This window comes from Bombina bombina, chromosome 2, assembly GCF_027579735.1.
Source record: "Bombina bombina isolate aBomBom1 chromosome 2, aBomBom1.pri, whole genome shotgun sequence".
In the NCBI taxonomy this organism is placed as follows: domain Eukaryota; kingdom Metazoa; phylum Chordata; class Amphibia; order Anura; family Bombinatoridae; genus Bombina; species Bombina bombina.
This window is the reverse complement of record NC_069500.1, coordinates 1,036,373,663-1,036,517,841: the sequence shown is the minus strand read 5'-3', so window position 1 is coordinate 1,036,517,841 and position 144,179 is coordinate 1,036,373,663.

The following is a 144,179-nucleotide window of genomic DNA, read 5'->3' as shown; positions in this document are numbered from 1 at the left end:
TGGACTTCCGACTTAGGTAGGGAGATCTTCAGGGGCTTAGTATTAGGTTTATTTAAGGGGGGTTTGGTTTAGATTAGGGGTATGTGGGTGGTGGGTTGTAATGTTGGGGGGGTATTGTATGTTTTTTTTTTACAGGCAAAAGAGCTGAATTCTTTGGGGCATGCCCCGCAAAGGGCCCTTTTCAGGGCTGTTAAGGTAAAAGAGCTTTGAACTTTTTAAATTTAGAATAGGGTAGGGCATTTTTTTATTTTGGGGTCTTTGTTATTTTATTAGGGGGCTTAGAGTAGGTGTAATTAGTTTAAAATTGTTGTAATATTTTTCTAATGTTTGTAAATATTTTTTTATTTTTTGTAACTTAGTTCTTTTTATTTTTTTGTACTTTAGTTAGTTTATTTCATTGTAGTTATTTGTAGGTATTTTATTTAATTAATTTATTGATAGTGTAGTGTTAGGTTTAATTGTAGGTAATTGTAGGTAGTTTATTTAATTAATTTATTGATAGTGTAGTGTTAGGTTTAATTGTAACTTAGGTTAGGATTTATTTTACAGGTAATTTTGTAATTATTTTAACTATTTTAGCTATTAAATAGTTATTAACTATTTAATAGCTATTGTACCTGTTTAAAATAATTACAAAGTTGCCTGTAAAATAAATATTAATAATAAAAAGCTACAATATAATTATAATTTATATTGTAGCTATATTAGGGTTTATTTTACAGGTAAGTATTTAGCTTTAAATACGAATAATTTATATAATAAGAGTTAATTTATTTCGTTAGATTTAAATTATATTTAACTTAGGGGGGTGTTAGTGTTAGGGTTAGACTTAGCTTTAGGGGTTAATCCATTTATTAGACTAGCGGCGAGATCCGATCGGCAGATTAGGGGTTAATTATTGTAGGTAGCTGGCGGTGACGTTGTGGGGGCAGATTAGGGGTTAATAAATATAATATAGGGGTCGGCGGTGTTAGGGGCAGCAGATTAGGGTACATAACTATAATGTAAGGTTAGGGGTGTTTAGACTCGGGTACATGTTAGGGTGTTAGGTGCAGACTTAGGAAGTGTTTCCCCATAGTAAGCAATGGGGCTGCGTTAGGAGCTGAACGCTGCTTTTTTGCAGGTGTTTTGCAGGTTTTTTTTCAGCTCAAACTGCCCCATTGTTTTCTATGGGGGAATCGTGCACGAGTACGTTTTTGAAGTTGGCAGCGTCCGTAAGCAACGCTGGTATTTAGAGTTGCAGTGGCGGTAAATATGCTCTACGCTCCTTTTTTGGAGCCTATATACGGTGTCCTAGAAAAAGAGCCAGCAGTGTCTCAAACAGGACGCTCAGGATGAGCGCAACTTATAGTGAATAATCTAGAATTTATATATATATATATGTATATATATATATATATATATATATATATATATATATATATATATTCTAAGTGTACCCATGTTTAGTCTCAAAAATATGCACTCAGTTATATTTGATGAGCCATATACTGAACATATAGTTTATTAATATTAGGAAATAATAAATATATTGAATAAACATTTAAAAAAATATATTTTTCTGTAGTAGTATTGCTAATGAAACTGCATTCTGTTGCCTATTGTGCCCCCAGCGTTCAATACGAGAATCGCAACCAAAGGGTATTTTAAATTGTCACGGGATTTAAAATTACCATATGCATTTCCAAGGGACTATGAGATATAAGCTCAGACTAATAGGGCGCACCCAGAGAATTTCCCTTGGGTGATTTAGAGAATAAAGGTGGAAGTCGGTCACAGACAAAAAGACTATGCAAAGAAGGTAAAAAAGAAACACAAAAACACACTTTGGTTTGGGGCCCAGTTTGGAATAACTCACTGTGTTTGTGATACCCTGTTTGCAAAAATACCTTCATGTATGCCTTTAGAAAAATCTGATTGAAAAAGCTGAACTCTCATATTGGTATATATATTATCAAACACAAGAAAGCAATATTGAACTAATAAAAGACAGCCCAATCAATTTCTCTATTTAACCCCTTTGGCTCCAGGGTATCCAAGTGAAAGATCCAAAAAGTCTCACGTTGTTTAAGAAGGGTATCTCTGTTACCCCCTCTTCTCGGGACCTTGATCTGTTCGATAACCTGGAACCAGAGTTGGCTAACATGATTACCTGCTGCTAAAAAATGATAAGCAACCGGAGCTGTTAACGTCTTACACCTTATATTGCTCTTGTGTTCTGTTATGCGATCACGTATCCTTCTTGAGGACTCGCCATATAGGCCTTCCCACATGGGCATTTAATCATGTAAATAACATAACTACTATTGCATGTAAAATAATCCTTAGAATAAAATTTATAACCACTGTGTGGATGTAAAAAATATAGAACTTTTTACTATAGAGTTACAATTACTGCACCCAAGACAAGGAAAACAGCCTAGACTTTTCTTAGTGATATATTGTTGTACCTAGGTTTTACCAGAGCCAATGTCAGCCCTAATTAAAGAATCTCTTAAGCTTTTACTCCACTTGTAGGCTGGCATTGGCATTTGGTCAAACTCCACAATTCTGAATTGCAACTTTTCAGAATACCCCAATGTCTCTTGATTATCCTCCAAACCTGATCACTCTGTCTAGAGAATTCAGAAACAAAAATCATTCTCTTAGAATCTTTTTTGACAGATTGTCTAGGTTTCAATAGTGTATCACGGTCCAATTGAGACACTGATTAATGGTGTCAACAATTAGATCCTTAGGGTATCCACGCTGCAAAAATTTATCACCCATCTCAGACAATCTAATGGGGACTTTGGACTCCTCAGCTACAATCCGCTTCACTCTGAGCAATTGACTTTTGGGTAATGACCTGATCAAGGAAGGATGATGGGCACTATTGTACACCAACAAGTTGTTTCTGTCCGTATCTTTCCTGAAGATATCTGTTTTAAAATTACATCCATCCTTGGACACAGTCACATCCAAAAAATAAATGGAAATATCACTATAGGTAAGTTTAAATTTTATGTTGCCAGTTGAATTATTCAACTCCTCAACAAAATGCTCGAGGGCTCCAACGTTGCCCAGCCATACCCCAAAATATCATCAATGTAGTGCCACCAGGTGGTGCCACATTGACAAAACAGGGCATTTTCAAACACAAATTTCTCTTCAAAGAGATTCATGAAAATGTTGGCATAATTAGGGGCAACGTTGGAGCCCATGGCTGTCCCCTGCAACTGTAAATAAAAAGAATCCTCAAAGAGAAAATAATATTTATAGTATTATCTCCAACAGTTGCAGGATAAACCAAATCTGAGAATTTGAATATAAAACAGAAGTGAACAGCGCATGTTTCACAGCTCCTAGACCGCTCTCATGGGTGATTGAAGTGTAAAGACTTGCAACATCCAGACTGAAAAGAATAAATTTATCAGTCTGGAGTTGTAAGTTGTTCAATTTGACCAAAAAATCATTGGTATCCTTAATAAAAGTACTTGACTGCTCCACCAGGGGCCTCAACAATCTGTCCAGAAATATGGACACATTAGAAAAAACAGAGTTGGTCCCAGCAACAATGGAACGTCCTGGTGGAGCAGTCAAGGACTTATGGATCTTTGGCAAAATATATAACACTGGCGTGATAGGATCTTTAACAATAAAATATTTAGCTGTTTTGTCATCAATAATGCCATTATTCAATGCAAATTTGATAGTGGTTGATATTTCTTTGTTAATCTTAACCACAGGGTTAACTGGAATCTCCCTATAAACATTGCCAATGTTTAACTGATGATAAATCTCAGATTTGTAATCTGTTTTATTTAATACAACAGTCGCACCGTCCTTATCTGCTTGCTTCAGTATGACCTTATCCTTAGATTTAAGGGATTTCAAGACTAGGTGGTCAGCAGCTGTAAAATTCAAAAAAATGCCGCTTGCCGCTTGCAATATGCATTAATGACAAACTGTCCTCTCCTTATAGAAATGGAATGGCAATTACAGCAGCTAGGAGATGAAATTTGATCATCACGCAAATGCGAAGAAAATTTAGAAACAGGCCAAAATGAAATTGTTACACTTGAACAAGACATGTCCGCCTTAGATAAACATAACCAAATATTACTCGCTAAAATAAAAAGCTTAAATGAGCAACTCAGCAATAATAAGCCCCCTCCATTAGTGATGAAAATAATGAAAATAATAATGAGATTATGAAAACCTTAAAAGAATTTGTGAGAAATGAACAGAGTATAAGGGAAAAAATTAAACAAAGGACCCCGAATGGCTCAGAAATATACTTCTCAAATAGGCAGTCACCTAATGTTTTAAATTCAGGACATTTCTACACCTCAGAAGAGAGGACCAGCTACTATAGTGAGTCAGAGGGTGGAGCCAGCTACCCAGATAGCCCATATAATAATAATACACATAAGGGATCTTTCTGCAGTAAAAATAGGACACATAGGGGGCGCTTCATCCCTAATAATAAGGTCCCTAAGAGAACCCAAGATGTACCTATAAGGTGTATGACACCCATAGGATAATTCAATTTTTAAACAGTGCCGTACCTGTATTCTCCAAAAGGGGGACCATTTCTATATCGACCACTTAAAGGCCTATGAAAATGCATAATCTATACTAAATGTTCCTAGGGAGCAGTCTAAAATATAATTTCTGCCATGGGTATTTGAAGGTAAGCATTGCAAATTCTTTGTTTCACTAAAGGATATGAATATTAATTCTTTGAGTGAAACAAAGCAACAGTGCAAAAGGAAGTTTGGGCAGTATAGCACCGCCACAGCCGCAAAAGCGGATGTATACAATTTCAAATGTGGCACAAACCAAAGCCCAATTGAATTCCTTTCTACACTAAAGGTGCTTACAGTATGGCCGAAAACAATCCCAAATTTGAAAGCTCAAAATTTGTAAATTTATTTTATGAAGCATTACCCTCACATATCAAAGTAAATCTATCTAGAGGCTTTGATGATAACTGTTCATTGGATTGGCTGATCAGAGAGAGTACAAAATTATACTCTTTTCAGCACTTCAGTGAACAGGGGGTTAAAAGACAGAAGGCCCAACCCTAAAGTAGTGGCCGAAACTAGGGTGTCACCTAGCCCCCTCAATTTTGAATCCAAAAAGAAAACATATGAGGAAGTAGCCAGAGAAAATTGGCCTTCCCCACAAAGTTTTGAGTCTTCCCCTCCCCCACCAAGGGCTGAGGCGTAGAATGCGCAGGCCAATAGAAAGGAAATATACTAAAAATGGGGGCATACCCAGATAAATATGTATCCCCAAAGAGATGAATACCCACAAGGTAATCGGTATCCCTGTAGAAATACAGTAGATACCATAAGTGGTACAGATACTCTCAGGATAACCAGACACCTCAATTAAAAATTCCCCCACCTAGGATATTAATGCTGGACAAGTTGAACCTCAAAGACAACTGCGTCAAAATAGACACAATAGCTATGATTCTGAGGGAAGCCAACGGTCTAGGAATCACTACCCTGGGACATCATAAAATCGGTCCATGGGTAGCAATAGCTTGTACTATCGAGTAGGTCAGCTTAGTGCCCAGTTAAATCAATTATCTGAACACAGGATACACCCAGACACACAACCAATGTGTCTAAGCTAATATCTATAAGAGGCCCTATACCAAACTATTAACAATAAAAAATAACCATAAAAAGGTAATAATATAAAATAATAATAAAAATAAAATATTCCTTTTAAAATATATATATATATATATATTATATATATTATATATATATAAAAAGACACAGTCAAATAATGTATTAGAGTCCTTAATAATTCAGAGGGGTCCAATCAGTATAGAAGTATCAAGCACATTCAGGCAGCTCTTCTAGAGTGTCACGCCAGACAAGGAAGACTCTATGAAAAAAATATATAGAAGGCACCAGATAGTGCAGATCAAAAGGTCACACAAATAAAAATTATACAGAAGGAATCAATCCTACTCACATAGGAAGAAGCACAATAGGTGCTACACAGGCAGGCCGGATCCAAAAAGTCGTCCGACAGACTCTCAGGCAGCTCAACAGCAGGTGTTATCCTCGTCCCACAAATAGGAGTGCGGGGGAAAAAACACACACACAGCAGACCAGCAGAAAGCAGGAGGGTGTAAAAATCCCAAATGGGTAGGTAATCCAAAAATCCAGGTGGGAAGAAATAGCAGCAGCAAGATATAGGTAAAATGTTTATTAAAACTTGTTATTTAAAACAACAGCATGTGTTTCTTAGTGTACAGCACCATTTCCTCAGGCTATGCAAACAATCTCACCACAGCTATACTTAAAGAAACAACCCACCAATCATCATACAGAATGGTTACACACCCTCTAAGTTATGTATAGAACATATCAAAAAACCTGTTGCAAATTCCTCCATATATATCTCCCCAGTAACAATATAAAGAAATCAAGATAAAAGACCATAAAATCCCTAACATAATAGAAATATACCAACCACCATAAGTCATGTCATTCAAGTTGAAAACTACTAACATAAATATGTAAGAGCGGGTGTGATCAAGTGACGTCACTGTCATTTACCACATCCAAACAACAGTTATATAAATAAATCAGTGAAACACCTGTTTTTAGTTTTGAATAATCCCCATAATCAAATTATATTGGCAATGATATCTTGCATAGACATGTCATAAAACATAGATGTGATTAACTTTTGCCTCTGAAAAAGGTTAAAGGGGGACCCTGAAGTTTTTCAGGATGAAAATTCAGCCTGAAATAAAATCAGAAAATGACATATGCTGTGAATATGCAGGTGTCAAATGATATTGTAATCCCTGCTGTGTCTGATAAATTTCTCTTACCCTTAAAGGTAAAAAGGGGTCAGAAGTTAAGGACTTCTGAAGCGCTAATTTACATCTCCCAGAGAATGCAAAAATATGGGTATAACAATGACCCATCTATGGTAAATATTGGAACTATTCCAATACATCTTATTGTGCATAACATGACCCCACAGGATATCAACTTATCCAAGGGAACTACCATAGAATATGCTCTAGAATCCAGTTATTATACTCTCGGAATCCAGAAATATGGCTAATACCTGAAAGGTACTTAATTGAAGAACAGTTAATAGAACAATCCTTTGCATCCATGACCGAAGGATTATTCACAATTCTATTTACCCTTTCATCTCAGAAGAAGGAATCTGTAAAATTCAGGAAGTCTCCTGGTATTTGATCACCGATCAAAGAACAAGAATACCCCAATATACAGAATCATGGGGGTAATGTAAATTATAATCAGAGGACCTTACCTCTAGACTTGAAGAGGCCTAAGAGATAGGACAGCCTGAAATATTTCCAGGATTTCAGCAATAGTCGAAGAGCAAATCTCCTTAGCTAATGGCTGTTTCGGTGATGATGAACGCCAACGCTACGAGAACTCCTGATCGAATAACAAGATACTTTTGCTTAAGATTCTTATGAATGTGGGACTACAGACCTGCACATTGCAAGAATCCAAACAGATCCCAATGCACCTCCTATATTTGTTAAGCAATACAGATTCCTTTAGCCTCCTATGAATTTGTTTGCAGAAATCTAAGAAACTTAGAAGAAAGGGGTATCATCAGACTGTGCATAGCTCTTATAATAATCACATTTAGGTATTTTTAAGCCCAATGGACAATGGCATTTGTGTGCTAAACAAACAAGTCTACATGTCTGGCTGGCCTGTGCCATACATTGACCAGTGTCTAGCGCAGATGCAGGGATCTAAGATATTCACTGACATTGATTGTGCGCAGGAATATTGGACCAAAAAGGTACATAAGGAAGACCAGTTAGCTAGTGTTTTCCTTCCAGAAGGTCCAATATGCTTCCAAAGACTTCTGTTTGGATACATAAATTCAGGACATGAATTTGCTGTATTCATGCATAAGGCTATACCTGATGCACTGTAAAGGTGGGCATTATCTTATGTTGATGATGTGTTAATCAAAGCACAGACTTTGAAAAACACATCACAGAGCTTAAATGTCCTCACCAAACTTAAAAGAGCAGTGTCAAATTAACCCTACAAAAGTTAAATGGTGCTGTACTCGTCTCAACTTCCTGGGACATGAAGTTACTTCTGAGGTTTAAATCCTCAGAAGAAAAAGGTTGAAGCCATAATAAATTCTAAGAAGCCACTAACTTGAAGGAATTAAGATCATTCCTGGGTATGACAAATTATTCTCGCAAATTTATTGATAAATATGCAGAATTAGCTAAACCACTGCTACATCTTCTAAAGAAGGATATAGTATGGCACTGGAGTGAGGCTCAAGAGACAGCCATAGAGAGATGAAGAGGAAACTCACTCAAGCACTATGCTTAGCCTTACCCTGAAGGCAGTAAACTTTTCTAAGAGACAGGTTTGCACAGATGTAAGCATGATAGTTTAAGCAAAGTGATTGCTTATCGAGCAAAACTTTATCCCCAGTAGAAATAAAATTTAATGATTGCGAAAAAGCCCTGTTTATCTACTATATGGGCTCTACAAAAGTTCTGCAGCTATATACAGGGTGAGAAATTTATTGTAGAGACGGCCCCACCAGCCTTTGCTATATTTGCAAAGTGAGAGAATAAGAGATGGAACCTGTCTAATAGCCGCATAACAGCTGGTTTTTCTTACATGGTGGCCTTTAGAAATTTACTAAGCAAAAACTAAAAGAATCCAGTCGCACAGGGGCTTGCTGAGCTCAATGACTGTACTGCTAAAGATCCTGTGGAAGAGTTAATAGAAGATGATTTCCTGGAGGAACGATTGATTTCCACATTTAGAATATACAATGAGGACCATTGTCAAACATTACCTTGGGTGTATGTTGATGGTTGTTTTTACCATGCCACTATTAATAATGAGCATAGATTAGTCATTGGCATTGGTATAGCTTGGGGCAAATGGATTCTCAAATATTTCTTTAGAATTCAACATTGGACCAAGATCCGGTCAAGTTGCAGAACTAACTGATGTTATAAAAACCATTGAGATAGCTATAGAACAAGGTATTCATTACTGACTCAAATTATGTATGTGACAGTTTTGTTGAATACCTGCCAACTTGGAAAAGAAATGGCATGCAGAAAACTAACAACAAACCAGTCAAGCATGGCAAGTTGTTCTGCGAAATTGATGTTAGTGGTCTCCAATGACTTAACCATACACTGGAAAAAAAGACCAAAGGTCATTCCAGGATTCTAGGTTCTGATAAGGAAGGCAATGATCTTGTAGATACATTAGCCAAACAAGGAGCCAAACTGGAGAGCTCATTAATATTGACCACTTAATGGGTGCAATTCAGGTAGCGGCTGTTACCAGAAATCAGGCTAAACAACAAAATGAGCCTAACCTGGTACAATGGAGTCAGGATTCTCCTAGTGAGGACCTGATCACTAGTCAAAAAGAAGACCCCATTATGGGTATCTTCTATAAACACATACAGGACCTGAAAACAACCCCATCTCAAAGATGACTGTATTTGTAAGTAAGATCTTAGAATCTTAATGAAGTCCAACCACAACTCAAATTAGAGGATGGTTTGTTAATTAGAACCTCCAAAACAAGTATCCAACAATGGGTGGTACCTACCCAGTTCAGGGGGTCTCATGCTTCAACATGCCCATGCTTCTCCCACTTCCAGCCATCGTGGTGCCAAATTAACATATGAAATATTGCGTAATTATGCTTTTGGCTGCATATGTTAAAAGAATGTTCAAACCTACTGACAAAGTTGTTTAATCTGTCCACATTTCTAACCCACTGCACCAACGCATAGAGTGCCATTGCAGAAAAGGGGGATGGTAATGCCATGGTCAGATATACAAATTAATTTTATTGGTCCAGTAACTAGGTCATCAAGAGGTAACAGATACATGTTGACAGTAATATGCCTGTTCACCAAATGGGGTAGAATGCATCAGTGCATAATAATAGTGCTGAAAATTGTGCAGCATTGCTCATTAATATGTTTTCCATATTTGGCTTACCCCAGCGAATCAAATCCGATTGGGGGACCCACTTCACTAGTGAAGTGATGACAAAAATGTGGAAGATACTAGAGGTTAAAGAAAGCTCCATATAGCATATAGAGCTGCTTCTAGTGGTGGAATAGAGCATTACAACCAGTCCATTGTGAAAATACTCAAAAAGTTTGTGAATGAAACAGGTAAGGACTGGGATTTAAAATTACCTGTAGTTCTAATGGCATTAAGTGCAACACCAAGTAGCGCTACTAAGATGTCACTTTTTGAATTGATGACTGGTAGAAGAATGGTTCTACTCTACATTTACTGTACCGTACATCAGACTAGAACTTAATAATGCTGCATATCTATATAATATGTGGAAAACTTAAGGAAACATCTGCAATATGCTTTTGCATTTGCTCAAAGGAACATAGAGAAGGCAGCAAACTGCTGCTAAAATTTTAATGACCTCAAGACTTCCAAAAAGGAATATGAATTCAATGATAAAGTTTATCTTTATAACTTTGGAAGAGATCAAGTCATGGAAAGAAAGTTCCTTCCATCATGAAAGGGTCCTTTTGTCATTACTGACAAAATATCTCCAGTTGCCTATAAAATAAGGATCCCAAATAAATGATACTTTTATTGACAAATGGGTCCATATTAATCAGCTGCGAGAGTGTGTCAGGGTGCCAGGAGATGAGAAATGCAAAAATAATCACACCTTTATTAATAGCAAAAAAAATATAAAAAGTCCACAAGTAAAATAACAAGCCAGGAGTCAAAACCAGAGCTGGTAGTCAGGAGCCAAAGCAAATAGTCAGACGAGCTGGAATCAGTAACAAGGAAAACAGCAGAGTCAGGAACAAGCCAGGGATCAGGAACCAGGAAGGACGTCAGGCAGCCAGGTAATACACAGGAACTCTCACAAACAGGTCTGAGACAACGCAAAGGCAAAGCATACTGAACAGAGGCCCATTAAATAATAAGTGATGACATCACAATTCTGAGACTTCATCCTGTCTCACATGGATGATGCACACCAGTCTGGCCATAAAAGGAAGTGTTGGAAATGAGCAGCATCCCCCACAATGCACCATAGTCAGGAAGAGAGGTAAGTAAAGTGGCTGCCAGCAGCACATGGCAAACAGCAGGGAAAAAACCCTGACAGTACCCTCCCTTCAACGACCCCTCCCCCGCAGGAGGACAAAAGGCTTATTGGGGAAACGGGCATGGAAGACACGGAGGAGGGCGGGAGCATGAACATCAGAGGAGGGAACCCAAGAACCCTCCTCCGGACTGTAGCCCTCCAGTGAACCAAATACTGTACACGTACCCTGGACATATGAGAGTCAATAATGCTGCTGACCTCATACTCCTCATGGTTGTCAACAAAGATAGGATGGGGATGAGGCAACACAGTGGTAAACTGATTACAAACCAATGTTTTCAAGAGGGAGACACGAAAAACATTGGAGATGCGCATAGCAGGAGGAATACAAGAGCGTAGGCCACAGGATTAACCCGTCGGAGTATTCTAAAAGGACCAACATAACGGGGAGCCAATTTATTGGAAGGCACACGAAGGTTCAATTTGTGGGAGGACAGCCAAACTCTCTCACCAACCAGGTAGGAAGGTGCGGGCAGACGCCTAAGATCAGCCTGAAATTTTTGGCGCTGCATAGAACGATGAAGGCAATCCTGAATCTGCACCACCTGGAACGGAGTTGCCGGAGATGCTCCTCCAAAGCTGAAATATCCTGAGACATGAATAATTCGGGCAACAAGGATAGTTGAAACCCATAATTCGCCATGAACGGGGATAACTTGGAGGAAGCATTAATAGCACTATTACGAGCAAACTCTGCCCAAGGTAACAGTTCAGACCAATTATTGTGGTGATCTGAGACATAGCAATGGAGGAACTGTTCCAGAGCTTGATTAGACCGTTCCACAGCCCCATTGGATTGAGGGTGATATGCCGAGGAGAAGGAAAGCTGGATACCCATTTGAGCACAAAAGGAACACCAAAATCTGGAGAAAAAACTGGCTACCCGGTCCGACACTTTCTCCTTGGATAACCCATGTAAACGGAAGACCTCCCAAATATCGAAGCAAGCTCCTGAGCGGTAGGCAGCTTCATCAAGGGAATGCAATGTGACATTTTAGAAAAACGGTCAACCACCATAAGGATAAAGTATTAGGTGTGCTAGCTGGAGGCGCTGGTTCAGCTTGTATCAGTCGTTGGTATCTTCCTTTCCTTTCCTTCCTCAGTTGTATAAGTCTAGGTGCAAAATAGTGGTGCTGAAATATCAGACAATACACCATACAAAGGTGAATATCTACTCACAGTGTATATTGCAGGTTACCAGCTCCTTCCCAATATGAAAAGACAATATCACAGATTCAGTAAAAAAGTTTGTCTTTATTTGGCTCAACACAAAAGCGTTTCAACGGTCCCAGCCGTCTTTCTCAAGAGCAATAAAAGTGCTTTACAAACCAAAGCATACCTTTCCGCTGCACAGGCGGCCTTTAAATACATGTCAGTTACGCTACCTGCTTCCCCATTGGAGGAGAGCAGGTTTACACCCGATTCAAAATTTCAATTGTAAATTTAAAATAAACATCTAAAAAAACATAAAAAACAATATTAATTATATTAGAAACTATAAGTTTGTTTTAAAATATAAAATTTCTGTAGATATCATCATTTTTGCTGGTTTTCTGTTTCAAGTTCCCTTTCAGGTCCGGTATGTCAGTGAAGATCACATGTTTATAGGTTGTCCAATGAAATTCAGTTTCTGGTATAGTGATGTTTTGTAGTTCAATTTCAGGTAGTTCTCTATTTTAGGTTCCCATTCAGGTCTGATATGTCAGTGGGTATCACATGTTATCGAATGTCAATGAAAAACAGTTTCTGATTTTCTCAAAATAAAAAGACATAAGTGTTATTCACAGATACAAAGTTTCTTATATGAATTCTGCTTATCCAAATATTTAGAGGAGGTAGAATAAATTGCCACTTAGAAGTATATTACAAGTTGGAATAGATACTTTTCATAATTAAACATTCATATTATAAATAGACTTCTATATTTATTGAATGTTAGATATTGACTCAGCGACTTGTGTGTTGCATATAATTTCTTGAAATTAAGTGTGAGAATTATATTCTTTTGTACAATATGTGTATATATATAAACATTAAGTGTGATGATATGACATGAACTGTCTGTATAAATACATATTTATTTTGCCCCCCTTTTTTTATTTTATTTTTTCTGTGTGTGTCCTTATAATCGTATTCACCTCAACAGGAACAAAAAATGTTATTGATTTATTTAGGCCCCATATTTTCATCTTTTGAATTTATCATTTATTTTGTCTCCCCTTTCCTATGTTAAGAGTTTTTTAGACAAAGGCAGCAATTTTTGTGTCCTTATTTAGACCCCATTGGGCATATGTTCTAAGTGTATGTATCCATTTTAATTCTCTTTGGTCTAGTTGTTTTGCCAGATTACCACCCCTCCAATGAAGTTCAACCTTCTCAATTCCTATCCATAGAAAGGATTCTTTTGTGAAATGTTCACAATTGTTGCAGTGTAGCGGCACTCCGTGGTCATCATGATTCTTTTCTATTTTATTTTGATGTTCCATGATTCTTGTTTTTAAAAATCTGGACGTTTGTCCTAAATACTGGATTTTGCAGCCACATTGCAACAAATATATCACATTTTTACTTTTGCAAGTAATAAAGGAGGCGGACAAGGGTGGAGGTGTGGTCATTCTAGATAAAGAACATTATATGGAAGAAGCTAACAGAATCCTAGGAGACTCTAATACATATATTATTTTAACAAAGAATCCTAAAAAAGAATACACCTCCACTCTTCAAAAACTACTTATGGAAGCATTTAACCAAAATATAATAACAGAAGAGGAATTTGATTTTCTTTATAAAACAGATTCTAAGACCCCAATCTTTTATTTTTTACCCAAATTACATAAGCATGCAACAAGGCCACCAGGAAGGCCGATTATCAGTGGGATAGATTCTTTAAGTTCAAACTTGTCAGCATTCATAGATTTTTTTTCTCCAACCCTATGCACAGAAGGCAAAATCTCATTTAAAAGATACCAAACATGTTTTACAAATCATACAAAATATACCCTGGCAAGAAAATTACTTTTGGGTCACCATGGACGTGACTTCTTTGTATACCATAATTGATCACAAAAAAGGGATTGAGGCAGTTAAATGGAAACTATCAGAAGATAAAGATTTATCACCAAAATTACTAGATTTCATACTTAGAGCCATAGAATTTATTCTATATCACAACTTTTTTTGGTTCAATGGGAACTACTATTTACAGATTTGTGGGACTGCCATGGGCACCAGGTTTGCACCAAGTTATGCCAATATTTACATGGACTATTTTGAGACGACTCATGTATGGCATAATCAAGAATTTGGTGCAGACCTGGTGTCCTGGCATAGATATATAGATGACATTCTGTGCATATGGAAGGGGGGTGAGTCCAAACTCATAGAATTTGTACAAATACTTAATAACAATAATCAGCAAGTCACATTATCAGTAGAATATGACAAAAAAGAAATACATTTTTTAGATTTAACTCTTTACACTATAGATGAAAAAATCCACAGCAAAACATACTTTAAGAAGTGTGACACTAACACCTACATTAGACATGATAGCTGCCACCATCCTAACTGGCTAAAGTCAGTACCAAAAAGCCAATTCCTACGAATACGCAGGAACTGCAGCAATATAGATGATTACGAACAACAATCAAGAATACTCAAAGAAAGATTCATACAAAAGGGATATGACCATAGAGCTTTAGAACAAGAAAGAAATGAAGTTGGAAATAAAATAAGATCAACCCTGTTAGAAAACAAAACACAAAAATGAGACCTCCATTTAACAATAATTTCCCCTAAATTTGTGACCACAATTTAATGTAGAACATCATACAATCAAAAAAATTATACAAAAGCCACTGGCACATTATAAAAGAGGATGAATATCTAGGACCCCCTATAATTCCCAGCTAAGCCCACAGTTATCTTCAGAAAAGGACAAAATTTGAAACAAAAATTAGCTCCCTCCACTCAATAAAGGCATAGCCCCCAAAAAACTCTTTACAAATAAGTAACATGACAGGTTTCTTCACTTGCGGCAAATGCAAAGGTTGTAACTACACCAGAAGAACACACAAAACATTTAACTCCACAGTTACGGGAAAAAACTTCTTGAAATAAAAGAATTCATTACTTGCAAAAGTAAAAAATGTGATATATTTGTTTGCAATGTGGCTGCAAAATCCAGTATTTAGGACAAACGTCCAGATTTTTAAAAACCAAGAATCATGGGAACATCAAAATAAAATAGAAAAGGAATCATGATGACCACGGAGTGCCGCTACACTGCAACAATTGTGAACATTTCACAAAAGAATCCTTTCTATGGATAGGAATTGAGAAGGTTGAACTTCATTGGAGGGAGGTGGTAATCTGGCAAAACAACTAGACCAAAGAGAATTAAATGGATACATACACTTAGAACATATGCCCAATGGGGTCTAAATATGGGACACAAAAATTGCTGCCTTTGTCTAAAAAACTCTTAACATAGGAAAGGGGGAGACAAAAATAAATGATTAAAGTTTCAAAAGATGAAAATATGGGGCCTAAATAAATCAGTAACATTTTTATTGTTCCTGTTGAGGTGAATACGATTATAAGGACACAACACAGAAAAAAAAAAAAAAAAAAAGGGGGGGCAAAATAAATATGTATTGTATACAGACAGTTCATGTCATATCATCACACTTAATGTTTATATATACACATATTGTACAAAAGAATATAAATTCTCACACTTAATTTCAAGAAATTATTATGCAACACACAAGTCGCTGAGTCAATATCTAAATTCAATAATATAGAAGTCTATTTATAATATGAATGTTTAATTATGAAAAGTATCCTATTCCAACTTGTAATATACTTCTAAGTGGCAATTTATTCTACCCTCCTCTAAATATTTGGATAAGCAGAATTCATATAAGAAACTTTGTATCTGTGAATAACACTTATGTCTTTTCTATTTGAGAAAATCAGAAACTGTTTTTCATTGGACATTCGATAACATGTGATACCCACTGACATATCAGACCTGAATGGGAACCTAAAATAGAGAACTACCTGAAAGGGAACTACAAAACATCACTTATACCAGAAAACTGAATTTCATTGGACACCTATAACATGTGATCTTCACTGACATACCGGACCTGAAAGGAACTTGAAACAGAAAACTACCTGAAAGGAAACTACAAACCAGCAAAAATGATGATATCTACAGAAATTTTTTATTTTAAAACAAACTTATAGTTTCTAATATAATTAATATTGTTTTTTATGTTTTTTTTAGATGTTTATTTTAAATTTACAATTGAAATTTTTGAATCGGGTGTAAACCTGCTCTCCTCAATGGGGAAGCAGGTAGCGTAACTGACATGTATTTAAAGGCCGCCCTGTGCAGCGGAAAGGTATGCTTTGGTTGGAAAGCACTCTTTTATTGCTCTTGAGAAAGACGGCTGGGACGTTGAAACGCATTTGCGTTGAGCCAAATAAAGACCAACTCTTTTTACTGAATCTGTGATATTGTCTTTTTCAATTGGGAAGGAGCCTGGTAACCTGCAATATACACTGTGAGTAGATATTCACCTTTGTATGGTGTATTGTCTGATATCTTCAGCACCACTATTTCTGCACCTAGACTCTATACAACTGAGGAAGAAAGGAAAGGAAGATACCAACGACTGATACAAGCTGAACAGCGCCTCCAGCTAGCACCACCTGATATATTCACACAGACCTTGGGAGAGAACTGTGGGACGGCTGCGGTTCACCAGAAGGGGAAAGTATTAATACATATTATACACCTGTTTGCAAGGATAAAGTATTGCCATTGGAAACAGAGAGCTTGACAATGAAGTCCATGGAAAGATGTGTCCAAAGACACTCACCATTAGCAATAGGTTGAAGAAGACCCACAGGAAGACGTCGAGGAGTCTTATTCTGTGCACAAACTGAGCAGGAGGCAACATACACAGCAATATCAGAACGAAGACCTGGCCATCAGAATGTTCGAGTGGCAGACCAAATCATTTGGTTGTTGCCTGGGTGACTTGCGGCTTTAGGATAGCGGTAAGTGTGCAAAAGTTTAGTTTGAAGATTCTCAGGAACAAAACACTTACCACCTCAGGAGGTGCATTGGTTTGTGCAGCCAGAATTTCCTCCCCAAGGGAGAAGTCAAATTAGTAGTATGGTAGCCAAAAGATGGTCAGGAGGTATAACAGGAATGGAGTGCTTTGATACAAAAGCACTGTCAATGAAATAGCCTGCAGCACCGGAGTCAACAAGAGCCTGAGTGACTATGGAGGAGTCCACCCAGGAAAGGACAACCGTGACAAAAGGTTTCTCCTTAAGTGGTTCTGGGGACGAGGATAAACCACCAAAGGTCTGCCCCAGTAAGGACCTTAGGTGTGAGTGTTTCCAGGCCGTGTAAGACAAGACTTCAAAAGGTGACCCTGTAACCCACAATAGAGGCAGAGCCCCTCCCTCCTCCTAAAGGCCCTCTCCGCTGTGGAGAGATGCGTGAATCCCAACTGCATTGGCTCAGCAGTACCTGGTGACTCAGGACCAGGAGGCATGGGAGGAGAGGGAGGTATGGGTGGGAATGAACATGTAGGAGACAATGGAACAGGAGGCTTCCACAAGCGCTCCTTGAAAGAGGGCCTCTCTCTGAGTCTGATGTCAATTAGGATCAAAAAAGACACCAATGCCTCGAGATCCTCTGGTAAATCTCTGGCAGCAACTTTGTCTTTAATCGCATCAGAGAGCCCATGAAAGAAGGCGGCAACAAGGGCTTCATTGTTCCAACCTACCTCTGCGGCAAGCATACAGAACTCAATCGCATACTGAGCAACAGATCTTGTACTTTGCTGAATGGACATGAGTTGTTTAGCAGCAGAGGAGGAGCAAGCCGGAACATCAAATAACCTTCAAAAGGAGGCCACAAATTCAGGGTCATTTGAAATCACAGGTTTATTAGTCTCCCACAAGGGATTAGCCCAGGCAAGAGCTGTGTCAGAGAGTAACGATATGAGAAATCCCACCTTAGCTCTGTCAGAAAGGAACGCCTGAGGTAACATCTCAAAGTAAATGCCCACCTGGTTCAAAAACTCTCTGCACTGAATAGGATCGCCTCCATATCGCTGAGGTAGAGGTGCAGAACCGGACATGCTCAAGGTAGGCCTAGGTGCAGCAGCGAAAACAGGAGCAGCTATAACTTGCGGGACACTTTGGTCCAAATGTGCAGTGCGAGTAAGCAGGGTTTGCAGGGCTAGTGCGGTGACCCTGTTCATCCATCCTGGAAATGATGGCAGGTAAAGGTGGATTATTAGCACCATCAGGATTCAGGCTGCCAGGAATTAGACTGAGACGAGAAGTGCAAAAATAATCGCACCTTTATTAATAGCAAAAAATAATAAAAAGTCCACAAGTAAAATAACAAGCCAGGAGTTAAAACCAGAGTTGGTAGTCAGATGAGCCGAGTCAGGAGCCAAAGCGAATAGTCAGACGAGCCGGAATCAGGAACAAGGAAAACAGCAGAGTCAGGAACAAGCCAGGGATCAGTTACCAAGAAGGACGTCAGGCAGCCAGGTAATACACAGGAACTCTCACAATCAGGTCTGAGACAATGCAAAGGCAAAGCATACTGAAGAGAGGCAATTTAAATAATAAGTGATGACATCACAATTCTGAGACTTCATCCTGTCTCACATGGATGATGCACACCAGTCTGGCCATAAAAGGAAGTGTAGGAAATGAGCAGCATAACCCACAGTGCACCATAGTCAGGAAGAGAGGTGAGTAAAATGGCTGCCAGCAGCACGTGGCAAACAACAGAGAAAAAATCCTGACAGTGTAGGTCCCAACTCCAAATCGTAGAGGGAGAATGAAATGTCTAAAGTATGACTAAGATCTAGCTAAAAGAGCATAAATATGAGGATTCCAAAATAACGGACTCTCTTCTGGTAAGACTGAAAGAGGGATTTATTTCAGGGAATATGTGAGGGACATTATGCAATATATATATTTACATACATACATATATGTAGAGAAATAATTAATTTGTATATGAAAATCTGACCCCTCTCTACACTCAATATACAGACGGTTCTTTGATGTATTTCTAAATAACTCAATTAAAATAATTGCCCTGATACTTAACTAATTCAGGATGCCTCCTGTAGACAACAGACATTCAGAGGCCAATTTATCAAATGTCTGTCGGACCTGATCAGACAGTGAGGATCAGGGCCAACAGACATCACTGAATGCGGAGAGCAATACGCTCTCCATATTCAGCATTGCACCAGCAGCTCACAAGAGCTGCTGGTGCAACGCCGCCCCCTGCCAATCGGCCGCCAGCAGGGGGGTGTCAATCAACCCGATCGTACTTGATCGGTTGTATTGTGGCAATTCCTGTCCGCCTCATCAGAACATGCAGACAGGGTTATGGAGCAGCAGTCTTTAGACCGCTGCTTCATAACTGCTGTTTCTGGAGAGTCTGAAGACTCGCCAGAAACACAGCCCTTCAAGCTCCATTTGGACCTTGATAAATGGGCCCCTCAGTCTGAACTGATGTTTGAATATACAAAAATTCTCATCAAAGTGTTAATAACCCTATGCTGAGTTCAAATACACGAAGCTCAGACCAACGTCTCTATGGAAATTAGCAGGAGAAACTTAAGAAAGTATATTTAACCCTAAGCTGGAATCTATATAAGAATTTAATTCTTAAAACTTAAATAAATTGTTCAGATGTTTCATTTGTAACTCAGTATTGTATTAATGTATATTTATGGATCTGGGAGATGTGTCTAACACCTAATATACCTTTAAATCTAAAGTTAATTAAATATAATTAATTGTCTTGATATTAGACATGTGTGTTTCGTTTTGGCAGAATTCATTTTTCAGCCGAATTTTGGAAGATTCGCATATTCAGATGCATCCGAATTTCCGAATCGGCACATCCCGAAAAATTCCAAAAAATTAATAAATTAGTTTCCGAATTTTCAGATCCATTATTCATATTCAGAATTTTTCATTGTCCCTAATGTAAACCACACATCGACGACACTAACTCTAAGTCTAAATAATTAAATAAAGCTATTAACCCTTAAACCGCCATTCCCTGACATCGCCGACACTAACTAAACCTATTAACCCCAAACCGCCATTCCGAAACATAGCCGACACAAACTAAACCTATTAACCCCTAAACCGCAACCCCCGACATTGCCGACACTAACTAAACATATTAACCCCTAAAATGCCATTCTGAAACATCACCAACACTAACTAAACCTATTAACCCCAAAACCGCCTTTCCAAAACATTGACCAAAACTAGCTCAACCTATTAACCCCTAAACCGCAGTTCCCCGACATCGCCGACACTAACTAAATCACTAAATAAAGCTGTTAACCCCTAAACCGCTGTTCCCTGACATCGTTGACACTAATTAAAACTATTAGTTAACTATTTACTAACTAGTCTACCAAGTTAAAATAAATACAAACTTACCTGCGAAATAAAAACCTAAGCTAGCTACAATAAAACTATTAGTTATATTGTAGCTAGCTTAGGTTTTATTTTTATTTCACAGGTAAATTTGTATTTAATTTTAAATCGGTATTATTTAGTTAATAATTGTAACTTTAATTTAGGTCTATTTTAATTACGTTAAAGTTAGGGGGTGTTAGGGTTACGGTTAGGTTTAGGGTTAGGTTTAGGGGTTAATATAGTTTAATTTAGGTTGTTGCAAAGTGGGGGCCGGTGGTTTAGGGGTTAATAGGTTTAGGTAGTGTTGGCAATGTGGGGGGTGCAGTTTAGTGGTTAATAGCTTTAGTTAGTGTTGACGATGTCGGGAATGGCGGTTTAGGGATTAATACTTTATTTAGTTATTTAGTTAGTGTTGGCGATGTTTGCGAATGGCGGTTTATGGGTCAATAGGTTTAGGTAGTGTTGGCGATGTGGGGGGTGCGGTTTAGCGGTTAATAGGTTTAGTTAGTGTCAGCAATGTTGGAACAGCAGTTTAGGGTGAATAACTTTATTTAGTGATTTAGTTAGTGTCGGCATTGTGGGGGGCAGCGAATTAGGGGTCAATTGGTTTAGGTAGTGTTGGCGATGTGGGGGGACGATGGTTTAGGAGTTAGTAGATTTATTTAATGGCGGCGTGGGTGACTGCAGTGGTTTTACATAATTTTGTTTCGCCATTCGCTGCCACATTAGTTACATTAAATTAAATCATTTTTTCGGATCCATTATTTATTCATATGCATTATTCTATAACTTCAGAAAAGAATAATGCATATGAAATAAGAATGGATCTGAAAAAACAAACAGATACGAAAAAATAAACGGATACGAAAAAACAAACGGATACGAAACCTATTTAACGGAACTTAACTAATTTGCCGAAACAATTTTTTTTTAAACTTAACTAAGTTAATTTGCTGAAACAAAATTAGTTTTTAACTAATTGAAAATGAAACAAACCAATTTTTTTTAGCAGCGCATAAGTCTAATTGGTATATTTAAAATGTTTAACATTTTCTTTATTTCAGACATATGTTAAAGGCCTATGTAATTTGTGCTGTGAATCATAGCATATTTTTTTATACACTCAGCATTAGAGATATACTAGATATGGAATAATATGATTCTATTAAAAACAAATAATAGTATGACTAATTATCAACTGATATACAAATAAAGTCAAAGGCCTAGATTTGGAGTTCGGCGGTAGCCGTCAAAACCAGCGTTAGGAGCCTCTAACGCTGGTTTTGACGGCTACTGGTATTTGGAGTCAGTGATTAAAGGGTCTAACGCTCACTTTTCAGCCGCGACTTTTCCATACCGCAGATCCCCCTACGCCATTTGCGTAGCCTATCTTTTCAATGGGATCTTTCTAACGCTGGTATTTAGAGTCGTTTCTGAAGTGAGCGTTAGAGCTCTAACGACAAGATTCCAGCCGCCTGAAAATAGCAGGAGTTAAGAGCTTTCTGGCTAATGCCGGTTCATAAAGCTCTTAACTACTGTACCCTAAAGTACACTAACACCCATAAACTACCTATGTACCCCTAAACCGAGGTCCCCCCACATCGCCGCCACTAGATTTAAATTTTTAACCCCTAATCTGCCCACCGCCACCTACGTTATACTTATGTACCCCTAATCTGCTGCCCCTAACCCCGCCGACCCCTATATTATATTTATTAACCCCTAACTTGCCCCCCACAACGTCGCCGCCAGCTACTTAAAATAATTAACCCCTAATCTTCCGACCGCAAATCGCCGCCACCTACGTTATCCCTATGTACCCCTAATCTGCTGCCCTAACATCGCCGACCCCTATATTATATTTATTAACCCCTAATCTGCCCCCCTCAACATCGCCGACACCTGCCTACACTTATTAACCCCTAATCTGCCGAGCGGACCTGAGCGCTACTATAATAAAGTTATGAACCCCTAACCCGCCTCACTAACCCTATCATAAATAGTATTAACCCCTAATCTGCCCTCCCTAACATCGCCGACACCTAACTTCAATTATTAACCCCTAATCTGCCGACCGGAGCTCACCGCTATTCTAATAAATGTATTAACCCCTAAAGCTAAGTCTAACCCTAACACTAACACCCCCCTAACTTAAATATAATTTTTATCTAACGAAATAAATTAACTCTTATTAAATAAATGATTCCTATTTAAAGTTAATACTTACCTGTAAAATAAATCCTAATATAGCTACAATATAAATTATAATTATATTATAGCTATTTTTAGGATTAATATTTATTTTACAGGCAACTTTGTAATTATTTTAACCAGGTACAATAGCTATTAAATAGTTAAGAACTATTTAATAGTTACCTAGTTAAAATAATAACAAATTTACCTGTAAAATAAATCCTAACCTAAGATATAATTAAACCTAACACTACCCTATCAATAAATTAATTAAATAAACTACCTACAATTACCTACAATTAACCTAACACTACACTATCAATAAATTAATTAAACACAATTCCTACAAATAAATACAATTAAATAAACTAGCTAAAGTACAAAAAATAAAAAAGAACTAAGTTACAGAAAATAAAAAAATATTTACAAACATAAGAAAAATATTACAACAATTTTAAACTAATTACACCTACTCTAAGCCCCCTAATAAAATAACAAAGCCCCCAAAATAAAAAATTCCCTACCCTATTCTAAATTAAAAAAAGTTACAAGCTCTTTTACCTTACCAGCCCTGAACAGGGCCCTTTGCGGGGCATGCCCCAAGAAGTTCAGCTCTTTTGCCTGTAAAAAAAAACATACAATACCCCCCCCCCAACATTACAACCCACACCCACATACCCTAATCTAACCCAAACCCCCCTTAAATAAACCTAACACTAATCCCCTGAAGATCTTCCTACCTTGTCTTCACCATCCAGGTATCACCGATCCGTCCTGGCTCCAAGATCTTCATCCAACCCAAGCGGGGGTTGGCGATCCATAATCCGGTGCTGAAGAGGTCCAGAAGAGGCTCCAAAGTCTTCCTCCTATCCTGCAAGAAGAGGACATCCGGACCGGCAAACATCTTCTCCATGCGGCATCTTCGATCTTCTTCCATCCGAGCGAAGCGGCAGGATCCTGAAGACCTCCAGCGCGGAACATCCATCCGGACCGACGACTGAACGACGAATGACTGTTCCTTTAAGGGACGTCATCCAAGATGGCGTCCCTCGAATTCCGATTGGCTGATAGGATTCTATCAGCCAATCGGAATTAAGGTAGGAATTTTCTGATTGGCTGATGGAATCAGCCAATCAGAATCTAGTTCAATCCGATTGGCCGATCCAATCAGCCAATCAGATTGAGCTCGCATTCTATTGGCTGATCGGAACAGCCAATAGAATGCGAGCTCAATCTGATTGGCTGATTGGATCAGCCAATCGGATTGAACTTGATTCTGATTGGCTGATTCCATCAGCCAATCAGAAAATTCCTACCTTAATTCTGATTGGCTGATAGAATCCTATCAGCCAATCGGAATTCGAGGGACGCCATCTTGGATGACGTCCCTTAAAGGAACAGTCATTCATCGTTCAGTCGTCGGTCCGGATGGATGTTCCGCGCTGGAGGTCTTCAGGATCCTGCCGTTTCGCTCCGGATGGAAGACCATGGAAGATGCCGCCTGGATGATGACTTCAATCGGATGGAAGATCCTCTTCTGCCCCGCTTGGATGAAGACTTTGACCGGATCATGGACCTCTTCAGCCCCCGCTTGGGCTTGGATCAGGACATCGGAGGAGCTTCTTCAGGACGGATCGGTGAACCTGGTATGGTGAAGACAAGGTAGGAAGATCTTCAGGGCTTAGTGTTAGGTTTATTTAGGGGGGGGTTTGGGTTAGATTAGGGGTATGTGGGTGGTGGGTTGTAATGTTGGGGGGGGGGGGGGGTATTGTATTTATTCTTTTACAGGCAAAAGAGCTGAAATTCTTGGGGCATGCCCCGCAAAGGGCCCTGTTCAGGGCTGGTAAGGTAAAAGAGCTTGTAACTTTTTTAACTTAGAATAGGGTAGGGAATTTTTTTATTTTGGGGGGCTTTGTTATTTTATTAGGGGGCTTAGAGTAGGTGTAATTAGTTTAAAATTGTTGTAATATTTTTATTATGTTTGTAAATATTTTTTTATTTTCTGTAACTTAGTTCTTTTTTATTTTTTGTACTTTAGCTAGTTTATTTAATTGTATTTATTTGTAGGAATTGTGTTTAATTAATTTATTGATAGTGTAGTGTTAGGTTAATTGTAGGTAATTGTAGGTAGTTTATTTAATTATTTTATTGATAGGGTAGTGTTAGGTTTAATTATAACTTAGGTTAGGATTTATTTTACAGGTAAATTTGTTATTATTTTAACTAGGTAACTATTAAATAGTTCTTAACTATTTAATAGCTATTGTACCTGGTTAAAATAATTACAAAGTTGCCTGTAAAATAAATATTAATCCTAAAATAGCTATAATATAATTATAATTTATATTGTAGCTATATTAGGATGTATTTTACAGGTAAGTATTTAGCTTTAAATAGGAATCATTTATTTAATAAGAGTTAATTTATTTAGTTAGATAAAAATTATATTTAACTTAGGGGGTGTTAGTGTTAGGGTTAGACTTAGCTTTAGGGGTTAATACATTTATTAGAATAGCGGTGAGCTCCGGTCGGCAGATTAGGGGTTAATAATTGAAGTTAGGTGTCGGCGATGTTAGGGAGGGCAGATTAGGGGTTAATACTATTTATGATAGGGTTAGTGAGGCGGGTTAGGGGTTCATAACTTTATTATAGTAGCGCTCAGGTCCGCTCGGCAGATTAGGGGTTAATAAGTGTAGGCAGGTGTCGGCGACGTTGAGGGGGACAGATTAGGGGTTAATAAATATAATATAGGGGTCGGCGATGTTAGGGGGCAGCAGATTAGGGGTACATAGGGATAACGTAGGTGGCGGCGATTTGCGGTCGGAAGATTAGGGGTTAATTATTTTAAGTAGCTGGCGGCGACGTTGTGGGGGGCAAGTTAGGGGTTAATAATTATAATATAGGGTTCGGCGGGGTTAGGGGCAGCAGATTAGGGGTACATAAGTATAACGTAGGTGGCGGGTGGGCAGATTAGGGGTTAAAAATTTAAATCTAGTGGCGGCGATGTGGGGGGACCTCGGTTTAGGGGTACATAGGTAGTTTATGGGTGTTAGTGTACTTTAGGGTACAGTAGTTTAAGAGCTTTATGAACCGGCATTAGCCAGAAAGCTCTTAACTCCTGCTATTTTCAGGCGGCTGGAATCTTGTCGTTAGAGCTCTAACGCTCACTTCAGAAACGACTCTAAATACCAGCGTTAGAAAGATCCCATTGAAAAGAATAGGCTACGCAAATGGCGTAGGGGGATCTGCGGTATGGAAAAGTCGCGGCTGAAAAGTGAGCGTTAGACCCTTTAATCACTGACTCCAAATACCAGCGGGCGGCCAAAACCAGCGTTAGGAGCCTCTAACGCTGGTTTTGACGGCTACCGCCGAACTCCAAATCTAGGCCTTTGACTTTATTTGTATATCAGTTGATAATTAGTCATACTATTATTTGTTTTTAATAGAATCATATTATTCCATATCTAGTATATCTCTAATGCTGAGTGTATAAAAAAATATGCTATGATTCACAGCACAAATTACATAGGCCTTTAACATATGTCTGAAATAAAGAAAATGTTAAACATTTTAAATATACCAATTAGACTTATGCGCTGCTAAAAAAAATTGGTTTGTTTCATTTTCAATTAGTTAAAAACTAATTTTGTTTCAGCAAATTAACTTAGTTAAGTTTAAAAAAAAATTGTTTCGGCAAATTAGTTAAGTTCCGTTAAATAGGTTTCGTATCCGTTTGTTTTTTTTCGTATCCGTTTATTTTTTCGTATCTGTTTGTTTTTTTCAGATCCATTCTTATTTCATATGCATTATTCTTTTCTGAAGTTATAGAATAATGCATATGAATAAATAATGGATCCGAAAAAATGATTTAATTTAATGTAACTAATGTGGCAGCGAATGGCGAAACAAAATTATGTAAAACCACTGCAGTCACCCACGCCGCCATTAAATAAATCTACTAACTCCTAAACCATCGTCCCCCCACATCGCCAACACTACCTAAACCAATTGACCCCTAATTCGCTGCCCCCCACAATGCCGACACTAACTAAATCACTAAATAAAGTTATTCACCCCTAAACTGCTGTTCCAACATTGCTGACACTAACTAAACCTATTAACCGCTAAACCGCACCCCCCACATCGCCAACACTACCTAAACCTATTGACCCATAAAACCGCCATTCGCAAACATCGCCAACACTAACTAAATAACTAAATAAAGTATTAATCCCTAAACCGCCATTCCCGACATCGTCAACACTAACTAAAGCTATTAACCACTAAACTGCACCCCCCACATTGCCAACACTACCTAAACCTATTAACCCCTAAACCACCGGCCCCCCACTTTGCAACAACCTAAATTAAACTATATTAACCCCTAAACCTAACCCTAAACCTAACCGTAACCCCTAACACCCCCTAACTTTAACGTAATTAAAATAGACCTAAATTAAAGTTACAATTATTAACTAAATAATACCGATTTAAAATTAAATACAAATTTACCTGTGAAATAAAAATAAAACCTAAGCTAGCTACAATATAACTAATAGTTTTATTGTAGCTAGCTTAGGTTTTTATTTCGCAGGTAAGTTTGTATTTATTTTAACTTGGTAGACTAGTTAGTAAATAGTTAACTAATAGTTATTAATTAGTGTCAACGATGTCAGGGAACAGCGGTTTAGGGGTTAACAGCTTTATTTAGTGATTTAGTTAGTGTCGGCGATGTCGGGGAACTGCGGGTTTAGGGGTTAATAGGTTGAGCTAGTTTTGGTCAATGTTTTGGAAAGGGCGGTTTTGGGGTAATAGGTTTAGTTAGTGTTGGTGATGTTTCAGAATGGCATTTTAGGGTTAATATGTTTAGTTAGTGTCGGCAATGTCGGGGGGTTGCGGTTTAGGGGTTAATAGGTTTAGTTTGTGTCGGCTATGTTTCGGAATGGCGGTTTGGGGTTAATAGGTTTAGTTAGTGTCGGCGATGTCAGGGAATGGCGGTTTAAGGGTTAATAGCTTTATTTAATTATTTAGACTTAGAGTTAGTGTCGTCGATGTGTGGTTTACATTAGGGACAATGAAAAATTCTGAATATGAATAATGGATCTGAAAATTCGGAAACTAATTTATTAATTTTTTGGAATTTTTCGGGATGTGCCGATTCGGAAATTCGGATGCATCTGAATATGCGAATCTTCCAAAATTCGGCTGAAAAATGAATTCTGCCAAAACGAAACACACATGTCTAATATCAAGGACAATTAATTATATTTAATTAACTTTAGATTTAAAGGTATATAGGTGTTAGACACATCTCCCAGATCCATAAATATACATTAATACAATACTGAGTTACAAATGAAACATCTGAACAATTTATTTAAGTTTTAAGAATTAAATTCTTATATAGATTCCAGCTTAGGGTTAATATACTTTCTTAAGTTTCTCCTGCTAATTTCCATAGAGACGTTGGTCTGAGCTTCGTGTATTTGAACTCAGCATAGGGTTATTAACACTTTGATGAGAATTTTTGTATATTCAAACATCAGTTCAGACTGAGGGGCCCATTTATCAAGGTCCAAATGGAGCTTGAAGGGCTGTGTTTCTGGCGAGTCTTCAGACTCTCCAGAAACAGCAGTTATGAAGCAGCGGTCTAAAGACTGCTGCTCCATAACCCTGTCTGCATGTTCTGATGAGGCGCGGACAGGAATTGCCACAATACAACCGATCAAGTACGATCGGGTTGATTGACACCCCCCTGCTGGCGGGCCGATTGGCAGGGGGCGGCGTTGCACCAGCAGCTCTTGTGAGCTGCTGGTGCAATGCTGAATATGGAGAGCGTATTGCTCTCCGCATTCAGTGATGTCTGTTGGCCCTGATCCTCACTGTCTGATCAGGTCCGACAGACATTTGATAAATTGGCCTCTGAATGTCTGTTGTCTACAGGAGGCATCCTGAATTAGTTAAGTATCAGGGCAATTATTTTAATTGAGTTATTTAGAAATACATCAAAGAACCGTCTGTATATTGAGTGTAGAGAGGGGTCAGATTTTCATATACAAATTATTATTTCTCTACATCATATATGTATGTATGTAAATATATATATTGCATAATGTCCCTCACATATTCCCTGAAATAAATCCCTCTTTCAGTCTTACCAGAAGAGAGTCCGTTATTTTGGAATCCTCATATTTATGCTCTTTTAGCTAGATCTTAGTCATACTTTAGACATTTCATTCTCCCTCTACGATTTGGAGTTGGGACCTACACTGTCAGGATTTTTTCTCTGTTGTTTGCCACGTGCTGCTGGCAGCCATTTTAACTCACCTCTCTTCCTGACTATGGTGCACTGTGGGTTATGCTGCTCATTTCCTACACTTCCTTTTATGGCCAGACTGGTGTGCATCATCCATGTGAGACAGGATGAAGTCTCAGAATTGTGATGTCATCACTTATTATTTAAATTGCCTCTCTTCAGTATGCTTTGCCTTTGCATTGTCTCAGACCTGATTGTGAGAGTTCCTGTGTATTACCTGGCTGCCTGACGTCCTTCTTGGTAACTGATCCCTGGCTTGTTCCTGACTCTGCTGTTTTCCTTGTTCCTGATTCCGGCTCGTCTGACTATTCGCTTTGGCTCCTGACTCGGCTCATCTGACTACCAACTCTGGTTTTAACTCCTGGCTTGTTATTTTACTTGTGGGACTTTTTATTATTTTTTGCTATTAATAAAGGTGCGATTATTTTTGCACTTCTCGTCTCAGTCTAATTCCTGGCAGCCTGAATCCTGATGGTGCTAATAATCCACCTTTACCTGCCATCATTTCCAGGATGGATGAACAGGGGTCACCGCACTAGCCCTGCAAACCCTGCTTACTCGCACTGCACATTTGGACCAAAGTGTCCCGCAAGTTATAGCTGCTCCTGTTTTCGCTGCTGCACCTAGGCCTACCTTGAGCATGTCCGGTTCTGCACCTCTACCTCAGCGATATGGAGGCGATCCTATTCAGTGCAGAGAGTTTTTGAACCAGGTGGGCATTTACTTTGAGATGTTACCTCAGGCGTTCCTTTCTGACAGAGCTAAGGTGGGATTTCTCATATCGTTACTCTCTGACACAGCTCTTGCCTGGGCTAATCCCTTGTGGGAGACTAATAAACCTGTGATTTCAAATGACCCTGAATTTGTGGCCTCCTTTTGAAGGTTATTTGATGTTCCGGCTTGCTCCTCCTCTGCTGCTAAACAACTCATGTCCATTCAGCAAAGTACAAGATCTGTTGCTCAGTATGCGATTGAGTTCTGTATGCTTGCCGCAGAGGTAGGTTGGAACAATGAAGCCCTTGTTGCCGCCTTCTTTCATGGGCTCTCTGATGCGATTAAAGACAAAGTTGCTGCCAGAGATTTACCAGAGGATCTCGAGGCATTGGTGTCTTTTTTGATCCTAATTGACATCAGACTCAGAGAGAGGCCCTCTTTCAAGGAGCGCTTGTGGAAGCCTCCTGTTCCATTGTCTCCTACATGTTCATTCCCACCCATACCTCCCTCTCCTCCCATGCCTCCTGGTCCTGAGTCACCAGGTACTGCTGAGCCAATGCAGTTGGGATTCACGCATCTCTCCACAGCGGAGAGGGCCTTTAGGAGGAGGGAGGGGCTCTGCCTCTATTGTGGGTTACAGGGTCACCTTTTGAAGTCTTGTCTTACACGGCCTGGAAACACTCACACCTAAGGTCCTTACTGGGGCAGACCTTTGGTGGTTTATCCTCGTCCCCAGAACCACTTAAGGAGAAACCTTTTGTCACGGTTGTCCTTTCCTGGGTGGACTCCTCCATAGTCACTCAGGCTCTTGTTGACTCCGGTGCTGCAGGCTATTTCATTGACAGTGCTTTTGTATCAAAGCACTCCATTCCTGTTATACCTCCTGACCATCTTTTGGCTACCATACGTACTAATTTGACTTCTCCCTTGGGGGAGGAAATTCTGGCTGCACAAACCAATGCACCTCCTGAGGTGGTAAGTGTTTTGTTCCTGAGAATCTTCAAACTAAACTTTTGCACACTTAACCGCTATCCTAAAGCCGCAAGTCACCCAGGCAACAACCAAATGATTTGGTCTGCCACTCGAACATTCTGATGGCCAGGTCTTCGTTCTGATATTGCTGTGTATGTTGCCTCCTGCTCAGTTTGTGCACAGAATAAGACTCCTCGACGTCTTCCTGTGGGTCTTCTTCAACCTATTGCTAATGGTGAGTGTCTTTGGACACATCTTTCCATGGACTTCATTGTCAAGCTCTCTGTTTCCAATGGCAATACTTTATCCTTGCAAACAGGTGTATAATATGTATTAATACTTTCCCCTTCTGGTGAACCGCAGCCGTCCCACAGTCTCTCCCAAGGTCTGTGTGAATATATCAGGTGTGCTAGCTGGAGGCGCTGGTTCAGCTTGTATCAGTCGTTGGTATCTTCCTTTCCTTTCCTTCCTCAGTTGTATAAGTCTAGGTGCAAAATAGTGGTGCTGAAATATCAGACAATACACCATACAAAGGTGAATATCTACTCACAGTGTATATTGCAGGTTACCAGCTCCTTCCCAATATGAAAAGACAATATCACAGATTCAGTAAAAAAGTTTGTCTTTATTTGGCTCAACGCAAAAGCGTTTCAACGGTCCCAGCCGTCTTTCTCAAGAGCAATAAAAGTGCTTTCCAAACCAAAGCATACCTTTCCGCTGCACAGGCGGCCTTTAAATACATGTCAGTTACGCTACCTGCTTCCCCATTGGAGGAGAGCAGGTTTACACCCGATTCAAAATTTCAATTGTAAATTTAAAATAAACATCTAAAAAAACATAAAAAACAATATTAATTATATTAGAAACTATAAGTTTGTTTTAAAATATAAAATTTCTGTAGATATCATCATTTTTGCTGGTTTTGTAGTTTCCTTTCAGGTAGTTTTCTGTTTCAAGTTCCCTTTCAGGTCCGGTATGTCAGTGAAGATCACATGTTATAGGTTGTCCAATGAAATTCAGTTTCTGGTATAGTGATGTTTTGTAGTTCCCTTTCAGGTAGTTCTCTATTTTAGGTTCCCATTCAGGTCTGATATGTCAGTGGGTATCACATGTTATCGAATGTCCAATGAAAAACAGTTTCTGATTTTCTCAAAATAAAAAGACATAAGTGTTATTCACAGATACAAAGTTTCTTATATGAATTCTGCTTATCCAAATATTTAGAGGAGGTAGAATAAATTGCCACTTAGAAGTATATTACAAGTTGGAATAGATACTTTTCATAATTAAACATTCATATTATAAATAGACTTCTATATTTATTGAATGTTAGATATTGACTCAGCGACTTGTGTGTTGCATATAATTTCTTGAAATTAAGTGTGAGAATTATATTCTTTTGTACAATATGTGTATATATAAACATTAAGTGTGATGATATGACATGAACTGTCTGTATAAATACATATTTATTTTGCCCCCCCTTTTTTTTTTTTTTTTTTCTGTGTGTGTCCTTATAATCGTATTCACCTCAACAGGAACAAAAAATGTTACTGATTTATTTAGGCCCCATATTTTCATCTTTTGAATTTATCATTTATTTTGTCTCCCCTTTCCTATGTTAAGAGTTTTTTAGACAAAGGCAGCAATTTTTGTGTCCTTATTTAGACCCCATTGGGCATATGTTCTAAGTGTATGTATCCATTTTAATTCTCTTTGGTCTAGTTGTTTTGCCAGATTACCACCCCTCCAATGAAGTTCAACCTTCTCAATTCCTATCCATAGAAAGGATTCTTTTGTGAAATGTTCACAATTGTTGCAGTGTAGCGGCACTCCGTGGTCATCATGATTCTTTTCTATTTTATTTTGATGTTCCATGATTCTTGTTTTTAAAAATCTGGACGTTTGTCCTAAATACTGGATTTTGCAGCCACATTGCAACAAATATATCACATTTTTACTTTTGCAAGTAATGAATTCTTTTATTTCAAATTTTTTTTTCCCGTAACTGTGGAGTTAAATGTTTTGTGTGTTCTTCTGGTGTAGTTACAACCTTTGCATTTGCCGCAAGTGAAGAAACCTGTCATGTTACTTATTTGTAAAAGTTTTTTGGGGGCTATGCCTTTTATGAGTGAGGGAGCTAATTTTTGTTTCAAATTTTGTCCTTTTCTGAAGATAACTGTGGGCTTAGCTGGAATTATAGGTCCTAGATATTCATCCTCTTTTATGATGTGCCAGTGCTTTTGTATAATTTTTTTGATTGTATGATGTTCTACATTAAATGTGGTCACAAATTTAGGGAAATTATTGTTAAATGAGGGTCTCATTTTTGTGTTTGTTTTCTAACAGGGTTGATCTTATTTTATTTCCAACTTCATTTCTTTCTTGTTCTAAAGCTCTATGGTCATATCCCTTTTGTATGAATCTATCTTTGAGTATTCTTGATTGTTGTTCGTAATCATCTATATTGCTGCAGTTCCTGCGTATTCGTAGGAATTGGCTTTTTGGTACTCGACTTTAGCCAGTTAGGATGGTGGCAGCTATCATGTCTAATGTAGGTGTTAGTGTCACACTTCTTAAAGTATGTTTTGCTGTGGATTTTTTCATCTATAGTGTAAAGAGTTAAATCTAAAAAATGTATTTCTTTTTTGTCATATTCTACTGATAATGTGACTTGCTGATTATTGTTATTAAGTATTTGTACAAATTCTATGAGTTTGGACTCACCCCCCTTCCATATGCACAGAATGTCATCTATATATCTATGCCAGGACACCAGGTCTGCACCAAATTCTTGATTATGCCATACATGAGTCGTCTCAAAATAGTCCATGTAAATATTGGCATAACTTGGTGCAAACCTGGTGCCCATGGCAGTCCCACAAATCTGTAAATAGTAGTTCCCATTGAACCAAAAAAAGTTGTGATATAGAATAAATTCTATGGCTCTAAGTATGAAATCTAGTAATTTTGGTGATAAATCTTTATCTTCTGATAGTTTCCATTTAACTGCCTCAATCCCTTTTTTGTGATCAATTATGGTATACAAAGAAGTCACGTCCATGGTGACCCAAAAGTAATTTTCTTGCCAGGGTATATTTTGTATGATTTGTAAAACATGTTTGGTATCTTTTAAATGAGATTTTGCCTTCTGTGCATAGGGTTGGAGAAAAAAATCTATGAATGCTGACAAGTTTGAACTTAAAGAATCTATCCCACTGATAATCGGCCTTCCTGGTGGCCTTGTTGCATGCTTATGTAATTTGGGTAAAAAATAAAAGATTGGGGGTCTTAGAATCTGTTTTATAAAGAAAATCAAATTCCTCTTCTGTTATTATATTTTGGTTAAATGCTTCCATAAGTAGTTTTTGAAGAGTGGAGGTGTATTCTTTTTTAGGATTCTTTGTTAAAATAATATATGTATTAGAGTCTCCTAGGATTCTGTTAGCTTCTTCCATATAATGTTCTTTATCTAGAATGACCACACCTCCACCCTTGTCCGCCTCCTTTATTACTTGCAAAAGTAAAAATGTGATATATTTGTTGCAATGTGGCTGCAAAATCCAGTATTTAGGACAAACGTCCAGATTTTTAAAAACAAGAATCATGGAACATCAAAATAAAATAGAAAAGAATCATGATGACCACGGAGTGGCCGCTACACTGCAACAATTGTGAACATTTCACAAAAGAATCCTTTCTATGGATAGGAATTGAGAAGGTTGAACTTCATTGGAGGGGTGGTAATCTGGCAAAACAACTAGACCAAAGAGAATTAAAATGGATACATACACTTAGAACATATGCCCAATGGGGTCTAAATAAGGACACAAAAATTGCTGCCTTTGTCTAAAAAACTCTTAACATAGGAAAGGGGAGACAAAATAAATGATAAATTCAAAAGATGAAAATATGGGGCCTAAATAAATCAATAACATTTTTTGTTCCTGTTGAGGTGAATACGATTATAAGGACACACACAGAAAAAATAAAATAAAAAAAAGGGGGGCAAAATAAATATGTATTTATACAGACAGTTCATGTCATATCATCACACTTAATGTTTATATATACACATATTGTACAAAAGAATATAATTCTCACACTTAATTTCAAGAAATTATATGCAACACACAAGTCGCTGAGTCAATATCTAACATTCAATAAATATAGAAGTCTATTTATAATATGAATGTTTAATTATGAAAAGTATCTATTCCAACTTGTAATATACTTCTAAGTGGCAATTTATTCTACCTCCTCTAAATATTTGGATAAGCAGAATTCATATAAGAAACTTTGTATCTGTGAATAACACTTATGTCTTTTTATTTTGAGAAAATCAGAAACTGTTTTTCATTGGACATTCGATAACATGTGATACCCACTGACATATCAGACCTGAATGGGAACCTAAAATAGAGAACTACCTGAAATTGAACTACAAAACATCACTATACCAGAAACTGAATTTCATTGGACAACCTATAACATGTGATCTTCACTGACATACCGGACCTGAAAGGGAACTTGAAACAGAAAACCAGCAAAAATGATGATATCTACAGAAATTTTATATTTTAAAACAAACTTATAGTTTCTAATATAATTAATATTGTTTTTTATGTTTTTTTAGATGTTTATTTTAAATTTACAATTGAAATTTTGAATCGGGTGTAAACCTGCTCTCCTCCAATGGGGAAGCAGGTAGCGTAACTGACATGTATTTAAAGGCCGCCTGTGCAGCGGAAAGGTATGCTTTGGTTTGTAAAGCACTTTTATTGCTCTTGAGAAAGACGGCTGGGACCGTTGAAACGCTTTTGTGTTGAGCCAAATAAAGACAAACTTTTTTACTGAATCTGTGATATTGTCTTTTCATATTGGGAAGGAGCTGGTAACCTGCAATATACACTGTGAGTAGATATTCACCTTTGTATGGTGTATTGTCTGATATTTCAGCACCACTATTTTGCACCTAGACTTATACAACTGAGGAAGGAAAGGAAAGGAAGATACCAACGACTGATACAAGCTGAACCAGCGCCTCCAGCTAGCACACCTAATACTTTATCCTTATGGTGGTTGACCGTTTTTCTAAAATGTCACATTGCATTCCCTTGATGAAGCTGCCTACCGCTCAGGAGCTTGCTTCGATATTTGGGAGGTCTTCCGTTTACATGGGTTATCCAAGGAGAAAGTGTCGGACCGGGGTAGCCAGTTTTTCTCCAGATTTTGGTGTTCCTTTTGTGCTCAAATGGGTATCCAGCTTTCCTTCTCCTCGGCATATCACCCTCAATCCAATGGGGCTGTGGAACGGTCTAATCAAGCTCTGGAACAGTTCCTCCATTGCTATGTCTCAGATCACCACAATAATTGGTCTGAACTGTTACCTTGGGCAGAGTTTGCTCGTAATAGTGCTATTAATGCTTCCTCCAAGTTATCCCCGTTCATGGCGAATTATGGGTTTCAACTATCCTTGTTGCCCGAATTATTCATGTCTCAGGATATTTCAGCTTTGGAGGAGCATCTCCGGCAACTCCGTTCCAGGTGGGTGCAGATTCAGGATTGCCTTCATCGTTCTATGCAGCGCCAAAAATTTCAGGCTGATCTTAGGCGTCTGCCCGCACCTTCCTACCTGGTTGGTGAGAGAGTTTGGCTGTCCTCCCACAAATTGAACCTTCGTGTGCCTTCCAATAAATTGGCTCCCCGTTATGTTGGTCCTTTTAGAATACTCCGACGGGTTAATCCTGTGGCCTACGCTCTTGTATTCCTCCTGCTATGCGCATCTCCAATGTTTTTCGTGTCTCCCTCTTGAAAACATTGGTTTGTAATCAGTTTACCACTGTGTTGCCTCATCCCCATCCTATCTTTGTTGACAACCATGAGGAGTATGAGGTCAGCAGCATTATTGACTCTCATATGTCCAGGGTACGTGTACAGTATTTGGTTCACTGGAGGGGCTACAGTCCGGAGGAGGGTTCTTGGGTTCCCTCCTCTGATGTTCATGCTCCCGCCCTCCTCCGTGTCTTCCATGCCCGTTTCCCCAATAAGCCTTTTGTCCTCCTGCGGGGGAGGGGTCGTTGAAGGGAGGGTACTGTCAGGGTTTTTTCCCTGCTGTTTGCCATGTGCTGCTGGCAGCCACTTTACTTACCTCTCTTCCTGACTATGGTGCATTGTGGGGGATGCTGCTCATTTCCAACACTTCCTTTTATGGCCAGACTGGTGTGCATCATCCATGTGAGACAGGATGAAGTCTCAGAATTGTGATGTCATCACTTATTATTTAATGGGCCTCTGTTCAGTATGCTTTGCCTTTGCGTTGTCTCAGACCTGTTTGTGAGAGTTCCTGTGTATTACCTGGCTGCCTGACGTCCTTCCTGGTTCCTGATCCCTGGCTTGTTCCTGACTCTGCTGTTTTCCTTGTTACTGATTCCAGCTCGTCTGACTATTTGCTTTGGCTCCTGACTACCAGCTCTGGTTTTGACTCCTGGCTTGTTATTTTACTTGTGGACTTTTTATATTTTTTTTGCTATTAATAAAGGTGTGATTATTTTTGCATTTCTCATCTCCTGGCACCCTGACACACTCTCGCAGCTGATTAATATGGACCCATTTGTCAATAAAAGTATCATTTATTTGGGATCCTTATTTTATAGGCAACTGGAGATATTTTGTCAGTAATGACAAAAGGGACCCTTTCATGATGGAAGGAACTTTCTTTCCATGACTTGATCTCTTCCAAAGTTATAAAGATAAACTTTATCATTGATTTCATATTCCTTTTTGGAAGTCTTGAGGTCATAATAAGTTTTAGCAGCAGTTGCTGCCTTCTCTATGTTCCTTTGAGCAAATGCAAAAGCATATTGCAGATGTTTCCTTAAGTTTTCCACATATTAATAGATATTAGCAGCATTTATTAAGTTCTAGTCTGATGTACGGTACAGTAAATGTAGAGGTAGAACCATTCTTCTACCAGTCATCAATTCAAAAAGTGACATCTTAGTAGCGCTACTTGGTGTTGCACTTAATGCCATTAGAACTACAGGTAATTTTAAATCCCAGTCCTTACCTGTTTCATTCACAAACTTTTTGAGTATTTTCACAATGGACTGGTTGTAATGCTCTATTCCACCACTAGAAGCAGCTCTATATGCTATATGGAGCTTTCTTTTAACCTCTAGTATCTTCCACATTTTTGTCATCACTTCACTAGTGAAGTGGGTCCCCCAATCGGATTTGATTCGCTGGGGTAAGCCAAATATGGAAAACATATTAATGAGCAATGCTGCACAATTTTCAGCACTATTATTAGGTGCACTGATGCATTCTACCCATTTGGTGAACAGGCATATTACTGTCAACATGTATCTGTTACCTCTTGATGACCTAGTTACTGGACCAATAAAATTAATTTGTATATCTGACCATGGCATTACCATCCCCCTTTTCTGCAATGGCACTCTATGCGTTGGTGCAGTGGGTTAGAAATGTGGACAGATTAAACAACTTTGTCAGTAGGTTTGAACATTCTTTAACATATGCAGCCAAAATGCATAATTACGCAATATTTCATATGTTAATTTGGCACCACGATGGCTGGAAGTGGGAGAAGCATGGGCATGTTGAAGCATGAGACCCCTGAACTGGGTAGGTACCACCCATTGTTGGATACTTGTTTTGGAGGTTCTAATTAACAAACCATCCTCTAATTTGAGTTGTGGTTGGACTTCATTAAGATTCTAAGATCTTACTTACAAATACAGTCATCTTTTGAGATGGGGTTGTTTTCAGGGTCCTGTATGTGTTTATAGAAGATACCCATAATGGGGTCTTCTTTTTGACTAGTGATCAGGTCCTCACTAGGAGAATCCTGACTCCATTGTACCAGGTTAGGCTCATTTTGTTGTTTAGCCTGATTTCTGGTAACAGCCGCTACCTGAATTGCACCCATTAAGTGGTCAATATTAATGAGCTCTCCAGTTATGGCTCCTTGTTTGGCTAATGTATCTACAAGATCATTGCCTTCCTTATCAGAACCTAGAATCCTGGAATGACCTTTGGTCTTTTTTTCCAGTGTATGGTTAAGTCATTGGAGACCACTAACATCAATTTCGCAGAACAACTTGCCATGCTTGACTGGTTTGTTGTTAGTTTTCTGCATGCCATTTCTTTTCCAAGTTGGCAGGTATTCAACAAAACTGTCACATACATAATTTGAGTCAGTAATGAATACCTTGTTCTATAGCTATCTCAATGGTTTTTATAACATCAGTTAGTTCTGCAACTTGACCGGATCTTGGTCCAATGTTGAATTCTAAAGAAATATTTGAGAATCCATTTGCCCAAGCTATACCAATGCCAATGACTAATCTATGCTCATTATTAATAGTGGCATGGTAAAAACAACCATCAACATACACCCAAGGTAATGTTTGACAATGGTCCTCATTGTATATTCTAAATGTGGAAATCAATCGTTCCTCCAGGAAATCATCTTCTATTAACTCTTCCACAGGATCTTTAGCAGTACAGTCATTGAGCTCAGCAAGCCCCTGTGCGACTGGATTCTTTTAGTTTTTGCTTATAGTAAATTTCTAAAGGCCAGCCATGTAAGAAAAGAGTCCAAGCTGTTATGCGGCTATTAGACAGGTTCCATCTCTTATTCTCTCACTTTGCAAATATAGCAAAGGCTGGTGGGCCGTCTCTACAATAAATTTCTCACCCTGTATATAGCTGCAGAACTTTTGTAGAGCCCATATAGTAGATAACAGGGCTTTTTCGCAATCATTAAATTTTATTTCTACTGGGGATAAAGTTTTGCTCGCATAAGCAATCACTTTGCTTAAACTATCATGCTTACATCTGTGCAACCTGTCTCTAGGTAGAAAAGTTTACTGCCTTCAGGGTAAGGCTAAGCATAGTGCTTGAGTGAGTTTCCTCTTCATCTCTCTTATGGCTGTCTCTTGAGCCTCACTCCAGTGCCATACTATATCCTTCTTTAGAAGATGTAGCAGTGGTTTAGCTAATTCTGCATATTTATCAATAAATTTGCGAGAATAATTTGTCATACCCAGGAATGATCTTAATTCCTTCAAGTTAGTGGGCTTCTTAGAATTTATTATGGCTTCAACCTTTTTCTTCTGAGGATTTAAACCTTCAGAAGTAACTTCATGTCCCAGGAAGTTGAGACGAGTACAGCACCATTTAACTTTTTGTAGGGTTAATTTGACACCTGCTCTTTTAAGTTGGTTGAGGACATGTTTAAGCTCTGTGATGTGTTTTTCAAAGTCTGTGCTTTTGATTAACACATCATCAACATAAGATAATGCCCACCTTTACAGTGCATCAGGTATAGCCTTATGCATGAATACAGCAAATTCATGTCCTGAATTTATGTATCCAAACAGAAGTCTTTGGAATGCATATTGGACCTTCTGGAAGGAAAACACTAGCTTATACTGGTCTTCCTTATGTACCTTTTTGGTCCAATATTCCTGCGCACAATCAATGTCAGTGAATATCTTAGATCCCTGCATCTGCGCTAGACACTGGTCAATGTATGGCACAGGCCAGCCAGACATGTAGACTTGTTTGTTTAGCACACAAATGCCATTGTCCATTGGGCTTAAAAATACCTAGAATGTGATTATTATAAGAGCTATGCACAGGTCTGATGATACCCCTTTCTTCTAAGTTTCTTATGATTTCTGCAAACAAATCATAGGAGGCTAAAGGAAGTCTGTATTGCTTAACAAATATAGGAGGTGCATTGGGATCTGTTTGGATTCTTGCAATGTGCAGGTCTGTAGTCCCACATTCATAAGAATCTTAAGCAAAAGTATCTTGTTATTCGATCAGGAGTTCTCGTAGCGGTTGGCGTTCATCATCACCGAAACAGCCATTAGCTAAGGAGATTTGCTCTTCGACTATTTGCTGAAATCCTGGAAATATTTCAGGCTGTCCTATCTCTTAGGCCTCTTCAAGTCTAGAGGTAAGGTCCTCTTGATTATAATTTACATTACCCCCATGATTCTGTATATTGGGGTATTCTTGTTCTTTGATCGGTTGATCAAATACCAGGGAGACTTCCTGAATTTTACAGATTCCTTCTTCTGAGCTGAAAGGGTAAATAGAATTGTGAATAATCCTTCGGTCATGGATGCAAAGGATTGTTCTATTAACTGTTCTTCAATTAAGTACCTTTCAGGTATTAGCCATATTTCTGGATTCCGAGAGTATAATAACTGGATTCTAGAGCATATTCTATGGTAGTTCCCTTGGATAAGTTGATATCCTGTGGGGTCATGTTATGCACAATAAGATGTATTGGAATAGTTCCAATATTTACCATAGGAGTATGGGTCATTGTTATACCCATATTTTGCATTCTCTGGGAGATGTAAATTAGCGCTTCAGAAGTCCTTAACTTCTGACCCCTTTTTACCTTTAAGGGTAAGAGAAATTTATCAGACACAGCAGGGATTACAATATCATTTGACACCTGCATATTCACAGCATATGTCATTTTCTGATTTTATTTCAGGGCTGAATTTTCATCCTGAAAAACTTCAGGGTCCCCCTTTAACCTTTTTCAGAGGCAAAAGTTAATCACATCTATGTTTATGACATGTCTATGCAAGATATCATTGCCAATATATATTTGATTATGGGGATTATTCAAAACTAAAAACAGGTGTTTCACTGATTTATTTATATAACTGTTGTTTGGATGTGGTAAATGACAGTGACGTCACTTGATCACACCCGCTCTTACATATTTATGTTAGTAGTTTTCAACTTGAATGACATGACTTATGGTGGTTGGTATGTATTTCTATTATGTTAGGGATTTTATGGTCTTTTATCTTGATTTCTTTATATTGTTACTGGGGAGATATATATGGAGGAATTTGCAACAGGTTTTTTGATATGTTCTATACATAACTTAGAGGGTGTGTAACCATTCTGTATGATGATTGGTGGGTTGTTTCTTTAAGTATAGCTGTGGTGAGATTGTTTGCATAGCCTGAGGAAATGGTGCTGTACCACTAAGAAACACATTGCTGTTGTTTTAAATAACAAGTTTTAATAAACATTTTACCTATATCTTGCTGCTGCTATTTCTTCCCACCTGGATTTTTGGATTACCTACCCATTTGGGATTTTTACACCCCTCTGCTTTCTGCTGGTCTGCTGTGTGTGTGTTTTTTCCCCCGCACTCCTATTTGTGGGACGAGGATAACACCTGCTGTTGAGCTGCCTGAGAGTCTGTCGGACGACTTTTTGGATCCGGCCTGCCTGTGTAGCACCTATTGTGCTTCTTCCTATGTGAGTAGGATTGATTCCTTCTGTATAATTTTTATTTGTGTGACCTTTTGATCTGCACTATCTGGTGCCTTCTATATATTTTTTTCATAGAGTCTTCCTTGTCTGGCGTGACACTCTAGAAGAGCTGCCTGAATGTGCTTGATACTTCTATACTGATTGGACCCCTCTGAATTATTAAGGACTCTAATACATTATTTGACTGTGTCTTTTATATATATATATATATATATATATATATATATATATATATTTTAAAAGGAATATTTTATTTTTATTATTATTTTATATTATTACCTTTTATGGTTATTTTTTATTGTTAATAGTTTGGTATAGGGCCTCTTATAGATATTAGCTTAGACACATTGGTTGTGTGTCTGGGTGTATCCTGTGTTCAGATAATTGATTTAACTGGGCACTAAGCTGACCTACTCGATAGTACAAGCTATTGCTACCCATGGACCGATTTTATGATGTCCCAGGGTAGTGATTCCTAGACCGTTGGCTTCCCTCAGAATCATAGCTATTGTGTCTATTTTGACGCAGTTGTCTTTGAGGTTCAACTTGTCCAGCATTAATATCCTAGGTGGGAATTTTTAATTGAGGTGTCTGGTTATCCTGAGAGTATCTGTACCACTTATGGTATCTACTGTATTTCTACAGGGATACCGATTACCTTGTGGGTATTCATCTCTTTGGGGATACATATTTATCTGGGTATGCCCCCATTTTTAGTATATTTCCTTTCTATTGGCCTGCGCATTCTACGCCTCAGCCCTTGGTGGGGGAGGGGAAGACTCAAAACTTTGTGGGGAAGGCCAATTTTCTCTGGCTACTTCCTCATATGTTTTCTTTTTGGATTCAAAATTGAGGGGGCTAGGTGACACCCTAGTTTCGGCCACTACTTTAGGGTTGGGCCTTTGCTGTCTTTTAACCCCCTGTTCACTGAAGTGCTGAAAAGAGTATAATTTTGTACTCTCTCTGATCAGCCAATCCAATGAACAGTTATCATCAAAGCCTCTAGATAGATTTACTTTGATATGTGAGGGTAATGCTTCATAAAATAAATTTACAAATTTTGAGCTTTCAAATTTGGGATTGTTTTCGGCCATACTGTAAGCACCTTTTAGTGTAGAAAGGAATTCAATTGGGCTTTGGTTTGTGCCACATTTGAAATTGTATACATCCGCTTTTGCGGCTGTGGCGGTGCTATACTGCCCAAACTTCCTTTTGCACTGTTGCTTTGTTTCACTCAAAGAATTAATATTCATATCCTTTAGTGAAACAAAGAATTTGCAATGCTTACCTTCAAATACCCATGGCAGAAATTATATTTTAGACTGCTCCCTAGGAACATTTAGTATAGATTATGCATTTTCATAGGCCTTTAAGTGGTCGATATAGAAATGGTCCCCCTTTTGGAGAATACAGGTACGGCACTGTTTAAAAATTGAATTATCCTATGGGTGTCATACACCTTATTAGGTACATCTTGGGTTCTCTTAGGGACCTTATTATTAGGGATGAAGCGCCCCCTATGTGTCCTATTTTTACTGCAGAAAGATCCCTTATGTGTATTATTATTATATGGGCTATCTGGGTAGCTGGCTCCACCCTCTGACTCACTATAGTAGCTGGTCTCTTCTTCTGAGGTGTAGAAATGTCCTGAATTTAAAACATTAGGTGACTGCCTATTTGAGAAGTATATTTCTGAGCCATTCGGGGTCCTTTGTTTAATTTTTTCCCTTATACTCTGTTCATTTCTCACAAATTCTTTTAAGGTTTTCATAATCTCATTATTATTTTCATTATTTTCATCACTAATGGAGGGGGCTTATTATTGCTGAGTTGCTCATTTAAGCTTTTTATTTTAGCGAGTAATATTTGGTTATGTTTATCTAAGGCGGACATGTCTTGTTCAAGTGTAACAATTTCATTTTGGCCTGTTTCTAAATTTTCTTCGCATTTGCGTGATGATCAAATTTCATCTCCTAGCTGCTGTAATTGCCATTCCATTTCTATAAGGTGAGAGGACAGTTTGTCATTAATGCATATTGCAAGCGGCAAGCGGCATTTTTTTGAATTTTACAGCTGCTGACCACCTAGTCTTGAAATCCCTTAAATCTAAGGATAAGGTCATACTGAAGCAAGCAGATAAGGACGGTGCGACTGTTGTATTAAATAAAACAGATTACAAATCTGAGATTTATCATCAGTTAAACATTGGCAATGTTTATAGGGAGATTCCAGTTAACCCTGTGGTTAAGATTAACAAAGAAATATCAACCACTATCAAATTTGCATTGAATAATGGCATTATTGATGACAAAACAGCTAAATATTTTATTGTTAAAGATCCTATCACGCCAGTGTTATATATTTTGCCAAAGATCCATAAGTCCTTGACTGCTCCACCAGGACGTTCCATTGTTGCTGGGACCAACTCTGTTTTTTCTAATGTGTCCATATTTCTGGACAGATTGTTGAGGCCCCTGGTGGAGCAGTCAAGTACTTTTATTAAGGATACCAATGATTTTTTGGTCAAATTGAACAACTTACAACTCCAGACTGATAAATTTATTCTTTTCAGTCTGGATGTTGCAAGTCTTTACACTTCAATCACCCATGAGAGCGGTCTAGGAGCTGTGAAACATGCGCTGTTCACTTCTGTTTTATATTCAAATTCTCAGATTTGGTTTATCCTGCAACTGTTGGAGATAATACTATATAATAATTATTTTCTCTTTGAGGATTCTTTTTATTTACAGTTGCAGGGGACAGCCATGGGCTCCAACGTTGCCCCTAATTATGCCAACATTTTCATGAATCTCTTTGAAGAGAAATTTGTGTTTGAAAATGCCCTGTTTTGTCAATGTGGCACCACCTGGTGGCACTACATTGATGATATTTTTGGGGTATGGCTGGGCAACGTTGGAGCCCTCGAGCATTTTGTTGAGGAGTTGAATAATTCAACTGGCAACATAAAATTTAAACTTACCTATAGTGATATTTCCATTTATTTTTTGGATGTGACTGTGTCCAAGGATGGATGTAATTTTAAAACAGATATCTTCAGGAAAGATACGGACAGAAACAACTTGTTGGTGTACAATAGTGCCCATCATCCTTCCTTGATCAGGTCATTACCCAAAAGTCAATTGCTCAGAGTGAAGCGGATTGTAGCTGAGGAGTCCAAAGTCCCCATTAGATTGTCTGAGATGGGTGATAAATTTTTGCAGCGTGGATACCCTAAGGATCTAATTGTTGACACCATTAATCAGGTGTCTCAATTGGACCGTGATACACTATTGAAACCTAGACAATCTGTCAAAAAAGATTCTAAGAGAATGATTTTTGTTTCTGAATTCTCTAGACAGAGTGATCAGGTTTGGAGGATAATCAAGAGACATTGGGGTATTCTGAAAAGTTGCAATTCAGAATTGTGGAGTTTGACCAAATGCCAATGCCAGCCTACAAGTGGAGTAAAAGCTTAAGAGATTCTTTAATTAGGGCTGACATTGGCTCTGGTAAAACCTAGGTACAACAATATATCACTAAGAAAAGTCTAGGCTGTTTTCCTTGTCTTGGGTGCAGTAATTGTAACTCTATAGTAAAAAGTTCTATATTTTTTACATCCACACAGTGGTTATAAATTTTATTCTAAGGATTATTTTACATGCAATAGTAGTTATGTTATTTACATGATTAAATGCCCATGTGGGAAGGCCTATATTGGCGAGTCCTCAAGAAGGATACGTGATCGCATAACAGAACACAAGAGCAATATAAGGTGTAAGACGTTAACAGCTCCGGTTGCTTATCATTTTTTAGCAGCAGGTAATCATGTTAGCCAACTCTGGTTCCAGGTTATCGAACAGATCAAGGTCCCGAGAAGAGGGGGTAACAGAGATACCCTTCTTAAACAACGTGAGACTTTTTGGATCTTTCACTTGGATACCCTGGAGCCAAAGGGGTTAAATAGAGAAATTGATTGGGCTGTCTTTTATTAGTTCAATATTGCTTTCTTGTGTTTGATATATATATATACCAATATGAGAGTTCAGCTTTTTCAATCAGATTTTTCTAAAGGCATACATGAAGGTATTTTTGCAAACAGGGTATCACAAACACAGTGAGTTATTCCAAACTGGGCCCCAAACCAAAGTGTGTTTTTGTGTTTCTTTTTTACCTTCTTTGCATAGTCTTTTTGTCTGTGACCGACTTCCACCTTTATTTCTAAATCACCCAAGGGAAATTCTCTGGGTGCGCCCTATTAGTCTGAGCTTATATCTCATAGTCCCTTGGAAATGCATATGGTAATTTTAAATCCCGTGACAATTTAAAATACCCTTTGGTTGCGATTCTCGTATTGAACGCTGGGGGCACAATAGGCAACAGAATGCAGTTTCATTAGCAAATACTACTACAGAAAAATATATTTTTTTAAATGTTTATTCAATATATTTATTATTTCCTAATATTAATAAACTATATGTTCAGTATATGGCTCATCAAATATAACTGAGTGCATATTTTTGAGACTAAACATGGGTACACTTAGAATATATATATATATATATATATATATATATATATATATATATATATATATACATATATATATATATAAATTCTAGATTATTCACTATAAGTTGCGCTCATCCTGAGCGTCCTGTTTGAGACACTGCTGGCTCTTTTTCTAGGACACCGTATATAGGCTCCAAAAAAGGAGCGTAGAGCATATTTACCGCCACTGCAACTCTAAATACCAGCGTTGCTTACGGACGCTGCCAACTTCAAAAACGTACTCGTGCACGATTCCCCCATAGAAAACAATGGGGCAGTTTGAGCTGAAAAAAAACCTGCAAAACACCTGCAAAAAAGCAGCGTTCAGCTCCTAACGCAGCCCCATTGCTTACTATGGGGAAACACTTCCTAAGTCTGCACCTAACACCCTAACATGTACCCCGAGTCTAAACACCCCTAACCTTACATTATAGTTATGTACCCCTAATCTGCTGCCCCTAACACCGCCGACCCCTATATTATATTTATTAACCCCTAATCTGCCCCCCACAACGTCACCGCCAGCTACCTACAATAATTAACCCCTAATCTGCCGATCGGATCTCGCCGCTAGTCTAATAAATGGATTAACCCCTAAAGCTAAGTCTAACCCTAACACTAACACCCCCCTAAGTTAAATATAATTTAAATCTAACGAAATAAATTAACTCTTATTATATAAATTATTCGTATTTAAAGCTAAATACTTACCTGTAAAATAAACCCTAATATAGCTACAATATAAATTATAATTATATTGTAGCTTTTTTATTATTAATATTTATTTTACAGGCAACTTTGTAATTATTTTAAACAGGTACAATAGCTATTAAATAGTTAATAACTATTTAATAGCTAAAATAGTTAAAATAATTACAAAATTACCTGTAAAATAAATCCTAACCTAAGTTACAATTAAACCTAACACTACACTATCAATAAATTAATTAAATAAACTACCTACAATTACCTACAATTAAACCTAACACTACACTATCAATAAATTAATTAAATAAAATACCTACAAATAACTACAATGAAATAAACTAACTAAAGTACAAAAAAATAAAAAAGAACTAAGTTACAAAAAATAAAAAAATATTTACAAACATTAGAAAAATATTACAACAATTTTAAACTAATTACACCTACTCTAAGCCCCCTAATAAAATAACAAAGACCCCCAAAATAAAAAAATGCCCTACCCTATTCTAAATTTAAAAAGTTCAAAGCTCTTTTACCTTAACAGCCCTGAAAAGGGCCCTTTGCGGGGCATGCCCCAAAGAATTCAGCTCTTTTGCCTGTAAAAAAAAAACATACAATACCCCCCCAACATTACAACCCACCACCCACATACCCCTAATCTAAACCAAACCCCCCTTAAATAAACCTAATACTAAGCCCCTGAAGATCTCCCTACCTAAGTCGGAAGTCCATCATCGGGATGAAGTCTTCTATCAAGCCGCATCTTCAATCTTTTTTCTTCTGGAGCAGAGCGGAGCCATCTTCTTCCCAGCCGACGCAGATCCAACCTCTTCAAGTGACGCCTACTCGCCGAATGATGGTTCCTTTAAATGACGTCATCCAAGATGGCGTCCCTCAAATTCCGATTGGCTGATAGGATTCTATCAGCCAATCGGAATTAAGGTAGGAATATTCTGATTGGCTGATGGAATCAGCCAATCAGATTCAAGTTCAATCCGATTGGCTGATCCAATCAACCAATCAGATTGAGCTTGCATTCTATTGGCAGATCGGAACAGCCAAATGCATGTTTTCATCTGCGCAACTGTACGGGCCTTCATTGCCTTCATATTGTGCCACACATTCTCATTCGGAGACAGGTCAGGACTGCAGGCTGGCCATGCTAACACTCGCATTCTCTGCTTACGCAACCATGCATTTGTAATCCGGGCGTAATGTGGTTAGGCGCTGTCCTGCTGGAAAATGCATGGACATCCCTGGAAAGACGACATCTGGATGGCAGCATATGTTGCTCCAAAATGTATACACATATTTCTGCATTAATAGTGCCCTTACAGATGTGCAAGTTACCCATGCCATGGGCATTGACACAATCCCATACCCTGACAGACGCTGACATTTGGACCTGATGCTGATAAAAGCTTGGATGGTCCTTTTCCTCTTTGACCCTTAGAACACGATGGCTGTTTTTTCCAAGAACTATTTGAAATGCTGACTCGCCGGACCACAAAACATGATTTCACTGTGTAGTAGATTGGCAAGCCTTTTTTGGAGGCTCCTTATATACTATGATTAAATGATTGCCTCACCTGTTTTACATCACCTTCTTAGTTTAACTTGACACATCGCTATTAGTTCTAAATTGCCCCGTCCCAATTTTTTTTAGAACATGTTGCTGTCATCAGATTTAAAAGGAATGTGTATTTTAAAAAATACATTAAATTCATCAAATTATGTGTTAATAATGTGTTTTCAATATATTACAGCATTTTCCATACTGTCCTATCTTTTTTAGGAATTGGGGTTGTATATATATATATATATATATATATATATATATATATATATATATATACAGTATATACATATATATATATTTAAAATCTATATAATTATAGTTATATATCTACAGTATATGCGTGTACATATATATATATATATATATATATATATATAACATTTTCTTCTAAGTGAATAACAAACGGCTAGATTACGAATTTTGTGTTATGAGTGAAAAAGCCTCATAACGATGCTTTTTCACTACCGCTGGTATTACGAGTCTTGCAGGTATATCTGTACTGCACACTTTTTTGGCCGTAACGCAACGTAACTACTGCAGCTTTCAAAAAATCCTTTTTCAATGGGACTTCCATAGCGCCGGTATTACGAGTTTGCCTGTCTGGCCGAAAAGTGAGCGGTACAGCCTATGGGCGCCATGTACTAAGGCGTCAATTTTTTCGCACAGACCGTATCGAAATAACCCGCTGGCATTCGCACCATGCGGATGGCACTTTGCTACATGAATGTACTAAAAACCAAGCCGTAAAATTTCGCGTCTATTGTGTGTCAAAGACAATCGGATTATTGATAACTTTGAAGCTTCGTTCGGCGCGAAAGAGCAAAGTTAAGAAGCAGTCTGCGACCTGATTGGTTTAGTTCTTTACCCACGTGACGATCTAGGTGTCATAATCGTCAGACAAGCGGCAACGTCTGGCTGCTGACATGTATAAGAATGTGCATTTTCCCAGAAATCTTATAATATGTCATAGGTTCCAGGTATTCTGCTATTTCATAGTAAAGTTCCATAATAGCTTCTCTGTCCAAACGGAATCTCTGGATAATCTCTTGATCAGAAATGCTTTCCAAACCCATACGTGGAAGGAAAACTCTAGGGACTCTGATTCTTCTACCTCTCCTTCTTTGCAAGTTGTCAATCGGTGCCTGTATAGCCCTTCTTCCTCGTAATTGAATTAATCGGAAAAGAAACATGTGTAAAAGTGTCTCCATCTTCATTCAGTGATCCAAAAACCAATAATGCTACAACAGTAGTCTAGTCCTTTCACTTAAGTACTTCTACCTGGCGTCAGGTTGAGACGCCCTATAGTTTTCTATTGTATTCGCTACCTAAATGGTTCGCAAAGCAAATCACGCAAAGTTACAGTGAAAGTTGGAGCGGACGGATTAGTTGTAACATTCATAATTTCCAATTACAGCGAATTTACGTGCGATCGAACATGTAGTAAGTGGAAAAAGGCTTCGGAACGATCAGTTGCGTAAAATTACGATCGCTGATGAAAATAGTGGTTTTTCGACCAGATCGCAGATTGGTACATACGAGAAGCAGATCGTGAGCGAATTTTGACGAGGAAATACAGACGGACGGTCACTTCGAAGCTTAGTACATGGCGCCCTATAACTACAAGATCCGTACCGTAAACTGAAAGTCAGTAGTTATGGCTTTTATGTTACAAAGCTGTAACATAAAACTCATAACTAAAGTGCTAAAAAGTACACTAAAACCCATAAACTACCTATTAACCCCTAAACCGAGGCCCTCCCGCATAGCAAACACAAAAATAAAATTATTAACCCCTAATCTGCCACTCCCTACATCGCCGCCACTATAATAAACATATTAACCCCTAAACCGCCGTACTACCACATCACAAACACTAGTTAAATATTATTAACCCCTAATCTGCTGTCCTTAACATCGCCGCAACCTACATTACTGTTATTAACCCCTAATCTGTTGCCCCCTAAATCGCCACAACTATACTAAAGTTATTAACCCCTAAACCTATGTCTAACCCTAACCCTAACATAACCCTCACCCTAACACCACTAACTTTAACATAATTAAAATAAATCTAAATAAAAATTGCAATTAATACCTAAATAATTCCTATATGTTGGGGGTGGCAGATTAGGGGTTGATAAGTGTAGGTAGGTGGTGGTGATGTCGGGGGCGGCAGATTAGGGGTTAATAACTGTAATGTAGGTGGCGGTGACATTTGGGGCGGCAGATTAGGGGTTAATAACTGTAATGTAGGTGTCAGCGGTGTCGGGGGCAGAAGATTAGGAATTAATAAATATAATGTCGGCGGCGGCAGATTAGGGGTGTTTAGACTCGGGGTTTGTGTTAGGGTGTTAGGTGTAAACATAACTTTTCTTTCCCCATAGGAATCAATGGGGCTGCGTTACAGAGCTTTACGCTCCTTTATTGAAGGTGTTAGGCTTTTTTTTAGCCGGCTCTCCCCATTGATGTCTATGAAGAAATCGTGCACAAGCATGTAAAACCAGCTCAAAGCAGCGCTGGTATTTGTGTGCGGTATGCCTGCTAACGCTGGGTTTTTGCAAACCTGTAATAGCAGTGCTATAGGGAGGTGAGTGGTGGAAATTAATTGCAAGTTAGCACCGAGCCGATCATAACGCAAAACTCTAATCTAGCCGAAAGATATTTAAGGTATATCTATTATAAAAAACATACTCACTTTTAAATGGATATATATGTGTATATATTTGTATGTGAGTATGTATACAGTACATGTGCATATATTTGTATATATGTATGTATGTGTGCACATACATATGTACAAATATATACACATATAGAAACATAAATACATACACAAATACAATTATGCACACACATATACAGTATATACACCTTTGAGGCCTTCCAAGTAAAACACCTTGTCATATAACATTCCCCTTTTAAACACTTTTTAAACATTTATTTTAATGATAAACATACTATAACATATTATAACATAACATATATATATATATAAGTGTAAGCTCTAACACTTTACTTTGGGCCTCAAGTTGTGATAACTTTTTTAGTGCTGTTATGTTTAGTGCTCGAGAGCAATACATAACTTTAAACATGGAATATGAGCAGTGTTTATTGTGGCTGTGATATCTATTAAAAGAACAGGTTGTGCTAAAGGGATGTCTGCCACACTAAACATTCTCTGGTTATTCCATTTTACCATGGACTTGTAATACCAGATAGCGTGGTCTTGCGATCTTGATAGCAAACCCTGCAATATCAATAGCATTCCACTTCTAATCTAAGTCACAGTCGATAAATTACTGGCTGGATGGTAACCCTAATAATAAATTCATTTTTGCCTAGATTACGAGTTTTGCATTTGAGGCTATGCGGTGCTAGCGAGCAGTTTATGCTCACCACTCACTTACAGACAGCGCTGGTATTAAGGATTTTTAAAAACCAGGAGTTAGCCGCAAAAAAGTGAGCATAGAGCAAAATTTTGCTCCACATCTCACCTCAATACCAGCGCTACTTACGTTAGCGGTGAGCTGGTAAAACGTGCTTGTGCACGATTTCCCCATAGGAATCAATGGGGGAGAGCCGGCTGAAAAAAAAACCTAACACCTGCAAAAAAGCAGTGTAAAGCTACTAACGCAGCCCCATTGATTCCTATGGGGAAAATATATTTATGTCTACACCTAACACCCTAACATGAACCCTGAGTCTAAACACCCCTAATCTTACACTTATTAACCCCTAATCTGCCGCTCCGGACACCGCCGCCACATACCTTATACTTATGAACCCTTAATCTGCCGCCCCCAACATTGCCGACACCTACATTTTATTTATTAACCAATACTCTATCCCCCCAATGTCACCGCAACCTAGCTACATTTATTAACCCCTAATCTGCCATCCCCAACGTCGCTGACGCTATAATAAAGTTATTAACCCCTAAACCTAAGTCTAACCCTAACACCCCCTAACTTAAATATAATTAAAATAAATCTAAATAAAATTACTACAATTAACTAAATTATTCCTATTTAAAACTGAATACTTACCTATAAAATAAACCCTAAGCTAGCTACAATATAACTAATAGTTACATTGTATCTAGCTTAGGTTTTATTTTTATTTTACAGGCAACTTTGTATTCTATCAGCCAATCGGAATTAAGGTAGAAAAAATCCTATTGGCTGAAGCAATCAGCCAATAGGATTGAACTGGCATTTTATTGACTGATTGGAACAGCCAATAGAATGCCAGCTCAATCCTATTGGCTGATAGGATCAGCCAATAGGATTGAACTTCAATACTATTGGCTGATTGCATCAGCCAATAGGATTTTCTACATTAATTCTGATTGGCTGATAGAATTCTATCAGCCAATCGGAATTGAAGGGACGCCATCTTGGATGACGTCATTTAAAGGAACCTTAATTTAGTCGTCGGCCGTGGAAAGAAGAGGATGCTCTGCGTCGGATGTCTTGAAGATGGACCCGCTCCGCATGGATGAATATAGAAGATGCCGTCTGGATGAAGACTTCTGCCCGTCTGGAGGACCACTTCTGCCCAGTTGGATGAAGACTTCTCCCGGCTTTGTTGAGGACTTTTGCCCGGTTGGGTGAAGACGTCTCCCAGTAAGGTGATCTTCAGGGGGTTAGTGTTATTTTTTTTAAGGGGATATTGGGTGGGTTTTAGAGTAGGGTTGGTTGTGTGGGTGGTGGGTTTTAATGTTGGGGGGGAATTGTAATTTTTTTTCAGGTAAAAGAGCTGATTACTTGGGGCAATGCCCTGCAAAAGGCCCTTTTAAGGGCTATTTGTAATTTAGTGTAGGGTAGGGCTTTTTTATTTTTGGGGGCTTTTTTTATTTTGTTAGGGGGATTAGATTAGGTGTAATTAGTTTAAAAATCTTGTAATTTCTTTATTATTTTCTGTAATTTAGTGGGGGTTTTTTGTACTTTAGATAATTTTATTTAATTGTAATAAATTGTATTTAATTTAGGAAATTAATTTAATTGTAGTGTAGTGTTAGGTGTAATTGTAACTTAGGTTAGGGTTTATTTTACAGGTAAATTAGTTTTTATTTTAACTAGGTAGTTATTACATAGTTAATAACTATTTAATAACTATCTTACCTAGTTAAAATAAATACAAAGTTGCCTGTAAAATAAAAATAAACCCTAACCTAGCTACAATGTAATTAGTTATATTGTAGCTAGCTTAGGGTTTATTTTATAGGTAAGTATTTAGTTTTAAATAGGAATAATTTAGTTAATTGTAGTAATTTTATTTAGATTTATTTAAATTATATTTAAATTAGGGGGTGTTAGGGTTAGACTTAGGTTTAGGGATTAATAACTTTATTATGGTGGCGGCGACATTGGTGGTGGCAGATTAGGGGTTAATAAATGTAGGTAGGTGACGGCGATGTTAAGGCCGGCAGATTAGGGTTAATAATATTTAATTAGTGTTTGCGATGCGGGAGTGCGGCAGTTTAGGGGTTAATATATTTATTATAGTGGCGGCGATGTCCGGTTCGGCAGATTAGGGGTTAAAATATTTATTTTATTGTTTGCGATGTGGGGGGCCTCGGTTTAGGGGTTAATAGGTAGTTTATGGGTGTACTTTTTAGCACTTTAGTTAAGAGTTTTATGCTACGGCGTTGTAGTGTAAAACTCTTAACTACTGACTTTTAAATGCAGTACCAGGCTTGACAGGAGAGGGTCTACAGCTCACTTTTGGTCAGACTCGTAATACTGGCACTATGCAAGTCCCATTGAAAATATAGGATACACAATTGACGTAAGTGGATTTTCGGTATTTCCGAGTCTGGCCAAAAAAGTGAGAGAAGACTCGTAATACCAGCGGGCATTAAAAAGCAGCGCTGCTTTTTAAGGCTAACGCACAACTCGTAATCTAGGCCTTTATTTCTGTTAAATTCTTACTTAAAGGGACATGAAACCCAGATTTTTTCTTTCATGATTTTGAAAGAGCGTGCATTTTTAAACAACTTTTTAATTTACTTCTTTTATCTAATTTGTTTTATTATCTTGATATTCTTTGCTGAAAAGCATATCTAGATAGGCTTAGTAGCTGCTGATTGGTTCCTGCACATAGAAGCCTGGGGTGATTGGCTCACCCATGTGCATTGCTTTTTCTTCATCTTAGAATATTTAAAAATAAAGCAAAATAAATAATAGAAGTAAATTGTAATGTTTAAATTTGTATTCTCTATCTGAATAATGAAAGAAAATGTTAGGGTTTAGTGTCCCTTTAATGTATTTATCTTGTTTTCTTAGTATGACCAACTATGTTAATGAGCTTTTGTACTTATCTATGCAGTCACTTTGCCGTTTTTAGCAAAGTTGGATAAACTTCAGCATGCTTAAAAAGGCAGAATGCATTCCAGCCTTGCTGGGAGTAAAAAAAAAGTGGGTAAAAGAAATAATGCATATTCCACTATTTTTTTTTTTTTAGGTTTAAATAGCTTTATTTGAGAACAAAGCCAAAGTGCTGCAGTTTAACTACAGTTATAGGGGCCGATTTACCATTGCTCGTATCGGCCCCAATGCCTCTGTTTCTGTGCAAGCCCTCAGGCTCACCGGAAACAGGAGTTAAGAAGTAACAGTCTTAAGACTGCTGCTCCTTAACTTGTTCGCCTGCTCTGAGGCTGCAGACATCACATGCGATTGAGTTGATTGACAACCCCTGCTAGCTGCCGATTGGCCACAAATCTGCAGGGGGCGGAATTGCCCAAGCAGTTCACCAGATACTTTGGGGCTTGGTTAGGAGTCTGAAAAACAGCACAACAGCATGGATCATCTACAAAACATTAATGCAAAGAAGAATCTAGTGTTCAATGTCCCTTTAAATAACTTTAACCAATTTGGGACTAGTGATGTCCCGAACTGTTCCCCTGCAAATGGTTCACGGTGAACTTAGCTTGTTCGCGTTCGCCGATGCGGGCGAACACATGTGATGTTCGATCCGCCCCCTATGTGTCATCATTGAGGAAACTTTGACCCTGTATGTCACAGCCTTCTGACACATTAGAGCCAATCAGCATCAGACACTCCCTCACAGACCCTCCCAGCTTCTTGGCAGCAGTAGGGCTATAGCAGTAGTAGCAGTAGTAGCAGTAGGGCTATAACTCGAGACGTTGTTTTTTTTTTTTTTTTCTTCGTATATTTATTAGCATTTGCCTGGTTTCAGCCTGTGTGTAAGGCTCACAGCATATGCTGTGATTACTGCCACCACTGACATCTGCCTAACAACATTAGTTTAAATTTAACCAATAAAAATTTGAAATTATTTTGCTAGTGTAATTTATTTTCATTTTCTATCAGGCCTGTGTCACACAGCATATACTCTGGTTCATTGCTCTGTGCCAGCCACCAGTGGTCATATCCGCTTATAACATTATTTTAAATTAAAAAAAAAACCTTTTAAATAATTTCGCTAGTGTAATCTAATTTCATTTTCTATCAGGCCTGTGTCTGTCAGGCTCACATAGCATATACTTTAGTTTTTTTTCAGTCTTTTGGTTAATTGCTCTGTGCCAGGCAGCCACCACTCATATCTGCTTCACCTTATTTTAAATAAAAAAAAAAAACTTTTAAATTTTTTTGTTAGTGTAATCTAATATCATTTTCTATCAGGCCTGTGTGTTTTTGCTGACTTACAGAGCATACTGTGTTTAATTGCTGCCCTCCCTAGTCTATGAGCCACGACTCATATGTGTTTAACCTTTTTTTAAATTCCCCCCCCAAAAAAACTTTAAATCACTTTTCTAGTGTAATCTAATTGTATTTTCTATCAGGTGTGTGTGTATCAGACTTACAGAGCCTACTGTTTTTAATTGCTGCCCTTCCAAGGCTATCAGCCATGACTCATATGTGCTTAACCTTTTTCTTTAAATTCCCCCCAAAAATCTTTAAATCATTATGCTAGTGTAATCTAATTTTATTTTCTATCAGGCATGTGTCTAACTATCTATCTGACTTACAGAGCATACTGTTGTTAATTGCTGCCCTACGTAGCAGCCAGCCAGTGCCACCACTCATATGTGCACTGCTTAACATTATTTTAATATTAAAATATAAACTTTTAAATAATTTTTTTAGTGTAATCTAACTTAATTTTCTATCAGGCCTGTGTTTTTGACATTGAATTGCAGTTCCCTCCTTCCTGCCAGCCTGTGTGCCAGGCCAACTTGCCAACTAGTTACACCAATCATAGTTGTTGTAACAGTATTGTTAATCTTTAAAATTACAAATTGTTCGATTGTGAATCATCAGTTTGCTCGTGCCATTGAATTGCACTTTCTTCCTGCCTGCCAGCCTGTGTGCCAGGCCCAACTAGCCAATTAGTGCCACCAATCATATTTCTTGTTACAGTATATAAAAAAATTTAAATCATAAGTTTTTTGACTGCAAATCTTCAGTCTCCTAGTGCCATTGAATTGCAGTTTCCTCCTGCCTGCCAGCCTGTGTGCCAGGCCCAACTAGCCAATTAGTGCCACCAATCATAGTTGTTGTAACAGTATTGTTAATATTTAATATTAAACATTGTTCGATTGTATATCATCAGTTTGCTTGTGCCATTGAATTGCAGTTTCCTCCTGCCTGCCAGCCTGTGTGCCAGGCCCAACTAGCCAATTAGTGCCACCAATCATAGTTGTTTTAACAGTATTAAAAAATTGTAAATCATCACTTTTTTTACTGTGAATCTGCAGTCTAGTAGTGCCATTGAATTGCAGTTCCCTCCTGCCTGCCAGCCTGTGTGCCAGGTCCAACTAGCCAATTAGTGCCACCAATCATAGTTGTTATAACAGTATAGAAAAAATTGTAAATCATCACTTTTTTGACTGTGAATCTGCAGTCTAGTAGTGCCATTGAATTGCAGTTCCCTCCTGCCTGCCAGCCTGTGTGCCAGGCCGACTTGCCAACTAGTTACACTAATCATATTTGTTGTCACAGTATTGTTAATAATTAAAATTACAAATTGTTCGCTTGTGAATCATCAGTTTGGTCGTGCCATTGAATTGTACTTTCCACCTGCCTGCCAGTCTGTGTGCCAGGCCCAACTAGCCAATTAGTGCCACCAATCATATTTCTTGTAACAGTATAGAAAAAAATTTAAAATCATAAGTTTTTTGACTGCAAATCTTCATTCTCCTAGTGCCATTGAATTGCAGTTTCCTCCTGCCTGCCAGCCTGTGTGCCAGGCCCAACTAGCCAATTAGTGCCAACAATCATAGTTGTTATAACAGTATTGAAAAAATTGTAAATCATCACTTTTTTGACTGTGAATCTGTAGTCTAGTAGTGCCATTGAATTGCAGTTCCCTCCTGCCTGCCAGCCTGTGTGCCAGGCTGACTTGCCAACTAGTTACACCAATCATATTTGGTGTCACAGTATTGTTAATATTTAAAATTAAAAATTGTTTGATTGTTATTCTGAATCATCAGTTTGCTTGTGCCATTGAATTGCACTTTCCTCTTGCCTGCCAGCCTGTGTGCCAGGCCCAACTAGCCAATTAGTGCCACCAATCATATTTCTATTAACAGTATTGAAAAAATTGTAAATCATCACTGTTTTGACTGTGAATCTGCAGTCTACTAGTGCCCTTGAATTGAATTTTCCTCCTGCCTGTCAGCCTGTGTGCCAGGCCGACTTGCCAACTAGTTACACCAAACATATTTGTTGTCACAGTATTGTTAATATTTAAAATTACAAATTGTTCGCTTGTGAATCATCAGTTTGCTCGTGCCATTGAATTGCACTTTCGTCCTGCCTGCCAGCCTGTGTGCCAGGCCCAACTATCCAATTAGTGCCACCTATCAAATTTCTTGTAACAGTATAGAAAAAATTTAAAATCATAAGTTTTTGACTGCAAATCTTCATTCTCCTAGTGCCATTGAATTGCAGTTTCCTCCTGCCTGCCAGGCTGTGTGCCAGGCCCAACTAGCCAATTAGTGCCACCAATCATAGTTGTTATAACAGTATTGAAAAAATTGTAAATCATCACTTTTTTGACAGTGAATCTGTAGTCTAGTAGTGCCATTGAATTTCAGTTCCCTCCTGCCTGCCAGCCTGTGTGCCAGGCCCAACTAGCCAATTAGTGCCACCAATCATAGTTGTTATAACAGTATTTAAAAAATTGTAAATCATCACTTTTTTGACTGTGAATCTGTAGTCTAGTAGTGCCATTGAATTCCAGTTCCCTCCTGCCTGCCAGCCTGTGTGCCAGGTCGACTTGCCAACTAGTTACACCAATCATATTTGGTGTCACAGTATTGTTAATATTTAAATTAAAAATTGTTTGATTGTTATTCTGAATCATCAGTTTGCTCGTGCCATTGAATTGCACTTTCCTCCTGCCTGCCAGCCTGTGTGCAGGGCCCAACTAGCCAATTAGTGCCACCAATCATATTTCTTTTAACAGTATTAAAAAAATTGTAAATCATCACTGTTTTGACTGCAAATCTTCATTCTCCTAGTGCCATTGAATTGCAGTTTCCTCCTGCCTGCCAGCCTGTGTGCCAGGCCGATTTGCCAACTAGTTACACCAATCATATTTGTTGTCACAGTATTGTTAATATTTAAAATGAAAAATTTTTGATTGTTATTCTGAATCATCAGTTTGCTCGTGCCATTGAATTGCACTTTCCTCCTGCCTGCCAGCCTGTGTGCCAGGCCCAACTAGCCAATTAGTGCCACCCATTATATTTCTTTTAACAGTATTGAAAAAATTGTAAATCATCACTGTTTTGACTGTGAAACTGCAGTCTACTAGTGCCCTTGAATTACATTTTCCTCCTGCCTGCCAGCCTGTGTGCCAGGCCGACTTGCCAACTAATTACACCTATCATATTTGTTGTCACCGTATTGTTAATATTTGAAATAAAAAATTGTTTGATTGTTATTCTGAATCATCAGTTTGCTCGTGCCATTGAATTGCACTTTCCTCCTGCCTGCCAGCCTGTGCCAGGCCCAACTAGCCAATTAGTGCCACCAATCATATTTCTTTTAACAGTATTGAAAAAATTGTAAATCATCACTGTTTTGACTGTGAATTTGCAGTCTACTAGTGCCCTTGAATTGCATTTTCCTCCTGCCTGCCAGCCTGTGTGCCAGGCCGACTTGCCAACTATTTACACCAATCATATTTGTTGTCACAGTATTGTTAATATTTAAAATAAAAAATTGTTTGATTGTTATTCTGAATCATTAGTTTGCTCGTGCCATTGAATTGCACTTTCCTCTTGCCCGCCAGCCTGTGTGCCAGGCCCAACTAGCCAATTAGTGCCACCAATCATATTTCTTTTAACAGTATTGAAAAAATTGTAAATCATTACTGTTTTGACTGTGAATCTGCAGTCTAGTAGTGCCCTTGAATTGCATTTTCCTCCTGCCTGCCAGCCTGTGTGCCAGGCCGACTTGCCAACTATTTACACCAATCATATTTGTTGTCACAGTATTGTTAATATTTAAAATTAAAAATTGTTTGATTGTTATTCTGAATCATCAGTTTGCTTGTGCCATTGAATTGCACTTACCTCCTGTCTGCCAGCCTGGTTGCCAGGCCCAACTAGCCAATTAGTGCCACCAATCATATTTCTTTTAACAGTATTGAAAAAATTGTAAATCATCACTGTTTTGACTGTGAATCTGCAGTCTACTAGTGCCCTTGAATTGCATTTTCCTCCTGTCTGCCAGCCTGTGTGCCAGGCCGACTTGCCAACTAGTTACACCAATCATATTTGGTGTCACAGTATTGTTAATATTTAAATTAAAAATTGTTTGATTGTTATTCTGAATCATCAGTTTGATCGTGCCATTGAATTGCACTTTCCTCCTGCCTGCCAGCCTGTGTGCCAGGCCCAACTAGCTAATTAGTGCCACCAATCATATTTCTTTTAACAGTATTAAAAAAATTGTAAATCATCACTGTTTTGACTGTGAATCTGCAGTTTACTAGTGCCCTTGAATTGCATTTTCCTCCTGCCTGCCAGCCTGTGTGCCAGGCCGACTTGCCAACTAGTTACACCAATCATATTTGTTGTCACAGTATTGTTAATATTTAAAATTAAAAATTGTTTGATTGTTATTCTGAATCATCAGTTTGCTTGTGCCATTGAATTGCACTTTCCTCCTGCCTGAAGGCCTGTGTGCCAGGCCCAACTAGCCAATTAGTGCCACCAATCATATTTCTTTTAACAGTATTGAAAAAATTGTAAATCATCACTGTTTTGACTGTGAATCTGCAGTTTACTAGTGCACTTGAATTGCATTTTCCTCCTGCCTGCCAGCCTGTGTGCCAGGCCGACTTGCCAACTAGTTACACCAATCATATTTGTTGTCACAGTATTGTTAATATTTAAAATTAAATATTGTTTGATTGTTATTCTGAATCATCAGTTTGCTCGTGCCATTGAATTGCACTTTCCTCCTGCCTGCCAGCCTGTGCCAGGCCCAACTAGCCAATTAGTGCCACCCATTATATTTCTTTTAACAGTATTGAAAAAATTGTAAATCATCACTGTTTTGACTGTGAAACTGCAGTCTACTAGTGCCCTTGTATTGCATTTTCCTCCTGCCTGCCAGCCTGTGTGCCAGGCCGACTTGCCAACTAGTTACACCAATCATATTTGTTATCACAGTATTGTTAATATTTAAAATAAAAAATTGTTTGATTGTTATTCTGAATCATTAGTTTGCTCGTGCCATTGAATTGCACTTTCCTCTTGCCCGCCAGCCTGTGTGCCAGGCCCAACTAGCCAATTAGTGCCACCCATTATATTTCTTTTAACAGTATTGAAAAAATTGTAAATCATCACTGTTTTGACTGTGAATCTGCAGTTTACTAGTGCCCTTGAATTGCATTTTCCTCCTGCCTGCCAGCCTGTGTGCCAGGCCGACTTGCCAACTAGTTACACCAATCATATTTGTTGTCACAGTATTGTTAATATTTAAAATTAAATATTGTTTGATTGTTATTCTGAATCATCAGTTTGCTCGTGCCATTGAATTGCACTTTCCTCCTGCCTGCCAGCCTGTGCCAGGCCCAACTAGCCAATTAGTGCCACCCATTATATTTCTTTTAACAGTATTGAAAAAATTGTAAATCATCACTGTTTTGACTGTGAAACTGCAGTCTACTAGTGCCCTTGTATTGCATTTTCCTCCTGCCTGCCAGCCTGTGTGCCAGGCCGACTTGCCAACTAGTTACACCAATCATATTTGTTATCACAGTATTGTTAATATTTAAAATAAAAAATTGTTTGATTGTTATTCTGACTCATTAGTTTGCTCGTGCCATTGAATTGCACTTTCCTCTTGCCCGCCAGCCTGTGTGCCAGGCCCAACTAGCCAATTAGTGCCACAAATCATATTTCTTTTAACAGTATTGAAAAAATTGTAAATCATCACTGTTTTGACTGTGAATCTGCAGTCTACTAGTGCCCTTGAATTGCATTTTCCTCCTGCCTGCCAGCCTGTGTGCCAGGCCGACTTGCCAACTATTTACACCAATCATATTTGTTGTCACAGTATTGTTAATATTTAAAATTAAAAATTGTTTGATTGTTATTCTGAATCATCAGTTTGCTCGTGCCATTGAATTGCACTTACCTCCTGTCTGCCAGCCTGTGTGCCAGGCCCAACTAGCCAATTAGTGCCACCAATCATATTTCTTTTAACAGTATTTAAAAAATTGTAAATCATCACTGTTTTAACTGTGAATCTGCAGTCTACTAGTGCCCTTGAATTGCATTTTTCTCCTGCCTGACAGCCTGTGTGCCAGACCGACTTGCCAACTAGTTACACCAATCATATTTGGTGTCACAGTATTGTTAATATTTAAATTAAAAATGGTTTGATTGTTATTCTGAATCATCAGTTTGCTTGTGCCATTGAATTGCACTTACCTCCTGTCTGCCAGCCTGTGTGCCAGGCCCAACTAGCCAATTAGTGCCACCAATCATATTTCTTTTAACAGTATTAAAAAAATTGTAAATCATCACTGATTTGACTGTGAATCTGCAGTCTACTAGTGCCCTTGAATTGTATTTTCCTCCTGCCTGCCAGCCTGTGTGCCAGGCCGACTTGCCAACTAGTTACACCAATCATATTTGGTGTCACAGTATTGTTAATATTTAAATTAAAAATTGTTTGATTGTTATTCTGAATCATCAGTTTGCTCGTGCCATTGAATTGCACTTTCCTCCTGCCTGCCAGCCTGTGTGCCAGGCCCAACTAGCCAATTAGTGCTACCAATCATATTTCTTTTAACAGTATTGAAAAAATTGTAAATCATCACAGTTTTGACTGTGAATCTGCAGTCTACTAGTGCCCTTGAATTGCATTTTCCTCCTGCCTGCCAGCCTGTGTGCCAGGCCGATTTGCCAACTAGTTACACCAATCATATTTGTTGTCACAGTATTGTTAATATTTAAAATTAAAAATTGTTTGATTGTTATTCTGAATCATCAGTTTGCTCGTGCCATTGAATTGCACATTCCTCCTGCCTGCCAGCCTTAGTGCCAGGCCCAAATAGCCAATTAGTGCCACCCATTATATTTCTTTTAACAGTAATGAAAAAATTGTAAATCATCACTGTTTTGACTGTGAATCTGCAGTCTACTAGTGCCCTTGAATTGCATTTTCCTCCTGCCTGCCAGCTTGTGTGCCAGGCCGACTTGCCAACTAGTTACACCAATCATATTTGTTGTCACAGTATTGTTAATATTTGAAATAAAAAATTGTTTGATTGTTAATCTGAATCATCAGTTTGCTCGTGCCATTGAATTGCACTTTCCTCCTGCCTGCCAGCCTGTGTGCCAGGCCCAACTAGCCAATTAGTGCCACCAATCATATTTCTTTTAACAGTATTGAAAAAATTGTAAATCATCACTGTTTTGACTGTGAATTTGCAGTCTACTAGTGCCCTTGAATTGCATTTTCCTCCTGCCTGCCAGCCTGTGTGCCAGGCCGACTTGCCAACTATTTACACCAATCATATTTGTTGTCACAGTATTGTTAATATTTAAAATTAAATATTGTTTGATTGTTATTCTGAATCATCAGGTTGCTTGTGCCATTGAATTGCACTTACCTCCTGCCTGCCAGCCTGTGTGCCAGGCCCAACTAGCCAATTAGTGCCACCAATCATATTTCTTGTAACAGTATAGAAAAAATTTAAAATCATAAGTTTTTTGACTGCAAATCTTCATTCTCCTAGTGCCATTGAATTGCAGTTTCCTCCGGCCTGCCAGCCTGTGTGCCAGGCCAAACTAGCCAATTAGTGCCACCAATCATATTTCTTTTAACAGTATTGAAAAAATTGTAAATCATCACTGTTTTGACTGTGAATCTGCAGTCTACAAGTGCCCTTGAATTGCATTTTCCTCCTGCCTGCCAGCCTGTGTGCCAGGCCGACTTGCCAACTAGTTACACCAATCATATTTGTTGTCGCAGTATTGTTAATATTTAAAATTAAAAATTGTTTGATTGTTATTCTGAATCATCAGTTTGCTTGTGCCATTGAATTGCACTTTCATCCTGCCTGAGGGCCTGTGTGCCAGGCCCAACTAGCCAATTAGTGCCACCAATCATATTTCTTTTAACAGTATTGAAAAAATTGTAAATCATCACTGTTTTGACTGTGAATCTGCAGTTTACTAGTGCCCTTGAATTGCATTTTCCTCCTGCCTGCCAGCCTGTGTGCCAGGTCGACTTGCCAACTAGTTACACCAATCATATTTGTTGTCACAGTATTGTTAATATTTTAAATTAAATATTGTTTGATTGTTATTCTGAATCATCAGTTTGATCGTGCCATTGAATTGCACTTTCCTCCTGCCTGCCAGCCTGTGCCAGGCCCAACTAGCCAATTAGTGCCACCCATTATATTTCTTTTAACAGTATTGAACAAATTGTAAATCATCACTGTTTTGACTGTGAATCTGCAGTCTACTAGTGCCCTTGTATTGCATTTTCCTCCTGCCTGCCAGCCTGTGTGCCAGGCCGACTTGCCAACTAGTTACACCAATCATATTTGTTGTCACAGTATTGTTAATATTTATAATCAAAATTGTTTGATTGTTATTCTGAATCATCAGTTTGCTCGTGCCATTGAATTGCACTTTCCTCTTGCCTGCCAGCCTGTGTGCCAGGCCCAACTAGCCAATTAGTGCCACCAATCATATTTCTTTTAACAGTATTGAAAAAATTGTAAATCATCACTGTTTTGACTGTGAATCTGCAGTCTACTAGTGCCCTTGAATTGCATTTTCCTCCTGCCTGCCAGCCTGTGTGCCAGGCTGACTTGCCAACTATTTACACCAATCATATTTGTTGTCACAGTATTGTTAATATTTAAAATTAAAAATTGTTTGATTGTTATTCTGAATCATCAGTTTGCTCGTGCCATTGAATTGCACTTACCTCCTGCCTGCCAGCCTGTGTGCCAGGCCCAACTAGCCAATTAGTGCCACCAATCATATTTCTTTTAACAGTATTGAAAAAATTGTAAATCTTCAATGTTTTGACTGTGAATCTGCAGTCTACTAGTGCCCTTGAATTGCATTTTCCTCCTGCCTGCCAGCCTGTGTGCCAGGCCGACTTGCCAACTAGTTACACCAATCATATTTGTTGTCACAGCATTGTTAATATTTAAAATAAAAAATTGTTTGATTGTTATTCTGAATCATCAGTTTGCTCATGCCATTGAATTGCACTTTCCTTCTGCCTGCCAGCCTGTGTGCCATGCCCAACTAGCCAATTAGTGCCAGTAATCATATTTCTTTTAACAGTATATAAAAAATTGTAAATCCTCACTTTTTTGACTGTGAATCTGCAGTCTACTAGTGTCCTTGAATTGCATTCTCCTCCTGCCTGCCAACCTGTGTGCCAGGCCGACTTGCCAACTAGTTACACCAATCATATTTGTTGTCACAGTATTGTTAATATTTAAAATTAAAAATTGTTTGATTGTTATTCTGAATCATCAGTTTGCTTGTGCCATTGAATTGCACTTTCCTCCTGCCTGCGGGCCTGTGTGCCAGGCCCAACTAGCCAATTAGTGCCACCAATCATATTTCTTTTAACAGTATTGAAAAAATTGTAAATCATCACTTTTTTGACTGTGAATCTGCAGTCTACTATGGTCCTTGAATTGCATTTTCCTCCTGCCTGCCAGCCTGTGTGCCAGGCCGACTTGCCAACTAGTTACAACAATCATATTTGTTGTCACAGTATTGTTAATATTTAAAATTAAAAATTGCTAGATTGTTATTCTGAATCATCAGTTTGCTTGTGCCATTGAATTGCACTTTCCTCCTGCCTGCCAGCCTGTGTGCCATGCCCAACTAGCCAATTAGTGCCACCAATCATATTTCTTTTAACAGTATTGAAAAAATTGTAAATCATCACTGTTTTGACTGTTAATCTGCAGTCTACTACTGCCCTTGAATTGCATCTTCCTCCTGCCTGCCAGCCTGTGTGCCAGGCCGACTTGCCAAGTAGTTACACCAATCATATTTGTTGTCAGAGTATTGTTAATATTTAAAATTAAAAATTGTTTGATTGTTATTCTGAATCATCAGTTTGCTTGTGCCATTGAATTGCACTTTCCTCCTGCCTGCCAGCCTGTGTGCCAGGCCCAACTAGCCAATTAGTGCCACCAATCATATTTCTTTTAACAGTATTGAAAAAATTGTAAATCATCACTTTTTTGACTGTGAATCTGCAGTCTACTAGTGTCTTTGAATTGTATTTTCCTCCTGCCTGCCAGCCTGTGTGCCAGGCCGACTTGCCAACTAGTTACACCAATCATATTTGTTGTCACAGTATTGGTGATATTTAAAATTAAAAATTGTTAGATTGTTATTCTGAATCATCAGTTTGCTCGTGCCATTGAATTGCACTTTCCTCCTGCCTGCCAGCCTGTGTGCCAGGCCCAACTAGCCAATTAGTGCCACCAATCATAATTCTTGTAACAGAATAGAAAAATTTGTAAATCATCACTGTTTTGACTGTGAATCTGCAGTCTACTAGTGCCCTTGAATTGCATTTTCCTCCTGCCTGCCAGCCTGTGTGCCAGGCCGACTTGCCAACTAGTTACACCAATTATATTTATTGTCACAGTATTACAGTTCTAAGAATAGTACTACTTAACACAACCTAAGATAGCACAGTCAGTAAAACATGGGGACAAAACATTCTTTAGATATATCAGTGAAAGATAAATTGAAATCAGTTGATGCTAGAATAATAGAAGGAGATAAGCAGATTGCAGACTGTCGCTATGATTACTTCTGTTCTGTTTTCAAAGATTGTGAAGATACAATGTCTACATTAAGGGATGCTACGAAAAATAGAAACAAGCTTAACAGTAATCTTTTTACAGAGGATGAGGTTTTGTTAGCATTATCAAAAATAAATGTTAAAAAGGCAGTGGGTCCTGATAATATTCATCCAAGGGTTTTAAAAGAACTTCGATCAGTGCTAACTGTCCCATTAACTGATCTTTTTAATCAGTCACTATTAACAGGAGCTGTCCCAGATGATTGGAGAATAGCAAATGTAATACCTCTTCATAAAAAGGGCAGTAGAGAAGAATCTGGCAACTACAGGCCAGTTAGTTTAACTTCAGTAGTAGGGAAATTAATGGAAAGCCTCTTAAAAGAAAGAATTATGACTTACATAAAGACAAACAATTTAGAGGACCAAAATCAGCATGGTTTTACTTCAGGGAGACACATGTCAGACTAATCTAATTGACTTCTTTGATTATGTAACAAAAGTATTAGACAAGGGTGGAGCAGTTGATGTAGCATATCTAGATTTCAGCAAAGCATTTGACACCGTCCCACACAATAAACTAATTCACAAACTATATCTCCTTGGTCTAGATTCAAAAATTGTGAACTGGGTGGAATGCTGGCTTAAGGACAGAAAACAAAGTGTCTTAGTAAATGGAGTTCATTCAGCAGAGGGGGCTGTTACAAGTGGTGTTCCTCAGGGGTCAGTTCTGGGGCCTGTTTTGTTTAACATATTTATCTGCGATATCAGCAAAGGGCTACAGGGGAAAGTATGTCTCTTTGCAGATGATACAAAAATTTGCAACAGAGTGGATGTTCCAGGGTGGTAGACAAAATGAGAAGTGATATACAACAATTGGAGGATTGGACAAACGACTGGGATCTAAAGTTTAACACAGCAAAGTGTAAAATAATGCATTTAGGGAAGAAAAATCCAAATATTAATTACAGACTCAATGACACTTTACTGACTGTTACAGATGAGGAACAGGACTTGGGAATTATTATTTCAGATGATTTAAAACTTAGTAATGCAGCGAGTAAGGCTAGCAGAATGCTTGGATGTATTGGTAGAGGTATTTGCAGCAGAAATAGTAAGGTTCTTATGCCACTTTATAGATCATTAGTTAGGCCTCATCTTGAGTATTGTGTGCAGTTCTGGAGGCCATATCTTCAGAAGGATATTAACAAACTTGAATCTGTGCAAAGGAGGGCTACCAAAATGGTACATGGTCTAAAAAAATAAAACTTACCAGGATAGGCTCAATGACCTAAATATGTATATCTTAGAGGAGAGAAGGGAAAGAGGTGATATGATAGCAACTTTAGTAAAACTGAGGCTGTGGGTATTTTACATAAAATGGAAAATTCAAGAACAAGGGGTCATGAGCTCAAGCTAAAGGGTAGTAGATTCAGGAGTAATTTGAGGAAGCACTTCTTTACAGAAAGAGTGATTGATTTATGGAATAAACTACCTCAAGAGGTAGTAGCAACAAACACTGTGGGGGACTTTAAAAATGCATGGGACAAGCATAAGGCTATCCTACGAACTAGATAAGTTTATACTGTTAGGTAAGGTCGGGCAGACTTGCTGGGCCTATGGCTCTTATCTGCCGTCAATATCTATGTTTCTATGTTTAACCTAGTTACCATGGGTCCCAGACCATATGTTTTCTTGTTATACTTTGTCAGGCTAATCATGCAGGCCATATAGAACTCCACCGAAAGGGGGGGGGGTAAGAGGGATTAAAGTGCTAAGAAAAGTTTTACTTAACACAACCGAATTACCATGGGTCCCAGACCGCGTGTCTTGTTGTTATACTTTGTCAGGGTAATCATACACGCCATATAGACCTCCACCAATTTGGGGAGTTACAGGGCTGAAAGTGCTAAGAATAGTACTACTCAACACAACCTAGTTACCGTGGGTCCAAGACCGCATGTTTAATTATTATACTTTGTCAGGGTAATTATATATCTAACAAATCTATCTATTTCTCTTCTATCGATTCTATCTAACTATCAATCTATGTATATCTATCTATCTATCTATCTATCCTATCTATCTATCTATCTATCTTCTGTCCGGACTGTTTTGAGACAGACACTTGTGTTTTTGACAAATTTGAAGTAGGAGGATAGACCAATCATCTTCTTCCATCTCCTGGTTCCAAAAATGAAGGCCATATAGACCTCCCCCGATAGGGGTAGTAACAGTTTGTAGTAAACTGCTAAAAATAGTACTACTTAACACACCACGGGTCACAGACCGCATGTCTTATTGTTATACTCTGTCAGGGAAATTATATATATTTCAAATCTATTTATTTATCTATCAAATCGATAGAACTATCAAACGTATCTATCAAATGTAGACTGCATCTATTGATCAATGTAATTCGTATCTATAAAATGTATATTACATATTTTGGTTGATCTAATTCGTAACTATAAAATGTATATTGCATCTTTGATTCGATAACATTCGTATCTATCAAATGTATATTGCATCTATTGATCAATGTAATTTGTATCTATCAAATGTATATTGCATCTATTGATCTATGTAAATTGTATCGATCATATGTATAATGCATCGATTGAGCTATGTAATCTATGTATCTATCAAATCTATCTATCTCGTGGTTGTGCAAATGGACTGTTTGCGGTTGATTGCGGTGCGTTACACTTGGAGTTTGCTCTGTCACTGTGAAGCAGCCATAACCCTTACACTACCTGATAGATACGACATCATAACAGATGTTTTAAAGCACGTTATTGCAAACAATTTGGGAATGTTAGGTGATTTAGGCCCTTTATGGGTTAAAAGCAGACTCTGCATCAACTATGTAATTTTCCATGGGCGTTTTGCCAGGGATCCCCCTCCAGCATGCCACAGTCCCGGTGTTAGTCCCCTTGAAACAACTTTTCCATCACTATTGTGGCCAGAAAGAGTCCTTGTAGGTTTTAAAGTTCGCCTGCCTATTAAAGTCAATGGTTAGGTTCGCGACATCACTATTTGGGACTTTTAGTGTTACTCCGAGCTCCTCATGCCAACATTTTATATATGTGGGGAGAATGTCCTCTTTTGATAGAAGGACAAGCTTTTAAATATGAGAGATTAAATGTTGGTGGGGGGGGGTAGGAACATAGTGCATTATTTTTAAAATGATGTGGTGTCTCTGGTGAAGTGTTGTTTATGAGTTGTCACAAAATATTTGAGTTGCGCATAGCTGAAAAAAGAGAGGGTGAAGTCTGTGTCTGTTAATTCCTCTTGGGACTTAAGCTTCCTTTGTCTAATTACATTGCAAATAATGTTATTCTTAAAGTCAAGGGGTTTACATTTCTGTTCTGAAAGTAGTGGAATTTCCAGATTATAAAAAATTGGCTTCATGGGAGAGTAAGGGGGAAGAAACATGGGAACTATTTTTTTAATAATGGAAATGTATAGAAGCCGGAAGGTCTATGTTTTTTGCAACTCTATTGGAGAATACTTACGTCCAACTAAATCCAAGCTTTTTGGTCACTGTTATTTATTTATTTATAAAATATTTTACCAGGAAGAATACATTGAGATATCTCTTGTTTTAAAGTATGTCCTGGGTCCACAAAACATTGCATTGTTACAATAGGGTACAATAAAATACAGAAACAATCGGCTAGATTATGAGACTTGCATTAGCCTTAAAAAGCAGCGTTGAGAGGTCCCAACACTGCTTTTTAATGCCCGCTGGTATTACGAGTCTGGCAGGTACAGGTGTACCGCTCACTTTTATTCGGCGACTCGAGCTTACCGCAAATCCCCTTATGTCAATTGCGTATCCTATCTTTTTAATGGGATTTTCCTAATGCCGGTATTACGAGTCTTGGAGAAAATGAGCGGTACACCCTCTCCTGTCAAGACTCCTACCGCATTTAAAAGTCAGTAGTTAAGAGTTTTATGGGCTAACGCCGTAACATAAAAATCTTAACTTAAGTGCTAAAAAGTACACTAACACCAGAAACTACCTATTAAACCCTAAACCGAGCCCCCCCCCCCACATCGCAAACACTTAAATAACGTTTTTAACTCCTAATCTGCCGACTGGACATTGCCGCCACTATAATAAATATATTAACCCCTAAACCGCCGCACTTTCGCCTCGCAAACACTAGTTAAATTTTATTAACCCCTAATCTGCCGTCCCTAACATCGCCGACACCTACCTACATTTATTAACCCCTAATCTGCCGCCCCCAACATCGCCGCCACTATATTAAATTTATTAACCCCTAAACCTAAGTCTAACCCTAAGTCTAACCCCCCCTAACTTAAATATAATTTAAATAAAACTAAATAAAATTACTACAATTAAATAAATTATTCCTATTTAAAACTAAATACTTAACTATAAAATAAACCCTAAGCTAGCTACAATATAACTAATAGTTACATTTGTAGCTATTTTAGAATTTATTTTTATTTTACTGGCAACTTTGTATTTATTTTAACTTGGTAGAATAGTTACTAAATAGTTATTAACTATTTAATAACTACCTAGCTAAAATAAATACAAAAGTACCTGCAAAATAAATCCTAACCTAAATTACAATTACACCTAACACTACACTATAATTAAATTAATTTACTAAATTACCTACAATTAACTACAATTAAATTAAATAAACTAAAGTACGATAAAACCCCCCACTAAATTACAGAAAAAAATAAAATAATTACAAACATTTTAAACTAATTACACCTAATCTAATCCCCCTAATAAAATAAAAAAGCCCCCCAAAATAATAAAAATCCCTACCCTATAATAATTGGAACAGCCAATAGAATGCAAGCTCCATCCTATTGGCTGATTAGATCAGCCAATAGGATTTTTTCTACCTTAATTCCGATTGGCTAATAGAATTCTATCAGCCAATTGGAATTCAAGGGACGCCATCTTGGATGACGTCATTTAAAGGAACCGTCATTCGTCGTTTAGTCATCGGTCTGGATGGATGCTCCGCGTCGGCTGGCTTCAAGATGGACCTGCTCCGCTCTGGATGGATGAAGATAGAAGATGCAGCCTGGATGAAGACTTCTGCCCATCTGGAGGTCCTCTTCTGCCCGGATCAGATGAAGACTTCTGCCCCTCTGGAGGACCACTTGTGCCCGGCTGGGTGAAGACATCTCACAGTAGGGTGATCTTCAAGGGGTTAGTGTTAGGTTTAATTAAGGGGGGATTGGGTAGGTTTTAGAGTAGGGTTGGGTGTGTGGGTGGTGGGTTTTAATGTTGGGGGGTATTGTATTTTTTTTACAAGTAAAAGAGCTGATTACTTTTGGGGCAATGCCCCGCAAAAAGCCCTTTTAAGGGCTATTTCTAATTTAGTATAGGGTAGGGATTTTTATTATTTTGGGGGGCTTTTTTATTTTATTAGGGGGATTAGATTAGGTGTAATTAGTTTAAAAATTCTTGTAATTATTTTATTTTTTTCTGTAATTTAGTGGGTTTTTTTCGTACTTTAGTTTATTTAATTTAATTGTAGTTAATTGTAGTTAATTTAGGGAATTAATTTAATGATAGTGTAGTGTTAGGTGTTAGTGTAATTTAGGTTAGGATTTATTTTACAGGTAAATTTGTATTTATTTTAACTAGGTAGTTATTAAATAGTTAATAACTATTTAATAACTATTGTACCTAGTTAAAATAAATACAAAGTTGCCTGTAAAATAAAAATAAACCCTAAGATAGCTACAATGTAACTATTAGTTAATTGTAGCAAGCTTAGGGTTTATTTTATAGGTAAGTATTTAGTTTTAAATAGGAATAATGTATTTAATTGTAGTTATTTTATTTAGATTTATTTAAATTATATTTAAGTTACTGGGTGTTAGGTTTAGGGTTAGACTTAGGTTTAGGGGTTAATAACTTTATTATAGTGGCAGCGACATTGGCAGCGGTGGCAGATTAGGGGTTAATACATTGAATATAGTTGTGGCAACGTTGGGGGGCAGATTATAGGTTAGTAAATATAATGTAGGGTTCAGCGATGTTGGGGGCAGCAGATGAGGGGTTCATAAGTATAATGTATGTGGCGGCGGTGTCCGGAGCGGCAGATTAGGGGTTAATAAGTATAATGCAGGTGTCGGCGATGTCGAGGAGGCAGATTAGGGGTTAATAAGTGTAATATTAGGGGTGTTTAGACTCGGGGTTCATGTTAGGGTGTTAGGTGTAGACATAAAATGTGTTTCCCCATAGGAATCAATGGGGCTGCGTTAGGAGTTGAACACTGCTTTTTTGCAGGTGTTAGGTTTTTTTCAGCCGAATCTGCCCCATTGATTCCTATGGGGAAATCGTGCACGAGCACGTTTAGCCAGCTCACCGCTACAGTAAGCAGCGCTGGTATTGAGGTTAGATGTGGAGCTAAATTTTGCTCTCCACTCACTTTTTAGAGGCTAATGCCGGGTTGAAAAAAACCTCTAATACCAGCGTTGTTTGTAGGTGATCGGTTAGCTGAAACTAAGCGTTAGCACCGCACCCCTGTTACAGCAAAACTCGTAATCTCTGTGAATATTAATACATAATACTGTAAATGCAAAATTTAACATAGAACAGGTAGGAAATATATAATCAATCATGACAGGCGCATTCTGTTTTGAGAAATGCAGAGAGGGATCTCTTAAAGGATTTTAGGCTTGGGGAAGGTTTTAAAGTGTGCAGGAGGCCGTTCCATAATTGTGGTGCTCTGTAGGAAAAGGAGGATCAAGCTGCTTTCTTTTTGTATTGAGGTAAACTAAATAATGTGCTGGTACTGGATCGGAGGTTATTGGAGTTGGGAACAGCTGGGGAGAGTATTCTGCTCAGGTAGGGTGGGAGCTTCCCATAAAAGCTCTTAAACACAAGGCTGGAAAGATGGAGGGTACGTCTGGATTCCAGCGACAGCCAGTTTAGTTCTTTTAGCATGTCACAATGGTGGGTCCTGTAGTTACATTGTAGCACAAAGTGGCAGAACGAGTTATACAATGTATTAAGTTTATTTAGGTGAGTTTGCGATGCAGGTGCATATACTACATCCCCATAATCCATGATTGGCATCAGCATTTGCTGTACAATATTTTCCTTTACTGTAGGGCTGAGTTAGGATTTGTTTCTGTACAGGGCACCTCGTTTTGGATAGAGTTTAGATACAAGTTTTTCTATGTGGAGGCCAAAAGATAGATTGGGGTCTAACAACATACCCAAGTATTTGAAAGAGTGGACTGCGATCAGTGTGCAATTTAATTTTGTTTTGCATAGATGGGACTTTTGTTGTTTGTGTAATTTAGGTACCGTTCCAAAGATCATTGTGACAGTTTTGTCAGTGTTTAGGTAGAGTTTGTTTTTTGAGATCCAATTTTCTACCTCTGTGAACTGGCCTTGGAGCACTGCCTCAAGCTGCGGCAGATCGGATTTGCTTGCATAGATTACCGTGTCATCTGCGTACATATGTAAAGTTGAGGATTTGCAGACATTTGGCAGATCATTTATAAATAATTTGAATAGTAGAGGGCCAAGAATGGAACCTTGGGGAACACCACACGTGACTGGGAGAGGGAGGGAGTTGCTGTAAAAAATGGAGACATATTGTGATCGATCCAATACATATGATCGAAACCAGGTTAGCGGACGATCACCAATACCTGAGTTTTTAGTTTGAGCAGTAGTATGTTGTGGTCTACTGTGTGAAAGGCCTTTGCAAAATCAAGGAAAATTGCTCCAGTTAGGTCTCCTTGTTCCATGCTAGTTTGGATGCTGTTGCAAACTTTTAGGAGGGCAGTTGAAGTGGAGTGATTCGGGTGAAAAGCTGATTGATCAGGGGTCAGATAGTTAGATTGTTGGTAATACTCACATAGTTGCGTATGGACGCATTTTTCAAAGATTTTTGACAATACTGGGAGCAATGATATTGGGCGATAGTTAGTAACCAAGGTTAACTCACCACTTTTATGAATAGGCACTACTCTTGCAGTCTTCCAAAGTTTGGGTATGTATCCAGACACCAAGGATTCATTAATTAGGGTTGTGACAGGTTTAGCAATTGCCGGCGCACTGAGCTTCAACAGCATTGCCGGGATTTGATCAGGTCCAGACTGGTTTTTCATTTTTAGATTATTAAGGCGTTTCTTAATGACATTGACGGGTACAGGTCTAAAACAAAACTTCTCTATATTAAGTCTTTGCAGATTTAATAGGGCCTGGTCCACATTTGTAGTTTCAGGATGCATGTAATTTATTAGTTTTTCAATCAGGGTGGGGGAGCATCTGACAAAATAATTGTTAAAGGCATTTGCTACTTCTAAAGGTTTGGTTGTCCACTTTGACAGTGGAGGGTTGGGAGTGGATTGGGGGAGTGTGTAAGTTATTTATGACTTTCTAAAACTTTCTAGGGTTTGATATGTTATTGTTCAGATTTCACAGAAATATTGGGTCTTGGCCAATTTTGTTTGTTTAGTGCATATATTTCGCCATTGTCTATATACACAATGATCGTTCATAGAGCCAGTATGCTTGAACTTTGACCACAATGAGTCCCAAAACTGGTACGTTTGAATGAGTTCAACTGTGATCCAATTCATATGTGCTCCTTTTACTCTCACCTTACGCAGCGGGGCATGCAAATTCTAAACTTGTAGGAGTTTGGTCTGAAAGAATTCAACTTCATAGTCTAAATCTGGGATTAGGTTTAATCTGTGCCAGGGGAGGTTCTTGATGTCATTTAGAAATGATTGAAGATTACATTTTTTGAAGGACCTGGTGATTTTAACCTTGGGAGAGGATTTAGTAGCCTTTATTTTGTGCACGTAGTACACTAAGCAGTGGTTACTGAAACTGTTAGGGAGAACACCTGTCTCCTGGATTCGGTCAGGAGAAGTGGAGATAATCCAATCAAGCAGGGTGTGGTTATGGCTTTTAATGTTTATGTGAGTTGGGGAGGAGATTAATTGCATTAGATGCAAAGTTTTAAACGGCGAGCAAGAACTATTGTTTTTAGGATTCAGCCAATCAATATTAAAATCTCCAAGGACCAAAATTTAACTTTTTGGGTTTTGAGCTATGGTTTCACTAAGGAGATCGGCTATGTCAGAAAGGGAATGCACAGAGGAGCTAGGGGGAAGTAGATTCCTGCAACAATGATTGATTTACTGCACGGGATCTCAATTGTGCCAGAAAGGAAATCAAAGGTGGCAGGAGAGCTTAATTTTTGTAAGGGTGTGTACTTTATGGAATTGTCAACATAAATTACAATGCCGCCTCCTCTTTTTGCTCTGTCATTTCTATGGCATAAATACAATGGCAGAGTCAGGTATTTTTGAGGTTAGCCACAATTCAGAGATCACAATAATTTTGGGCTTGTAATGTGAACATCATGCTTGCAGTGCATCGATTTTTGATAGCAAGCTCCTTCTCTCTTTCTTGGGAAATAGAGAGTTTGCTTGCTGATTCTAGGTTACCTCTTTCCAAATGTAATTTTCCAATAGAGCTTGAAGAGTGGTTAGGTAATTGTGAGGGAGAAGGATCGGCATGGTTTGTAAAAGATATAGGCCTAGATTTAGAGTTTGAGGCTCCTAACGCTGGTTTTAGGCTACCTCCGGTATTTCGAGTCACTCAAAAAAGGGTCTAACGCTCACTTTTCAGCCGCAACTTTTCCATACCGCAGATCCCCTTACGTCAATTGCGTATCCTATCTTTTCAATGGGATTTTTCTAACTCCGGTATTTAGAGTCGTGTCTGAAGTGAGCGTTAGAAATCTAACGACAAAACTCCAGCCGCAGAAAAAAGTCAGTAGTTAAGAGCTTTCTGGGCTAAAGTACACTAACACCCATAAACTACCTATGTACCCCTAAACCGAGCCCCCCCCCCCCCCACATCGCCGCCACTCGATTAATTTTTTTTAACCCCTAATCTGCCGACCGCCACCTACGTTATCCTTATGTACCCCTAATCTGCTGCCCCTAACACCGCCGACCCCTATATTATATTTATTAACCCCTAACCTGCCCCCCACAACGTCGCAGCCAGCTACCTACAATAATTAACCCCTAATCTGCCGACCGCAAAGCGCCGCTACTTAAGTTATCCTTATGTACCCCTAATCTGCTGCCCCTAACACTGCCGACCCCTATATTATATTTATTAACCCCTAATCTGCCCCCCCCTCAACGTCGCCTCCACCTGCCTACACTTATTAACCCCTAATCTGCCGAGCGGACCGCACCGCTACTATAATAAAGTTATTAACCTCTAATCCGCCTCACTAACCCTATAATAAATAGTATTAACCCCTAATCTGCCCTCCCTAACATCGCCGACACCTAACTTCAATTATTAACCCCTAATCTGCCGACCGGAGCTCACCGCTATTCTAATAAATGTATTAACCCCTAAAGCTAAGTCTAACCCTAACACTAACACCCCCATAACTTAAATATAATTTAAATCTAACGAAATTAATTAACTCTTATTAAATAAATTATTCCTATTTAAAGCTAAATACTTACCTGTAAAATAAATCCTAATATAGCTACAATATAAATTATAATTATATTATAGCTATTTTAGGATTAATATTTATTTTACAGGTAACTTTGTATTTATTTTAACCAGGTACAATAGCTATTAAATAGTTAAGAACTATTTAATAGCTAAAATAGTTAAAATAATTACAAAATTACCTGTAAAATAAATCCTAACCTAAGTTACAATTAAACCTAACACTAGACTATCAATAAATTAATTAAATACAATACCTACAATTATCTACAATTAAACCTAACACTACACTATCAATACATGAATTAAATACAATATCTACAAATAAATACAATTAAATAAACTAACTAAAGTACAAAAAATAAAAAAGAACTAAGTTACAAAAAATAAAAAAATATTTACAAACATTAGAAAAATATTACAACAATTTTAAACTAATTACACCTTCTCTAAGCCCCCTCATAAAATAACAAAGACCCCCAAAATAAAAAAATGCCCTACCCTATTCTAAATTACTAAAGTTCAAAGCTCTTTTACCTTACCAGCCCTGAACAGGGCCCTTTGCGGGGCATGCCCCAAGAAGTTCAGCTCTTTTGCCTGTAAAAAAAAAACATACAATACCCCCCCCAACATTACAACCCACCACCCACATACCCCTAATCTAACCCAAACCCCCCTTAAATAAACCTAACACTAAGCCCCTGAAGATCATCCTACCTTGTCTTCACCTCACCGGGTATCACCAATCGGTCCTGGCTCCAAAATCTTCATCCAACCCAAGCGGGGGCTGGCGATCCATCATCCGGTGGCTGAAGAGGTCCAGAAGAGGGTCCAAAGTCTTCATCCTATCCGGGAAGAAGAGTAGATCCGGACCGGCAACCATCTTCTTCCAAGCGGCATCTTCTATCTTCATCCGATGAGGACCGGCTCCATCCTGAAGACCTCCACCGCGGACCCATCTTCATCCGGCGACGTCCAACTGAAGAATGACGGTTCCTTTAAGGGACGTCATTCAAGATGGCGTCCCTCGAATTCCGATTGGCTGATAGGATTCTATCAGCCAATCGGAATTAAGGTAGGAATATTCTGATTGGCTGATGGAATCAGCCAATCAGAATCAAGATCAATCAGATTGGCTGATCCAATCAGCCAATCAGATTGAGCTTGCATTCTATTGGCTGATCAGAACAGCCAATAGAATGCGAGCTCAATCTGATTGGCTGATTGGATCAGCCAATCGGATTGAACTTGATTCTGATTGGCTGATTCCATCAGGACGGATCGGTGTGATACCCGGTGAGGTGAAGACAAGGTAGGAAGATCTTCAGGGGCTTAGTGTTAGGTTTATTTAAGGGGGGTTTGGGTTAGATTAGGGGTATGTGGGTGGTGGGTTGTAATGTTGGGGGGGTTATTGTATGTTTTTTTTTACAGGCAAAAGAGCTGAATTCTTTGGGGCATGCCCCGCAAAGGGCCCTGTTGAGGGCTGGTAAGGTAAAAGAGCTTTGAACTTTAGTAATTTAGAATAGGGTAGGGCATTTTTTATTTTGGGGGGCTTTGTTATTTTATTAGGGGGCTTAGAGTAGGTGTAATTAGTTTAAAATTGTTGTAATATTTTCCTTATGTTTGTAAATATTTTTTTATTTTTTGTAACTTAGTTCTTTTTTATTTTTTGTACTTTAGTTAGTTTATTTCATTGTAGTTATTTGTAGATATTGTATTTAATTAATGTATTGATAGTGTAGTGTTAGGTTTAATTTTTGGTAATTGTAGCTATTTTATTTAATTAATTTAATGATAGTGTAGTGTTAGGTTTAATTGTAACTTAGGTTAGGATTTATTTTACAGGTAATTTTGTTATTATTTTAACTAGGTAACTATTAAATAGTTATTAACTATTTAATAGCTATTGTACCTGGTTAAAATAATTACAAAGTTACCTGTAAAATAAATATTAATCCTAAAATAGCTATAATATAATTATAATTTATATTGTAGCTATATTAGGATTTATTTTACAGGTAAGTATTTAGCTTTAAATAGGAATAATTTATTTAATAAGAGATAATTAATTTCGTTAGATTAAAATTATATTTTTTATATATAACTTAGGGGGGTGTTAGTGTTAGGGTTAGACTTAGCTTTAGGGGTTAATACATTTATTAGAATAGCGGTGAGCTCCAGTCGGCAGATTAGGGGTTAATAATTGAAGTTAGGTGTCGGCGATGTTAGGGAGGGCAGATTAGGGGTTAATATGATTTATTATAGGGTTAGTGAGGCAGATTAGGGGTTAATAACTTATTATAGTAGCGCTCAGGTCCGCTCGGCAGATTAGGGGTTAATAAGTGTAGGCAGGTGGAGGCGACGTTGAGGGGGCAGATTAGGGGTTAATAAATATAATATAGGGGTCGGCGGTGTTAGGGGCAGCAGATTAAGGGTACATAGGGATAATGTAAGTAGCGGCGGTTTACGGAGCGGGAGATTAGGGGTTAATAATAATATGCAGGTGTCAGCAATAGCGGGGGCGGCAGAATAGGGGTTAATAAGTGTAAGGTTAGGGGTGTTTAGACTCGGGGTACATGTTAGAGTGTTGGGTGCAGACGTAGGAAGTTTTTCCCCATAGGAAACAATGGTGCTGCGTTAGGAGCTGAACGCGGCTTTTTTGCAGGTGTTAGGTTTTTTTTCAGCTCAAACAGCCCCATTGTTTCCTATGGGGGAATCGTGCACGAGCACGTTTTTGAGGCTGGCCGCGTCCGTAAGCAACTCTGGTATCGAGAGTTGAAGCTGCGTTAAATATGCTCTACGCTCCTTTTTTGGAGCCTAACGCAGCCTTTATGTGGACTCTCAAAACCAGAGTTATTTTTATGGTGCGGCCAGAAAAAAGCCGGCGTTAGCTACGCGGGTCGTTACCGACAAAACTCTAAATCTAGCCGATAGTATTCTGGGAAGAACATTCATTTTGATCACTCCAATTTGTCTTGTTTCTGTTTCCACTGTTTCTTTATGTGTATGTACAATGGCGAAAAACTCATGTAATTAGTTCACATTCCCAGTCACACATTAACAGGCAAATTCCTGGTTTGATTTTTCATGATGGAAATTTGAATTTTAAACTCTGCACTCTCTCAAAACATTGAGAACTCTCTGTTAAACGAAGTGCTCCTGGCTAAAGCAGTCAGTACATTTTTGTTTCTAGTTTTGTTTTAACCCCTTAATGACCACAGCACTTTTCCATTTTCTGTCCGTTTGGGACCAAGGCTATTTTTACATTTTTGCGGTGTTTGTGTTTAGCTGTAATTTCCCTCTTACTCATTTACTGTACCCACACATATTATATACCGTTTTTCTCGCCATTAAATTAACTTTCTAAAAATACCATCATTTTTATAAAATATGAGGAAAAAATGGAAAAAAACACACTTTTTTTAACTTTGACCCCCAAAATCTGTTACACATCTACAACCACCAAAAAGAAAACATGCTAAATAGTTTCTAAATTTTGTCCTGAGTTTAGAAATACCTAATATTTACATGTTCTTTGCTTTTTTTGAAAGCTATAGGGCCATAAATACAAGTAGCATTTTGCTATTTCCAAACTACTTTTTTTCAAAATTAGCGCTAGTTACATTGGAACACTAATATCTTTCAGGAATCCCTGAATATCAATGGACATGTATATATTTTTTTTTAGAAGACATCCCAAAGTATTGATCTAGGCCAATTTTGGTATATTTCATGCCACCATTTCACCGCCAAATGCGATCAAATACAAAAAATCGTTCACTTTTTCACAAATTTTTTCACAAACTTTCGGTTTCTCACTGAAATTATTTACAAACAGCTTGTGCAATTATGGCACAAATGGTTGTAAATGCTTCTCTGGGATCCCCTTTGTTCAGAAATAGCAGACATATATGGCTTTGGCATTGCTTTTTGGTAATTAGAAGGCCGCTAAATGCCGCTGCGCACCACACGTGTATTATGCCCAGCAGTGCAGGGGTTAATTAGGGAGCTTGTAGGGAGCTTGTATGGTTAATTTTAGCTTTAGTGTAGTGTAGTAGACAACCCAAAGTATTGATCTAGGCCCATTTTGGTATATTTCATGCCACCATTTCACCGCCAAATGCGATCAAATAAAAAAAAAACGTTAAATTTTTCACAATTTTAGGTTTCTCACTGAAATCATTTACAAACAGCTTGTGCAATTATGGCACAAATGGTTGTAAATGCTTCTCTGGGATCCCCTTTGTTCAGAAATAGCAGATATATATGACTTTGGCGTTGCTTTCTGGTAATTAGAAGGCCGCAAAATGCTGCTGCGCATCACACGTGTATTATGGCTAGCAGTGAAGGGGTTAATTAGGAAGTTTGTAGGGAGCTTGCAGGGTTAATTTTAGCTTTAGTGTAGAGATCAGCCTCCCACCTGACACATCAGACCCCCTGATCCCTCCCAAACAGCTCCCTTCCCTCCCCCACCCCACAATTGTCCCCGCCATCTTAAGTACTGGCAGAAAGTCTGCCAGTACTAAAATAAAAGCTTTTTGGGGGGTTTAGGTTTTTTAAAAAAATAATTCTTCTGCTGTGTAGGACCCCCCTTAGCCTCCAACCTCCCTGATCCCCCCCAAAACAGCTCTGTAACCCTTCCCTATCTGCCTTATTGGGGGCCATCTTGTCTGTCTGCCAGTACCCAGCTTGCACAAAAAAGGACTTTTTTTTTTTTTTCTTAGTGTTTTTTTTTCTTCTGTAGTGTAGCTTCCCCAAACACCCCCCACCCCCCCCCCACCACAAACCCCCACCACCTCATTGATCGTATTTTTTTTTTACATTTTTTTAACTGATTGCCTTTTTCTGTAGTGTAGCGGTTCCCACCCGCTCCCTCCCCGTGCACGCGCCCGCCCCCCGCCCTCCCGTGCACGCGCGCGCGTCCGTGCGCGCCCCCGGGCATCCCCGCCCACGATCCCGCCCCCCTCCACATCTCCAGGGCCATCGATGGCCGCCACCCGCCTCCCGGTACTGCTCCCACCCACCAACGAAGGAAGCCACCGATCTCCGGTGCAGAGAGGGCCACAGAGTGGCTCTCTCTGCATCGGATGGCTTCAAAAGGTTATTGCAGGATGCCTCCATATCGAGGCATCCCTGCAATAACCGGAAAGCAGCTGGAAGCAAACAGGATCGCTTCCAGCTGCTTTCCACACCGAGGACGTGCAGGGTACTGCCTTTTTTTTGAGGACGTACCCTGCACGTCCTCGGTCGTTAAGGGGTTAAATTTCTATTAAAATGATATGAAACCAAAACATTTTCTTTTGTGATTGAGACAGAGCATACAATCTTGAAAAAAAGTTTCCAATTTACTTCTACTATCAAAATTATTTAGTTCTCATAGTATTCTTTGTTGAAGAGATACCTAGGTAGGTGTCTGGAACACTACATGGCAAGAAATAGTGCTGCCATTTAGTGCTCTTGCAAATGAATAACATACAAAACTGCTGCCATATAGTGTTTCAGACATATGCATGCTCCTGAGCTTATGTCCCTGCTTTTCAACAAAGGATACCAAAAGAACAAAGAAAATATAAGTACATTTTAAAGTTATTTAAAACTGCATGTTGTATCTGTATCGTGTAAGAAAAAAATAGTTTTTTATGTCCCTTTACGAGAACTAAAACTTGGAATGTATTTGCTCTTAACACTTACTTGGGGACTTAAATACTGGCAAGTAACACTTTTCTGCCATACATTTTTCTTAATTTATAAAATATTGACATCTAAATTTAACTTACAACATCAATAATAAAGTTATATTAATTTGCTATTAAAACCACGTTGATTTGTCATTCATACATTTTTTCTACTTTTTACATATACCGATATTATAATAAAAATAAAAGTTATTGCTTTTACCTATGGGAAAACACTACTGTGCATGCCATGGTTTATTTTGTGGCTTTTCACTATCACTATTCAGAAAATTATAAACTTACACGTTCAATTTAAAGCTTTACATCTCAGCAAACACTGCTCTTTGCAGAAAATAATAAACTGGGCAATTAGATTTGCCAAATTTCATGATCATGGCAGTTCTTTTTGCCTTAAATGATGCTAATCATCCGCCATCTCAACATTGAAAGTAACTACTCAGCCATTTTACCTAAAATCTCTTATCATTTTGTTTACCACAAAACTGTTTTTGTTTTACCACACAAAAAAAAATAAAAAAAAACTTTCATCCTGTCTAAAGTGACAAGCACCCGAGAAACAGGGAAACAGGGTTTAAAATGGATCAACCTGGCAAACGGTGAAGCTACAATATTGTTTAACAAAAAAATAATTTGAATTACTTCAAAATGTTTGTTTTCCCCTTACAGTACTTCATTATTGTCATGGTTCCGTAGCGAATAACATTTTTTTAAACATAAAAAATCGTTAAATTTGATCTTTCTTAAAATTGCACTGATCATTGCATAGCAAAGACATTCCTAAAAAGGAGTCAAACAGAAAATGCCATACCTAAACACATAACACAGCTCTGTTAGCAGCCAAAGTTTACTTGAACAAATGTGCATTGTTGTTACAATTGAAACCACATGCAAACTGCTGAATATTTTGACAAACTGAAGGTACGCCTCACTGGCAAATATATGGCTGTTTAAAAAACAAGCACATAGGCTTTCCCAGCATTCTGTTTTTGAGAGGTTTGATGCCTGTTTGTCTCCTTGTCATTTATTATTGACAATCCTAAGCCATCTTACAATACTAAGAACGTACAGTAACAGGGGCTGGTTCCTAAGAGGCCTCTACACTTTGGAATGCCTTTTGCTGATTGTAAAAGCAAACTGTTTTATACTAGCCGCCAGTGAGTGTTTCAGTGAAACCCACGTGAAACCCAAGCTTACCTATGGTGATTAAACCCAGGTCTACATTACACCAGCTGTACTTTGACTGTGCTAAGAACAAAGCAATTTCAGTGGTTGTTTATTACCTTGTGGAAAAATTCAAGTGCATAATAGTGTTTTAAATAGTTTTGGACCAAATATGCATTTTCAATGTCGTATTTAGTTTGAAAAAACGCAGGCCTCTGACTCCTCCGTGTCTTCATTCCAGCAAGCTCAATTTCTAGGTATTGATAAACAGATTGTGACCATATAAGACATGCTTTAATGTTTTTTCCTTAGGCAAATTGGAGAAGTGCATGCTTTTATTAAATTACTTTTCATTCTGTAAACAAAGGACTGCCTATGTCTGTAAATATATTTATTGTGCCTTATCCTTTACAGTATTATGTAAAATATATGGGGGGAAAAAATTATTTTCAAAAGAGACCTTCAAATAAATGAGAGTTTGTTTTATTGGTTTTAATTACATATTTTTGTTTGCATAATGTACTTATTCAGAAGTATATTTTCTGCTACAAGAACTACAGCATAAACATCACATCCTTACAGTTCTCAAGAGCCTTAGATACCACAGCTGTTTATGATTTGATAATTGTATACAGTATATGCATTATCTTTGTATCGCCTATGTTTGCATGTCGCTATTAAATGGAGTCTGTATTTTCTACCCTCATGAGCTAACATGGAAACCAATCAATGACATATGTCAAAAATCTGAAGATCCTGCTCATCAATTTATCAAAGAACAATCTCTACTTAAATATGCACCTTAAGTTAACACAGGTTCATATATCACATACAAAACATATTTTAGTTTATTCCTTTCCAATTTAATCACTCAGTTCTTATGAGTATTTACTAAACTGCAAATTTCACAGTACAGAAATACTTCAAACTAAGCACTTTACATACTGTACCCTTTTACTTTCCTCAACAGTTGCATTAAATCTAGTAAAGCACTTGTGCAATTATATTTCAGAAGACATAAATAGTATACTGGTTCTTTACACATTTTCTTCCTTTTATCTCCAAAAATGAATGATAAATATGAGAACTCATTTCTGAACCTATCATGTAATCATAAATATATGGAGGCATATTTATCAAGCTTTGTATGGAGCGTGATGCCCCTTGTTTCCGGTGAGCCTTCAGGCTCGCCGGAAACAGAAGTTATGAACCAGCGGTCTAAAGACCATAACTTGTCCACCTGCTCTGAGGCAGCGGACAGAAATCAACCCAATCAAATACGATCAAATTGATTGACACCCCCTGCTAGTGGACGATTGGCCGCAAATCTTCAGGGGGCAGAATTGCACCAGCAGTTCACAAGAACTGCTGGTGCAATGATAAATGCTGAGAGCGTATGCTGTCGGCATTTATCGATGTGCAGCGGACATGATACGTTACTTGGTATCATGTACTCTCGCACATTGAGAAATATGCCCCATGGTATCCAAGTCTATTTAAAGTGTCTGTTGGTAAATTACAAATATAATAATTTTAATAATAATAATACAGAATTATGTTATATGGAAATTTTGTGTTTCTTAATACTAGGAAAATTAGAGTATGCTGATGTTATTCATATGGAAATAAGTATATTTTTGAATTAAACTACTAATTTTTTAATGAGAACTCAAAACAATATGACCTATTTTGCACTAAAAAGAAAAGATGTCTGAATTTACAAGTATTTTAGTTTATTTCTGTTTAAAGGGACATGTGACCGAATACTGATTAGAAGCTTTTAAGCATATTGTACATAAAAATGTATATTACAATTTTTTAAGTATTTTCAACGTTACAAATATATCACAGTCTCTTTTAAAATAAATGGAAAGGGAAATGTGATTCCTTTTGCTGGCACCCACAGTTGTTTGTTGATATATATGCTGGCGTGCATTCAGTGGGAAAAAACACTGTTATTAATAGTAACTAGTCCTTAGAAAGTGAGCTAAAAGGTATTAAAAATAACTATTAAATACATTTTTTTTAAAACAGGAAATACCTAGATTTTATATTTGTCTGACAAAATAAAGATTAGGGTTTTACTATTTAAGATTAGAGTTCTTAGCAACAAACCGTTCTATCCAACTCTAAATAATAAACATAAAATTTAGACATTTACCATATACAGGCTATTATACCCTCTTTTGCTGTAAAGCAGTAGAGAGGTTCATTAATCTTAATTGAATGGGTTTGTCAGTGTTCAACTCCAATAAAAATATTGGGAATGTTACGTGAATACAATAAATCTCTTAATTCATGATACATAATATTTGGATTGCTAGGCTACAGATTATATTTAAAGAACACCTAAGAAACCTTGCAGATTTGAGAAAGCAGAAACATTATAAACAACATTTTAATGAAATTATTTATACAAAGATTAAAATAAATAAAATATAAGGTTTCTTACATACATAAAAATATAATGTTTCATATAGGGTAGTGTTGATGGTAATTATGCTTTGTTTCCAGTTTATTATCTATAAAAGAAACCAATAAGGCAAACAACTGTATATACATTGTTTATCTAATGAATTCTGGGCCAGTTCTCAACAATGCATTATTGCTAGACTGACAAAAGGAGCAAGCTGTGACTAAATTAAAGTAATTCATATTTTTTTTTTCAGTTCTGTGGTCAGACAAATCTGGTCTATTTCCAGAATAAACACTGCATTTTCAATTTCCCCAACCTTTAATAATGAGGTACAACTTCTTTTAAAATAAAAGTTTTCTTTGGGCTGGTATCCATTAGGACTAGTATTTTATCCTATATAGTTTAATGCAGTTTTTGCATAATAGGATAGATATATTGTAATCACATTCTCTTTCCTACATATATTGTTCATCTTTGCTTGTTATACCTAGATAATACTCTCTTGGCTAACATACCTGCTCTATTCTTGTTGATGTTTTTCACTACCAATGGGGATTCGATTACCTGTTGCCTGAACTGATTGTAAATGAAGAAAATAGTCTACTGCAGTTAGTGGTGCCTTATGCATCGCTTGATCACCATCATTTGTATGCCAAAAATAATGTTTATATTAAAGGGACAGTGGACTTTAAAATATCTTTCCATTTTGTTTCCAATGATTCATTTTTACCTACTGGAGTGTATCAATTTGTTTAAAAATGACTTCTTTATCTTTAAAAGCAATAAATTCAGTGCAAAAGGAAACTAAACACCTGCTAGTGAGTGTGCTAAAATATGGTACATATAGATGTTGACTGCTAGTAGTGATACACACCCAAATATAAGCTTTATTGAAAAAATGGCAAACAAATGTTCATCAAATTGAAAAAGAATAAAACACAAGTGATATTGGTCAATATATGAGATAGTACAAAAGTCACCACTTGGAGATGCAGTCAGGTTCTAGTCCATCAACTTTCCCTTATTTCTGTGTTAATCCAGTCCTGCAACTTCTGAAAAAAGGAAGCATTTTCTCTCTCAAAGATGAAAAAACCGGAAATAGAGGCAGGAAACAGCACACCTCCGATTCACGTAGTACTTTATTGCAAGGAAAATAATTTGCTAAAACCAATGCACTTACTAAAAGAATTAATACATTTTGCAGCACTCATCCAATCCCATATAGTCAGCGAGTATTTAGACAAGATGACTCCATGCACAAATGAACTCCAGACTGACCAGAGGGATGTTTGATTGTAAGACACATTGGTGGCATCGCTGACTATATGGGATTGGATGAGTGTATTATTTCTTTCAGTAAATCCATTGGTTTTAGCAGATTATTATCCTTGCAATAAATTACTATGGCCTAGACTACAAGTTGTGCGGTATGGCTATACTGCTGAAAAATTGGCCTTTGCGAGCAGAATAGACAGTTCACCCGTATTATAAATCACAGCTATACCACAAGCGTTTAGGCCTATACCGCAACTCTCCATTCCGCACTCAGAAAATGGCTTTTGAGTGTGGAATTTTCAGCTCATCCGTATTACAGGTTGTGCGTCAGGCTATTACACTAGCGTTACAGCTTATACCGACACAATCGATTCCGCTATCAAAGACCAATAGAAATGGATTTTGCGAAACAAAAATGTTTCACAAAACTATTAACAAAAATGTTACAATGTACACTAACACCCATAAACTACCTATTAACCCCTAAACCGTCACCCCCCACATCACAAATACTATAATAAACCTTTTAACCCCATATCCGCCACCCCACGAATCACAAATACTATAATAAACCTATTAACCCCTAATCCGCCACCCACCCACGTCACCAACACTAAATAAACCTAATAACCCATAATCCGCCACCCACCCACATCGCCAACACTAAATTCAAGTATTAACCCCTAATCTACTGCATCACCAACACTAAATAAACCTATTAACCCCTAAACTGCTGACCCCCCAAATTGCTTACATCTAAATTAAACTATTAACCCCTAATCCATAATCCGCCACCCGCCCGCATCACAAATACTAACCTAAACCTATTAACCCCTAAAAGGACAATTAGCTCTTTTGCAGCCCATTAAAAAATAATATATATAATATAATAGTCTTCATCCAGGTGGATCCATCTTCATCCATTGCAGGGCCATCTTCTATATTCTTCCTGGAGGTGCAGAGTGGTCTTCTGAGGTGCGGATTGATTATAATGCTCGTGGGATATTTCCCTATCAGACCAAACTTGACCAGTAGTCTTCTTATCCTGGCGTCAAGTGGAAGGATAAGGAAATATCCCAGAACAAGAGAACAGGTAAGTAAATAAGGTAAGCAGTACTCACAGTTGAGAGGGCAATCCTTCACGTCACTACAGAGGATAACTGGAGAGTAGTCAGGCAAGCAGAGTTCGGCAAAAACAAGGCAATTCATAGTACCAGCAGTACAGGGGTTAAACAGTAGAGCAACAGAGGTCAGCAACAATAACGCAGTAAGCAGTTCAGGGGTTAATCAGAAGAGTGGTCTTGAGACAAGCAGAGTTCAGCAACAATAAGGCAATCAGCAGTTCAGGGGTTAATCAGAAGAGTAGTCTTGAGACAGGTAGAGTTCAGCAACAATAAGGCAATCAGCAGTTCAGGGGTTAATCAGAAGAGTGGTCTTGAGACAAGCAGAGTTCAGCAACAATAAGGCAATCAGCAGTTTAGGGGTTAATCATAAGGGTAATCTTGAGACAGGCAGAGTTCAGTAACAATAAGGCAATCAGTAGTTCAGTTTAGAAAATAAGCACCCAGTAGCAAACACAGTAACACCTATACTTGGGCAATGATAACAGCAACAGAGGTACTTACATAGGTGTAGATGCGCACCCGAGGAAGCATTCAGCTGCATTCAGGACCAGCATCAGAGGGAGCTGGTGTGCGGCGATGACGTAATTGACGAGCACCAGAAGCAGCCACCGCATCCACGGCCACGTCCATGGCAACGACCATGACAAGTGAGGGGAGCGGTGGCCTGAACCAGAGCGGCATGACATAGCCCCCACTCAAGGGTTCCCTGCGGGAACTAGAGTCGGTTTCAAGGGGTGAGCAGCGTGGAACTTGGAGACCAATGATGGAGCATGCACATCACAGGCAGGAACCCAGCAACACTCTGCCACGGAGTAATATTTCCAGTGCACAAGGTATTGAAGTTGCCTTCGTCTGTATCTGGAGTCTTGGATCTTGCTGATCTCATACTACACCATGAACCAAGGGTGACAGAGGAGGAGGTCTGAGTAGGGTTAATCTGTACATGATGTAGGGCTTGAGCAGAGAGATGTGGAAGACTGGATGAATGTGCAGGGTTCTGGGTAAGGCTACTTTGTAGAAAACAGGAGAAATTATTTTGAGGACCTTGTAGGGACCGATGTAGCGAGGACCCAACTTGCGACAGGGCTGACTTAAGTGAATGTGTCGAGTAGAGACCCAGACTGGCTTATCAAGAGCAAAGGCACAAATAGTAGCTCGATGATGGTCAGCATGCCTTTTGTATCTGGAGACAGCTGAACGTAACTGAGAGCGTACACGCTACCAATGAGTAGCAAGGACAGTGAAACAACGGTTAGCATCATCAGGAACCCTCGTAGATTGAGCTGACAGAGGGAATAGACAAGGTTGATAACCTGCTGCAGCTTGAAATGGAGAGCATCATAAAGATGAGTGCCAATAATTGTTCCTCACTAGCTCGGCTAGGGGCAAGAGTCCAGACAAATTAGTATGCTGGGAATTGACATAGGCTCTGAGACAGGCTTCGAGATCTTGATTTGTTCTCTCCGTCAGATGATGTGTTCAATAGGAGCTTCAGGAGAGTCAGTGGAGTGAGGAAACTGACGGGAAAGTGCATCAGCCTTTTTATTCTTGGTCCCAGGAAGGTAAGAGACTATAAAGTTAAAACGAGAAAAGAATAAGGCCCATCTGGCCTGTCGAGGATTTGGTCGATGAGCAGTTTCTATGTACATCAGGTTTTTGAGATCTGTAAGGATCTGAATGGGGTTGGTGGTGCCCTCCAGCCAATGTCGCCACTCAGTAAGGGCCATCTTAATGGCTAGGAGCTCACGACTCCCCACATTGTAGTTCCTTTCTGAAAACAAAATAAGCATTAGAGAAAATATCCTAAAAATAGAAGGGAACAAAGATGATACTCCATTATATAAGCATTTTAAGGAGAAACGTGATGGGGATACTAAAGCCGTAAAATATATGGGACTACGAAAAGTGTATAGAGATTGGAGAGCTGGTGATTTTGAGAAAAAAACAACTCCTTACGGAATGTAAATGGATATTCGAGCTAGATTGTTTATACCCAAAATGTCTTAACTCAGACTTTGAAGTAACACATCTCCTATAAACCTATACTTTATTCTTTTATCCCCATCTACAGGGAGTAAAAATGCCCCTATTATCTTTAGATTCCTACCACTAGATGGCCCCTTGTATTTACCTCATATCTTATTCTAGGTCTCCCAATATGTATTTTCATACTAATTGTTAGCTACCTAGATATGTTAATAAAGAGTTATATGCTTATTATGGAAGATTACAACTACTCTCCAACCCCCTATTACAACATAGTAGACACACTATAAGGGATTATTGTTCATCGGCATAGTAGATATTCATATAAAATAATTTGGGGGAAACCCTCCCTATAGAATTTGTTGAACACTCAGTTGGGCCTCTTTATTATATAGTTGCCCAACAGTAGCGCGTAGATACACTTTCATCATCCTTTGGGGTGGTATTTTTGTAATACTATTTTTGTAATAATATCCCTAATTTTATTATCTTCTTGATATGCTCAACCTGAAACTTGGGCTGTTTTATATATGTCCTATATGTTTTATATATGTATGTTTTCTATATATTTATGATTTTTAAAGGGATCTTCTTCTGTATAAGTGTTTTTTCAGAATACTTTGTTCTTTTTTCCCTTTTCCTTTACATTTATATATATATATATATATATTTATTTATTTTTTCTGCATAGAAATATATATGTTTTTTAGAAATGTTATCCACTCATATCAACCATAACAGATATAGCTAATTATATATATTTACAATGTTTCTAGTTAGTTTTAAAAATTTGTACTGATTACCACTCACTCGCCTCTGCCCTTAATCAAAATGGCGCTATAGAATGCTGTCACGAGTCACACGACACTATTACACCAAAATAATATGTGTTATGTATCAAGTCACTCTTGTATTAAACTATGTATAACATACAGTGCATTCATTATATGCAAAATGTAGCCCCTTTGAATGAACATATGCAATAACTAATTTACGGTTAGATTATGAGTTTTGCGTTATGACTGGCTCAGTGCTAACTTCCAAGTTATTTCCACCGCTCACCTCCCTATAGTGCTGCTATTATAAGTTTTCATAAACCCGGCGTTAGCAGGCAATATGTCAGCGTTGAGAAAAATTGAGCTCAATATCGCACTCAAATACCAGCGCTGCTTTTAGCTGGTTTTACGTGCTCGTGCACGATTTCCCCATAGACATCAATGGGGAGAGCCGGCTAAAAAAAAGCCTAACACCTGCAATAAAGGAGCGTAAAGCTCTGTAACGCAGCCCCATTGATTCCTATGGGGAAATAAAAGTTATGCTTACACCTAACACCCTAACAAAAACCCAGAGTTTAAACACCCCTAATCTGCCGCCCCCGACATAGCCGCTACCTATATTAAAGTTATTAACCTCTAATCTGCCACCCCCGACATCGCCGCCACCTACATTATACTTATTAACCCCTAATCTGCCCCCCCCAACATCGCCGCCACCTACCTACACTTATAAACTCCTAATCTGCCGCCCCCAATGTCGACGCCACCTACATTACACTTATTAACCCCTAATCTGCCGCACCCAATGTCGCCACAACCTACCTACACTTATTAACCCCTAATCTGCCACCCCCAATGTCGCCAACACCTACCTACACTTATTAACCCCTAATCTGCCGCCCCCAATGTTGCCGCCACTATACTAATGTTATAAACCCCTAAACCTAACCCTAAGTGTAACCCTAACACCCACTGACTTTAATATAATTTAAATAAATCTAGATAAAAATTACTATTATTGAGCCATAACCTATTTTACTCTAGACCCTAGACTACACCACCAAATATGGCAGGCTTCACTGAACTAGTACAGAAGTCGCTACGGACATTGATGCAGCAGATGGACAATAACTTTCATGATCTAAAACTTGTACTAAGAGATCAATGTTACACAGGAACTACTCCTCTATCTAAAATGGCGGCTCCTACAGATCCCTACGACCGCGATGAGACCTCACAGTCTAATAACAGTGCACCGGCATCAGTGCCAGAAATGCCGCGGACCTGCATAGAATTTTCAGTACAAGATGTACGTTTAGGTGCAAAGAGGAGCCTGGAAATGAAGAGGGGTCCAGTCTTATTAAAGCCGGATGGAGGTGAGCTGAGTGTTGGGGATAAAATGCCACAGATCGCTACTACCCTGCTTTTGACAGATGTCTATTTCCCTGAGAGCTGGATTCCGGATTTCAGAGCAGCTCTGGATGTCTTGCAGGCTGATGACTTTCGGAGACCGTTCATTGCGGCAGGGTCACTGCATGGTGCCTGCCGTAAAGATTTAATGCTACCAAAAATTGCTATGGGGGATCTACACTCTTCACCTGAAAGGGGGAAATACCCAAATCCCATCCAAATTTCAAAAGGTCTGAGAGGGTCATGGCGATCCCCGGTCCTCCTACACTTGGCAATGGTAATAGAAGATCTAAGCCGCTTACTAAGTTGTTCACAGAAGCCAGTTGCAGATCTCCCCTCAGAATGGCAAACAACATGGAGGATCATCAGGGAAATAGCTGAATGCCTTGAACTCTGCGATTTTTTTGCTCACAAGTCCGGTGTAGGCTGAAAACTTCCTTGCTATGAGAACATTCATATATCATACCGTACATAACTCCAAATGGTGTGATGTAGCCTGCAAATGTTTATGTTCTCCTAGACACATAGCTATTTGAAGTTAACGTAGTTTATGTCGACCCTTAATGCTTGCTTGTTTTGCTCCTCTTTAGAGCGACTTTATATTTCTATGTTCAGTTAATATTATTAATGATCTAGAGCTGGTTTAACTGATTGTAGGTGAGATTGCACTAGGCTTGACCTATAGTGGGCATGCACAGCAAACACATGAAGGCTACTTATGTGGCACTATATAAGACACTCTCTTATCCACTTTAACTTCATGCTGACTTATTCTTTACATGAGCTTTAATGATATTTCATGTTCCCTAAAATGTATTTATGCCTCTATAAAATTCTAATATCATGTTAACCCTTAACCTAGGGTGTCCTCTCTTTAGATTATTATTAAGTGACCCCGCCCCCTTTACAACTTGTTTGGCGATAGGGTTTGCTGATGACTCCTCACTATGATTTTTATGCTGCAGCCATGTTAGTAGCTGCCGTTGCAATTTCACATATGATAACTATTACCTGACAGCGCATGGATCAACTCCAGTTATTTGCAGTTTGTGTTTTATTTTTTGTTAATATGATATCTTATTCTCTCCATCTGCTCATAATTCCTATATGTTGTTACCCGTGTTACCCATGTGTGAACTGCTAGTTGTGTTATGTCGCTTCTGAAATATTTAGCAAGTTCCCTATCTTTGAGTTATTTTAAACAATTCTTAGTATGCAGCCCAGACTAAAGTGCTCCCTAGGTTGAGATGCAGGTTGACTCAGTTTCATATGTGGTTCACTTGATTTTTGGTATTGTAGCAATTTATTACTATGCCTATCCTCTCACGCTCCTTTCCCAGCCTGTCCTGGACGACATATCTTTGATTATGATGCGTACCCTGTGAGAATGAAGTATAGTCTACTAGAGCCTCTACATATACTCGAGAGTTCAGAGTACTGCGCAATCTGCGGTAGCTGGCGTCTTAGTTAACACTATGCTAGCTCCCAAGCTGTTTATTGTACAAGAGACATTTATCATGTAGACATTAACGTCTGCGATATCAGAGTATAAGTGTCATATCCTGACTGTTTATAAATACTTATAATAATAAGACTGATGATACCCAAAAGTTAGCTCTGGGGAGAAATTACTGTTAAACTTGTCCCCGTAAGTTTACATATAGTAACAAGTCTTATATGGGACCCCTCGTATATGGGCATATATTATGTATAGTAACGAGTTTAATACAGGGCCTTTAGCATATAGATTTAACTTGTGTGCAATTATAAGTGTTGTATTGAGCCCTGCAGTATAGGGGTGTAGATTGGGTATAGCAAACGGACTAACACAGAGCCCCCAGTTTAAGCTAACAATGAGTCTAATATAGACATTTTTGGCCTCTGTTGAAATTTTTAGTACACGTATAACCCTTTAAGTACGGCCTCCAAAATGATATCTGCACCCACCAGTTTCATGTGTCGTTCTCAGACAGGTCACTTCTTTCCTTTTTCTTATCCTAAGCTCCTTGGGCACAGCGTTCCTGCTCATTTAATCTCTGAGATAAAGATTTTTAAGCTTTGCATGATTCTGTTGTTAAGTCTGTTCGAATTTCACTCGAATGTATATGCTCTCAAAAATGCCTACGACTAGAAAGTTTCTAATCTCTCTATAATTTTTGCATCTAATTCCTATAGTGATACACTAGTAGATCAATGGCCAAGTCCCTAGAGCATAGTCTTCTAATCCATGTGGAAGTATACTAGATAGCCTTAACAGAGAAAGAACCTGGCTGCCATATATCATATGGAACATTATCTATAACCCTCAAACAGAATCTAATAAACTGATATATAAACGGGATTCTATGGAAATGTTGTGCCCTATGGATACACCTTATGTTGCTCATCACTATACTCTGAGTGAACCCTGTCCCTGCCTTTCGACTGAATATACAACAACTTATTTCTTTGATGTATGCCCCTCTGTTTATAGAAGGTGACCTTTGTTTACTCCCTCCGCTTTCCGAACTTGACATTTTACAGGACTCCGCCCCTCATTCCCCCCCCCCCCCTTATTCCACTATGAGCGGCTCTCGCCCGCTGAACTTCCTTTCCCCCTCCCCGCTAACTTGGTCCAAAAGTGGCCAAATAAAATCTAACCCCCAATTGCCTCAAATGTTGTCCCTTTTACAGATTAAATAATTGTATAAACAGCAATTTGGGGACCATTTCCATCATATATAAAAAAGAGGTTTCATTTCCATTACCATCTATCTCCACTCAGGTTATACTTGTCTAATAATTGTACTTTTGTTTACTGGATTCTGATTGTAAATTTCGTTGTTTATAATGCTAGTGAAACGAATACCTGACACTGTTCTTTATCATATAGATATGGTTTTGATTTTCTTCCAGAGATGTACAAATTTCATGCCCAGAAAGGTTTTGTCTTTATCTCTCTGATATGTTTTAGGGTATACAATTACTGATATATCCTTATTGTCAATGGATGAATATTTACTGTAATGTGCTTTACAACCTCAATAAAAATATATTTAAAAAAAAAAAAAAAAAATTACTATTATTACCTAAATAATTCCTATTAAAGACTAAATACTTTCCTGTAAAATAAAGCCTAAGCTAGCTACAATTTAAATAATAGTTATATTGTAGCTATCTTAGGTTTTATTTTTATTTTACAGGTAAGTTTGTATTTATTTTAACTAGGTAGAATAGTTAGTAAATAGTTAACTATTTACTAACTACCTAGCTAAAATAAATACAAATTTACCTGTAAAATAAAACCTAACATGTCTTACACTAACACCTAACCTTACACTACAATTAAATCAATTACATTAATTAAATACAATGAACTAAATTATATAAAAATAAACACTAAATTACACAAAATAAAAAAGAAATGATCAAATATTTAAACTAATTACACCTAATCTAATAACTCTATCAAAATAAAAGTGGGACATTGCCCCAAAGAAATCAGCTCTTTTACCTGTAAAAAAATACAAACACCCCCCCAACAGTAAAACCCACACAATGAAACCCCCCCAGTTCTGGCGGCTTCTCTGAGGACTTCTGCTGCTTCGTTGAGGATGGATGTCCGGTCTTCAAAAACTGTAAGTGGATCTTCGGGGGTAAGTGTTATGTTTTTTTAAGGGTTTATTGGGTGGGATTTATTTTTAGTTTAGGGTTTTGGCAGAAAAAAAAACGAAATGGCCTTTTAAAGGCAATGTCCATCCAAATGCCCTTTTTAAACCGCTTAGGTTTATTAAGAAAGGATTTTATTTGGGGGGAGTTGGTTGTGTGGGTGGTGGGTTTTACTGTTGGGGGTTGTTTATTTAATTTTTTTACAGGTAAAAGAGCTGATTTCTTTGGTGCAATGCCCCGCAAAAGGCCCTTTTAAGGGCCATTAGAAGTTTAGTTTAGGCTAGGGGTTTTTTATTTTGGGGGGGCTTTTTAATTTTGATAGGGCTATTAGATTAGGTGTAATTAGTTTAAATATTTGATCATTTCTTTTTTGTGTAATTTTGTGTAATTTAGTGGGTTTTTTTGTAATTTAATTAATTGTATCTAATTAATGTAATTTATTTAATTGTAACTCAGGTTAGGTTTTATTTTACAGGTACATTTGTATTTATTTTATCTAGGTAGTTAGTAAATAGTTAATAACTATTTACTAACTAGTCTACCTAGTTAAAATAAATACAAACTTGCCTGTGAAATAAAAATAAAACCTAAGATAGCTACGATGTAACCATTATTTATATTGTAGCTAGCTTAGGGTTTATTTTACAGGTAAGTATTTAGTTTTTAATAGGAATTATTTAGGTATTAATTGTAAATTTTATTTAGATTTATTTTAATTACATTAAAGTTAGTGGGTGTTAAGGGTTAAGTTTAGGGGTTAATAACTTTAATATAGTGGCGGCGATGTTAAGGACAGCAGATTAGGGGTTAATAACAGTAAGTTGGTTACGGAGATGTTAGGGACAGCAGATTAAGGGTTAATAATATTTAACTAGTGTTTACGATGTGGGAGTGTGGCGGTTTAGGGGTTAATATGTTTATTATAGTGTTTGTGATGCGGGAGGGTTTTGGTTTAGGGGTTAATATGTAGTTTATGGGTGTTAGTGTACTTTGTAACACTTTAGTTATGAGTTTTATGTTACGGCTTTGTAGCGTAAAACTCATAACTACTGACTTTCAGTTTACGGTACGGATCTTGTAGTTATAGGCTATACCGCTCACTTTTTGGCCAGACAGGCAAACTTGTAATACCGGTGCTATGGAAGTCCCATAGTTACGTTGCATTACAGCCAAAAAAGTGTGCGGGACAGCTGTACCTACAAGACTCGTAATAGCAGCGGTAGTGAAAAAGAGCCTTAACGCTACTTTTTCACTCATACCGCAAAACTCGTAATCTAGCCGTTAGTCATGTTTGAAGGTTCACTCAGCCTTTCATCCTTCCTAGGTTGGTAAAATGAGTACCATTAAGTTGGGTAATAATTATACCTGTTATAAGTGCCGCAAGTCGATTAAGTTTAAGGTTTTGTGCTATACAAGTATCCAATTATTATTATTATATAATGTAATGATTCAGTTACCTTTTACTCAAAGAATACACTTATTGACCACTTCCTATTCACCTTGCCCTTAATCAAAATGGCAATAAGAAACTCAGTTTTGAGTATATCATAAGCCACATGATATTTTGTACCACATTAATATGTGCAATGTGCTAAGTCAACTCTGCATTACAACACACATAACATACAGGGAGTGCAGAATTATTAGGCAAGTTGCATTTTTGAAGATTAATTTTATTATTGAACAACAACCATGTTCTCAATGAACCCAAAAAACTCATTAATATCAAAGCTGAATAGTTTTGGAAGAAGTTTTTAGTTTGTTTTTAGTTATAGCTATTTTAGGGGAATATCTGTGTGTGCAGGTGACTATTACTGTGCATAATTATTAGGCAACTTAACAAAAAACAAATATATACCCATTTCAATTATTTATTTTTACCAGTGAAACCAATATAACATCTCAACATTCACAAATATACATTTCTGACATTCAAAAACAAAACAAAAACAAATCAGTGACCAATATAGCCACCTTTCTTTGCAAGGACACTCAAAAGCCTGCCATCCATGGATTCTGTCAGTGTTTTGATCTGTTCACCATCAACATTGCGTGCAGCAGCAACCACAGCCTCCCAGACACTGTTCAGAGAGGTGTACTGTTTTCCCTCCTTGTAAATCTCACATTTGATGATGGACCACAGGTTCTCAATGGGGTTCAGATCAGGTGAACAAGGAGGCCATGTCATTAGATTTTCTTCTTTTATACCCTTTCTTGCCAGCCACGCTGTGGAGTACTTGGACGCGTGTGATGGAGCATTGTCCTGCATGAAAATCATGTTTTTCTTGAAGGATGCAGACTTCTTCCTGTACCACTGCTTGAAGAAGGTGTCTTCCAGAAACTGGGAGTAGGACTGGGAATTGAGCTTGACTCCATCCTCAACCCGAAAAGGCCCCACAAGCTCATCTTTGATGATACCAGCGCAAACCAGTACTCCACCTCCACCTTGCTGGCGTCTGAGTCGGACTGGAGCTCTCTGCCCTTTACCAATCCAGCCACGGGCCCATCCATCTGGCCCATCAAGACTCACTCTCATTTCATCAGTCCATAAAACCTTAGAAAAATCAGTCTTGAGATATTTCTTGACGTTTCAGCTTGTGTGTCTTGTTCAGTGGTGGTCGTCTTTCAGCCTCTCTTACCTTGGCCATGTCTCTGAGTATTGCACACCTTGTGCTTTTGGGCACTCCAGTGATGTTGCAGCTCTGAAATATGGCCAAACTGGTGGCAAGTGGCATCTTGGCAGCTGCACGCTTGACTTTTCTCAGTTCATGGGCAGTTATTTTGCGCCTTGGTTTTTCCACACGCTTCTTGCGACCCTGTTGACTATTTTGAATGAAACGCTTGATTGTTCGATGATCACGCTTCAGAAGCTTTGCAATTTTAAGAGTGCTGCATCCCTCTGCAAGATATCTCACTATTTTTGACTTTTCTGAGCCTGTCAAGTCCTTCTTTTGACCCATTTTGCCAAAGGAAAGGAAGTTGCCTAATAATTATGCACACCTGATATAGGGTGTTGATGTCATTAGACCACACCCCTTCTCATTACAGAGATGCACATCACCTAATATGTTTAATTGGTAGTAGGCTTTCGAGCCTATACAGCTTGGAGTAAGACAACATGCATAAAGAGGATGATGTGGTCAAAATACTCATTTGCCTAATAATTCTGCACTCCCTGTACAGTATAATTACTATATGCAAAATATAGCTTTATTGAATGAATATATGTAAACATTATTTCAGTCATGTTTGAAAACTCACTTTTTAATTCACTCTTGCCCTCAATAATTTACTCTTGCCCTTAACCAAGATGGCGCTATAAAACGCTGTCTAAACTGAGTCATGAGTCACATGACCTTGCACTTTGAAACCACCTTATTATCTCCATAGTTAGCAATACACTTAGTACACAATATACCTTATTGGTCTAACCTGGAGGTACTTCTTTAGGTTCCAGTGAGATCCTGCTTACATTTTTTTGGTGCCAAAATTCACCACACCCCTCTTTTTTAATTGGCTAAAAAAGTCTTCAAATAACTAAACACAAAGCTGGTATTGTCTTGATAAAGGTCTCTTAGAAGGCCAAAACGCGTCAACTTTGTGACAAACCAGCCTGAGTTTCTACTTACATATGGTGAGCACTTTTTCTTTTAGCCCAGCTAGAAGTTTTAGTTTTTGTGCATCCATTTGTTTTTTTGTTTTTACAGGTATTTCTAAATGCCCCTGGCTAGTTTTTGGCCTGAAGCCTTTTCCAAGCATCTCCAACTCCTGGATTGTTTTACATCGGACTTTCATTTGGGACTATTTATTCTCATTTCACTCTGGGACATTTGTTGTTTTGTTTTTCTTGGGACGTCCTCTCCATATATACTTATTTGTTTTTTAGGGCCCTGTTGTCAGGGTGCCAGGAATCAGATTGAGACGAGAAGTGCAAAAATAATCACACCTTTATTAATAGCAAAAAATAATGAAAAGTCCACAAGTCAAATAACAAGCCAGGAGTCAAAACCAGAGCTGGTAGTCAGACGAGCCGAGTCAGGAGCCAAAGCGAATAGTCAGACGAGCCGGAATCAGGAACAAGGAAAACAGCAGAGTTAGGAACAAGCCAGGGATCAGGAACCAGGAAGGACGTCAGGCAGCCAGGTAATACACAGGAACTCTCACAAACAGGTCTGAGACAACTGAATGCATACTGAACAGAGGACCTTTAAATAATAAGTGATGACATCACAATTCTGAGACTGCATCCTGTCTCACATGGATGATGCACACCAGTCTGGCCATAAAAGGAAATGCAGGAAATGAGCAGCATCCATAGTCAGGAAGAGAGGTGAGTAAAATGGCTGCCAGCAGCTCATGGCAAACACAACAGGGAGAAAACTTTTTCATATTGCTTCTTGTTTTTTTGTTGTATTAAATTAGTTTTATATTAATCACTTTTTATGCTGGATTTTATTAGTTCTTTATAACCATTTCATATTGTTTCTTATATATATTATAGTGTGTTGACACTTGGCATTCATACCCATATGTATACAGTAACCCTTTATTCATCTCCCCTTTGTCCTATTGAAGATTTGCACTTATTTCCAATCGAGACAATTGTTACTTACCAGTGGGGAAAATGGTCATTTTTTTAATAGCATTATTATTAATAATAATATTATGAAATAAATCCCCACATATAACTGATAATGTACATTTATTTAAATATATTTTACTTTGAAATTATAAGATAGAAATATATTTTATTTTTAAGTTATAAGAATAAACAACAATTCATACTTCTGAAACTTACTAAAATTGTAGAATTCACAGATTCCGTACAGCATTTTGTAACAGTGTAGATTTTTTTTTTTAAATGACCAAACTGGTAAAAAAGGCCTGATTGTTAAAAAGCAGTGAGCATGGCTTATATATTAGGCATAAAAATGTAAATAAAAGAAATACATAATGTTCAGTGCAACAAGCTCTTGAGAAACTAATTTTACGATAGTATTTGTAATTAATGTCACACAAATTTGGGGATGAGAAATGGAAAATAACTGAAGCTCATAAAAAATAAACATTATTACATGTGACTGCTCCTTTGGTAATGCTTAGGACCATAAAGATCACCATTGCCAGATACCTGCAGTTTTCCATCGATGTAAGTGGAGTGTGACAGACTGTTTCATAAACTGTAAAACTTATTGACCACCCAGTATTTAGATTTGTTGTCATCAGTACTAAGAGTTACTGTATGATTCCATCATGTACGTCTATTAAATAAAAATTGTGAACTTCCCCAAAGAGATTAGTTTTTTTAGGATTGGAGTTTCCTGCCAAAAAAGGACAAAAAAAAATGGCTGAATTATTCTTTCTGCAAAGCACACAAAGATTTTAATCTTGAAAGGTATAATTTCTTGTAAAAATTATATTAAAGCAAAAAAATAAATAAAAATAATAATAATATATATATATATATAATTATTATCAATTATTTGTAGAGTGCCAACAGGTTCTGCAGCGCTAAAGACATGGGTCTAATATGCAAGGTAACAATTATGGGAGACAAAGGGATAGAGGGCCCTGCCAAGAGTTTCAATGCTGTAAATCATCTCTCATGAAAGTGATCTACAAAGCAGCTAGGCTCATAGGCTTACATGCTAAGGGCTTCAAGGGGATAGCTAGAGGAACTATCAGCTAGATTACAAGTTTTGCATTATGAGCTGTGCGGTACTAACTTGCAAGTTATTGTCACCGCTCACTTACTTACAGCGCTGGTATTACAGGTTTTTACAAACCCGGCGTTATTAGGCAAGAAGTGTGCGTAGAGCAAAATTGAGCTTCATACCGCACTCCAATACCAGCGCTGCTTAAGTCAGCTGTGAGCTGGTTGTACGTGCTCGTGCACAATTTCCCCATAGACATCAATGGGGAGAGCCGGCTGAGAAATAGCTCCGTAACGCAGCCCCATTAATTCCTATATTGAAACACATTTTATGTTTACACCTAACACCCTAACATGAACCCCAAGTCTAAACACCCCTAAACTTACACTTATTAACCCCTAATCTGCCGCCCCCGACATCGCAGACACCTACATTATACTTATTAACCCCTAATCTGCTGCCCCCAACATCATCAACACCTACATTTTATTTATTAACCCCTAATCTCCCACCCCCAATGTCGCCACAACCTACCTACACTTATTAACCCCTATTCTGCCGCCCCCAACGTCACTGCCACTATATTAAATTTATTAAACCCTAAATCTAAGTCTAACCCTAACCCTAACAACCCCTAACTTAAATATAATTAAAATAAATATAAATAAAACTTACTTTCATTAACTAAATAATTTAAAACTATTTAAAACTAAATACCTATAAAATAAACCCCAAACTAGCTACAATATAACTAATAGTTACATTGTAGCTAGCTTAGGGTTTATTTTTATTTTATAGGCAAGTTTGTATTTATTTTAACTAGGTAGAATAGTTACTAAATAGTTATTAACTATTTAATAACTACCTAAAATAAATACAAATTGACCTGTAAAATAAAACCTAACCTGTCTTACACTAACACCTAACCTAACCCTACAATTAAATAAATTCCCTAAATTAAATACAATGAACTAAATTCAAAACAATTAGCTAAATTAAAAAAAAACACACACTAAATTACAGAAAATAAAAAACAAATTACAAGATCTTTAAACTAATTACACCTAATCTAATAGCCCTATCAAAATAAAAAAAGCCCACCCAAAATAAAGAAAACCCTAGCCTAAACTAAATTACCAAAGGGCCTTTTGCAGGGCATTGCCCCAAAAAATCAGCTCTTTTACCTGTAAATTTTTTACAAACAACCCCCCCCAACAGTAAAACCCACCACCCACACAACCAACCCCCCAAATAAAACCCTAACTAAAAAAACCTAAGCTCCCCATTGCCCTGAAAAGGGCATTTGGATGGGCATTGCCCTTAAAAGGGCATTTAGCTCTATTGCGGCCCAAAGTCCTAACCTAAAAATAAAACCCACCCAGTACACCCTTAAAAAATCCTAACATTAACCCCCAAAGATCCACTTATCGGGAGAAGTCTTCAATCAAGCGGCAAGATGTCCTCAACGAAGCCGGCAGAAGTGGTCCTCCAAATGGGCAGAACTCTTCACCCAGACGGCATCTTCTATCTTCATCCTTCTGAGGGCAATGCCCATCCAAATGCCCTTTTCAGGGCAATGGGGAGCTTAGGTTTTTTTAGTTAGGGTTTTATTTGGGGGGTTGGTTGTGTGGGTGGTGGGTTTCACTGTTAGGGGGTTGTTTGTAAAAAAATTTACAGGTAAAAGAGCTGATTTCTTTGGGGCAATGCCCCGCAATAGGCCCTTTTAAGGGCTATTGGTTGTTTAGTTTAGGCTAGAGTTTTTTTTTTATTTTGGGTGGGCTTTTTTATTTTGATAGGGCTATTAGATTAGGTGTAATTAGTTTAAAGATCTTGTAATTTGTTTTTTATTTTTTGTAATTTAGTGTTTTTTGTAATTTAGCTAATTGTTTTGAATTTAGTTAGTTGTATTTAATTTGGGGAATTTATTTAATTGTCGTGTTAGGTTAGGTGTTAGTGTAAGACATGTTAGGTTTTATTTTACAGGTCAATTTGTATTTATTTTAGTTATTAAATAGTTAATAACTATTTAGTAACTATTCTACCTAGTTAAAATAAATACAAACTTGCATGTACAATAAAAATAAACGCTAAGCTAGCTACAATGTAACTATTAGGTATATTGTAGCTAGTTTAGGGTTTATTTTACAGGTAAGTATTTAGTTTTAAATATGAATTATTTAGGTAATGATAGTAAGTTTTATTTAGATTTACTTTAATTATTTTTAAGTTAGGGGGTGTTAGGGTTAGGGTTAGACTTAGGGGTTAATAAATTTAGTATAGTGGAGGCGATGGGGACGGCAGATTAGGGGTTAATAAATGTAGGTAGGTGGCGGCGATGTTAGGGACAGCAGATTAGGGGTTAATAATATTAAAATAGTGTTTGCGAAGCGGGAGTGCGGTGGTTTAGGGGTTTATATGTTTATTATAGTGGCGGTGATGTCCGGAGCGGCAGATTAGGGGTTAATAACTCACTTTTTGGCCTCCCAGGACAAGCTCGTAATACCGGCGCTATGGAAGTCCCATAGAAAAAAGACTATATGCAATTTGCGTAAGTTGATTTGTGGTAAGGCCAAAAAAGTGTGCGGTGCCCCTAAATCTGCAAGACTCGTAATACCAGTGGTAGTGAAAAAGCAGCATTATGAGGCTTGACACTGCTTTTTTACTCATAACGCAAGATTCATAATCCAGCCGTAAAATAGGAAAATATTAGTGTATATTATATGCATCCCAAAAGAGTAGAGTCTTTAAGGAGTCTTTAAGGAGTCTTTAAGGTTATAGTTTGAAAACTAGGGGAGAGTCGTGTAGAGCGAGACAGAGAGTTTCACAATATTTATATATCTTCATTGGACATGAGATCCCCAAACCCACACATCTATTTTGTTTTGTGCACATTAAAACACAGTTGAACATTTCCAGAGAGTGCGTGCCTGTTTTGGACATTATTACAATTGCACCCTGGTAGATATTATTGGAAGTGAGAGTGTACTTTTTATCATCTCTCTCTCTCTCTCTCTCTCTCTGTATATATATATATTTATATATATATATATTTATATATATATATATCTCAATCAAGGATGGATTCATTGATAAAATAAGCTGTAGGCGCCTTTAGTAAGGTGAGATCATTTTTATAAATGTAAAATATGAGAACACAATGAGGAAACTAAGGCCTAGATTTGGAGTTTGGTGGTAGCCGTGAAAACCAGCGTTAGAGGCTCCTAACGCTGGTTTTAGGCTACCGCCGGTATTTGGAGTCAGTCAGGAAAGGGTCTAACGCTCACTTTTCAGCCGCGACTTTTCCATACCGCAGATCCCCTTATATCAATTGCGTATCCTATCTTTTCAATGGGATCTTTCTAACTCCGGTATTTAGAGTCGTGTCTGAAGTGAGCATTAGAAATCTAACGACAAAACTCCAGCCGCAGAAAAAAGTCAGTAGTTAAGAGCTTTCTGGTCTAACGCCGGTTTATAAAGCTCTTAACTACTGTGCTCTAAACTACACTAACACCCATAAACTACCTATGTACCCCTAAACCGAGGTCCCCCCACATTGCCGCCACTCGATTAAATATTTTTACCCCCTAATCTGCCGACCGCCACCTATGTTATCCTTATGTACCCCTAATCTGCTGCCCCTAACACCGCCGACCCCTGTATTATATTTATTAACCCCTAAACTGCCCCCACAACGTCGCCTCCACCTGCCTACACTTATTAACCCCTAATCTGCTGACCGCAAAGAGCCGCTACTTACGTTATCCTTATGTACCCCTAATCTGCTGCCCCTAACACCGCCGACCCCTGTATTATATTTATTAACCCCTAATCTGCCCCCCACAGCGTCCCCTCCACCTGCCTACACTTATTAACCCCTAATCTGCCGAGCGGACCGCACCGCTATTATAATAAAGTTATTAACCCCTAATCTGCCTCACTAACCCTATAATAAATAGTATTAACCCCTAATCTGCCCTCCCTAACATCGCCGACACCTAACTTCAAACATTAACCCCTAATCTGCCAACTGGAGCTCACCGCTATTCTAATAAATTTATTAACCCCTAAAGCTAAGTCTAACCCTAACACTAACACCCCCCTAAGTTAAATATAATTTAAATCTAATGAAATTAATTAACTCTTATTAAATAAATTATTCCTATTTAAAGCTAAATACTTACCTGTAAAATAAATCCTAATATAGCTACAATATAAATTATATTTATATTATAGCTATTTTAGGATTTATATTTATTTTACAGGTAACTTTGTATTTATTTTAACCAGGTACAATAGCCCTGTAAAATAAATCCTAACCTAAGTTACAATTAAACCTAACACTACACTATCAATAAATTAATTAAATAAAATACCTACAATTACCTACAATTAAACCTAACACTACACTATCAATACATTAATTAAATACAATATCTACAAATAAATACAATGAAATAAACTAACTAAAGTACAAAAAATAAAAAAGAACTAAGTTACAAAAAATAAAAAAATATTTACAAACATCAGAAAAATATTACAACAATTTTAAACTAATTACACCTACTCTAAGCCCCATAATAAAATAACAAAGACCCCCAAAATAAAAAAATGCCCTACCCTATTCTAAATGACTAAAGTTCAAAGCTCTTTTACCTTAGCAGCCCTGAACAGGGCCCTTTGCGGGGCATGCCCCAAAGAATTCAGCTCTTTTGCCTGTAAAAAAAACACATACAATACCCCCCCAACATTACAACCCACCACCCACATACCCCTAATCTAACCCAAACCCCCCTTAAATAAACCTAACACTAAGCTCCTGAAGATCTTCCTACCTTATCTTCACCATACCAGGTTCACCGATCGATCCAGAAGAGCTCCTCCGATGTCCTGATCCAAGCCCAAGCAGGGGGCTGAAGATGTCCATGATCCGGCTGAAGTCATCATCCAAGCGGGAGCTGAAGAGGTCCATGATCTGGCTGAAGTCATCATCCAAGCGGGAGCTGAAGAGGTCCATGATCCGGCTGAAGTCTTCTATCAACGGCATCTTCAATCTTCTTTCTTCCGGATCCATCTTGCAGACCTCCGACGCAGAACATCCTGCTGGCCCGACGGACTACCGACGAATGAAGGCTCCTTTAAGGGACGTCTTCCAAGATGGCGTCCCTCGAATTCCGATTGGCTGATAGGATTCTATCAGCCAATCGGAATTAAGGTAGGAAAATTCTGATTGGCTGATGGAATCAGCCAATCAGAATCAAGTTCAATCCGATTGGCTGATCCGATCAGCCAATCAGATTGAGCTCGCAATCTATTGGCTGTTCCGATCAGTCCGATCGATCGGTGAACCTGGTATGGTGAAGATAAGGTAGGAAGATCTTCAGGGGCTTAGTGTTAGGTTTATTTAAGGGGGGTTTGGGTTAGATTAGGGGTATGTGGGTGGTGGGTTGTAATGTTGGGGGGGGGTATTGTATGTGTTTTTTTTACAGGCAAAAGAGCTGAATTCTTTGGGGCATGCCCCGCAAAGGGCCCTGTTCAGGGCTGGTAAGGTAAAAGAGCTTTGAACTTTAGTAATTTAGAATAGGGTAGGGCATTTTTTTATTTTGGGGGTCTTTGTTATTTTATTAGGGGGCTTAGAGTAGGTGTAATTAGTTTAAAATTGTTGTAATATTTTTCTGATGTTTGTAAATATTTTTGTAAATATTTTTTAATTTTTTGTAACTTAGTTATTTTTTATTTTTTGTACTTTAGTTAGTTTATTTAATTGTATTTATTTGTAGGAATTGTATTTAATTTATTTATTGCTAGTGTAGTGTTAGTTTTAATTGTAGATAATTGTAGGTAGTTTATTTAATTAATTTATTGATAGTGTAGTGTTAGGTTTAATTGTAACTTAGGTTAGGATTTATTTTACAGGTAATTTTGTAATTATTTTAACTATTTTAGCTATTGTACCTGGTTAAAATAAATACAAAGTTACCTGTAAAATAAATATAAATCCTAAAATAGCTATAATATAAATATAATTTATATTGTAGCTATATTAGGATTTATTTTGCAGGTAAGTATTTAGCTTTAAATAGGAATAATTTATTTAATAAGAGTTAATTAATTTCGTTAGATTTAAATTATATTTAACTTAGGGGGGTGTTAGTGTTAGGGTTAGACTTAGCTTTAGGGGTTAATAAATGTATTAGAATAGCGGTGAGCTCCAGTCGGCAGATTAGGGGTTAATGTTTGAAGTTAGGTGTTGGCGATGTTAGGGAGGGCAGATTAGGGGTTAATACTATTTATTATAGGGTTAGTGAGGCGGATTAGGGGTTAATAACTTTATTATAATAGCGGTGCGGTCCACTCGGCAGATTAGGGGTTAATAAGTGTAGGCAGGTGGAGGCGACGTTGTGGGGGGCAGATTAGGGGTTAATAAATATAATATAGGGGTCGGCGGTGTTAGGGGCAGCAGATTAGGGGTACATAGGGATAATGTAAGTAGCGGCGGTTTACGGAGCGGCAGATTAGGGGTTAAAAATAATATGCAGGGGTCAGCGATAGCGGGGGCGGCAGAATAGGGGTTAATAAGTGTAAGGTTAGGGGTGTTTAGACTCGGGTACATGTTAGGGTGTTAGGTGCAGACGTAGGAAGTGTTTCCCCATAGCAAACAATGGGGCTGCGTTAGGAGCTGAACGCAGCTTTTTTGCAGGTGTTAGGTTTTTTTTCAGCTCAAATAGCCCCATTGTTTCCTATGGGGGAATCGTGCACGAGCACGTTTTTTAAGCTGGCCGCGTCCGTAAGCAACTCTGGTATCGAGAGTTGAAGTTGCGTTAAATATGCTCTACGCTCCTTTTTTGGAGCCTAACGCAGCCATTCTGTGGACTCTCAATACCAGAGTTATTTAAAAGGTGCGGCCAGAAAAAAGCCAGCGTTAGCTACGCGGGTCGTTACCGACAAAACTCTAAATCTAGCCGTAAGCGTATGCATATTTAGTTTCACCAAGTATTATTTGTAAAACAAATGCATTCTTAAAATCATTCCAGATGCCAAGTAAAGAAATTGCTACTGTAATCAAGAGATAAATGTCTGTTGATTTTAGGGTGTAAATGTATATCTAAAGATGATGATTGTTTATAGTTAGTGGCTGCAGTGCAAAAAAAAAAAAAAGAAGAAGAAAAGAAACATAGATAACAGCACTTTAACTACATAGTTGTCCCTATGGATGCATTCAAGCTTGGAATTATATTCATTAAGCACTGATAATCATCAGATTTTACTTTATTTTACAACCAACATATTGTAGCACCATTTTTGTCATATTAAAGGTTAATGCTAGGAGCAATTATGTTTATGACATGTAAAACTCTGAACTTGGCTTAGTAGAATGGTGGAATGTTCTCTGCAATTATTAATTTTACTTAATCATATTTTCAAGTGAAGAGGTTTTGGTAAATTTTTCAGTCACCTTAAGGTGTTTTGTTACTAGGTGTCCTCACTAGTCCTACTATTGAAAAGTCAAAATGCACCTAATTAAAGATAAAGCAGATTTCAATAAACAAGTATTTATGCTTTTCACCACCTAAATGTGCTGTGATAAAAAGCTCTACGCAAGCATAAAGGAAACACAATTTAAATTGTACAAAACTCAAGGGAAAAGTAGTAGGTTTGTTACACTATTAATGGGTAATAAATTACAAGCTTAGAACTAAGCCACAACAAACAAACGATAGACTAACAGTCTCTGAAATCCAAGTGAGAGGATTCCCAAAACCCTCTCTGTGTGTATGTGTGAGGATACAGACATTCCACATGAAAACGTAGTGACTCACCACCAACGGGTCATGTAAACAATAATCCGTCTCAGCTTCTCATGCGATCCTCCCGGCTCTCCCCTGGAGTGGCGTCCTTGGCTTCCTAATCTCCACAGGGTGCTCAGACAATCACTTCGATGGGATCAGTGCTTGTGAACGCGTTCAGTGTACCAGCTCCTCACAGCTGTCCTCCATTGCTGCTGACCAATCCTCGGCAGGCTTACTCCGCTATCACTTGCTCACTTCTGGCCAAAATGTAAAGGGGATTAAGTAACTTAGAAAGGAGACAACACACATCTAATTTACATTTTACATTGTTTTTTAGAAACATAGGCATTTGTAAGATTTTTACAGTATGGGGGCTAAGGTTACAAGATATGTATGATGAAACAAGAAGAAAGGGCGCCTCCTAGTGTAGCCAATATAAAAAAGGGCAGATATAATCAGATGTAAATTTTATACTCACAAATTGTGAAGGCAAAGATAATGCCAAGGTAAATGGTCTGAGAACTCAGCAGTGTCCCAGTTGACTGTGCACTAAATGCCAGGGCAGCTCCTCCTGATAAATTGTTGTTGCAATCTGAAAAAATGGAAGAAATACAGAGGGCGACTCCTAGTGCAGATCAGTTAGCAATGAATACACCCACTAACTTCTCCCTTTAGAAAAATACTCACACAGTAGAAAGCACACTATAGTGCTAATGCAGCCTGCTGGGTATATTACAGTGGCCCAGCGCACATACACACTCCGGCAATGAACTGTTCCAAGGTGTTTTTGATGATCAAATGAAAATATAGGAGACTTCAGTAGATAAAAAGAGCTTTATATAAAAACCAATGAATGAACAAATAAAATCAATCAGTAAAACACGCTACGTGTTTCTCAGAGCTGACCACTCTGTTTCCTCAGGCAAGTAATACTGATCTATAACTGAAGTCTCCTATTTATATAACATAAAACCAATTAGGATGTGGGTTACACCCAGTACACACCCTTTCTCTTTTCCCACAGGTGCATCTGTGGTTACATTTCTAATACAGGACAGCATTGCTTCATTAAAGCCTATGACATATCTATAGTGTGCAAAAATCTTATCCAAAACTTACATGAATACAAAGGTATACAATGTAGAAAAAAACATTTTAACAGAAAAATACATAAACATAAAAAAATTGATACAGCACATTGAACAATCTTATTTGTAAACTAAATGATCTGTATATGAGTACATAAACTTTATACTGTTTTTTTCTAGGTAATCAACAGCCGTTACCACATTCTTATTGTTATATAAGATCATCTTGTAATGCCAGTTTTTTATATCGTGGAGACTATGTTTGTTAATTCAAAAAACTGACCAATACAATCATGCAATATGTATGAGTCATGCCTAACGACCATGTGTTATTGTGTGTATATTTCACAGCCAAATTTCTAACTCTATCTTTATCACTGCTTGTGTTAGCATTTCTTATAAAACAACACTCTGGGTTGTTTTATAAGAGAATTAAACTCAGAGTGCAAAAGAAAACCTAGATATGCAAGAGGTCTTTATCAAGGGGTAAAGACGACACTTTCTATAGAGGAAGGTCATTTGTGGTTATTCACTCAATCTAACTTATGGTATTACAATACTACAGCCTAAAAAAGTAACCATTGAAGCTGCACCGAAAACAAAAAAGGCAGCTGGGGTGGTTATAGACATTGAATTATGGGGTTGCAACATAGGAGTGCCACTAAGCTAAATACCATTGTTCATGGTAGTACTTTTATGGATCTCCAACCCTCTACTTATATTCCTGTCTTTTTTATTTGCTCTTCTCATTCTCTTTTTTATTTCCTCTTCTCATTCCCTTTTTTTACATCTATCCTTTGTAGGGAACCAGGCAAGTCAAAAAGGTGGCCTTGCACACTAATGGATGCTGGTGTCTTTAAGGAGTGGTGTGCTCAAGTAATTATGTAAAGAAAATTCTTAGAACCATGGCCAGGCATAACCTGTAGTAAGTCCTTTATTCTTTGCATATTGCTCATAATCAGCAAACACCTAAAGTCTTAATAGCTCCTTGTAGTCTTGCCAAGGTAGATATAGGAGAGATCTCTAAAGTTAAATAAGAGCTATTTCTATTTTTTTATACCCATGCTGTTTTTGTGTTGTGTTGGAACAACAGAGATACAGGAATAGCGATACAGTCAGCAATAAAACTAGGTATCATTTTTTTTGTGAGAGTTTGAGGCTTAATACTTAACTATTTTATGTTATCAGTAGAACAAATACAAAATGAACAGTCTGCATTAATACTAAAGATATACAGGAGGTATGTTAGTATGTAGAAACAGAGCTGCAAAAGCTAATCAGAGCCACAAAACGTGTCAGTTGGTCTCTGTACGTAGAGGTGTGTGTGCTAACGTTTTTATTGTGGAACAAGAAAGGATTATTTTTAACCTACCAGCCTAGCCTATGCCTTTTTCAGATGCTGACTGACAGTAGCTGACTGAATTCCAGAATGGAGGCCGTCTCTCTTCTCTTTAACTGCATGCAGGTACTACGGGGTTGGGCTTTCCCCGACTAGGCTTCCTGTCATCCAGAGTCAAGAGTAAGAGCTGCCAGCAAGGGAAGGATATCATTGTAAGCGTCACTGGTGAGCTTGCAAACTTTTAGCAATTCTGTGTTGCAAAAGCTAAGACTTTGGTAAATATAGCAAAATTAATGCAATTGACCTAGGGCTAAGAAATAGGGAATATTAAAACAATGTTTTTTTGCATAAGAACAGTGTAAATTAAAGCTTTTTAAACAAAGTAAACCTACACAAAGTAAACGTCTCTTCATCTATCATCTTATATATGTTTCAAATGTTGTCTATATGTCTTCTTTTTATGTTAAGCTGCATGAACCTTTAAATATTTAGCTACTCTGAAACACTTACTATATATAATAGACTTTACTTAATTTATTTTGTCCTTTCTTGTCTCAGATGACATTCCCTTAATTACTAAAATAAGTACCACTCATAGATTTACCATGTCAGAGATCACAGGGGAATTATTTATGTTTCTCAAACTTTTATTTGGAATTAATGGGCATTTTTATATCACCTATATGGTTATACATAGTCTTAAAACGTGCCAATATGTTTGTATAATTTTTACAATATCCTTAAAAGGGTCATTGTGTTCAGACAAAAATCTTAGCCAAACATCTATTTTCTTTTTTACTACAATAAGTGCTAGAACTCATTTTTCTTCCAAATTCTGGATGGAGATTTTAAACAATAAAAAAGAAATCCAGAAAAAAAGGTCATATTCTAAAAAAGATGAGTTAAGAATTAAATGAATAAAGAGAAATAGTATTTGACTGCACACAAGAAATATGATAGTGATTAAACTAATGACAGCACATGCAGTATGGAATTAAAATTCCCTTAGTACTAGTGTACAGGTATCCTAAAATACCTCAAGACCAGAAAACAAAAAATAAATTGAGCCAAAAAACTCAATTTTAATATTTGCAATTTTTATGAGATTTCAAATGAGTCTTTACCATTTAAATTCGTACTAATACTAACTAAGGGGTTGTTCAAATCCTTTAGAAATGTTATAAAATGATTTAACTATAAAACCCCCTTAGATGCTGTTTGCTTATTAGGAAAAAAAAATTTTCATGGTACAAATTATACAGCACTGTCCTTGCTGAAATGAAAACTGAACAATGAAAGACAAATGTAATAAGTCAAATAGCTTAAATAAGGAGTTATATTTTTTCACTGGTATTAAGAGTTACAGTATGGTGTGAGGGGGGGTTTGAGATCATAACCCATACAACTTGCTGTATGTTACACCAAATCACATGAAATAAATTCTACTGAAATTAAACACCATTGGAGAAAAAAAAACAGAACTTGTCAACCATAATACACTGTCCATTACAGAAGGCTACAATATGGCACAAAAGTACAATATCCCTAAGCTTACTTGTTAGATGTTAGCAGGAAATACCGATATTACAAAATATGCTATAGTAATTTAGGTATTTAATTACACGTAAAATATGTTTGCTGCTTTTATATGCAGAAATTTAAGTTAATTCTGTATAAGTTGGAATTCCTTTCACATATTCCAAAAAAAGAGAAATATTTTCAAACAAAATATGTTCTGGAATTGGTTGCTTTGAAGTTTTTTATTTTCCTCTTCCCATTAAATGTTATTACGTCATGGTAATTGTTTAATTTTTTTTAAAAGTGCTTTTGTTTAAAACAGGGATGGGTAACTGAGGACCCAAGGGTCACATGTGGCCCACTGCCCTACGTTTTGCAAAGCATGGGAACTATGAATGTTTGCCATAGTATTTGTGGTTTCAGGAAAAAACACATCTCTGATAAGTGGACAAACAAGGTTCCACATCTCAAAAGACCCTTCTTGAGGGAAATAGCAGATAGAGGTACCCTGCAACTTGCCTAAATCAGGGCCTTTGACAATGGATATTTTTTGGAAAAATTGTATTATTTGTTTGTTTGTTTGTTTGTTTGATAACTATACATTTAGTTTGGACCTTTAAGCCTCAAATAAGGGTGTTTGATTCATGCAAATTTTCCAATCAGTGTTACCAATCCAGGATCCTAGGATGCGCAAAGTCCCAAAAGTTGAATCCCTTAGGATTTCAGAAAAGAAAATGTCCAAATGTTTCCAAAGAAAGTATTATTATTAGGAAACTCTGGTGGCCGCTCTTCTCAAAAACATGCACAGGATGATCTAAGACAAAGAGAAATATAAAGAAGGCGCGTCTTGGTGCAATACCTTTTCAAAATGTGGAATTCTTCCCTCTATGGGGCAAATAATATTCTAAGTGTAGCAGCACCCAACGTGCTGATTAAAGCAAACGGAGATCTCCGCTCACTGATCAGTTACTCCCAGCTGGGCTCAATCAGCCTCACAGAAATAATGATGTGAACACAAATGGTTTTTAAACAAATAAAACACCATTTATTAAAAGCATGTTAAATTTTATAGAGCTAATAAGCATATCTAGCTCTTAAAACAGGTACGCTACGTGTTTCTAAGCCTATTTTCTCTAGTCTATTTTCTGTTCACATCTACCTAATAAAGGTTAACATAGCCAATCAAAATTGATCCAACTAACACACCCCTTTTTTCATTAACTCCTTTGGTATTGTCTAAAACATGTATATTTATACCACCAAACATACATTAATCAAACTATTCAAAAACTATGTATAAAAAAAACTAATATAAGCATTAGACAAATCGCATAAATTCAAAAGCCATATAAACAATTCATATAAAAATTATATAGATCATCTACTTATTGCAATAAGCCATATAAAAAATTAATACCAGCATTATATAAATTGCATATTTGTTGCAACAAGCCATATAAAAAAGCCATATAAGCAATATATTAATCGCATATTAATTGCAGCATTGCGATTCCTAAATGTATCCAAATATGGTCAATACCTGAAAGTAATCACAAATTGCAAAAATTATGACAGGAAACATACATTTGTGCACACATTTGAATAAATCTTAAATTGCAAAAAAAGTTTGACAGGAAACATAAGTTTGTGCACACATTTGAATAAATCTTAAATTGCAAAAAAAGTTTGACAGGAAACATAAGTTTGTGCACACATTTGAATAAATCTTAAATTGTGAAAAAGTTAATGCCTACATTACCATTTCCAGAGCCTTTTTAAAAAAAATGTGTGCTTAACTACACCAATCTCTCTAATTATTAGAGTTAGAGATGTGCTACGGACAAAATGGTGGTTAGTCTATTGACAACATTTGTTAAAACACTAAACTGAACAGTTGTACAGTTTAGGGGTTTATAGAGTAGGGATTTTATTACGATGGGGTTGTGGTAATTTCAGGGTTAATACTGTAGCTTTTTTATTGCAATGGGGGTTGAGAAGGTTAAGGGGTAATAGTGTAGGGGTTGTGAGAGGTTAGGGTTTAATAGAGTAGAATGTTTATTGCAATGGGGTTGTGGTGCTTTAGGTGTTAATAGTGTATTGGGGGTTATATTGTAAAGGGGTTGTAGTAGTTTAGGGGTTAACAATGGGGTTGTGCCGGCTTTTGGAGTTTTTTAGCATTAAAAGAATAATTAAATTAATGTATTGACAAATTTTTTTTAATGCATTCATATGTTATTCTTTATATTTATCTAGGATGCCTTTAGTTTATTCAGTTGTTGAATTCACAAAGTGGCAATATTCAGAGAAATACAGATTTGTTTGGAATATGAATGCACATCTCTACTAATTATTGTCAATGTTCTAATTACATATAATTCAAACATTTTAGTCTTCATTTTTATCATGACTTTCAGTTTGTGTCATGCCCATTACCAGAAATCCAATAAAACTAGAGGAATGCTGTATAGGTATCTTATGTGGGGATTTAAATTCCCTCTTCTCAGTCTATGGCTCTATTCCTAGCCACATGTTATTCTTCTGAACCCGACTATTCTACATTCTGCTGATTTTGCTCTACACCCAGTAGCCAGCCTTGTGCTCTAGCGGCACAAGCCTTGTGCTTCAAACAGCCCTTCCTTGTGTTCTAGATGGTGCCAGAGTCATGCCTTCTGTTCTAGCTAGAGTGCAGCCTTGTGTTCCAAACAGTGCAGAGGGCTGCCTTGAGTTCCAGCTGGTGCCAGAGTCCTGCCTTGAGTTTCAAGTGCCAGAGCCCTACCTTAGGTTCCAGCCAGTGCCAATATCCAGCTACCAGTCACAACCCTGTGTTCCTGAGGCACCAGTCCTGCAAGCATCCTGCTACAGAATTGTGGGCATGCTGCTGCTTACATGCTAGACCAATGCCTCCCAGTGCCCAATTATCAATAAAAATAATTAATACATTTGAGTTCAAGGATCACCATTCTCATTGGCTGTTTAGTTTGTGTTTCATGATAGCCTGCAAAAAAACTTGTGAAAACAACAATCTAGATAGGGGCATTGGGGAGAAGGTTTGGGGACTCCTATTTTTTTATAAGGAAAATATAGATTCATTATTTTTTTTTTCATACATACAAGCTAAGATTTTAACAGGCCGTATACACGTCTGGTAGTTTAGTCTCTAATAGCAGTATTTTATAGGCATTTATGTACATGGCTCACTAGCGTGAAAGCATGGTGAAACGCTGTCTCTCAAAACATGGCTTGCAATAGACATATTAGTTAAACAATTTACAGTTTGGCACCACAGTTTGTGTAACTGTGTAGATATTCAGCACACAGGATGGGCTCATACTAGGGTAAGAATGAACCAGCTCAATACTCTGTATGCAATACAAACTTGGTTTTGCCGCAAATAGATTAACAGCATTGACACAGTGTGGGTCAATAAATATAATGGAGTCCTACTTTACCATAAAGTTTGTCACTGTCACTACATGTATATAAATAATTAATCAAAATTAGCAAGTATATCTCATACTACTTGTTAGGTAATTTATAACTACGGTATCATTTTAAGTGTGCCCCCTTTTTATACTTATATTCTGACGCAACCCTACAAGTAGAAATTAATAAAGGCTATAATCCTGTTTTTTTTTAATAATTTAACTCCAGTTTTTAAATGCTTTAATAAATGTTATGTTTTATGTTATACCTTACTCCTAATCAGAATCTTTACTAAGAGTGCTACAAAGTGTATCGCTTTTGGAAAACTTCTTATTTTTTCTCGCCTTAAAAACATGCTTGTTAATTTGATACACAGTCCCACTCCCTTTCCTTTTCTTTTTTTTAAACAAGCTTTATTGAGCAAAAACCGCAAGTGTACAATTATAAAAAGAAACATTGTGAACAAAATACAAGGGTTTATCGCTCTTAACAATGAGCTTTCTGTTTAAAGAATTCGGTCCCTGCAAATGTCCTCGGTACATAGTAACAGAAACATTGATATGGGATCATACTTCAATCGCCCATTCGAGCCTCGTTAAGTTCAACGTCCATAATTATATTGGTTTTGATCCTTTGCAGAGCTTGGTTCTTTTCAACTTTTCTTTTTTGTTTTCATTTTCTCCCCTTCCCTCCCCCATCATGGTGGTAAACAAGTAAAACTGGAGGCAATAAGCAGTGGATTCCGTTCATCAGGCATTGTGTATTGTGGTATTAGGTTCAGCTCTTGACCAACACAAATTATCCATAAACATAACACAAGCATATGTACAAACAAATAGGTATAGCAGTAAAACCTTAGACTTTGTGGGACTGTGTATCCGTCCTGTTTCATATCTCCCTGCTATGAGGTATGTGTGGCCCCCTCCGCCCAGGCTGCTAACATAAGTTCGTGTAATTCTGTAGTGCCCTGTACTATGTGGTGGTACCTTTCTAGTTGGAGCAGTGTGGCAACCTGTTGTTTCCAATCTGCCAAGGTTGGGATTATCCTAGATTTCCAGTTTTTTCTGAACCAGCATCTTCACACTGTTCAGCATGATCATTAGTAGTGTCCTATGCTCTTGTCTGTCTATTTTAGGTAGGGAAAGATATAAAAGGATCTTAGGGTCATTAGGTATAGTAAGTCCCAGGGAATCTTTTATGTGAGATAGAATTTCAGTCCAGTATGTATCTAGCTTGGGGCAGTCCCACCAGATGTGAACAAGAGAACCCTCCCCGCCACACTCTCTCCAGCATTTCCCTGATGCCGTTTTGTATATGTGTTGTAGTCTGGATGGAGTAAGATACCATCTGGAGAGAAATTTGTAATTTGACTCTTGGTGTAACAACCCAGACATACAAAGTCTCGTTATTACTATTATAAGTAGATTTACTAAGTTACTTTTAGTCATAGTAGAATTAGGCCTCAGTAATGTAACAGTTCATATCATAAATTGTTTAAATTTAGGTGTGTAATCCCAAGCATAAATATATACAAGTAGGTTCTGACACCTGTATAAAGTACTTAGGATGTTAATATAGTTATTTACTAGCTCAGTGTCAATATCTGGATGACACTAAAATTAGCAAGACAACATGGTGGATAGAATGGATGTATGGTAAGTGATCACACAGATATGATGAGCAAGGTAGATACTGATATGTAAGGTGAGTGATACTACTGAAATAACATGAGACAAATAAAAAGTCAAAGATCGTTACCAATCGTAGTAGTTGTACCAGAGTTGCCTGTGGCTGAGAGCGATGTTACAGTTACAGAGCAGAGCGGTGTAAAGTAGCAGAGAGCAGCCGGAGAGATGTTTGCAGCGTGGGGTTGCGGATGAATCTGATGCGGCCGTCGGTGACGTCACCCGCCAAACAGCTGAGCGTGTAGAATCTGGAGTTGAAACAACCCGTGCTGGGAGAGGTGACAGAAGGATCCGGTACAGCGGTACTTGCTGAAAGTAAGAAGTTCTGATGCGGAAGGTCAGAGAAAGTCTCAGCAAGAGACTTAAAGCATAAGTTGGGACAAAAGTATCCGAAGTTATCGGAGAGGCTAGTATCTCTGTAGTTAGGACATTCAATACCAAGCAATGTTACTAAACAGAGGTGTGCCTAATAAAGGTGTTGCAGAATGAGACTGAGGCTGAAAGGATTAACCCATCATTACCCATAAGGATGTGACAGAGGGGTCCCCCAAAATGAACCACTCTGGGGTTCAAGGATGTGGCCTGTCCGGGTTACGCCGATGAAAGATAGAAATGAGTCTTGGGGCGGACAGGTTAACGGAAGGCTCCCAGGAATCATCTTCAGATGAATACCCTTTCCAACGTATTAAGTACTGCAAGCGGCCAGAAACTCTTCTTGAGTCTAATATCTTCTCCACCTCAAATTCACAATCTGGAATAATAGGGACCTGAGTAGTAGAACTTGTAGACGGATTTCTTAATTCTTTGTACGGCTTTAGCAGGTTAACGTGAAAGGTGGGGTGTATCCTATAGTCATCGGGAAGTTGCAAAGTGACTGCATTGGAGTTTATTATCCTTTTTATTGGGAAGGGTCCAATAAAGAACCTATTCAATTTCCTTGTGGGTGTACTGAGACGAAGGTTCCTCGTTGATAGCCACACCAGATCTCCAATCATATATTCAGGTGCTGGTCTTCTCCTAAGATTATAGTAAACTTTCTGTCTATCCTGAGCAGTTTTGATATTGTCGGCAAGAATAGAAAAGGTTTCAGCGATACTGTTAGTGGTGTCATTAACTACTGGGCACTGACTGTCATATTGAGGGTTGATATGGAACAGTGGATGAAATCCATAGTTGGCGAAGAACGGAGTGGTCTTGATAGTGGAATGATGAGCGTTGTTATGGGCAAACTCTGCCAAAGGAAGTAGTGATGACCAGTTATCTTGATTTTGCGTGGCAAAACATCTAAGATATTCCTCCAACCACTGATTCGTTCGCTCCGTTTGACCGTTAGTCTGGGGATGGTATGCGGTACTTAAACGTTGTTCAATGGAAAGAGCCTTACAGAGTTCTCTCCACATTCTAGAAGTAAATTGCGTTCCTCTGTCTGTGGTGATTGACAGAGGCAGCCCATGTAGTTTTATGACATTATCAATAAGTAGGGATGCGGATTCCATAGAGGTAGGCAGTTTGTGAAACGGAATGAAGTGTGCCATCTTCGTGAACAAATCAACAACCACCATGATGGTGGTGTTATTGCTGGATTTTGGTAGCTCAACTATAAAGTCAGCAGCTATATGAGTCCAAGGTTTTTCAGGTATGGGTAAGGAGAGTAGATATCCAACCGGCTTGTGTTTTTCAATCTTGCAGGTAGTGCAGATGTCACAAGACTGAATGTATTTCTGTATATCTGTGGACATATGTGGCCACCAGTAAGATCTCTTAGTAAGTTCTAAGGTCCTTTGTACCCCTGGGTGTCCTGTTAAGGTTGAATCATGCATGGCTTTAAGTATAGAGTTTCTTAGAGAGGGAGGTACATATACTTTATTGTCTTTATGGTATAACCCGTCACTACCTCTTTTTAGCAAGTGTTGAGGCAGTGTAATATCAGTTTGCTGATGTTCTTGGAAGGAAAATCCTTCATTAAATAGTAATCCAAGTGATTCTTGAAAGCAGTGATCTGGAATGATAGTTCCATATGGTGGTTGTACAGTAGGTATTTCTGGTAGTCTTGAAAGAATGTCAGCTTTTTTATTTTTTGATGCGGGTCTATAAGTTATGTTATATGTGAACCTTGAAAAGAAGAGACTCCATCTGACTTGTCTAGAAGTCAATGTCCTATGGGTTTTAAGGTATTGGAGGTTTCTATGATCTGTATAAATTTGGATTGGTTTGTCAGTACCCTCTAGGAGATGCCTCCAATGCTCTAGAGCAGCTTTCATGGCAAGTAGCTCCTTCTCTCCAATATGATAATTTAATTCTGAAGCTGTTAGAACTCTAGAATAGAATGCAATAGGGTGTATGGGTTCTTCAGGTGAGGGGCGTTGGGATAGGATGGCGCCAATAGCGTAGTGGGAGGCGTCAACCTCTAAAATATATTGGAGGTTTGATTTGGGAAAAGAAAGTATGGGTGCTGTAGTGAAACATGTTTTCAAATACTGGAAAACTTTGTTTGTGTTTTGTGACCATATGAATGGAGTTTGGTTCTTTGTTAGTTCTGTTAGGGGTTTAGTTATGCTAGCAAAATTCCTTATAAATTTTCGGTAGAAATTAGAAAAACCTAAAAACTTCTGAACGTCTTTCTTCGTTTTTGGGATTGGCCAGTTTAGTATAGTTGAAACCTTGTCGGTTTCCATGGAGATACCCTGTGGTGTAATGTGGTATCCCAGAAATGTAATCTCTTGAGAATGGAAGATACACTTCTCTAGTTTCACGTACAAGTGATGTGCCTGTAGCCTAGATAGTACAGTTCTGACTAACTTAATGTGTTCATCGATGTTAGATGAATAAATTAATATGTCGTCTAGGTAAATCACCATTGACATATCAAGAAGATCTCTGAATATATCATTTATGAACCTTTGAAAGGTAGCAGGGGCGTTACAGAGCCCGAAAGGCATTACGGTGTATTCGTATAATCCATAACGGGTTCTGAACGCCGTAAGCCATTCATCACCTGGTCTAATTCTTATCAGATTATATGCACCCCTTAAGTCAAGCTTTGTAAATATAGATGCTCCCCTAAGATGTTCTATTAACTCCGGAATCAAAGGAAGGGGGTAACGGTTTTTAACAGTTCTTTTATTTAATTCCCTATAGTCTACAATTGGACGCAGGGAATGATCTTTGTTTTTAACAAAAAAGATACCTGCTCCTGCTGGAGAGGTGGAAGGTCTTATAAACCCTTTCCGTAAGTTTTCGTTTATATATGTTTTTAAATGAGATAACTCATTTTCAGATAATGGAAAAATGTGGCCATAGGGAATGTCTGATCCCGGGATTAAATCTATTGGGCAATCATATGGCCTATGTGGAGGGAGAGTTTCGGCCTCTCTTTTACAGAAAACTTGCTCAAATTCTTTGTATTGTTGTGGTATTTGAACCTCTGTGACTGACAGTATTTGTGTATTTGGTGTACATGTAGATTGACAATATGGGGAGTTAAAATGCACAGTGTTGGAATCCCATATTATCGTGGGTTGGTGTAACCTAAGCCATTTTAACCCAAGTATTAAAGAATAGATGGGTGAAGTAAGTACATCAAAAGTTATGTACTCGCGGTGGTTATTATGTGTTGTTACCAGTATGGGAACTGTCTGGTGTGTTATAGGCCCTGACTCAAGTTGTTTACCGTCAATAAGGCGCACCAGAACAGGTTTTTGCTTCTTAACAAGAGGTATTTTATTAAACTTGGCGAGTGCATAATCAATATAACTGGAATATGCGCCAGAGTCAATGACAGCTTCAGAGCTGAGGCGGCAGTGGTCCCACTGCAAAGAAATTGGAATAGTACAGTTTGTTACCTGGGAGTTGGTAATTTTCAAAGTTAACAATGTATCAGAGTTCTTACCCTTTTTAGTTCTTTTAAGTACTGGGCAAGTGGAAACAACATGTTCCTTTGAAGCACAGTATAGACATAGATGGTTAAGTCTTCTTCTGTTTTTCTCCTCTAAAGTGAGAGGTCCCTTGATGGCACCGATATCCATTGGCTCCTCTATACCCTTTAGTTGCAAAGAACTTCGGGGTTCATGGTATTTAATATTGGTGTCATGAGAAACTTTTTCCTGTTTTCTCTCTCTAATCCTGTGATCAATCTTTATGCTTAGTTGCATTAAACCTTCCAAATTATCTGGTAAGTCTAATCTTGCAAATTCATCTTTAATTTGTTCTGAGAGTCCTAGTCTGAACTGACTTTTTAGGGAAACTTGATTCCAGCCTGAATCTAATTGCCAGATTTTAAACTCAGAAATGTAATCTTCCACAGCTCTTTTATTTTGCTTCAGATTCCTGAGTTTGTGCTCTGCAGTGCTTTGTCTATGGGGGTCCTCATATAAGGAAGATAAGGAACTGAGGAAGTCATCAAATGAATTTAGCATAGGACTATTTTGTTCGTAAAGTGAATCTGCCCAAACCCTGGGTTCACCCCTTAAATAGGAAATCATTGTTAAAACCTTGATTTTGTCAGTTGCAAAGGTTTTTGGTTTTAAGGTAAAGAATAAAGTACAAGCATTAATGAACTGTCTAAATTGCGTCCCGTCACCACTAAACTTATCAGGTGGACTAACAGGGGCCTCTGGTGGAGTGTCAGTGTGATGAGGTGCTGGGGTAAGCCCTTCTTTAATTATATTTTTCAAGGTTTGGTTTTCTATTTGAAAATCTCTTAGGCCTAAATTTAATTGATCCACCTTTTGGCCTAGAGTGACCACATAATTAGAGAGCTCTGCAGGATTCATTACACCAATATAACTTTTTTGGGCTTGGTATTCCTGTAACAACCCAGACATACAAAGTCTCGTTATTACTATTATAAGTAGATTTACTAAGTTACTTTTAGTCATAGTAGAATTAGGCCTCAGTAATGTAACAGTTCATATCATAAATTGTTTAAATTTAGGTGTGTAATCCCAAGCATAAATATATACAAGTAGGTTCTGACACCTGTATAAAGTACTTAGGATGTTAATATAGTTATTTACTAGCTCAGTGTCAATATCTGGATGACACTAAAATTAGCAAGACAACATGGTGGATAGAATGGATGTATGGTAAGTGATCACACAGATATGATGAGCAAGGTAGATACTGATATGTAAGGTGAGTGATACTACTGAAATAACATGAGACAAATAAAAAGTCAAAGATCGTTACCAATCGTAGTAGTTGTACCAGAGTTGCCTGTGGCTGAGAGCGATGTTACAGTTACAGAGCAGAGCGGTGTAAAGTAGCAGAGAGCAGCCGGAGAGATGTTTGCAGCGTGGGGTTGCGGATGAATCTGATGCGGCCGTCGGTGACGTCACCCGCCAAACAGCTGAGCGTGTAGAATCTGGAGTTGAAACAACCCGTGCTGGGAGAGGTGACAGAAGGATCCGGTACAGCGGTACTTGCTGAAAGTAAGAAGTTCTGATGCGGAAGGTCAGAGAAAGTCTCAGCAAGAGACTTAAAGCATAAGTTGGGACAAAAGTATCCGAAGTTATCGGAGAGGCTAGTATCTCTGTAGTTAGGACATTCAATACCAAGCAATGTTACTAAACAGAGGTGTGCCTAATAAAGGTGTTGCAGAATGAGACTGAGGCTGAAAGGATTAACCCATCATTACCCATAAGGATGTGACACTTGGACTCTAGCAGATATGGATGATTTTTTTGTGGATTGAAAAGCCGTCTGCCACCCTTGGAGTGTGATATCTGAGTTCAATTCCCTCTCCCACGCTTTGGTGTAAGAGGGGAGTGAGCCAGTGTCGCCAAGTAAAAGGAGCTTATATAGTCTCGAAATCCCATGTTGTGTTTTTGTTTTTTGTAAGCAGATGTTTATGTTGATGTGTAGGTACATAGTGAGTGAGTTTGGCGTGTGTAAACCAATCCATCTTGGACTCAAGTAAGTGTTCTTGTACGTCTTCAAGCTTCCTAAGGTTGTGACCGTCCATAATTACTGAGATCACTCTCCTATGTGAGTGGTTCTGTTTAGTCTAGCTTCTCTGAGATCGACAGGCAGCTCAGGATTGCTGCAGATAGGTGTAAGTGGTGAGGGGATACTAGAAATGTGTGTTGTGGTGTTTAAGATCTTGTCCCAGATCTGGAAAAAGTCTTGTAGCAGGGGGTATTCTGTTATCAGCTTTGGTCTGTGCTTCGTGTGAAGCCAGGCTAGCAAACCTGCATTATTCGTGTTCAGTATATCGCAATCTAGCTGGACCCATTCTTTGTTTGGGTCATTTTGGCACCAGTCCGTCAGTCTGTGTAAGGCAATCGCCTGTTTGTATGTGCCTATATGTGGTACCCCCAGCCCTCTGTTATCTTTTGGGAGACATAGTGTATGTCTTGCTACTCTGGGTTTGATTTCTTTCCATATATATTGGTCTATATGTCATTGTATCTTGTCTAGGTATTGAGTCGGTAGGGGTATAGGTGTAGTTTGGAGTAGGTAAAGCAGTCTGGGGAGGATGTTCATCTTAACCACAGTGATGCGTCCCAGCCAGGAAATCGATTTGTTTCTTCAACTGGACAGATCTGTAACTAATTCATTCTCTAATTTTTTGTAATTGGCGAGGAATATTTCTTGGGGATCTGGTGACAGATATATGCCAAAGTATTTCATCTTTGTCTGTTGTCTTTTTAGAGGACAATTTTGTAGTAGGTTAGGTAGGAGTTCAGGCTGGAAGGTGACGTTTAAAACATCAGATTTACTGAGATTAAGATGGAAATTTGAGACCCTACCAAATTCAGCAAATGAATCTAGAGCCCTGGGAATGGATTCACCTATATCTGTGAGTGAGAGTAAAACGTCATCTGCATATAATGCCAATTTGTGTTCTCGAGATTTAGTGAGGATACCTTTAATGTGTTCATTTGATCGGATTGCTTGCGCTAAAGCCTCAATGGTAATAGCAAACAACACAGGCGACAGTGGGCAACCCTGTCTTGTCCCATTCCGTATATTAAATTTGTCCGAGAGGATGCCATTTACTTTGACCTGGGCTGTTGGTTTGCTGTAAAGGGAAAAGATTTGTGCTATGAAGGTTTTGCTGAAATTCATTTTTGACAGGGTTGCCCGCAGGAACTGCCAGCGCACCCTGTCAAATGCCTTCTCGGCGTCCGTGGAAACGAGGACCAATGGTATGCAATGTGTCTGTGCGTGCGCCATAAGTTGGAGTATCTTTAGAGTATTATCTCGGGCTTCCCTGCCAGGTATAAAGCCTACTTGGTTTGGGTGGATTAACGCGGGGAGGAATTTGTTTATCCTGTTAGCTAGGGTTTTGGCATAAATCTTTATGTCCGAATTTAATAATGAGATGGGCCTACAATTCTCAGGTCTGTCAGGAGTATTACCTTGTTTTGGGAGTACTGTTATATGCGCCTCTAATAGACGTTCTGTAAAGCCTCCTTCCCTCAAGACCGAGTTGAAGAGGAGAGTGAGGGGTCCCAGCAGGTGATTTATGAATGTCTTATAATATTTTACACTCAGGCCATCAGGCCCTGGGATTTTCCCATTAGACATACTTTTAATGGCCAATTTAGTTTCATCAATAGTGATTGGGGCATCTAGGGATTCTTTTTTTTTTTTTTTTCAAAAGCTTTATTAAGAGGTAAAGAAATTACAACATCTTAAAATAGTGCAGGGTGAACGATGAGTAGCAAAGGTACACTTTCTCGGCTACAGTAAGTGCATCAAAAAAAAAAAGGAGTATGGAGTATGGTATAAAGTCCCCAGAGGGCGGCCGGTCAGCCAGACCCTGGATGCTTGAGTTGTATAGTCTCTTAGGGGCAGTGTGCCCCAGTGTCCTGAGGGTGTCCGCAACTGAGCCCAGCCAAAACAAGTGTCATGGGTTGGCCTTAGATTCTGCAACCTCAATAGTCCAGTAAATTAAAATGTGGCGTTGACGTGTTCATACATCTTGGGAGCACCCTTACGGGTTACAACAACAAGGACATTAGGTAGCATTGCAAGTGTCGTAAACAATATAGATAAAGTTAGAGATGATGGTAGTGCCAATAATATTAGTAATGCTGAGCCCCGAGGGGGTTCAAAAGAGATAGAAGGGAGGCAAGTCGGGGGGGGGGTCGTCAGTCAGTGAGAGGGTTTCTGTTCCAGGTTCTTCACATTGTCTACCCCAGTCTGCCAGGTCAGGTTCTGGGCGAGTTAGTGGTAAGTCGGAATCGTTGTCCCATTCTGTGCAGCTCGGGTGGCCTTGCCGTCAGACCACATGGACAACATAGTCTCGTGTGTGTCCAGTGTGCCCTGAGTGAGATGATGGTACCTCTCTAGTTGGAGAAGGGTGGATACCTGCCATCCCCACTCATCTAGAGTTGGAACTTTCTGAGATTTCCAGTGCCTGGGGATCAACATCTTGGCGCTGTTCAGCATGATCATCAGCAGGGCTTTAGAAGCTTTGTCCCTCGTTTTAGGTAAGGATATATAAAGTAGGGATTTAGGATCATTAGTTATTGTGTACCCAGTTATGTCTTTTATGTGGGTGAGGATCTCTGTCCAGTATGAGTCAAGTTTGGGGCAGCCCCACCATATGTGGGAGAGAGACCCCTCCCCTCCGCACTCTCTCCAACACCGTCGGGAGGCAGTCTTGTAGATGGTCTGCAGTCTGTTTGGTGTGAGGTACCATCGGGACAAGAGTTTGTAGTTGGATTCCTGCACCCTAGCTGAGATGGAGGAGTGTTTAGTGTGGTCGAAAGCTTTATGCCACTCTTTAAAAGAAATGTCAGAATTTAGTTCTTTCTCCCATGCCTTAGTGTAGGAGGGAAGTGTTTGTGCGTCCGCTATCAGCAAGAGTTTGTAGAGTCTAGATGTTGCGTGCCCAGTGGGGGATTTTTGTACACACAGGGTCTCAAAGGGAGTTAGAGGTCTTGTGAGTTGTTGTTTGTATGGGTGAGTGGATTGTAAATGGTTTAGTTGATTGTGTGAGAACCATGTTAAGGGAATGTGTGGCATGTCCTCCCCAATACTGGCAAGGTCCTTCAGTTTGTGTCCCTCGAGCAGCATGTGCCATGTCCTGTCTGACATGTGTGTAAGTCCGGGTGCTCTCTTGTCCCTGAGGTCCCAGGGGATTGAGGGGTTGTTATAAATCGGTATGAGTGGGGAGGGTCTGGTGGATATGTTGGTGGAAGTATTGAGTATCCTGTCCCAGATTTGAAAGAAGTCAGAAAAGACACGATAAGCCGTTGCAGCCTCAGGCCTGTTTATTGTGTCTAGCCATGCAATCGGGCTGGCATTATTGGTGTGTAAGATATCACAGTCTAAGTGAATCCAGTTTTTGTGGGGGTCATTTTGACACCAGTCCAGCAATCTGTGTAGGGTAATGGCCTGTTTATACACCGGGATGTTAGGGACCCCCAGCCCTCCCCTGTCCTTTGGGAGATAGAGGGACCTCCTGGCCACTCTTGGCTTGATATTTTTCCAGATATATTGTTCCAGAAGGGTTTGGATTCTTTCCAAGAATCCTGGTGGTAATGGGATGGGGGTTGTTTGTAGGAGATAGAGTATTTTGGGCAGGACGGTCATTTTTATCACGTTGATTCTCCCCAACCAAGAGATGGATTTGTTTTTCCAGCTAGATAAGTCTGAGATAAGATTGGTTTCTAGGGTCTTGTAATTGGCTTGGAATATCACCTGAGGGTCTGGGGAGAGGAATATGCCTAAATATTTCATTTTAGAGGGTTGTCTTTTCAAGGGGCAATTTATGAGGACATTGGGTAGCCGGTCGGCTTCGTATGTGATATTCAGCAGTTCTGATTTTCCGAGGTTTAAGTGGAAATTGGATACCTTGCCATATTCAGTAAATGTCTCCAGGACATTAGGAAGTGAGGAGTCTACATTCGTTAGGGTGAGCAAGATGTCGTCAGCATAGAGCGCGAGCTTATGCTCGGTTGTCTCGGTCTTAATGCCTGTGATTTGACTATCTAAACGTAGCTTTTGTGCCAGTGCCTCGATAGAGAGGGCGAACAGAATAGGCGAGAGCGGGCAACCCTGTCTAGTCCCATTTTGTATGGTAAAGGCGTCAGAAAGCAAGTTATTCACTTTGACCTGCGCTGTGGGTTTGCTATACATAGAGAAGATGCGGTCTATAAGTGTGTTGCTAAACCGCATCTTAACCATAGTCGCTCTAAGAAATCCCCAATGGACCCTGTCAAAGGCCTTTTCGGGATCCGTTGAGACAAGGACCATTGGGACTTTGTGTATTTGGGCGAATGATATCAACTGAATTGTTTTTAGGGTGTTGTCCCGTGCCTCTCTGCCCGGGACAAAGCCTACTTGGTTAGGGTGTATCAGGGACGGTAAAATCTTGTTTATTCTCGTGGCTATAATCTTCGCATATATTTTTAAATCTACATATAACAGAGAGATGGGGCGGAAGTTTTTGGGGCGGTCTGGTGTCTTACCCTGCTTAGGAAGGACGGTTATGTGTGCTTTTAGCATTTGTTCTGTAAAGCCACCGTTTTCTGAGAGGGAGCTAAAAGTCGAGGCGAGGGGTTGTAAAAGGTGATGCATATATTTCTTGTAATACCGGACGGTTAACCCGTCAGGTCCAGGGCTCTTCCCATTAGTCATGCTTTTTATGGCTGCCTTGATTTCAGCAGTCATTACTGGTGCGTCTAGTGTGTCTGAGTCGTCTGCTGAGAGTGTAGGGAGTTTTAAGTTGATCAGGAATTTGTCTATGTCATCTTTTGAACATTCGGTCGTCAGATTGTACAGCTGTTCATAGTACCGTCTGAATGATTCCGCTATCTGTTTGCTATCCCTGTGTGTGTGCCCTTCTTCATCTCGGATTGAGTGTACATGTGTGTTCAGTTGCTTGCGTTTAAGGGCTCTGGCCAGGGATGCCCCAGCTTTGTCATTAACGTCATAGTATTTTTGTTTCAGCATAGCTGTTTTGCGTTGGTAGGTTTTTGTTAAATAGTTTTGAAGGTCAGATCTAGCCTGCCTGAGGTGTTCCAGGATGGTGGTGGAGGTGGGGTTCTTTTTGTGTTCTGTTTCCCAATACTTGATTTGGGCAAGGGTGGAGTTGAGGAATTGTCTGTTCTCCCTGGTCTCTCTCGACTTATGCTTAATGAAATCTCCCCTAACTACACATTTGTGTGCTTCCCAAAGAGTGGTGGGGGTGACACTATCCCCTGTGTTTTCTCGAAAGTAGTGGCCCAGTGTGGTATCTATGTCCTGCTTGACCAGGGGGTTACTCAAGAGAAACTCGTCAAGTCTCCAGATAAAGGGCAAAATTGGGGAAGTGGGCCAGTGTATCTTGCACAGGACTGGGGCGTGGTCAGACCACGTTGTTTGTAATATGCTGGAGCTGTCTATCAAGGACATACCCAGCTGGTCACTCAGTATATAATCGATTCTAGAATATGTGCGGTGTGGGTTCGAGTAGAATGTGTAGTCACGGAGCGATGGGTTGGAGGACCTCCACACGTCGTGTAGTTAGTTGTATGTGTGTTGTTACAGTTTTGATTGTCCCCTTTGGCACGCTAGTCCTGCCTGTGGATGTATCTATTTTATGGTCTAAAGGGAGATTAAAGTCGCCCCCTACTAGGAGTATGCCTGTTGAATGTTCAAGTATTAGTTGGGATATGCGTTTAAAAAGCAAATGCTGCCCGGAGTTTGGGAGATATATGTTCACTAGCGTCACAGGGCGGTCGAAAAGGAGTCCTGATACGATGATGTACCTGCCATTTACATCTTTAACTATGTGTTGAGGCTGAAACTTAATTGAATTACGCAGCCAAATGCCCACCCCTCCACTCTTATTTCGGCCAGAGGCCGTGAAAGCCGTTCTGAATTGGTTGGTGGTGTGTTTTGGTTCGCCCCCCCTTCGGAAGTGTGTTTCCTGTACAAAAATTATGTCTCCTGCTGCTTGGTGTAAGTGTCAGAAAGCTATTGAACTTTTCTCAGGGCTATTCAGTCCCTTTGCGTTTATAGAGATCAGAGTGATGGGGCGTGCCTTGTGTGCATGGAAGTCCGTCATTGTGCCAGGGGGGGAAGGGGATCGGCCCAGGAGGTCAGAGTAGTGTAGGGTCTGGAGATAGGTCCTGTCGCCTATGTGTAGTCTAGGTTCAGTGGGAGGGCGGGTGGGCGCCCCCTCTGGGCCAGTAGCGGGTGCAAACAAAAGGAGTTATATTATGTTGAAAGTGTACCAAGTTCACAAAACTTCCAAAAGAGAAAAACAATGAATGAGAAAAACAATGAATTAAAATATGTAAAAAATGTTAAAATTAGTTTGACAATCAAATTGCTAGTTAGCTATCCTATGAGACAAGTAAGCCCACAGTAAAATAAACCAACAATATGTGCAAAAGTTGAGTGGGAAGTATCCCACATCTCTAACCCTTAAAACAATTGTAAACATGTTAATACATGAACATAAACATACGACCTGTAACCTTCTGTCCATAGTAAGAGATATCAGTCCCAGAAAGAGATAGCCTGCGACTTTTCAGTCACCGGGGTTTGGATCCTTGTTGCACTCAGAGGATGAGTGAGAGCTGGTGGGCCTCCCATGGGTGATATCTTGGGGTAGATTTGTTCTAGGCGGGGGTGGAAGGGTGTCCGGGGGGATGACTGTATGGGGGTCCTGTTGTTTGATCGAGATCCGCAGGGCTTCACAGAAACGTGGAAGGTCATCCTTATGCTTGAAAACAGCAGTCGTATCTCCCCTGATGGCAATGATACTGACCGGGAAACCCCATCTGTATGGGATATTTTGCTCTCGTAAAGTTGATGTGGACAGCTCTCGCCTCTTCTGCAGGGTGGTGGGGCTCAAGTCGGCAAAGATCTGAATTCTGTTACCAGCATGTGTGAAATCTTTCTTCTGTCTTGACAGCCTGAGAATTTCTTCTTTATCTTTGAAATGTAGAGTTTTGAGTATAACGTCTCTTGGTGGAGCTTTGGGAGGTAGTTTCGCCCGTAGGGCCCTATGGGCTCTTTCTATTTGAATTTCTGGAGCACCCTCATCGCCCTTGAGGGTTCGAAAGAGGTTTTGTAGGCATCCCTCCAGGGCGCCCGGTTGAATGCTTTCAGGTATGCCCCATATTCGCAGGTTGTTCTGCCTGCCCCTGTTATCCAGGTCTTCCACCTTTTCCAAAAGGTGGTGGATGGTCTCATCTTGCTCATATGTTATGCGTGAGACATGCTGTAGATCATTGAATGTTGCGTCGTGGCTTTCTTCCAATATGGTAACTCTCTGAGACACTCTTGAAATGTCTCTTTTTAACTCGCCATACCAGCTCTTAACTTCTGTAACTATCTCCTTGATGTCATCTTTTGTGCAAAGTGATCTTAGATCATCCTTTGTAAGGCAGGGTGTAGACTGAGACGACAAGAGAGGGGACTGGTCAGAATCTTTCGTGGTGTTGCTACTTGGTATATCTACCTGAGGGGATGAGACGGGTTCAGGTTGCCTGAGGTAGCTTTGTAGTGTTTTGGAGCATGACATCCCGTCTGATTTAAGTGGCTTGCGTGCTGGCATTATGGGTGCTGGTCTGGGGGGGATTCCCAGTTCCTAAGTTCAGGCAGTTTGCTGCTTGGCCAGGTAAATTTAGCAGTTTGCAGCTAGTGCTGTTGGTTAGTCCTTGGTAAGGTTCCTCTTTGAGAGAAAAAGCGACATGCACTGCAGATTAATTTGCATGCAAAAGTCCCAATTTATCAGAGATAAAGACGGTAAATACCAATCCAGACATTAAGGGCCTAGGTAAGGGTGGCTCACAAACAGATTAGAGTGATACATAGGAGACTGTCTTTATGAGACCTTTTGCAGTGTCTCATAAAGTTATTTTTGCAGTGTATTTGCAAGCACTGTGTTATGGGCCTAGGTTGCGGCAGTCTGCAGGCCTGCGAAGTGTCTGTGGGTGTCAGACCTCATAGGTCACCAATCTGGCCGTGAGTATTGCTGATAAGCCTGTTAGGAGGGATGCAGGATAAGAGGCTAGTTTCTATAGTGTGTCCATTTGTGGGCAGCAATATGTTTGAGGTGCTGTGTGACCTGCACCAGAGCTGTGAGAATGCAGTCACTTACCAGCCAGTCGGACCTCTTTCCGTTATGTGTGCCGGGCCACGCAGGGTGATGGGCCTCTGTGCCGCTTGTGTCCGATCAAATTCACCAGATCTGCCGACTGTGGTTTGGCTAGCGGCATGGGTAAGTTTAAGGCCTCCGCTGTATTTCCGGCCCTCAGAGTAGAGATGTTGCGGTTTCCTTTCCCACGCACTTTGTAGCTTGTCTGGTCTTGTGAAGCAGGGCCTGGGCGGCGTGGCCGGACTGCTCGTTCTGTGCCTGGGGTCACAAACCTTCCTCCTGGGTGTGCTTAGGTAACGATGAGGTTATTTTTGTGAGGGTTAGAGAATGTGGGCCTAGGAGCTATCTTTTTATGCGGCCATCTCTCTAAGCGGCCAAGCTCCGCCCCCCGCATCTAGGGATTCTGAGTCTTCCCTACTCAGTCCGGTTAGGTGGAGGTCATTTAAGTATAGATCAATGTCTTCCTCCCTACTGTCATTGTCTAAGTTATACAAAGTCTCATAATAGAGCCTAAAGGTCTCGGCGATACTCTTACTGTCTCTATGTGTTGTGCCTGTTCTGTCTGACACCGTATGTATATGTGTATTCAACTGTTTTCATTTGAGGGCTTTCGCTAGGGATGAGCCTGCTTTGTCACTAAGGTCGAAGTGCTTCTGTTTCAAGAAGGCCGCTTTTCTCTGATATACTTTTGTAAGATGGGTGTGTAAGTCATTTCTTGCTTGCATAAGTGCTTTCAATACTGGAGAAGAGGAGGGCTGTTGTTTGTGTACCCCCTCCCAATATCTGATATGAGCAAGTGTAGAATTTAAGAATTGTCTGTTGTTCCTGCTGTCTCTTGCTTTGTGTTTTATAAGTTCCCCTCTTACCACACACTTGTGGGCTTCCCATACCGTTGTATGTTTGGTGACGTCCCCCGTATTCTCTCGGAAGTAGTGGTCTAAAGTGAAGTCAATGTCTGACCTAATCAGTGGGTTATCCAGCATAGATTCGTCTAACCTCCAGATAAAAGGTGTTATGGGCATGGATGGCCATGATATTTTACATTGTACTGGGGCATGGTCAGACCATGTAAGGGGCAGAATAGTAGAACTGTCTATCATGGTTAGACCCAGTTGATCACTTAGGATGTAATCTGTCCTAGAGTATGTGTGGTGTGGATGGGAGTAGAAGGTATAGTCGTGTGACCTTGGGTGCAGGTGTCTCCATGTGTCATGTAACCTCAATAGTTGGATCTGTGTATTAAAAGTCTTAATAATACGTTTTGAAGTGCAGGACATTCCAGAGGATGTATCAAGTGTGGGGTCTAGCGGTAGGTTAAAATCCCCTCCCAGGAAAAGTATGCCTTTCATGTGTTCCAATAGTAGGTGGGAAATTTGTTTAAAAACTGTATGTTGGCCTGTGTTTGGTAAGTAGACATTAGCAAAAGTTACTGGACTATTGTACATAAGGCCTGTAAGGATAATATACCTGCCATTCGGGTCTTTAATTATGTGAGACGGTGTAAAGTGAACTGAATTGCGTAATAGAATCCCTACCCCACACTTTTTTCCTTAACCAAGGCTAAGTAAGCCGTTCTGAATCTGTGATGCAAGAATGTTGGTTCCCTCCCTATCTGGAAGTGGGTCTCCTGAAGAAAAATTATATCCCCTGTGGCGCGATGTAATTGGTTAAAAGCTATCAATCTTTTCTCTGGGCTATTTAGGCCCTTTGCATTAATGGTAATCAATGTGAGTGGTCTAACTGTATGTTTAGAATCAGTTGCCATTGCTGTGGTATAGAGCAGTTGGTTGTATAGGTTATATGAAAAGTGGTAGAAAATGCTTGCTATAAAATATGAACCCCGCCCCCTGAAGTATATCAGTAGATTGTGTTAACGTTTTCTAGGAGGTGTGGATCCTCAATAAAATGTCTAGAGTGTGAGCACTGTTATCTAACTGAATATTATTAGTACAATATCGTTCAAAACAAACCTAGAAAAAAAAAGATTATACAGTAAATGTCAACAGTTTGAACAACAACAATGAGACTTCCAAAAGGCAGTCAAGGAAAAAGACAAAAAAACAAGTTATAAACAATGAAAAAGGTGGATAGTATCCCACGTCTGCATTCCCATAACAGGATTATAGTAAAGAAAAACTTACACACTGGAGCCATTTCAGGAAAAGTCCAAAGTCCCAACAGGAGGCAGCTTTAATCTAAGTGGTGCTCATGGAGGCGTCCATTGTGCTTCTAGTTCTATCCAGTTGAAGTGGAGTTCTGTCCTTGGATTTTTCCCTCTGTGGCAAGCCGCTTCCTCTTGGGAGGGTAGAATGGTCTGCTGCATCCTGGCGATGAGGGTCTGTGGCTTTAATAGTGATTTGCAGTGTTTCACATAAATGTGACAGGTCGTCTTGGGTTCTAAACACATCAGTGGTATCTCCTTTAGTAGCAATGATGCTTATATTGTATGTTGTGGTCGCGTAGAACCGAAGTAATGTAGCTGAGGTCTCTCCTCTTCTGTAGGGTCGCAGGGCTTAAGTCTGCGAAGATTTTGATTTTATTTCCTGCGTGTGTAAAATCTTTCTTCTGTCTAGTGTGTTTCATAATGTCCTCTTTATCCTTAAAATGTAAGAGTTTTAGGATGACATCCCTCAGGGGTGCTTTTGGAGGGGGTTTGGCCCGTAGCGCTCTGTGGGCCCTTTCGATGGGTAGGTCTGGAGCTCCCTCATCTCCCTTGAGGGTCCGGAACATACTTTGAAGGCAGCCCTCCAGGGCCAAAGGTTGTATGCTTTCTGGAATGCCTCTAATGCGGAGGTTATTCCTCCTACCCCGGTTGTCCAGGTCCTCTACTTTTTCAAGCAGGTGGTGAATTGTATCCTCCTGTTCATAGGCCATGCGGGACACATGTAGGATATCATCGCAAGCTGTGTTGTGATTTTCTTCCAGATTTGTAACTCTTTGGGTCACCCTTGTTAAGTCTCTCTTCAGCTCCCCATACCAGTTTTTTACTTTGGCCATCATTTCCCTGATATCCTCCTTAGTACAGAGCGATTTCAGATCTTCCTTGGTAATATCAGCAGGATTTGTGGCTTGGGAGGATTTATTCTGCGTGTCTGTCTGCTGCTTATTCTGGTTTGTTGCCTCAGCAACTGAGGGCGGTGTAGGATCAGAGTGTTTCAGGTAGTTCTGCATTGTTCTAGTGGTGGCCAAATTCTCCAGTTTTTGTGATCTTTTACCTGGCATGTCCAGGTTATTTATTCCCCCACCTAAAACAAAATTAAGGGTCCTGGGGTCATTATATTTTTTATTTATTTATTGTATTGCTGCCAATATGTGGTAACTCAGAGCTTTGCAACAAGCAGTGTACTATTCCACTTAATACTTTATTATACTATGACGTCTGATCAAAACCTGCAGTTGCTCTTAACACCAGTCCTGTGTATAGGCCATGTAGCTAGTATAATTGTCACAGCAAAGAGCAGAGGGGCCAAGGGCAAAGTCATGACCAATATCTCAGAGTCCCTCTGTGTGTATGAGCTGAGTGGTAAACTTCTCTTTATAATAAAATGTGTGTCACTCAAAGAGACCGGAAAGACAGGGGGTCACCCTGCGATGTATCTGCTGTCTCTCAAGGGCTAAGTCAAGCCTCTGCTGCCTGCGCAGTTAATGATCAGAAGCTGTGTCCCTGTTAGAAAAGAGCGTGTTGCGGTTGGGGTGATGTTCCGCTCAAGGTAAGCCCCCCTTGGGGATCACATAAGTTGCTGCCGGTCAGTGTGGCGTGTGTAGTGCGGTTATTATTTTTATCAATTACCGTGCGTCAGCTGAGTGGGATTACTGTCTGCACAAGTCTGCCCTGCAAGTCGCCTGTCGCCCCGGTAGCTCTTAACACTGTCGGCTGTATGTTGGTATGCGTGTACACTTCCAAGATGGCGTGGCTTCTTTTGCTCCATCCTGTGAGCCTATTTGAGCTGTGGGGCCACCTGTAAAGTGAACTGCCTCAGGCTCCTCCGCTTGCCGTCCGTGTGTTCTGGGATAGATTGTCCCCTGTTAGGTGCTATAAAAGTAAGTGTTGAAGGCTCTTTTTGTTGGGAATTACAGACATGGGCCTAGGAGCTGTAACTTCACACGGCCATCTCTCTAAGCGGCCAAGCTCCGCCCCCTCCCACTCCCTTTTCAATAACCAAACAGACAAAGGAACACATTAAGTGTCCAAATTTAAAATATGAAATACAAGGCAGATAGTTACAATTAGTAGTGCCATTGGTTTGTGGTGTACTAGATTTTTTGTGTTTGTTTTTTTCCCATTGCAAACTCAAAAAGACAGAAATTTCTGTCCTTTCAGGTGATCAGTAGTATTTTGTACATTGTGACTATTCTCACCAGCATTCCAAAAATTTCCTTTAATTTCCTGCCTTATATTTCTCATATTACAACTACAGATACACTAAATTATTTTACAGGTAATTGGGTAATTATTTTAACTAGGTAGCTATTAAATAGTTAATAACTATTTAATAGCTATTATACCTAGTTAAAATAATTAACAATTTACCTGTAAAATAAATATAAACCCTAACATAGCTATAATGTAATTATTAATTATATTGTAGCTATCTTAGGGTTTATTTTATAGGTAAGTATTTAGATTTAAATAGGAATATTTTAATTAATAATATTAATATTAATTAGATTTATTTTAATAAGAATTTAGTTAGGGATGTTAGAGTTAGATAGGGTTATTATACTTAATATATAAATAATATAATAACGATATTAACCCTAATATAATTAGGGTTAATATAGTTAATATAGGTGGCGGCGGTGTAGGGGGATTAGATTAGGGGTTAATACATTTATTATAGGTGGCCGCTGTGTAGGGGGATGTAGATTAGATGCAAAAGAGCTGTTTACTTTGTGACAAAGCCCTGCCAAAAGCCCTTTTAAGGGCTGGCAAAAGAGCAGTTTACTTTGGGGTAATGCCACGCAAAAAGCCCTTTTCAGGGCTATTTGTAGGGTTAGACTTAGGTTTAGTGGTAGGGATAGTTTAAGATTTTAGGGGTTAAATAATTTAATATAGATAGCGGCGGGGTAGGGGGATTAAATTAAGGGTTAATAATTTTAAAATAGATGGCGGCGGGGTAGGGGCTCACTTTAGCGGGTAGGTAAGGTAGATGGCGGCGGGGTAGGGGCTCACTTTAGGGGGTTATAGATTTAATATAACTGGCAGCGGGGTCCGGGAGCGGCGGTTTAGGGGTTAATAAATGTATTAGGTAGCGGCGGGGTCCGGCGGTTTAGGGGTTAATACATATTTTATTGTTAGGATAGAGAGGGGGCATAGCGGATAGAGGGTTAGACGTGTCGGGCTATGTTAGGGAGGCGTGTTAGACGTGTCGGGCTATGTTAGGGAGGCGTGTTAGACAGTGCGGGTGATTTAGACTTTAGTCAGGTTTTGTAGGCGCCGGCAGTTTCTAATGTGTCGTAAGTCACTGGCGACGCCAGAAATTTGTACTTGCGCAGATTTCTGGACATCGCTGGTTTATCCGACTTACGGCACGTTAGCAACTGACGGCGCCGTATATTGGATAGCTCGAGATGCGAGCTGAAACTGCGGGCGACGCGGGTTATCTCGCTTGCGCTGCAAACTACGCCGTATATCGGATCGCGCCCCATATCTCTTTAAATGTCCACGTTTACCAAGTTGAAAATGTTCAGTCTCAAAGATTCCCTGTGTTGTCAGTTGCTTCAAAGTATTGCCCTTTGGATAAATACGAGAGAATGTCTTAATATTAATTGTATTATTTATCTTTTCCAGATATTCTCTGCCCTAAGTGGTTATCAGCAGTCTAGAGCAAATCTTTAGTTGGGTAAAGCAAAAATACATTTTTAAGTACACTATTGTCTTTAATTTTCATTTTTCAATAAAGGTTAGTAGAATTTTATTGCAGCTAAAACGTTTTGCTATTTGAAAAAGTAATTTAAGATATAGAATTATTAATAATGTAAAAGACCAAAAAGGCCACTAGATGTCACTGTTTATTGGAAAATTTAAGAACACAATTCTATTTTGCTCACACATTGATATAATTTCCATGGCAAGAGCTGTAGCATTTTGGTTTAGCCTTAAAATGTTTTGAATTTTAGTTTTGCCTCATGTGTATTTGTTTTCTTATTGGATTATAGAGAAAAGGGAACTAAAAGGAAGATTATACAATAATGAAAGGCAGCAGAGGTTTTTCCTTCCAAAATAAATATTTATAAACTTTACAACTAAATTAAAATAACTAATGATAATTTTTACAGTGTTATTTATGAAGAATGAAAGGTTTATTTTGTACTAGTTGGGACCCACAGCATTGCATATAAGGACATTTGATATTTTACTATGTACCAGATTGCTTTACCTCATCTCCCATTCCTAGCCATCTCTTCAAATCCTTTTTAAGTACATTCATTCAACTCTCTCCCTCATCTTATCCTGCTAGTTGCCATCATTCCTCACAACTCTGCCCCTCTAAGGCAGATAGGATGTATAATTGTGAGTCAAACACATTTTAATAGTAGGACATTAGTGTCATTGCAGTTTTTAGAAGTACCACATGATCTCATTGTCATAAATGAGTCTGAGAGACAGACTAAACAAGTGCCCAGAAGAACAGGACAGTCAGCAAGAGCAACTGCGTTGTTCATACATATTTTATGTTTTGCTTACCTATAAATGATCATTGATGTTTAACAGATCCCCAGTAAAGAATCCATATGGATGAAATATCCTATCTGTGTGGTCTGTTCTACCACTCACACATCAGTTAACTAGCCTCATTACCCATCTGTAACCTCCACAATGCATAATATCTTCTGTTGTCTGTCTTGTATTTCTCACTCCTTTGTATTTTGCTTTTCCATTTCTATATTCATTTATTGGCTCTAAATTTGGAGTCAATCAAAATCCTATAGAAAACCTTATCAAATGATTTATCATCAAATATCTCCATAGACATTAATGATGGTTTTCTGCTGAAAACCCTTCATAAGCTCTGACCTGATCAGGAGGTACCGCCCAACCAGCATAAAGTGGGTACTAAGGTACAGCACTCTGCTATTTCTGTAATTTCAGCTTTTTGCTAGTGTCGGGTTATCGCTGGAGCAACTGTTTTTTAACTTTAAACTAGTAGTACCTGCACAATCCGACGAACACAGTTTACTGCTAGCACAGCTACCACTACTGCAAAATCACTAAACAGTGCTCCACTTGTAATCTAGCCATAAATGGGATATATAAGACACACATATAGTGACTATCAACTTTAAAAAGCTTGTATTACAATATCAAAATGATTACATTTTAATTAATGTAACTAAAAACATTAATTTGAAATTTGAATAAATGTTCAATAGTTTAACGGGTACGCTAGGGGGCGCTGCTGATGAGTCTATGGAACCAAGGGGGCAGTGGCCCGAAAAAGTTTGGGAACTACTGCTCTAGCACAATTTTATAAACTAGTTTAATAGAAAGTTTCTTTTGAGGTTTTCTTAAGCTCACTTTCTCTATCTATCTCTAATTAAAAACATGCAAAATCATAAACATATTTTCTGGATGGTAAATTCATACTCAAAGGACAATGCGTCTCTCAGATGACTGCAAATGCTTAACATGGAAACCACTGACTGACATCTGAGGATAGGAGACCTTACCTCATGCTCCCATTTTCACATTTATGGTTTTCTAATTGAAGATGCAACTGCATTGTAGTTACTGGAGTGATGCACACATGAATTAAATCTGTATAACCTGTACAATCTGGCAATAATCCTACTATGTGATATGTAAGTTCTGCTATATGACTTTCCATATGGCAAAATATCTGTGTATTGAGAAACACTATTCTGTATGAATCTTCATATTTCACCATTGTATATTAGCTCATGTGCACCCCTAATTATTTATATGCTAACATATTTTATCCTCCAAATTCAATACTCAGGTTTAAACCTTTTCCTTTAGGCCAGTCTATAGATGGCATCTCTGGGTTGTTGGACCCATATATAACATATTTAACCTCATATGCATTGCCTGTACTCCCACACAACCAGATATGTATGTTGGTCCCAAGTTGTCTATTGTCCTCATTATATTCACAGAGTAAAAATAAATGGCTTCTATGAGTCATAATACTAGAGTTTATTACAGTGCCCCTTTTTAAAGTCCTACTCAGCCTTTTGGATCAATATTTGCTTTTCTAAAGAAACCTCTGGCTATTATGTTATCTTATATGTTCTTGAAAGTTTGTAAGATAATTTAAAAACAAATTCAATTTTTTTCTTTTTTTGAGAATTTTAACACAAATGCTTACATAGCAAAGACTTTGTACACCACAAGTTTCACAGAGACCAAAAATAAACAGTTGTTTACCTTTGGAAAATGTCCCATAGAAAGGCAACAAAAGTAATCACTGTACCAGAAAACTTTCCAGATGGTTTAATTTTAAAAACAGACTTAAAATCTTACATCTGTAACATGAGCAAATTAGAAAGCAAAATTGTCCTGAGGTTACTGAATCAGACCTGCATACCTACTGTGTTCCAATATAACTAGAATCTGGCACTGCTTTTAAGATCTTGGCACTGCTAGCTTCCATAGCAGTACAATGTCACAGTATTGTGCCCGCTTTCTTTCAGCATAATCCTTTTTGATAAGTTTTAACAATTTGGCCCAAGAGTGATTTTTTAATATTAATTGTGATTCAGAAGTCAGAAACACAAATACGCTATGGATAAGCTACTGTATTGTCTTAAAGGGACATGAAACACAAAAATTTCCCTTCATGATTCAGATAGGACATACAACTTTAAGCAAATTTCCAATTTACTTCTATTATCTAATTTGCTTAGTTATCTTGGCATTATTTGGTGAAAAGCATAAGTAGATATGCTCAGCAGTTGGGAGCTAGCTGCTGAGTGGTGTCTACACATATATGCCTTTTGTCATTGGCTTATGTGTTCAGCAAGCTCCCACAAGTGCATTGCTACACCTTCAAGAAAGGATATCAAGAAAATTAAACACATTTGATAATAGAAGTAAATTGGAAAGTTGTTTAAACTTGCATGCATTATCTGAATCAGGACATTTTTTCCCCATGTCCTTTTAAATGCTCTTAGAAACATTCTGATCCCATACTGCACAGTACCCTGATGTAACTATTTTAACATTTCGATATGAATTGTTGTAGTCTCTTTTCCCTTGAAGTACATGTCATCCCTTATCTATACAGTTGTGTAGAGTCTTAATAAATTACACTGTTTTAAACACTTTAAAGTTCTACTTTAACAGCCTCATATTTCAATAAACTAATTCTAAAATACACAAAAATCAAAGGAAAAAAATATTTCTATATTAACCCCATAAACTCTCTTAAATATGACTCAATTATTTTTTTAGATTTACTTCTCACATATGTCTTTAGACAATTAAAGAGACATTCTAATGTAACAATAATGTGTTATAAGTCACTAGAGCATTTGTATTATTAAATGAATGCTACTGAATGGAGAGGACGTAGGTTGAGTTGGGTAGATCCAGGGGTGTGGTCATGCAACTGGGGTTGAATCATATCAGGAGTGGAGTTGGGGCAGAGCTGGCTGGGGAGTGGGTGGAACTAGCTGATTTGGGGGCAGATTGGGTGTGACTACACAATCCTCAGCAAACCCAGATACAGTACATATTACTGTAAAGATATGGGAGGGACCCAAACAGTGACAATGCAGGCCAATTGGGCAACTCTATATGGCACTTTTTTCAGTCCATCAGAAATCCGGTACACATTATGAGCCATTCCAAACTATTATTATTAACATTTATTTGCATAGCAACGCAAAATTAGGTAGCACTGAGTACAACAATAGGAATATACAAACTTAACGAAAAATAGTGTATTTTTGTGGCATTACTAATTCTGCCAATGGGCTCACCAGTGGTGGCTGGTACAAAAGTGCAGTGTGGGCAGCACCCAACCACCAAAAAACAGAAAATATTAAAAGTATTTTTAGTAAAACATAAACTCAAATGTTTTTTTCCATTAATCAGATAGAATATACTTTACTTCTATTATCAAATTTGCTTAATAGAATCCTTTGTTATTGGAGCAGCAAAGGACTTCTGTGAGGTAGCTGAACACATTGGGTGAGCCAATGAAAGAGGCATATATTTACAGCCACCAATCAGCAGGTAGCTCCCAGTAGTGCATTGCTTCTCCTGAGCCTACTTAGGTATTCTATTCAACAAAGGATATCAAGAGAAGGAAGCAAAT